Below are 134,797 nucleotides of genomic sequence, written 5' to 3'. Positions count from 1 at the left end.
TTGTGTGTCTTGAGCCAGGGTAACCCGAGAACGATCGGGGCGTTGCGAGACCGCATTAAGTAAAAACGACGATGTTCGACATGGTTGCCGGACAGTAGAAGTTTCAACGGCTCCGTCCTATGCGTAACTACCGCCAGGAGACGCCCATCAAGATCACAAACCCGCTTCCTATCTATCAGCTTCTCCACGGAACAACCCAGCTCGGAAGCGAGATCGGTGTCCATTATGCAGTCATCTGCCCCCGAGTCTACCAGAGCCCGAACCCGCCACGACCGGGACCCCCCTAATATCTCCCCCTCGAGTTCGAGTCTGTTGGGGTGACCAGGCCGCGAGTCGACTCGCCTAGACTCGAAGGGAGGCGCGCGCGGTCGTGACTCACAGTACTCCTGGTGGGCAGGGGGTGACGGCCCCGGATGGCTGGTTGCGGCGTGAGGAGATGGTGGAACGCCGTCAGTCGTCGCTCGATCGCTGAAACGACGCTTTCCTTCCTCCGCACCAGCGTCCCTGCCTCCCAGCTGCACCTGTTCCTCCGTGGGTGTTCGTCGGAACTGGGGCCGCTCACCCCCACGCTCCCGGCTTCGCTCCCTCAGGCGATTGTCCATGAGGAGGGAGAGGTCGATTAATTCCTCCAGGTTGGTGCTGTGGTCGCGGGTCGCCAGCTCGTCCTTGAGTTGAGGGTTTAGTCCACGGCGAAATAGGCCACACAGCGCCCGATCATCGTATCCACTCTGGGCGGCCAGGATCCGGAACTCGATGGAGTAGTCCGCTACCGATCGCTCCCCCTGGTGGATGGCGAGTAACCGGCCCTCTGCCTCTCTGCCCCGCACGGGATGATGGAACACCCGGCGGAACGCAGCCACGAAGTCGGGGAACGAAGTACGGAGATTCGGCTTGGCGTCACTTGTCGCAATCGCCCACGATGCTGCCGGACCTGTTAACAGACTCATGACATAAGCCACCTTGGCGGCGTCATTAGCATAGGCAGACGGCTGTTGATCAAAAATGAGAGAGCACTGGTGGAGGAAGTGTCCACACTGCCCGTGCTCGCCCCCGTAGCGAGGGGGGTGTGGAAGCGATGGCTCCCTCGTCATAATGGGATATGAGGGGGGCGCTTCGGGAATGATAGAACGAACCCCGGGGGGAGATGGTCTCCGCTCTTCCACCCGGACCAACCGAGGTTCTAAATCATCGGACCGATGAGCCAGCATGGAGACCGCGCCACGGAGTTCCCTAATGGCTTGGCCCTGCTGACTCATCTGTTGCTCTTGTCGGGAAAGAGCGGACAAAATCCTTTCGATGTCTGCGGGATCCATGGTGGCCGGAGAATTCTGTCACGTTCTGTCCGAAGCGATAACTATCGCTTCGTGCAGAACAATGAAAATAAAGAGTTGGATCCCCGGAAAACAGACACGAAAGAACCTTGTCAAAACAAAGAGTGTCTTTAATGACAAAAACAGAAAGAGCCCGACAGGGAAAAAACGGTAACACAAAACGCTGGTCAAATAAGGACCAGGGGAGAAATAAGGAAACAACCGAAAACGCTCGCCGAAAAAACAAAGTGCGAGGAACTACTGAATAGGCAATATAAGAGAGTACAATTTAGTGACTAATCGCGAATGGCAAGAGTAAAGGCCGCAAGGCAAGAAGGCAACGAGTAATCTATAATCGAGGAATTAGCACGAGAGAGCAATGGCACGGCGTGGAATTCTCCGGCAGCGAGATGACTGTCGGAGTCTCTTAATAAAAGAGGGTAATCAGCCCGAAATTACGGACAGGTGCGCGGATGGCGGGGGAGAAAACCCGCCACCTGCTGGCGGACACGCGACGTGACAGTGCCCAACCAATCAGGTCCCTCCGGCAACCCGTGTCCTCTCCAGGTGTTCCTCATTGTCTCGTCAGGTTGAGAGTATTTACTTGCCTGGTTTCTTACAGTCTTTTTCTGTTCATTTTAACCAAGTGTTTATTCTGTCATGTTATGTTTCCGTTTATTGTGTGTTTCTTTGAACCTTGTTATTTTGGATTTTGTACATCTTGTTTTATGTCTCGACGACACAAACAATCACTTAATTTAGCTGTTGCAGAAAAACTTTGATTTGTGACACTATAGAAGACTTCAGATGAGTGAGCGTCCAATGTTATAACAAGTATCATGTTTTTTTTTTTGTCGGGGTTGCTTTTTCTTTGGATTTTTTGTTGTTGTGCCACTAAAGAAGGGTATTAATGTAGACCCAAAGGAAAATGTGAATGGTGATTGTCCCCGTAATTATTTTTTGCAACATGCTGATTAGTGCCCCATCAATTTTTTTTAACTAAATTCAAGTAAGTTTATTTGGTGATTTCCTGTTTTTGTCTGCGTGTTATGTTGAGTTTGCATCCATGGACCTTTCACCAAGTCATTTATATTTTGCTGGCATTTCACTGCAGTAGCAAGCTAAACATGACCCCATTCCCATGCTTTGCAACAGACTGCCTTTCAGACAGACGACGGTTCCTTTTGTCTAACTTGAGGGGCTTCCCAGCCAGTCTTGTGCAAATTAAAATAAGCCAAAGAATAAATACGTGCGTTGGGGGTGAGCTTGCTTTTAAATCTTCTCAGGGAAGTGGACTCTAAATTGCCTGTTTAAGTTTTAAGACCTCCAAAAATGGATTTTTGGGAAGAAAAACTCCACAAAGTAAAATAACAGCTGTTTTATTTTTCATTATTGTTTTAAAAATAGTTTTGTAAGAAAATGCAGGCAAAATTGTAAAAAAAAAATTTTAAAAAAGGAATAAAGTAAAACAATATAAAATTGTTACTGAAGGTGATTTGATTGGTACTCTCTTATTCGGAACAAATCACAGTCTAAGTTGTTTACATTCATTTTTCCCTGTGAAATAAAAAGTGTGCAAACCGCACAATCTGCTTGAAATGAAACAAAATGTTTGGCAATGACGATGCAATGTAACATGTAAACTGCACAGCAAGCGTTGCAGCCAAGTTTTAGTAAATGTGCAAGGTGACATTTGATGAATATATTGGAAAGTTTTATGTTTTGTTTAAAAAACAAACAAACAAAGAAACACAAACAGATTCAATGTTTGCGCTATAATCATAGCAGCGCTAAACCTTGAGCTTTCCATAATTACTCAGTGGAGAAAAACAATCAACTCCTTGTCGCCATCAAATCTGTGATTTGGATACATTGCATATTGTATTCTACTATAGATATGATAATGTCCTCTAAAACGGTTCTGAAAGGTAACCACGGTTGCTTGTGTGTTCCAATGTTAATTTTAGTCATGATCCAAGGATTAGGTCATTTAGTTTTGCAAATTTTGGGTTGTGGTTGCGGCTCTTTGGTGGTGGTGGCTGCAGCCGGGCTCCTCAGGGATCAGGTCTGAAGCAGTAGACACCGAAGAGCTTTTGTTGCTTGTCAGGAAATCCAACAAAGCGCACCGCAGCTTCTGTGGGGCTGCAGTTCCTGCGGGGTCTGGAGATCGGGTAACGGACGCTGCCGTCGGCCAACCAGCCGGCGTCGCAACGATCGTAGCCTTCCAGCTTCCAAGCGGAGAACATGTGACCCACCTTGGCAATTTCTGCGCCGTCATCGAAGCAAGCCTGGACGGCCTCATCGAAGTTGAGCTTTTCAGGCTGGGTCAGCCAGTAGAAATGTCCTGCGTGAAGTAGACGGATCAGAACATTTGATCCGAAACAAAATTTCAGTCAACTAAATTGAAGTGAATATTGAAACTGTCATGCTACAAATTACAGAGACAGCTAGATGTCAACTAACAAGAGCATCTGTTGACAGTAAAGTTGCTCTCTGGACTACCTTGCTTGTAGTCTGTATCCAATTAATGTTTACTTGCCAGGTCAAAAAGTTAAAAAAAAACGTAGCCTGAATACTCACCATTCAATGGACTGGCAAAGCAGAACACATCAAAGCGGCTCATGTACTTGTCACGCCTGCCGTAATTTCTGAGGCCGGGTCGGTTGTTGGCACCACCACAGGGTTCTCTTGGCTTTGTGATGGGGTACTGCACGGTGCCATCGTCCAGCCAGCCGGCGTTGCACCAGTCCATGCCCGCCTTCCAGGATTCAAGCAGTTGGTCATAGGAGGCGACCACCGCGTCCTGATCCAAACAAGCCTGCAAAGCCTCGTGGAAGGAAAAGCTGTAGCGGCCAAGAGGTGGTGAGTAGGGGAACACCACACCTGTGGGAGAGGAGATATCCTTCAAACTATTGCGCGCAAATGTCCTCCATTTCTGTCAGTACAACATAGACTTGAGAAATACAGTTGTAACAACAAAGGGACTGCTTTTTCTCAAAGATAGTTGAGATCGGCTCCAGCTTCTGGGTGGAATTAAAATTACTGCCGTTACTTTGATGACTGCGTTTGGAGCGACGGTTTATACAAAAATGATTATCTAAGAGTGGGTTGGAGCTTCTCATTCATGGAGAAGAACATTGCGATGGTCGAAATTGTGAAAAGCTAAAGCATGTGCTCAGTTAAACTTGTTCTGCGGAGTATTTCTTTCAGATAAGATCGTATAAGAAAACCTTTATTAGTCTCATAATGGAGAAATTCCCAATTCACAGCAGCAAAGGTATGAAAGGAAGAAGTCGTGCCTGGTCATGTCGCCATTTAGCAGACGCAATTGTAATAATAATCCGAAGTGGTGTTTCTGTGAGGTACAGATTATTTCCAGTACACTTTTTTCCCTACCAGATTAAAAAAAGATATATCTGAACATGTTCAATAGAAACACAAGCGTATGACCCAAAAAACCCAAACATGATGGAGATCTAAATCAGTTTACCATTACGGACGCCACTTTGAACCTCCAAGCCAATCTCTTGTATGGTGTCTACCATGCCGTTGATGATCTCGCAACGGTATGTTCCGGCGTCATCCATGGAAACGTCCGTGATCACCAAGGAGGCGTCGTCGTTGTCGCGCTCCTCCAGGTAGACGCGATCCTCGAAGCTTCCGTATGTTTTCTTGTGGAAGCCAATGGAAAGCAGCACGTCCTCATTCATAGCCTCATCCTCCGCTACCTTGGTCCATTTGACTCGGATGGCGATGCTAAACAAGCTGCTGCTTCCTTGCGGGAGAATGCAGGGCAAAGTAACGTTGGCTCCAAGGTCGGCTATCACCTTAACTAGAAAGGAAGGAGCATGGGAATGGTTGAACGTTGTTAGAAAGGTTGAGTTTGTCCTCTAATGCTTCTGCCAAAGCTTGAGTTGAAACAGATATAAACAAAGATTCTAACACACACAACGCATCGTCAAAATAAATATCGTATTCCTTTACAACAAACAGCACACCCTCCAAATGGTAGCTCATTTATTTTGCTACATGGGTTCCCACAACCTCCGTAATCACCATTTTTTTGACCTCGCAGGGCTTGGATAAGTGCGCCTGAAGCAGCCTAACAGCAGTGCCCCGCTCTCGGCAATAATAGGCCCCAGATGGACAGATGTACACAACCCCTTGACCCCTGTCTCCACAGGTACAGCCCTTGAACCAGTCCGGTAATTGGAGTCAGGAACTGCTGTGAGCTGGTCTGAAACAGTGTGTCCTCGATTTATGAAGAGTGTTGAAGGAAATGACTGAGTTGGAACTTTGCTTGGACTACTGGATGTTTAGCATTAGCATATTTCCTTGGACTGGGCGAACTGGGAGCATCTGGCGCCACGAGGACAGGTTCAATGTCAGGTTTCCGCAGAGCTTGCTGATGATCTGATCATTTGAATCAGGTGTGTTGCAACAAGGAGACTTGGAAAACATGCAGGACAGAGGCCCTCTAGGACCGGCGTTTGACACCTATGATCTGCCCGCGTTTGTAACTTATTCTTTCAGCTAATGACTCCGCCTCAGAACTTTTTCGCTCCTATGGTGCTGGCCTGTTTGCGTCAATATGGCAGGATAATTAACAAGCCTAGCTGGCGCAAACAAAGCCCGTCGAAACCTCCTCACTAATTACAATACTGTTCATGCGCCCTGTAATGAATAATGAGCACAAATATAGAAAGCGGATACAGCACAGTGGCGCGGGGTGGGTGCGTACTTGACAGGATAAGCAAATCCCCGCACACTGACCTGTCACATCGGATTTACCTCACAATTCATGAGCAGATAAGTAAACGCAACCGTGCAGTACTGTCTGATATGGTACCCTAAACACGATTTGAGGCCTGGATTTGGATTGAGGCCATTTCCGAGGGAGCTCTTTCCCCAACGAGCAGCCACCCGCAGCTGGAATCACGCTTAACAGACTTCCAGGGAAAAGTGTTATTTGGCTGCCGTTCAGTATGTGATTCTGTACATTTGGCCGTTGCTCGTTGATCGTAACTCGGCTCCCGTCAGGATGCCCGTTTCTGTGTCAGAGTGCCAAAAATGCTTTGAGTGCGGGTGTGAGTCACTAAGTGGAAGGACAGGCGGCACCCTGTGAGCAGGTGGACAATGCACTGTTCATAAGTTTCATAAAACGCTACCTGTATTGTGCCGCACTGCAAAATTTAAAAGTCTGTTCTCTGTGAATGCTAGCAAACAGGCTCACGGGGGATAATAATTTGCACAGGTTGTGTGGTTTTAAACTTTGCTGTAAAATGAGCAAATGTACATTTGAATATTTCCTTTGAAAATCAGTAAGAAGTAAAAGACTATTGTCGTTTTCCTGGTGTGAAGCTTCGTCTCATCAAACAAGTGCTTTCTCATAGTGCAGCCCATCCCCCCCTCCTGCGTGCACACACTTCACTGGTTGTTGTGGGAACAATTCCAACATTTGAAAAAAAAAAAAGCTTCACCACTTCCCAGTGTTGTCCCTCCCACAGACAACTCTGAATAGCACAAAGTTGGCTGGCTATCCAGCCTGCGACATCTGAGTCAGCAATGAACATGCAGGCGATGCTGAAAACGCATTCAATCAACTCGCAACATCAATATAATACATATATTTTGCATGTGCGTGTGTGGGTGTGTGGTATTTGTCTCCCTCCTGCAGTACATAATATTTAACTCATTCAGTACCAGCCAATTCTGGACCAAGTCTGAAAAGACGTTTAAAAACGTCTTTGGGAGTGAATGAGTTAAGGATGTTTTTAAACATACAGGTACAAAATACACCTATATAATATTATTGCCTCTAACAAACAACCAATGGGATTCTAAATATTTGAGTCGACCAATAGATGGTCCAAATGCTTGCCTAAAGAACAAATGAATGATCCAACTAGCAAACCAAGTGACTGACCGACAAAAAACAAAGCTGTCTAATGAAGAACTTCCAGAAGACACACTGGCCCCTGTCAGACAGTCGCACAGAGCAACCTCACCATGTTCTGTCCGACTTTGTGAGCCTGGCCACAATGGCGATTTATTCCCGAGTCATTGCAAAACGTGGTGGTCTGCTGGCAGAAAGCCAACGAGCCAATGTCTCTGTGTGTTACTACCCCGGAAACCTCCGGTGACCCTCCTGCTGCGTGGAAGTATTTTGCTCATTACATGGCTCATTCCCTAATGATTTAAAATAACAAAGTCATCATTTTGAACAGGATAAAAATCAGAATCTTACCTGAATATGGTGTGGCAGAGCCTGTCGGCTGACTGTAAGCACTGCCAGCCAGGGTCAAGGAGAATATTGTGATGCACAGCAAACTTATCATTTTGTCTTTTTTTTTTACACAACAGGCCCTCTTAAGTTGTAATTTGAATTAAAATGATTAAAAAAATTTTTTTTCACAATTTTGTCTCTATTCTTTTTTTTCTTTCTTTTAAAAATTGCCGTAGCCTCTGTCTCTCGGTGCAGCAGATGCCTTTGATGCTACTGAAAAGTGCAGGCTCCTCAGAGGTCCATACAAGTGGCTTTTATTGGAGCCTTGTAGGCTCGAGACCACTCCCCTTACCATCAGCCCATCATCATGCGTGGCTGTATTGGGGCTCCTCTTTGGCACATTCTCTGGAACCCCCCCACTTCTCCATCTTGGCTGAATGGGAGACTCGGCTTGGCTTGTTCTCGACGGCCGGCACGTAGACAATGTATGCGGTCGTGTGGGCTTAATCGGATTCACGCAATAACAGCAGTGATTCAGGTTTATGGAGAAAAAGAAACAAATTAAACAATAAAATGGAGAGTGATTTAAGAGTAATTTAACCTTATAAGATCCTCGTGAGGGGAAGATAGCATTGGTCTCCAGATCAGTTATATGAAGCTTTTCAATCGCGTTTTTGATGGGCCTACTCTTCTTTTGTGTTCTCAAGTATTATTTTAAGTTGTATTTTGTGTAAAAATGTGAATTATTTGTCACATATATATATATATATATATATATATATATACATATATATATATATATATATATATATATATGCCTTATGATACTGGAATCATTTTTTTTTCCCTGATTGCACTCGTAACTCAAAACACTTGTATCTCAAGGCGCATTTCCTCATTTTCACAAATCTGCAGGGTGCAAAGATGGGGAATGACGGGGGAAAAATTTCACTGGGCAGCAAAACAGATTTCGCACTGCAGTACACCAGTCGCATGTGAAACAGAAAAATCTACAATTTGCAATCCCCACCCATCTTTTGGAAATGTCATCGGAGCACGAGAAACGACATCCATCTCAGACAGAAGGCCATCAACACCCCTGGACGCTGGATGTATATCGACAAGGAAAGGCAACATTTGAAAACTTGCTTTTGGAGGCTACAATTTTGAATAGAGTTGATGTTTAATGAGACGTGGCATCGTTTTGCGAGTGGCGCGGAGCAAAGGTTGCGTGGCTCCACTTCATGTTTTACCAGCCACTCAGTTTGTCTGTGAAAAATGGCAAATGCGGGAGTGGAGGAACACGGCGCAGATGCTGCTCTCAGCAAGAGCCCTGCGCCCCAAATGACCAAATAAGTCATTGCTTACAGCCCACTTGAGCTATCACAGCTGTGATACGCTAAACTGTTTTCGGTCGCCATCCCTGACTTCCCCGTCTGTCCGCTGAGATGACAGCGTGGCGGACTTCCATTGTATATTCTTACAGTTCCAACATGCTCCAGTCTTGGATTCCCTCATTGAACTCGGAAAGGACTTACAGTAAATCACTGATGTCATCCCCTTCCTCTTGTTACAGCTTTTTTCTTTTTCTTTTTGGATTCACAGCTCAGCAAAGTCCTCAGTTGCATCAGTTCTTGCGTGTTAGGTTATTGAAACGTTCCCCATTCATAAAGCCCGGCAGCAATCAATCACTGGAAGATGCGTGCCAGGCTACTAATTTCTAATCGGATGGCACTGTCAGGAAACACAGGCAGACCACCAGCTTGTCTGTCCCGATGAATTTGCCTTTTCAATCTCTTTTGCTGGCATATATGCCGAAAGCCAACAGAGCTGGGCACGTCAGGAAATTCTGCCCGTCCGTCATGTGTGGTCGATTTTTTCTGGCTTTGACTCTTTTTTTTTCCCAATAAATATGGCAAAGGCCATAAAAGCTTCACAAGGCTTCATCAGTCCATATTTATCAGTAAGTGATGGACAAATGAAAAACAAAAAACTGAACGCTCACTTCGGTGCTTAGTCAGTCAGTATTTTTTTAAGGTTTGCCGTTATTTGTCACTCGCCAGCAAAAGGGCTGACGGACTGATGGAATTCCAACTTTTGCAAGCAAATCAAGACTTTGGTCAGTAAAACAGCCCACTTAGCTTCAGTCATGAATTTTCTTACTGCCCTTAGTCTCCTCACGAATTTGAATTCGCGACGAAATAAAGGAGACACTCATTCTCCTCCATGATTTCGCATTTCTCGTGCCAGTGGATGTGGTCATTTTTTTCCTTGGTACGATTTTGAAGTGGAAAGGACTCACAAACAGCAGGGGCAGAGTTGAGTGTGGTGGAACAGCAATAGCAAAAGACACATCTGGAAATGTTTGTATTTTTAAACACCCAAAAACTAAAAAAAATATATATATACTGTATATTTTTTCCTGCAGTCGGGCCGTTTACAAGAAGAGCAGGGCGGAGAAAATGAAGATAACATACAGTGCAAACACGCAGTAGTATAAACACTAGCCAACTAAATAAATAAACAAATAAATACAATGCCATTGACATCAATTCAAAATGTAGGATATGATCTAGAACATTGAAAAAACCCCCAATGATGAACTTTTTCAGCATCGTCTCAGTTATTACTGAGAAATTGATCATGTGTGAAGAGGACGTGAAAGATATGACCACTCTCCCTCCTATTTATTTATTTATTTATTTATTTATTTATTTATTTGACTCGATGCACTTTTTTGCGAGAAAACTTTTTTTTAAGACATCGACGCTACAGGGGTTGCAAAAATTGCAAAGTTGGCAACGCGGTTCACCGATGATCATTGGAGAAGAAATCTATGACAATTATATGTTTCCGTTGGCTGCAACGGAGCACACAAGTCATCCAAGATGTATAGCTGAAAGTGATGAGGCATAAAGGAAACCACGACAATACAGAAAAAAATATGTACAAGGCTGACAAATCATTCAGCATTTTTTAAGAATAGACACATTTCTAGCTGCATAGACATTCACAGGCCAACAACGGTACGTGCAGTCCTGGCGAGTTTCTCTCATTGCGGTTCCCGTTCCCCAAAAGGGATATCAGATATTACATAACCGTTATCTTATTTAATCCCTGACGTGAAGACAGCTCTAACAATGAAGTGGAGATATTTCTGTGCATACATCAGGGCTGAGTGAAATTTGCCATTGTTTTTATTGGAAGCGCATCTACCTCCATCCATGTTGCCATTTCATCCAATAAATAATCAAATCATAAATCACTTCTCATATCATTTGAACCGATGCAGTGACATCTGACGCACACTGTTAGTTCGGGTGATTTTGGCATCCTCGGGGAATCTTTATTTTCCTGTGGCTAACTGCGATTCAAAAAAGAGCACCGCCCTCTGCCAGGGGTGTAAGGAAAAATAAAGATCATTAAATCTCATCGAAACGATAATAAGCCCAAAGCAACCCTTCAAATTAACGTTTGAGCTAAACACTAACAAATATTATGACACATGTAAAAATAAACACAGTTCAATAATCTTACAGATAACAAGGGAAGGTGATACTAAATTCATCCGAGCAGCGGCGTGTGTGACGCTCGGTAGTAGAAAACATGAAGACAAAAAAAACTATGTTCTAACTTGAAAAACTCATGCTAACTCATGAAAGAACCTTTATGACAAACAACTGGGAGCAAAAACAATGCATATTATTTGGAGAGTTGCTGATTGAAATACTGGTACATTCAGGACGTGTCGAATACATCCAAATAAGGAAAATATAGACTTGCCAATCTGGACGAAATAAAAGTGCAACTAATAAAACAGAGGCCGCAGTCCTACTTCCAGTATGGCCCCAACAAAACGAATACTTTGCATTTTGTGCCAGAGAAGCGCCTGCGCTTGAGGAGGGCGGCTCCGAGTACTGATGGCAATGCTTTAATGTGCGAGGATTTTATTCAAGCAATAATTAATACTTCAATAGAACTGTCATAAACAGTAAACACATGTTTGCGTGAGTCAAAGAGAAGCTAATAAAAACAACAACGCCTCTTTGTTTAAGCGACAGTGCTCCAAGCTGTGGGAGAAAACCTTTATCGATCGACCTTTACCAGCGTGTGTGTACGTTTAACAGGACAGAATGTACGCGACGGATTTGATGTATTGCGGATGTCTCGGGTTTGGAGCTCCACCCAAAGTGTCTTCCGTGGCTCCGCTGCACCGGAGCCAATTCTCATGGTCGTGAGTGCATTCACAGCTGGCTATCGGCTTCCCAGCTCTTTGCTGGCTTGTAAAGTTCCCGCTAACAACAAACAGATCTCTTGTTCCGGTTCCTCGGAGCACCGGGGAACAGGGACAACCATGTCCCGTAGGAGTCTGCTGACGCAAGTCTCACGGTGTGTTTCAAAGGGGAAGGTGGAAACAGCGCAAGGCTGACTTATGAAGCACTTGCCAAATTGATAACAGCCAGCGCGAGCGTGTGTTGTTCATTATTTTCATCTGCTTTGGGGATGAATCGAGGATAGCGCGTTGTTTGCCGCTAACAAGGCAGAGCACCTACGCCAGAGAGCATCAACTCAAGGGTGTGGTGTGGAATAAGACGGAAAATGTGCTGAGTGGATACGAACTGGAGCAGACCGGCGATGTCCTTCACACAGCTGGTCTGCATTTTGCTACGTGTTATGAGAACTGGGCGGACCAGAGTAAAGATTTTATTGTGGTCTTTCAAGATGACTCATTACGTGTTGGTGGCCCGATTGGGGTTTCACGGCACATTCTTGGTGGTTATGCTGCTTGAGCTGAATAACGGGCACGGTGGATGGAGTGGACGGTGGCACAAAAGAAGGGCCAAATATCCGTCACTTTTTTGATCCCACTTAACCCTGTTAGGATTGCAAGTGGAGCCGACCGCAGCTGACTTTGGGAGAGTGGCGGTGTACACTGAACCTATATGACTTGTTTGTCAGAAAAGTTTCGGTAGTCGCGTGACTAAAGATAATATTCCAACGCTAAACTATCAGCTTTACGTTCATTGCGAGTCACACGACAAAGCAGCATATATGTAAAGCTTGTCCCGGTTGCTTCTTTCAGTGCGTGAAAAGAGTTGAGAGTTTTGGTAGGACAGCTCCGGAGGGTTTTTATTGAAATGAATGACATCGAGATGACCAGAAGAATCCGGAGGTTGCGCCTTCTCGGCAGCACGCGCGTACCAGCACTGATTATGATTGGGAGGAATGTCGGCGCCATTTGACTGTCGGTGCTGGACAGCCTTGTGGGCTTTTTGGCGCCTGTGGCGGGCAACATTTTTCACAGCCCCTTTTTGTTCAGCGGAGATGGTGGCGCTGTTGGGCAGTCTTAGTTGGCGCGGCTGGATGGATGGCTTGCGGAGCGCGGATGCGTATTTGGAGCCGAGAGCTGCCGCTTGGAATCGATGCGGATTTGCATGGGCCAGGAGAAGTGAACCAATCTCTTTTTTCGTCAATGGATGCAACAGCTTCTCATTTACTTTCAAACTTAAAAGTGGACTGTCATGTTGTGCTATTTCACTTTATGTTAACTGTTTTGTAAAGTGCTTTTTTATAGCTGCAGCTGTTGTGAAGTCACTATATGAATCGGGATAGTTAAATTTTCTGAAACATTTATTTTGTGCATGAAATACTTCGTTTTCTTTTTCTACCTTCCATCCCCCCCAACCCCCACCCCTTCAATTTTGCTGCTATAGATTGCAAATTTTTCCATTGTGGGACAAAGAAAGGTTTTCTTATTTCTTATTTTTTAGAATGTATTATATTGTATTGTATAAATGTTACTTAAGGAAAAACCATTGCCATTTAATTGTAATCGATTGTTAAAAAACACACACACAGTGGACAGATTTATGAAAGGAATGGCACACGAACACAGACATTAAAAAAAATGGTGACTATTAAATTATGACTCAGAAAACCACGAGTAAATCTGAGTCGTGTCAAGACGGCAAGAAAAGGTCAAGAGTCAAAAATCATATTGATGTATTACGGGAGGGTTGATTCATTCGACCTGCACTGGAGGTGAGCTCATGAAGTGTGGGAAGTCGTAACAGTGAGTCATACGTGGATTTTACCATGGAATGTTCGCAGATCGTTATTCTCGCCACATACAGCTGCTTTTCTCGACACATCATAGATGTGTCAAGAAAATGTGTATGAGAAGTGTCCATGTCGACCTTCTTTCATCATATCGCAGTCAAAATGAAGAGTAGAATAGAGTCCCCATTGAGGCCTAATGACTGAAATCTGTGAAAAAGCTTTTGCCTCTTTTGCAAAAAAATTATGGAAAAGTCTGAAGGACATGTCGTTATCCCGTTTGAGCAACGCAAAAGGGAGCCACAATGGTAATATTCATGTTACTGGCTATCCAACAAATTCCCCCCCCCCCCCCCCCTCCAAAAATGAAAAAAACTTTCCTGTTGTAAGCTATGAATTATAAGACTGATTTCCAAATAAAATTGCGTTGATTTTATTCATTTTTTTATTGCTATAGAATCACCTGGTTTATGGTATACAGAAAGACAGAAAAATGAAATATCGAAGAACGTTTTGCAGAACGTTTTGGGTATGTTTCACGCGGATTTCATGAACAACTCAAATCCTTCACAATGTCAGTATTTGAGCACATGTGCTTTTTATTCAGGACTGCGTATTAAAAGTCAAGTTCAGCATTTGGACCAGAGAAGCATCCAAGAACACGGGTGGGGGTCATTCATTTTGACATTGTGAACAAAAGACACGTCGACCTGCTTGGTGAAATGTTTACAGTTTATTAGAAACAAACCCAAGAGAATTATCACAACCGATGAATGAAGCCTTGTTTCATGGGGTTACTGAGGACTGCCTCCACTTGAAAACAAACAAAGTGGGCTCCTAACTTGCGTTTGCTGATTGCAAACAGACGCTGTCCGAACATGAACTGCAGCACCATCGAAACTCTCAGATGTTTTAACTTTTCAATTATGACATTTTAGCAAATTATGAAACACAAAATCGTTCAACTTGTTTGAAACGACAGCATGCTTATGAAGTAAACAAACAAACAAAAAACAATCTATGCGTGCCTTGCGATTGGCTGGCAGGGTATCTCCTGCACACTGACCGAAGACAGCTGGGATAGGCTGCGGCACGCCCCGCGACCCTTGTGAGGCTTAAGCGGATTAGAAAAAGGATGGACAGCTGAACGGCAGCTGAAAATGGAAAATGAATCGTGTGTCCAACTCCCAAGGCAGTAGATTGGAAGAAATCTCGATAGCACCTATAAGAGGCTGAACGTGAGGAACGGGCAAGAAAATATTTCCACTCCTCAGATTGGATGGACAATTACTCACCGCATAGAATGAACAAAACAGGACATGTCATTTTTACACACTGCATATTATAAGGTTATTACATTGCATCCACTCACACAGCAGGATTTTGACTGACATATGAATGGAAATGAATCAATCGTTGAGCAAGATTAGAAAGTAGTTCTGTGAGCAGGCTTATTTATTTATTGATTTATTTTATTCCAGAGTGCGTTAATATACCAAAATACATATTGTGCATAAGAATACATAATGCCTCATGCTGATTATTTTATTGAATATTGTTAAACGAATCAGAATCAGAATCAGAATCAGAATCATCTTTATTGGCCAAGTATGTAGAACACACAAGGAATTTGTCTCCGGTATAACACACTGCACTAGTATCATCGTAAACAACAAAATCATTGAACCATTTTAGAGTATACCAGTAGTTTTGTAGTACCATTTTGTGGTGCAAGAAGAGTGACTATGTCTTGACTATGAAATACCGGTAATCAAAATATTACAAGCAGCTCTCGATATGACGTCATGTTTTTCTCGACTCCTCTGCAAATTACAACCAAAATAACCAAGATTGGAAAATCAATCCCTTTCAGGCGAGGTTATTTCAAAGTGATTAATATCTGACGACAGAATGATGGACCAAACGTGTCTCGAGTTGGGGCCACTATTTGACGAAACGTAGTTCTTTATGTCCTTATATATTTTATGTCCTTGAAAATGGGATTTATGTGCATGAAAACTGCATGCAAACTCAGTTCTTCCAGTGGAGCCAAAAAACTTCAAAGAGTCATCACACACACCCCCGAAAGCATCATGGGAATTCCAACTCGACAACTCTTTGAAAACAACAAAACAAAAAAACAAAAACAAAAGAAAAACCCCATAATAATGGGCGACCCTCCGTTTGGTGATCAGCGATTGGTTACGTCTGCGTCGCAGACAATGCTGACTTGAAGGCTTTTATGGATAAAGCAGGCTGCGATGCAAAGAACCGTGTTGCCCCCCCCATTCCACTGACTGGCACGCAGTCTCCGCTCACAGAGGATCCTTTGTGCGATGGGCGGCAGAGTGAAAGCGAGAGAAAATGAGGGTGGAATGGATTAGTCTGAACCTTTTCTTCTCTTCAATCGTACTGCGGGACCCATGTTTGGCAGGAAATAACTGAATGAAGTAATGGTTGTAAACCGGGGCTTATTCATCGGAGGGGGCTAGGGGGGTGATGAAGCTCATGTAATGACTCAGGAGGGAAATAAGGAAAATAAAAATACAAATTTTCTCATTATATATTTGTGGATGGAAAAAAATTCCATTCGTCGAGTCACCGCGTAACAAATTTCAAGTGACAAAAGTCATCAGTTGGATGAGGCAAATCGAACCATACGATTGTGCTCGGTCAAAACATAATTCATTCATTCATTCATCTTCCTAACCGCTTGATCCTCACTAGGGTCGCGGGGGGGTGCTGGAGCCTATCCCAGCTGTCTTCGGGCAGTAGGCGGGGGACACCCTGAATCGGTTGCCAGCCAATCGCAGGGCACACAGAAACGAACAACCATTCGCACTCACACTCACACCTAGGGACAATTTAGAGTGTTCAATCAGCCTGCCACGCATGTTTTTGGAATGTGGGAGGAAATCGGAGCACCCGGAGAAAACCCACGCAGGCCCAGGGAGAACATGCAAACTCCACACAGGGAGGCCGGAGCTGGAATCGAACCCGGTACCTCTGCACTGTGAAGCCCACGTGCTAACCACTGGACTACCGGGCCGCCCCAAAACATAATTTGGAGTGATAATTTTTGTTTTTACACTAAAAAAGTATTTTTAAAAATGTAACATCAACACGAACAGCTGAGGGTACCGAAGGTATTTTGAGGCCATCTCCCAGCCTTAATTCAATAATATGCTTATTTTTGGTGACTGTAGGGGTGTACAAGAGGCCTTTCTCATCTTTAGACTCTTAAGTGTAACAGCATCTAGTGAGCACGTTCTTAGATCCAGCTGCGGTGCAGGTCCACACGACTGCACTTTACAACCACAATAATAAACAATCTTGTTGAACGAGTAGCACTCGGACGGCGTCAAAAGTGACTCTTATTAGCTTTGGAAAGTGATCTTTCATACAGCTCTTGTACTTAGAAATAACAACATGATGGTGAAATGTCAATCACCGATCTTGCGTGTTCATGAATATCACATCTGTAGTTTATGAAAGAGTTTTCAAATATTGTATTCAAAGAGCGCTCCAATCACCGCCATGTCCACTTCCCAGACGAAATTATTCACACTGTGGATTGTTTTCTCTCTCATAAACACAAATGGAAATCGAGATGTCTGAAGGGGGGGGGGGGGGGGGTGACATTTGAAGACCACCCTACGATTCTAACACACCAGCAGGAAGTTCAAACCCAGATCCCAAACAAAGTGACGGTGTTGTGGTATGATACCCAGCTGTTGCCGTTTTTTTTTTGTTCCACTGGGGTTTACTCGTCAAGAAACACATTTGAATGCAGGTCTGGAGCACCAACCCTCCATCCATCCATTTTCCGATCTGCTTATCCTCACAAGGTTCGCGGGGACGTGCTGGAGCCCATCCCAGCTGTATTTGGCCAGTTGGCGGGGGATACCATGAACCGACTGCCGGCCAATCGGAAGGCACACACAGACGAACAACCGTCCGCGCTCACACGCACACCGAGGGACAATTTAGAGTATTCAATCAGCCTTCCATGCATGTTGTTGGAATGCGGGAACAAACTGGAGTACCCGGAGAAAACCCACGCAGGCGAACATGCAAATTCCACACAGGGAAGCTGGAATTGAATGGAGCACCAACCACCACAGAGAACAGTTGACTGTATTTTCATAACATCTCGTTTACAAATTTTTACATTGTATTTTCTTATTGTTTGTACAGTGTCCTTGGGTGGTATGAAAGGCGCTTTTAAAATGCATTATTACTCACAAGCCACATGTGGATACTTAACTTTGGATCGTTCTGATTATTGCTTCGGTTACATTTGGTTTTGTTTCCTCATGTTCCTAATTTTAATTTAATTTTATTTTTGTCTCCACCTGTTCAGGTCACGCGGGTCCCTTGTGTTAACCAATCAGCTTCCTCAAGCCTTTGTGTCTTGTCCAGGTGTTTCTCGTTGTCTCGTCACTTTGTTTGTATTTAGTTCTCCCGGTTCTGTCAGTCTGTAAGTCATCGTGCTCTTGTCATGTTATTTGTTTCTGTCATAGGCTGTTTGTTCGTTTGTTATTTTGACTTCATGGTGTTTTTCAAGACTTTGTTTATTTGAGGGTTATTTTTTTCCAGTGTATTCCTGCAAGCATTTAAGAATACCTTTATTAGCCTCGCCATGGAGAAATTCCAGATTGACAGCAGCAAAGTTATGAAAGGAAGAAGTAGAACAACAAAAAAATAGGAGCTGCTGGAAAGGCAGCCACTCTCGCGGCGCCATTTTGAAGTCAAAATAACAAAAAATAACACAAGACAACACATAGGACAGAGACAGTCGTGCAATCTTCACCACTTTTCTGCATACACTTTGTTGTCTGAAGCAGTTATAGATGAAAGAGGAGAGGATCAAAGTGTCCTTTCACCAGTGGATCAGAGACATCATGCTGAAAAATGTGCACACGTCTGCTACAAGCTAAGTTTTGAAAGCAAACACGAAGCTGTAGCGTCCATTGACGAAAAGAGATTAGTTCACTTCTCCTGTCCCACATAATCCGCTTCAAACTCCAAGCCGCGACTCCCAGCTCCAAATCCGCATCGGCACTCCGCGCCAACGCTCCTTTCTTCTCATCGTCGGCTCCTCAGGACCTCCATCCATCCAGCCGCAGACCGTTCAACAGCACCGATCTCTCCGCTGAACAAAGCGGGCTGTGAAAAATGCTGCCCATTACATGCGCAAGACACAAGCGCCCCGGGACTGTCCAGCAACGACAGTCAAATGGCGCCGACATTCCTCCAGTCAAAAACAGTGCTGGTACACCCATGCTGCCGAGAAGGCGCAACCACCAAGCACAGAGTCTCCTCCTTGATGAATGTCGTGGCCAAAAAATGCTGAAAAAGGTCCACATCAAGTCCACACGACGTAACAACAAACACAAAGTGACAAAAGAAACACAAGAACAACAAAAAAAGCAAGGCTCATGAGAGCACTTGCTGACGGCTGCCTACTCGGGCGCCATCTTGACTTCAAAGATGTTTTGGTGTTAATATATTTTGGTCCTCTATCGTTACGCAACAACATGACAAGGATACAGTTGAGCAGACAAATCTAAGACGGTTAATTTGAACAGCAGCAGCAGCCAAACATGCACTTTGGTGAGTGATGCGGGGGGGGAGGTTTATACGAGTCCACAGTGTAGTGTTATCCCCGCTCGAATATGATTCTTTCCGATCCAACCTTCTCAAGCCTTTCTCTCTCCCGGTCATCATAAAAGTCACGTCCTTTGCAAGTCACATAAATATCCTGAAACAAACCGTAAATGATAAAAAAATACACCAACCCCTTTGAAACATTGAATTATGCTTAAAAAGAAGGGGGTCTGGGCGGTGCATTCAGGGGTTATCATATACTTCAGCCTCCCTGATTAGGTCTATTCAGGGGTCCTGGAGGGGAGGGTGTGGCGGGAGGTTTCATCTCAGATTCAAGAGGAACGATGTGGTTTTCATCCTGGGTGTGTAACAAGGGAACGGCTTTACATCCTTAGGATCAATTTGTGGAGCTCAGAGTTCAAAGCAAATTTGGGGCATCAGCATTTCGCTGTTATGCTTCATGCAAATGCTGCCCCAATGTTTTTAATTGCAGGTTCGAAAAATGTCTTTGTTTCACCTGTGATTAAAATCTTTTCGAGCATTTTATCGATTTTCCAAAATCCTGTGCTATTCTTTCTTTTGTCGCAATTTTAGTCAACTACTTTTAATGTCTCTCCTTTGCCTTTCTATCGCCTCAATTTTTTGTATTTCTTAATTCAAATAAGAATATTTGTTATTTGACTGGAAGCTGAATGAGTCCAATTTTTTTTTTTTCTGCATGTGATGGTCAAATTGTCGTGGACAAAACAGGGATGGAAATGAACCGTTGATGAGTGGGTTCAATTTGTTGGCGTCAATCCCTTTCTTGCTCTGAGAAAAGTTGAGGCAACCGCTCTCCTGCAGCCAGCCTTCTGCCTTCACTGTAGGTCATTTGCAGCACACTGACCCATTGTTGCATAAACATTTGGTACCACTTATTTCTGAGGGGTCCCATATGCTTCCTCGACTACTTAAGACGGCGGTACAGGACACTTGGGATTAGCATTCATCTGATCCTGTGTTGCGGGGGACATTTATCTGATTTATGTGTCTATAAAGAGTCGTTTCGAACAGATTGGCAGGGACATTAAAAAAAAAAAAGAAACAAAACAATCAGCTCATTCTCGAACTTAAAACGTTAACGGTCAGCTGGAGTGGTTTTTCTTGCAGATCAAATCTCACAGAATCTAACAGCAGTTTCTGCTCTCAAAGATTTAGCCGTGAAAATATTTCCATTGTTGGATCACGTGAAGAAATGTAATAACATTTCAGAGTGACAAAAAAATGATTGCTGTTATAAATGCATCTTACTTTTGTTTGTCACTTTGCGATACGATGAGCTGAATGCAGCAAAATGTGCCGGTAATCAGACTTGCGATTTGCGAGCTGCGATCGCGTATCCCGATTTATTCCATGCATCCGATGATCACTTGCGACATGTGATAAAACTGCGTAGTACGTAGTGCAGCGCGGAGAGAGTCAAAAGTGTCTGCGCAGCGAAAACTGAGATGGAAGGCAATCCCGCTTGTATTGGCGTGCGGAGCGCCGCTGCTGTGAGACGCAATCGTTTTTTTTTATCTCATGACAGCTTTTCAGCTGTCGTGGGCGATGGCGAAGCATAGAGAGTTAAATATAATGTTCATGTCAACGCATACTCGGTCGTTTCGAGAGTCGAAGGACATTTTCTCTTATTTTTTTTTTACCCACATCACGACTATAAACAATTATGAAAATAAATGGTCGGTTTGAAGAACAAAATATATATATTGGTGCCCAAGATGTCCTCAGGCACCCAAACTGTATTGTCAGGGCTGTTCTGTACATTTTCAGGACATAAGGAGCTAGAGGGACTGTTGTTTACGGTTATCACAACTGTCCTTTAAGACACTGATCACCCCAAATTGGCCCGGCTTTGCCACTGATAGGTCATTTCGACGCACGACAGTGACGCTGCCGTCAAAGTGTTTTCCATTTGAGGTGATCAGTCGCAGAGAGCGCTGCAAGCAATTCAGCTGAAAAGACACAATCTCTTGAAATTGTTACTTGTTGCACACACACACACACACACACACACACACAAAATCCGAGCAAACGGATTTCGGACTTGGGAGACGGCCCAGATAAGTTCTTTTGGAGAACCGGGAATATAACTATGATAGGAATCATTCGTTTGCTTGCCTGACGATTCGGATTAGCGATTCTGCTTCGACCGAGGACGTGAAAGGAGGGTTTAGTGGAGTAGCAATAACAGAATTGGATTCACAAAATTCATATCAATTCCTGTCCTTCCTGATACGTAAGCATCTCCGTTATAGAGGATCCCCAATAGTGTTTGCGTGAATGTGAGGTCACTGTTCTGTGCAAGGTCTTCCAAAACCAACATTCGCCCAAGCCCCAAGACTTGCTTACCAGTCGATGGCCGTGGCGTCCTCTGTCTATACAGTACAGTTTATACTGTATAATGCCATATTTTATTGAATGATATATGTTTGAGTAAAGCACCACCATTCATGTCAAATGTGTCATCTTTGTGACGTTGAATGAATCAAGTTTGAAAGTAGCAAATCCAACTTCAATACACTTTTCTTAGTAGTCCTAAAATTGCGAGGTCTGACATCTGATTGTGAGTATGAATGTTTGAATGATTATTTTTGGGTATGCGGCTTAAGTTGTATGAAATGGATGGACATCATGCAATAAGAGAAATAGCTTTCGACGTGGCTCGTAATTCCGTTTGTGTGACAGTCAAACAATCAGTTTGTTACAACTCTTGAGTAAGTATGGAAACTTCAGCCGGGATTCTAAGAGCTTGCTAACCCAGTGAGTGACATTAAAATAACAAGGCAGAAGTTCGTTGCCTTGCACCATTAACGAGGTGCTCCGCGATTTAAAGCCAAGCACCATTTACCCCCTCTGGTCAAAAGCTGCTTTTTATTTTTGTAGATTCTTGGAAATATAAACAGTTTCTTTACATACATGAATTTACACACAACGTGATTTGGTTTGGGAGATGGCTTATAAAACAACAGGGATGCATATAACTGACAAATGAGCCACTGATGTAAAAGGTTTTGGCACATTAGTCATTTCTGTTTTGTAATGATGCAACATGGAACTTTTTTTAATGGAGCCAACAGTCCAAAACAATGTTCTCCTCTAAATTCTACACCTGGATGAGATTTCATTACGACTGGCATTACTGATTTTTTTTTCATAATTAAAATTTTAAACTAATTTCAAAGTAAAGTACTGTATACAGGCAAAAGGGTTTTAATTCAAACTCATGTCATAGAGAAACGTTTTTCTTTCCAACAAAATGACAATTTTAAGTTCTCACAACAACAATCCATTCATCCATTCATTTTCCTAACCGCTTGATCCTCACAAGGGTCGCGGGGGTGCTGGAGCCTATCCCAGCTGTCTTTGGGCAGTAGGCGGGGGACACCCTGAATTGGTTGCCAGCCAATTGCAGGGCACACAGAGACAAACAACCATCCGCACTCGCACTCACACCTAGGGACAATTTAGAGTGTTCAATCAGCCTGCCATGCATGTGTTTGAATGGGGGAGGAAACTGGCGTTTAAAGAAAGATAGATATGTGGCTTCTGTGCTAGCTAAATAGTTAGCTAGACACATAGATGGAAGCTTCAAAACAAATTCAAAGAGACTCTTTATTGCTTCCCCTGGGCTTCAAATGACATTTGGATTCTACTCCCACAAAAGCATTCTTCGATTTTCATTTTAGCTCTTGCTTGTCAATATGGAATTCATGTCATGAAATATGCCCCCCTCCCTGTCATAAAGAAAAAGAGCATCTTTTTTCCTTTAAATCATGCACCGTCAAATTGAGTACTGTGTAAAACTCCCCAAAAGTTGTTTCCCAAATTGACAATGAAAAACTGCTGGAATCGTAGCAGTTCATAGTGCACCAACGGAGTCTAAAAATGAATCCATAAATTAATTAAACAAACCAAAAAAAAAAAGAAAAAAAATGTGCAGTCGACTTTTGACAAATGAGGGACATTGAGCGGAATCCAGGTGAGATTCTGTGGCTTCCTGCCTCTTTTCTTTTCTCCCCGAGGAGTAATTTCACACTCTTGAGAGGCTCCTGCACACGTTTCTTTTTTCAAAAGGGAAGCAGGACTGTGTCGGAAAGGATGGGAGCATTTGATTTCCCATGTGTGTGCTTGATGATAGGTCTGCCTTTCGAAAAGTTTTGTGCACTGTAGACTGTAAACGTCTTTCACCAAGGTGATGGGGAGAACATCTGGCAACTTTGATGAAAAAAAAAAAAACATCACCTATTGTCTGTTTGTGTTTCTTGCGCGTCTCCCTCAAGATGGGACGAATATGGAGTACTCACCAGATGCAGCCGCAGGCTCCAATATGAAGGGTGACAATTTTGGGGGGAATATTTTCCACCAATGATTTCAAATCTGCCTTTGTTTTGGTTTTGTTTTTTCTCAACCACATCAGGTGGCGAATAAAATCCGCTGTTGACTAGTCATCATAAACATAAGACATGACTGATGAGGTGCCAATTATTTGCTGTTCGCTAAACAAGCTGTTAGTTAAAGTTAAAGACAACTGAACTGTATTCAGATGGTGATGCTTTCACATTCCACGACAGGGAGCTCTCACACATTGCGAATCTTTATCACTGGACTCTTTTCTTAAACTTTCAATTCCCTTTTGTGACAGGTAGATTGAAACACACGCTATAGTTGCTTTCCTTCTGCTCAAGTTGGACTCGAAGCAATCACAATATTGTGCCTTTCTTTCATCCGAGGCTGCAATAGTCCTAGCTGTGGAGATCTATAGACATTATGTCAAAGAAAACCACATGGACAACAGATGAAAGCAAAAAAAGGAACCAAAAAAAAAAACACACATTTTATGTGCTTTGACTTCTTTGTGGCTGACAAATCTACATGGAGTACTGCGGGGCTTCTAACTTCAAAGCTATTTCAATTTACTGTATAATCCAACAAAGCTATTTCTGCTAACCAAAGCAGAACTATATTGTCAAAAGCCTCCACCGAGGCTATGAGGTCTGAGAAAAGACACCATAAAGAATGAGCTGGACTTGTATTTATTTACTTATTTTTTTAAGATCCTCTCCACAGCCACAAAGGTTTTCACTCCAACACCCGCGATAATTTACTTCTGTCAACGCCAGCTGTCGGGCGTGAGGAGACTTCGGTGAATGAGCCCATTATGCTCATTCAGGGTCAGAAGTCAAGCAGAAATATGAAAGTAAATATGTGTGTGAATGACAAGAAATAGTACTAATGACTCAATGCTAAAATATCAGCAATATTTCACAAGCAAGACGTAAGTAAGTATCTTATATTGTATATCTTCTGTCCACCAGCACGGACACATACGGTGCCCATACCTGTCAACTGATACAGTTTAGCCATAGTTCATACGGATTTTGGTGAATCTTACGTATATGGCCGTATCGCACAAATCATAGGGATTCTGAAAATTTCCGTTTTTTTTTTTACCAACTCCAAATGATTTGGAGTTGGTGAAAAAAGTAACGTAGGGACACAACTCTGAACACAGTAATTCCACTAAGTAGAATGATGACAAGGCATTAACCAGACATTGTATTATGGAGATCTACAATAAATATCATTGAAAATTTTGTGGGTTTTTTTTTTTCTGCCGTTACTTTGACATATAAAATGCTTTGGTATGTTATAAGGATTTTTTGCTCTTGCCCTCCTCAAAACTCACTTGTATTCTTTGGCGTTTGACTCAGCATGACTTAGATTTGTTCTTGATTTTACCGTTTGGTGCTTTCTACCGCCTTTATTACCGATTCGTCTTACTGTTTATTGTGCATGTTAAATCGCTCCATGTACAGAACTTTGTATGCAGCGATGGCTGTTTGAAAGTGCTCTATAAATACTGTTGACTTGACTTTATAAGGATTTTTTTGGGTAGTTTATACAGGTTGGCGCTCAGAAAAGTTGACGGGTATGGGCGCCTGACGCGGCCGCATTACCCGGCGGATGTGGCTATTTCTGAAAGGGCAAAGGTGCCCGGAATTCTTCTGGGAAGGCAACAAGGCAGGTTCAATATTGACCGTCTCTGTGTACTTATGTACATTCTTCCTGCTGGGAAAGCTGACAACGCAAAGGCAACAAATGAAAACAACCTTGCTAACACTGCGATACTTCGACATCAGCAGTGATTTACGTCATGTGGATGGTATCCGCTCACTAACAGGGGTACAAACCTGAGTACAAACCATGCCATGGTAGAACGGCAATGTTGGTATACTATACACGTTAAAAAAAGCCCATGTGTTTTAAACAACATATGCAAAGAGATAAAGACTCCTCGTAGGCAACAAAGGCAAAACACATGGATAGTGTTAACAATATCTAATCAGCAAGGACTCACAAAATTCCCGTCTCGCATCTGCATGCGGATGATATGCAGAAACGTATTCCACCCGAGCCAGCATCGGTGTACAGTAAAAGGAAATCACAGACATCCTGTAGCTTCCAGGCCACATAACGGCAGGACTCAAACAGCTGTGTCAATGCCCCCTCCCAGCATCAAAAGCCAAATCGTGCTGAAAGATTCCTACCGAATCTTTACTTGTGCTGGTGTCAAGTGGAAGGCAATTTCAGCACCCCCATTTTTGACAACTGGACTATTTTGTTTACACGTATATATTTTTTGATAACTGGTATGTTTTCAAGATAATTCATCTTTTATTATTTGATTCATCCAGCTCAACCACCAACATCAATGGTAAACGTTTTCATATCTTACGCTATTTTGCGCCAGCTTGGCAACAGATACTCAAGCACCTGGAAAACAGATTTTAAAATGTAATGTATAAAGTGTAAGTTCACATTTCACAACATAAAAATAGGACTTTACAGAATGGTTGCTCCTTTTCTGGAAGCCAAATATATATAGATATACTGTATATATATAACACACATACACAGGGAGGCTTTCTTCTTTCTCAATGTTGACAGCTTGACACTTCCGTGCTCAGTACGGGCTTTATTGAGCTGCGATTGGCTGCTCATGTTGACCTGTACACATCATCAATCACTGCCGCCCCCCCACCCCAGGTGGCTCGCTTCTTGCCCCCCTTCCCTCTTTATTAGTCTCTGAAAAGCCAATACCGTGATGGATATCGCTGAGAGATGCGGTTCATCTCCGGTAATTTGAGGGCGTACGGAAAAGGCACAGAGATGAAGGGAACACGAAGGTTAAACAAGACACCATTTAGAGCTTTACGCGCTATTATACGTCGGACGTTTCTCGATTACCGCTCCTCGCATTGTTATCATCCACTGATGGATGCGTTTAAGGGGAATGGGAAAATAGGCAGGCAACGATAGCTTTACCCGGGAAAACATGTACATTCAGACCCATTAGCCACCTGACATGCAACGAACCGAGATGCTGTGACAATGTCATATACCACAGCTAAAGAGAAGGCACGTGCGCTTGTATGGTTAATAGAGCCACAACACGAACCTTCCCGTCTTTGCTCTGAAGGAGATAAGAGCATCCTGCAATGGGGTGGCCCTAGCTCAGCTCAGCTGTGTCTAATAAGGGAGGAAAAACACATATATTCCCAGTTGCTGATATTGTCAGTGGTAGGAAATAACAAAGGTATAAATCCTCTGTGACTGAACTATAGAAGATTTTTCAGATATCCGTACTTACAGCATTTATTTTTTCGCAGGAGTTTTTCATTTTGTTTCAACAGTCAAACAAGATACTGCATTTTCCCCTTTTTTTCTCTCTTTGTCATAATAGGCTTGTTGCTTTTTTTTCCACCTCAGAGGATGACAACACTTGTGTACTTTTTAACTTTCAGTTAAGTGAATCAGAACTTCTTTTACCGTATCCTTTTCATACAAATTCCTGTTCTCTCCTTCACTTAATTTTCAAGTGTGAGCACTTTTGCCACCTCGATATTGCATTATGGAGATGTGACATTCTATGTAAACAAACAATATTATGACTGGATTCAAGAACACAATTGCGATCTCTTGCAGCATTGAAAGTTATTTTTCACACAGATGATAAGCATTGAAAGTTATTATGCAGCTTCTAAAGAAAGGTGAAGTGCAGTGTTAGGTATTGACCACTAGATGGCACCATTGGACACCTTTCACTTTACTCCCCAGAAACGTACTCAGCTTCTGATGAGGGTGGAGCCAAGTTGGATGCTCCAAATGCACTCTGTAGGATGTAAAATGACCCAATTTCACTCCTAAGTGTTTTTGCAACCATGCCAATTTTACTCGAGTTTACTCAGACGTACGGAACATGAATGCCACTTGCCACTATTTTAATTTTATTTTGTACTTCCGTTGTCTATAGTCTGCTTCACTGCATCGAGAGGAGCCAGCTGAGCTGGCATGGGCCTCTAGTTAGGAAGGCTCCCTACTGAGTGTTCCGGGCGACCTCCTGTTGGGAGGAGGCTGGCCTGGAAATGCCTCAGGATCCCCCTCCAAGTGCTGGACAAAGTGGCTACGGCTGCTCCTCCTGCCAGTGCATAAGTAGAAGATGAATGGATGGATGGATTCAGACTTTGTAGTTATCCATCAATTTGTTGGTTCAAAAAAAGATAATAATAGAAGGCAATTATGCATTAGATGCGGAGGGATGTGTTTGAGGGCAACTTTACAGGGGAACATGCTCATAAACGCAACCGAAATGCTCTCATACACACGACTGAAACACTCTCAAAACTACATCAACTTGATTGTATACACACACACACACACTCACACACACACACTACTAAATGGCTCACACACACTACTGAAACACTCACACATGACTGAAACACTCACGCTACAACTGCAATGCGCTGACGCACCGTAAACACTCTCACACATGACTGAAACACACTTGCGCACACAATCTTGAAACACTCATACAAATAACTGAAACACACAATAAACATTTTTACTCGCTAATGAAACACTCTCATTTACTGCTGTCATGTTCCCACATTCACCTCTGATATCTTCTCACACCCATACCACCGAAACACTCTCATTTACAACTGAAACCCTTTTATGCACATGAGTGAAACCCTCTCACACAAACAAACCACAAAATCTCATTTTGTGGTTTGTGGTCACAATCACAACTGCCCCTTCATTCATTCTTGGATGTTCTTTCACGCACTAATAACATGCTCTCACACATGATTTATTTTCCCACACATACTCCACTGAAAATCTCTCACACACACACACAAATGAGACACTCACCCGCATTAGAAATGCTCTCTCTCTCTGGCTCCCTCTCTCTTCCAGACACACACGTACAAGCACACACATGCAAACACATACACACATGCAGCTGAAACGGTTTCACCCACTACCCAAATACTTGCGCAAACTACTTCAATAAGCTCGCATAATATACCAAAATGCCACTCTACAATGTACTAACATGTGTTTCGGCAATTTTTTACGAGAGCTTTTACGGTAGTGGGCAAGAGAGTGTTTTCATTGTGCAAGCGAGAGAGGTAATTTGGAATTATGACCCTGACGGTCCCTCATCGTCACACGCTCACAGTGTGTCATCAAAGTTAATGACGAGTACGCCCAACACTTTGTTCAGTTTGACTGTACATAGGTTAAGCTTCTTTTTTTTTTTTTTAATTCTGAGACTGCGTTTAGTGGTTGAGGTAAAGGCTTTTTCCCATTGTTGTTTCGTACTGTATTTGGACACCTTTCCAAACACTTGTATGGTCTCTTCTCTGTTGGAGTGTGTAAAAATGTTCATTTTCCTTCCTTAGCTTTCCCCCCATTTTCTCTTTGTTTGAGCAAAAAATGAAGTGGTATTGAAGAACGCTCTCAAACCACCTACACCAGCACCTTCTAGCACCCCAGCTTGCATTATTGAACATTCTGCAGCACGACCAGGAGCAAAGACCCCGGGGTCAATGTGAGAGAATCAGATCAGGTGTAGTGGACATGTTCTATTTAAAGAAAGGTCAAACCTGTCTTCACACAAGCATGCCACCCATTTCGGAATGGTAAAGCCAGGTTAAAATTATTGACGTTCGCTTTCAGCAACAGTGATTTTGAGAATAAGACTGCAAAACGCTCAGGTTAACGCTCACTGTAAACAGTTTTTTCTTCTACAGTCAACTGAAAAGTCAAGTGAGATATATGTCAGTGTGGGACGAATAAAGGATATCTTATCTTATCTTATCTTATCTTATGAAATAGACTTTTCTCAAATATATATATATATATACTGTATATATATATATATATATATATATATATTAGTATATATATTTGTTTTTACACACCTTGATCTAGATAATTTTCAATTTATTGAGTTTTTTAAATGATGAATTAATCAAAACATTTAGATTTTTTTGCCCAGCCCTATTCTGTGTATATTGACAACGGGACTAAGCAAGTTGACAGTCTCAGCCGTACTCACTGAACACAGACTTGTTGATCTGACGGCACGAACATTTTAAGTGCCGCAGTACTTTAGAGAGCTGCAGTCAGGATTTTGAGAAAGAAAATGTTTTTTTGCACAGGAACCATGATGTTTTGCTCTTCGTACAAATTGAGAAATACTCATACAGTTTCGCAAATGTCAGTTCCGATCTGCCCAATCTATCAAAGCAAGTGAGAAAAAATGTGTAAACACACGCTATCGTGGAAATCGTAAACTAATCTACAACTGGTTTGTAATGAGCGTCGCAAAGAAGCTACGTAAAGACAAAGAAAAAGAGTCATCCAGAAGTTCCACTGTTTCTGTCGAAATTTAAAATCACCGAAATAAAACAGGAGACACTATTAGTTTGAATTACTCTCAAATAGATTTAGAAAATTACTCATCTGTGTCTCCAGCATATTTTCCACCGTGTCTCTTGTTATGATCGTACCTAATGCACCTTGCCGTTATGTTCTTGAGAGAAAGAAAATATATGTTGGTGCAAGCTGAGCCCTCAGTCATGTGTGAAAAACGAGCATTAAGTCTGTTAATGAGGAAAACAAACAAATGGGTAAAATAAATATATAGCATCCCCGCAAAGCATAAACTACCGTACGCATGTGAAATAAGTGTACTGAAGATTTGTATTTGGATTCTTTCTTCAGAGTCTCATTTGTTGACAAATGCGTTTCATGGCTGGAGGCGGTGAGATTTGACCAATTATCCATGTGTGCCATTGAGCACCCCTGCTCTCGCTGCATATAATAATGCATGTGTTTGGCTCCACAGCACCCACCGGAAAGCCCATTCAAACCGTTCAGCCAGCACTGAAGCTCGCGGGGAACCTCAAATTTAAATCAGTGTGTGCCTAATAAAGCAGCAATTGAAAAGACATTAAAACACATGATGTTATTTCTTGGTGCAATTTAAAACAGCTTGCTAGTGGATATTTTATCAAGAGTGTCTGTATAAACAGAAAAGAGCATCACAAATCGATGTTTACTTTCTTTGAGTTGAGCGATTCCCAACTCGGTGATACGGATCTACAGGCGTACGTAAAAAAAAAACTCAAGTGACACAAAAACTGTGCATTCTGCTACAACATCTTAACTTCCAAGCCAGAACAGGACATTTGTTGAGTGTAGTTCGGTTGTAAGTACAAGACATAAACATTTACTTCCTTAGAATGATTTTCAATTTGATTATATTATTTGCAATTCATTTGAATGGAATCTTTATTGAAGTAGAGTTGTTCTATTTTCTTCTAGTAATGTACAAACTGTACCTAATGTTAGGGTGGCTTAGTTTATGACTATGTATTTGGAGTGCTTAGATTTGTATTTTTTTGTTTTGTTTTAGGTGGCACCGTATTTGCTTGTAAAAGTTTGAGAATTTAGTTTTGTTTGTTTATTGAACGTAAAACATATACGGTAATAATTTGACAAAAAGTAAGGCAAGTAAAATCGTAAAAGAGAGAAATCAGTCATCATTCAACACAGTTATTCTGTTCAAGGGAGTAGGAAGAAGTAAAGAATCACTGTTATAGTTGCTTAGTTTTATTTTCACAGCACCAAGCGTCCAAAAGTCACGCTTGCAATCTGTGAGTGTCCTGTTCTTTTGACGCTTTATCAGATTTAAGCTAATATGAATGTGCTATAAATTATACAATAAAACAGTCTTGCATCCGTGAACAGATATGGTTCAATGGTTCAATGATTTTGTTGTTTACGATGATACTAATGCAGCGTGTTATTCAAAGACCAGCTAAAGGGTCATCTTCAGCGGTGCCGGATTACCCCGGCACAGTGGGCTGACCTGGCCGCGGATCGGGTGGCCTGGCGTGGGGCTGTGCGGGGCGGGGTCCGGGTCTTCGAGACTCGACGCGTCGCTGCGGAGGAGGGCCGGCGAGCGCGAAGGAAGGAGAGGGCCCTGCAACCACCCGGCCCCCCAACCCACTTCTGTCAATCCTGCGGGCGGGGTTTTCGGGGAAGACTTGGGCCTCCACAGTCATCGGAGACACAAGCACCAGGAGCCGTCGCCCTGTCCTGGGGGCCGCATTCCTCGATAACGAGGGCCTTCACCGACCGACCGATAATGCAGCGTGTTATACCGGAGACAAATTCCTTGTGTGTTCTACATACTTGGCCAATAAAGATGATTCTGATTCTGATATGTGGAAACACTGAAGAGGCTTCCTGACATACGATGTTTTTTTTTTTTTGTTTTTTGGGTGTGATCATTGGGATCAGGTCAGCATATTCTTCTTTAAAAAAAAAAAAAGGAACATAAGGTGCATATACTGTCAAAGTGAGAGCATCAGACAAACACATGGTTGGGTGTAGAGCTAGCCAAACAACAAACACAAAGCGACATGAATAATTTCAACCGGTCCTCGTACTCTGTGCGATATCTTTTTTTTTTGTGCGACGATATGTGTCCGGTTTGGACGAGAAGTCCTCTGAAGGTCAGTCGACTCTTTGACGCAAATTTGGCTGCTCGCACAGAGCACAGGTGACAGCCATGCATTATGTAGAAGACAGGAAGGGACGGCCGGATGTAACAGTAAGACATTCACACGCGAGATGAGAGAAGCACGGTTGACTTTGAAATGATTCCGCTGACATGAACATGAAGAGCCCATATGCAGAAGAAAACTTGCAGCTCTCAGACACCGGGGACGTTGGAGTCTGGTGGTTAGAATCTGATCAGCAAGGGGGGAGGGGGGATATTGATGATTAGTTATGTCCGGTGACTCGCAAACTTCTGCGTTGCATAACTGACCTGGAAGCCCTTTGAGGTCACCAATATTCTGAGTTTCCTCCCTGGAGGAGTTTGGCTCGGACTTCACAGCAGTCAACTCCACTTGCTGCTTGATTGCAGTTTCTTCTGCCTTCACTTTGATTCCTCGGTAAGGAAAAAGCTGATCATGATATTTTAGGTTGAGATCAGGGCCACTTACTTAAAGAATATTTTCTTCTTTCTGCAAGTCTTGAGGGTGCCGTTGCAGTATCTCACTGAAAGATAAATGAATAATTTCTTTCACAAAGAAAAAAAATAACTCATCACGGAGTCAAAAGAAGCAAGGAATATGCTGTTGAAGATCGTTATTTTTCTTTCTCTGAGAACAACTCATGATGCCTCCAATATGGTTGAAGCTGGGTCATGGCAGGGGCGTGCAGAACTGTACTAATGGAAAAGGCTCTCTTGTGTATATTGATGATGAGACGGGATGGATTTGAGGTCTATAGAAACATTAAAAAAAATGAAAATCTATACGACAGTGCTTTTTGTGAGGCCGTAGAACAAGCTTTTTTTTTAACATTTTTTTTATTATGGAAGCAACTGAAGAGCTTTTGAGGGCAAATAAAAGGAATACATTTTAATGAGTAAGTCAAGTCAATGGTCTGATCTATCCTCACTGGAAGCGCCAAAGCGTCAAAAATATACTTAGCACTACAGTGACCAAAAAATTGGAATCCAGTAATGTAAGAGGCTCAAGTGCTCATCAAAAATGCGAGAGCGGTTTTATTTCTCTTTTCCTTATTTATGCCACTCGAGCGACCCCGCATACTGCACGTGAAAAATCATTCTGTAATTTGCCAATCACTGCATTTCACTTCATAAGCAGACCTTAACAAGCAGCAAGTGAACGTGAGAGCAAAGGAAACCCGGCAGAGCAGCCCCAGTGAGGAAAACGACACATTTAAGTGACGTTTGCGGACTCTCGACTACAAGCAGTCATTGACTGCGAGGTTTTATAATAATTAAAATCATAATTGTAAAAAAAAAAATTATCTATATATATATATATTCATTCATCTTCCGTGCCGCTTGATCCTCACTAGGGTCACGGGGGGGGGGGGGGGGGTGCTGGAGCCTATCCCAGCTGTCTACGGGCAGTAGGCGCGGGACACCCTGTATCAGTTGCCAGCCAATCGCAGGGCACACAGAAACGAACAACCATTCGCACTCACACTCACACCTAGGGACAATTTAGAGTGTTCAGTCAGCCTGCCACGCATGTTTTTTGGAATGTGGGAGGAAACCGGAGCACCCGGAGAAAACCCACGCCGGCCCGGGGAGAACATGCAAACTCCACACAGGGAGGCCGAAGCTGGAATCGAACCCGGTACCTCTGCACTGTGAAGCCGACGTGCTAACCACTGGACTACCGGGCCGCCCTATATATCTTCCGTCTTCCGTACCGCTTGATCCTCACTAGGGTCGCGGGGGGTGCTGGAGCCCATCCCAGCCGTCTCCGGGCAGTAGGCGGGGGACACCCTGAATCGGTTGCCAGCCAATCGCAGGGCACACGGAAACGAACAACCATTCGCACTCACACTCACACCTAGGGACAATTTAGAGTGTTCAAATCAGCCTGCCACGCATGTTTTTGGAATGTGGGAGGAAACCGGAGCACCCGGAGAAAACCCACGCAGGCCCGGGGAGAACATGCAAACTCCACACAGGGAGGCCGGAGCTGGAATCGAACCCGGTACCTCTGCACTGTGAAGCCGACGTGCTAACCACTGGCCTAATATATATATATATATATATATATATATATATATATATATATATATATATATAATTAAAATAATAATTGTATGCAAAAATGCAAGTAACGAGCACTAAGTCCACAGTGGAACCTTACCACCCACCATAAGCTGCAACTCCTTCAGCCTTTGCAGTACTATGATGGCTCCTTTGCAATTAAAAAAAAATAAAAAAAACTCTTCCACACAAGGTAACATTGTTCGAAATGGTTATATAATATATTCACCAGCCAGCTGACTAACATCCCCCTCCGAGGACTCCTCGCAGGGTCACATCTGTCCTCCACTGTGGTCGGGAGGGACGCCTCAAGTCAAGCACATTCATCATCTTCAAAGTTGTTGATGATATTTTTTATTAACTGTGAAAGATTAATGCTTCAGATTAGGCGCACTGCAGGAACTGGCGTCTTGTTCACTGTCCACGGATGGTTTTACAGGAATAATAGTGATATATTTTAATTTGCAGTGAAAGGGAGACATCGCATCAGGCAAATGTCATTTGGGCTTATTACTCCCAGCGGTGGAGGGGGTGGCGTCACACCAGATCTAACAGTCTGAACTGTTTTCAGCCTGTATTTTATTATGATTATTATTACCGTATTATATATTTTTTTACATGCAGACTTTGGAGTGACTTGCAGAATTTATTAATATGATGTTTTTGGTGCAATTTCCTGTATAATTTCCTCTGACCATATTACTCTAGTCCTAAAGGCCTTACACTGGCTCCCGATGAGAATAGATTTTTAAATTCTGCTACTGGGCTATAAATCACTGAATGCTTTAGGTCAGGGGTGCCCATTAGGTAGATACTGATCTACCGGTAGATCTAAGACAGGTCCCAAGTAGATCCGAGGAGTGTCGAGAAGGAAAAAAACAAACAACCATTTGTGTGTCTTTGTACATGTTAGTAATATATTTTTGTGTGTTAATATACACTGCACACTAATAATCTTATCAGTCTCATTTTCACAAAAAAAATATTTAAAAAATAAAATAAAGGAGATAAATCTCAAATTTGTGTGTGTGTGTGCGTGCGCACGCCAGTAAGGGTAGATCCCGGAAGGTTAGTTGATCGAAAAGTAGATCTTCGATCCAAAAAGTTTGGGCACCCCTGCTTTAGGTCATAGGTGTCAAACTCCGGTCCTGGAGGGCCGCTGCCCTGCATGTTTTCCAAGTCTCCCTGTTGCAACACACCTGATTCAAATGATTCAAATGATTCAACCTATGCTTTAGGTTGTGAATACATGAAACAAATGCAGATTGGATATCAACCCAGTAAGGCTCTGAGATCTGGGATTAATGTGACGAGCCCCGAGTTCATCCTAAACATGGTGAAGCTGCATTTAGCTGTTATGCCGCACAAAAATGGAATTAAGTAAAGACAACCCAGAGAGTGTAAATGCTTTTTCAATTCAGATTAAAATCTTTGCCCCTCCATACCTTTGAAAAAGGTCCCCTAAAAACATTTAAATCATTTTATTATTTATTCTTCTTATTCTTTATTTTAGAAATCCACTTTTATTTATTTTAAAGGTTTTCTGCCCCCGTGATAAAATGGTGTCATGCTGCTTTTTTTTTCACTGCTTGTTTTTTTTTTTTTTTTTGTAAATGCTGTTGTGTTTTTGTTTGCATCTCCACACTCTCGAGAGTTAAATCAACACTTTCAAAATAGTTAAATATTTAACACTGGGAGAGAGTAATTTTGTTTTATTCGCCAAGCAGAGTAAAATAAACACTAAAAGAGTGGAGAAGTAACTTGTCAGACACAGTTGTTGTCCCTCCGTGTTAGTTTAACTCCTTAACTGGGAGTAGATCACCAGTCTCCTGAGTCCAAAGTCACCAGTGCTGCAAACAATATCATTCATTTTTGGACCAATTAAGGACAACTGGAACGGATGAATGCAAAACATGTAAAGAGAGAATCTTTGGAAGTGAGTGTCTGAGGCTAAGACTCAAAAAGAGTAATAATGAAAGGCAGCTCATGCAGGCACGCAAATATATGACACACAAGGGGATGTACTCCACGGGCTTCAAAATGGTTCTCGCAGGTACTAGCGCCATTAAAGAAGTGTGCACGGTGGCTCTTGATTAGTCTTTCAACAGGCTGCAAATTCTTAATCTTAATCTGTCTCTTATCGCCGGTGCCAGTTGAGGTGGCCCTCAGACCACCACTTGGCTTCTCACCATAACTCGGCCATTTCTCCTCATTAGTGCTTTAAAGGACGATGTGGCTTGGTGTGATCATGCGGCACTGCACTGTTCGCTTGAGAGTGCTCTTCTCGTTTTGTGCCCTATGAATGATGTGCGTCTCCTGTGCGGTGGCTTTTTTTTTTTTTTTTTTTTGCAACTCATGTTAAAATTGAGCAAACGTAGAGGTAATCAGATGGATGTGAGACTGAAATCCATCATCACGTTTGCTTGATGAAAACGAATGCGGGCACATGTTTGTGCAAAAGAAAACTTCATACATACCGCATATTTTGTTCCGCACTTAAAATTCCTATAATGCAACATTTTAAAGTTTCTACAACCGATTTTATTCATCGTTGTGTTGATTTCCAGTTGCAGTTGGCACCCTCGACAACAATGCAGATGAAACGAATCGTAGGAGTGCATCATGTACTTCTGACAACTTGCTTTCAAGGATACAAGCTACTTTTTCTTCCAGTGAGAACCAGCCAACTGGGACAGCTCATGTTGAAACTTGCCTCCAGCTTTTTTGGTAAATTCTGATCGTTCGACACAAACTCACAGTCGGTTGAGTGGCAATGCTCGAATCCCAGAGCAGCATGGGCCAAAAACAAGATGTAAATAAATGATGAAAAAAAGTGAATGGAGAAAAACACAAGCAAAATGGAAAGACAGCGCACAAAAATGGCATCTTTGTTTTTTCAATGAACCCTTTCAGGAGTAGCGGTTATTACAGTAGACAGCGTTTGTTATCGGGTTAAGGGTGCATGAAAGGATTAAAATGATAGCCTCCCTGAGTTGTGTGAAAGCGATCACATTTTGTGGATTGCTTTGCTCGATCTGCCACTCGAAACTGTAACATATCACACAACATCAAGTGTTGCCTCACAAGCAACACACATGGACGACGTTTCCGTGCAGTCAATATTCGCCATTTCTGAAACATTTGGAATAACCCGTTGACGTGAATGGGCGCACGGGATGTTTCCTGTAGTTGTTTTTTTTTTTTTTTTTGAGTGAATGGTTTGTTTTGGAATGCTGATGCTATTAAAAGATCATTTGGAATTAATATGTAGTTTTCGCTAGAACATGTCCACGAGCAAATTGTTTCAAAAGTGACATTTTGACATAAATCGAGCAAATCTTCCACATCATCGGAAGAGCACCATCCGTTTTCCACTGACAAGACGGACAATCCAAATGGCTCATTAATTAATCCGTAGAGCCTTATCAGACCTCATAGAGGGTTCTTATTGCACGCCCGCTTAAAGAAACCGGAGCCCCCAATTTTCAGGACGGCGCTTACACGCAGCTACTTCAACAACAGCCATCCGAGTAATGAGATAGATGTGAGGACATGGCGTGTTGACAATTAGCTAACGGCAATTAGCTAATGGCAATTCATCTTGCTAGCACCGGGATCGGTGTGTGGAGCTGCTTGCTTCATACAAAAATCTCATTAAGTACTGAATTAGGGTTCACGATGACCAGTTTTCATAATATTTCCTCTCGCGTCATCAATATATATTTGTAGGTGAACGAGGGGATGACTTTATGTATGGAGATATGTTTTACATACCTCGCGGGTCAAGGAGGTTAGCATCGCAAGCTAGTCTGAATGTGACTTGTGGACAGTTGATTTTCTGACATTCACTACAGTCATTTAAAATGATGTTCCACAGCAAATATTAATCAGGTTCTGTCTTCGGAGTATGCATTAATGCATGAAAACTGGATGGGGGGAAAAAAAAATGTTGAGGACAGAATAAATGATGCTGTTGAACAAGATGTATCACATGGAGCAGTGGGGCAGCAAAAAGGTTCTCCGTCTGAGCCCTGCAGCATTCAACATAAAACAGTGAGCGATGTGGTTTCACACTGTTTGTATCCACTCAAAGCCCAGAGCTTCTTGTATTGAGTGAAATACAAATATGTCTGTGCCTTTGTAAACACGTCGCGGAAAGCGAAAGACGGCAATGCAGTTTAGTCGACACTATAAGTCAAAGAAGCAACATTTTGAAAAGCGTACAACAACAAATCAAGACACTCGTATAGGAATACATAATGAGCCCGAGACACAGATTTGTTGAATCTCTGATCGGTTGCCTTTTCTTCAACTTATCGGTGCACATCATACCATACCCAGATGTCTTATTTTAACCCTTTCAGGGACAGCATTTACTACATCCAAATCCATCCTTTATTCAGCTTTATCCTCATATGGGTCGCGGGGCATGCTGTAGCCTGTCCCAGCTGTCAGCAGTTAGGCGGGGGGGGGACACCCTGAACCGGTTTTCAGCCACTTGCAGGGCACACACAGACGAACAACCATCCGCGCTCAAACTCACACCTCGGGACAATTTAAAGCGCTCCATTAACCTGCCATGCATATTTTTTGGAATGTGGGAGGAAACCTGAGTACCCGAAGAAAACCCACGCAGGCATGGGGGCATCTGTCAGCAGTTAGGCGGGGGGACACCCTTAACCGGTTTTCAGCCACTTGCAGGGCACACACAGACGAACAACGATCCGCGCTCAAACTCACACCTCGGGACAATTTAAAGCGCTCCATTAACCTGCCATGCATGTTTTTGGAATGTGGGAGGAAACCGGAGTACCCGAAGAAAACCCACGCAGGCATGGGGGCATCTGTCAGCAGTTAGGCGGGGGGACACCCTTAACCGGTTTTCAGCCACTTGCAGGGCACACACAGACGAACAACGATCCGTGCTCAAACTCACACCTGGGGACAATTTAAAGCGCTCCATTAACCTGCCATGCATATTTTTTGGAATGTGGGAGGAAACCGGAGTACCCGAAGAAAACCCACGCAGGCATGGGGGAGAACTCAGAGGGACAAGGAGGCCGGAGATGGAATCAAACCCGGTATCTCTGCACTGTAAGGTCGACGCGCTGCCCACTGGGCCACCGTGGTTACTACAGTGGACAGCTTATCATGTTATCAGGCTACAGGGTGCATGAAAGGGTTAAGCGGGTGAACACTTACGCACACATACCAATACTTTAATCTCGCCAACCCATTGGCTGTCAAATTATGATAAAATGAAATGAAGGTAGGCAGGGGTGAAAGACAAATGATACCTGCCTGTTCATGTGTGTGTATATGACCTTGCTTACAGAGAACATTTCGAAGCTGTAACCATCCTGGTTGGAATTGAAGGTCTCCTAGCATGCAGGTTTTCAATAAATTCCTCATCACTCATCAATTGCGTGTCCTCCTGTCTCTACGACATGTCCAACGGTTCTCCCACTAAACACACCCGCCTGGACATTTGTGAGGCGAGGAGGTTTCTGGTGATGTTTGACCTTTATGTTCATTAAGGTGTTTGAATTCGAGCCCAGCGCGAAGCGTAGAATGTGCAGCGTGACCAACGGGAAGACGGGAATCCATCAGTTTGAGTAACGACCTCGCGGGTGCAGCCAAGACACCTCACCTGTCCAATACGAACTACTGGCGTCATCATTCCTGTGGATGTTTGAGCCGCAAGCCAAAAAAAAAAAAAAAAGTGGTTATGCTCGGTGGCCTGACCTCAGCAGATGAGAGCCAGCGAGGACAGCTGCAGGGGACAGATGCCACCATTTCAGGATTTAGAGTGGAATTTCAGCTCTCCGAATACTATTAGGCTGCGCTGTCGTGGTGGTGACAGCTTCCAAGGATCGGATTCACTCTGCGGGAGTGATTTCCGCAATCCAAGTGAACATTCATTTCAAGACTTATCAGTCATACCGCATATCCTGTACATCGGGAGTAGTGCCGAATACTGCGCGGAAACTCATCATTAGCGTTGGATGCGAGCGGAACCAGTTGAGGTTGGCGGTTGGCGGCTGACGGGAATAAAATGCTTTCTTTTTCCAAGTCACAACCCGCCCAGCTTGTCCTTCCTGATCATCCGCGTACTTTAACTTAAGATCCGTAAAGACAAAAATGTCGTGGTTGTTTGTTTACCCCTAAAGCCAGCAACCTCTTTATCAATTGCTTTTGCATTTTGGTCGACGAAATGATCAAGAAAGAGTTTCCCTTTTGATAACGCGACTGAGTCACCTCCTTTGGCTATAATGCAGCACATTTGTGTGCAGAGATGGAGATGGCAGTTAGTAGGAAAGGCTCACCGGGCTTCCCACACCTTCTTGTATGGATTTAAAAAAAAAACACAACATGCAAATGATTTCCTGAAAGGATATACTTTTATTAATGTGTGTCTCACTTTGTGAGGTAATTTGCAAATAAACATAAATAGAATGATGGTCTTTTTTCGTGGGTTAAAGAGAAATAACTCACCCAAAAGGTCTACTCAATTTTATTTCATCAGGTGCACAAAATAAAATCATTTGTATCCGGATACATTTGTTTAAGAAGATATTTAGTGTCGCAGTTTGACCTTTAAATCGCTGATTCCTAAGGAGGCGGTATTATCCGATTTCCTTTCAGCACTAAGAAACGTATTTAATCGCAACAAATCGTATTTCTCTCTTCCACTTTCTCTCCCAGCGACGTTTAGTGCCGTCGTTGACGTGTTGAATCATCCCGCCGTGTCGATGCGTAACGACGACAAGCGGCTTCAGATGATGTCGATCAGTGGTTTCTAACACCTCTAAAAAGAACCAAATCTCGTCTGTTGTCTTGTTGTTGATCCCGGAGGCGTGCTGAATCCCAGTCACGTATGTTAAATCTTTGACTCGTCACATAAAAATGCACATGTCTACCAAAGCTCTTTGGACCCAATTAAACTCACATACTACAAGCAAACACCCCCAGGTGGTAAGAATGTGGTGTGGAGATTTGTGCTTTGACCTCGAGCAATTTCTTTCTTTATTTAATTTTTTTATTTTTTGCTCCAACACTTCGACCTTGCATCATTTCGCTTTGGCACCCACATCAGCTCAATGTCAACGTTTTTTAAGAGCCTCTCACATGACAGAATATAAAATTCATATATCTCACACTCCTGTGGACATTTCTTATAGCTTTGCCAATGAAATGCATGTCGATCCTTACATGCATGCATAATTAGATGCAGAAATTTGCGTATGATTTAAAGCGTTTTCAGATCAACTTCCATTCAGAAGGTTAATGGAACACTCTAAATTGTCCCTAGGTGTGAGTGTGAGCATGAGTGGTTGTTTGTCTCTATGTGCCCTGCGATTGGCTGGCAACCGGTTAAGGGTGTCACCCGCCTACTGCCCGAAGATGGCTGGGATAAGCTCCAGCACCCCCTGCGAGCTAGCCTTAAAAATATCCCACGTTCATGTAATTCATGTAACAATGGAAATATTTTGGAGATATTCCAATCCATAATGAAACGGGCACGTCTTTCCACATTGACCGGTGGTATTTAAGTCAAGTCAAGTCAAGTCAACAGTATTTATAGAGCACTTTCAAACAGCCATCGCTGCATACAAAGTGCTGTACATGGAGCGATTTAACATGCACAATAAACAGTAAGACAAATCGGTAATAAAGGCGGTAGAAAGCACCAAACAGTAAAATCAAGAACAAATCTAAGTCATGCTGAGTCGAATGAGTGGTGATAACCAAGGCCACAGAGCTTCCTTGTGGGTATTTATTACAAGCTGATTGGCAGAGATTCTCCCAAAATTTGCGACTTCTCTCTGAGACATCAGGGAAAAGATGTGGTCAAAATTACCTTGCAGAGTACGGACGTGGTGTGCAGAGAAGGTTACTTGAAATAATGCATAAAACCGCCCAAGATGCCCTTGATAGTTCCTTTCCCGAACAAGGGTTTTCTTAATCTGTGCACTTCAATTGTGTTCTATTTTATCACCGCATTGGCATTCTGCTGAAGAACCCATTTGTAATGCGAAAGTCAAGATCACCCCGGTAATGGATAAAGCGGGACTTTAACCGTCTCTTGCGACTTCCATGGTAATTTTTGTCCCATTTGACTGCGCTATATGTCTTGACAAGTAAACCCAAAATAACATTTGCTGTGTTTTCATTAGGTAAGCAGAAGGCACTATATTGGCCTAGTTCTGCCAAAAAAAAAAAAAAAAAACTCCCCGTAGACGACACAAACAAGATAAGCAGCAATATCACACAAAAACTTGCTTGCCCTCAATACCGATTGTGACAAAGCGCCGTGAAGACAAATTTAGTCCATATGAAAAATGACGTTAAATTTAGCCCTAATGCTGGGTGGCATTGTGATGTTCCAGATTTCGACTGTTTGGGGAAGATGAATGTTGTCAGCGCAGATTTTTAAAACGTGCTCAAGTTTTTTGAGCATTACTGGATGTGCTCTGCTTAAATCCCAGACATGATTTGAGAAGCATTAAGGAGCATTTTTAGATGGGTCCCGTTCCAAATGACTGTTTTCATTATTGCCGTCGTTCCCATAGCAGTTGACGAAATATGTGGAGACACTGTACAGTGAATTTAGAACTTTGGTTCTACATACATTCTACATGTTTGAAAATTAGTGCAATTTCAGTTTTCCTGATTTTGTTTTGGGGGGGTGTGACACACTTTGAATCTGGTATGAGTTGCTCCTCACCCACGACAGAAGTAGTTCGGCACCTTTGGGTGCAGGAGCGGTTAGTGCGACTCTATTTGATTGACTTTTGACAGTTGAGCGGGATGTGATTTCAGCACAGTCAGCAGACATGCCCACAGCATTTGAGAACGGTGAGAACTACTTGATTTCTCATGATTATTGAAGCTTTATTTGAAATACTACACTTGAAATAGTATACTTCATATATACAACTTTTTCATAGGGTCAGTCAGAGCAAAACATCTCATTGCTACTGATTCTGAAGGGTCCGGGCAGAGGAGATTGACACGGCAGTAAATATGGACTACAATGTGATTGGATGATACATACTTTATAGTATACTTTGCACTATATTGTTTCCACTTGTTTGTGTGGTTACCAATGATAAATTCTGAGCCACCTCTGCCCAGTCATGCCGCACGCAGCACAGGATTTACACGGTGGACGAAAACAGAGCATTCAGTGTTGAGGCTGATTTGAACAAAAAAAAAAAAAACACAACCACAATACTTTCACAGATATGGTTTTATTTGTCAAACTGAACTGAGTTTTGGAGTTGTAGCATCTTTTTTTTAAACTGTACACTACATCTGGTGTCACACTAGCTGGCTTGAACCTAACCAGCGTTATTTTTAATTACATTTTCTCGTTGGACACTCGGGTTGAGCAGGTAATATGATGTCAACATACAAAGACAAGATGAGCTTCTCTTCATTTTCTACTCCCTCTTGAGATGCACTTGTACAAGACACAAGACAATCAATGGCGAGTACAACGTAAAACCTGCGTGGAATACAACAATTTAATGTACCGGTGAACATTTTATACTATACAGTTCAAACTCATCATGCAAATCTGCCCACTCTTGTGCTCACGGGCAACAAGGACCAGATGCCGGATGAAGGTGGTTCGGCAGCAAACAAGCTTTTTTTCGCCGCAAAAAAATAAAGACCTTTGTCTATGCTTGCCTTGCATCCAACGAACGTGAAGAATGCCAGTCGTTACGCGATTTCATAAATGAGTCATTTACAACATCGTTTTTACAACAGCTTGCACAGCTAAGGTTGTCTGTGTAGATTTTTATTCATTGTATTTTTTTTTTGCTGTGCTTTTCCTCGCTTGGACAAAGACTTCCTTGAAAGTTGAGCTTCCCTAAATTTGAATACCAAATGAATGAAACATCTGCTGCCATTCGGTGAGCTTGGAGCGTTAAATGAAATGGTTGACTTGCTCTTAATACATTTTCCATTTCAGGCTCTACTGCAATCTAAGACTGGATGCGTTGCATTTGTACAGTATGAAATAACTGGATAAATTCCTTAAAGTTCATCAGTAATTTGACACAAGAAAGCCATTTGCCTTCGACTTTCCTCTAAAGCTAAGAAGTTTGGATCAACGAGAGAACCGCAATGGTAATTGGAGACCGTTATCAAGAACATCCAATTAGTCGGGCACACTTGACACCTCTTTGTAACCATACAAGCCAGCTAGAATATTCAGAATGTGATTCCACCGCAGACTACCTACTCGCCATCAGCGCTCGACCAGCTTTTCCATTGGTATAAACTGGTAGTACTGGGTACTATTTTGTACCTCATTGGTGGGGGCTCCAAGCAGGACAAGCGTCTATCATACTGCATATCTGTCTAAAGTAAACCACTTTTAGTTATTTTTTGATGGCTCATCATTGACATATTGAGAATTTGTGGCTAGAAATAGCAAAAATAATAACATATGAGGCGGCCCGGTAGTCCAGTGGTTAGCACGTCGGCTTCACACTGCAGAGGTACCGGGTTCGATTCCAGCTCTGGCCTCCCTGTGTGGAGTTTGCATGTTCTCCCCGGGCCTGCGTGGGTTTTCTCCGGGTGCTCCGGTTTCCTCCCACATTCCAAAAACATGCGTGGCAGGCTGACTGAACACTCTAAATTGTCCCTAGGTGTGAGTGTGAGTGCGAATGGTTGTTCGTTTCTGTGTGCCCAGCGATTGGCTGGCAACCGATTCAGGGTGTCCCCCGCCTACTGCCCGAAGACAGCTGGGATAGGCTCCAGCACCCCCCGCGACCCTAGTGAGGATCAAGCGGGTCGGAAGATGAATGAATGAATAACATATGACCAACATCTACACGCCACAAAGAAACCAGAACTCCATTCTCCTCCATTGATGTTGTTTGTGAGCGTAGCTTGCTCCCACTAATGCGTTCAATGCAGCATGTTGGTTTTTTTTTAGCTGGTACTTGTGTGCGTTCTATCCTTCCATCCATTTTCTAATCCGCTTACCCTCACGGGCATGCCGCGGCCTAACCCAACTGTCTTTGGGCGGTAGGCGGGGGACCCCCTCAAACGTTGCAGGGCACACAGAGACGAACAACCATCCGGGCTCCCACTCACACTAAGGGACAATTCGGAGTGTTCAATTAACCTACCATGCATGTCTTTGGAATATGGGAGGAAATCGGAGTACCCGCAGAAAACCCACGCAAAATCGGGGAGAACATGCAAACTCCACACAGGAAGTCCTGGGGGCCTGGAATCGAACCCTGCACCTCCACATTGTGAGTCAGATGTGTTAACCAGTCCACATTGTTCCACGCGTTCTAATATCATGACAAATGTGTCAAGAAGAACCACAAAACGTCTGACTTTACGATTGTAAATGCATTTGCACTTAATAGGAATCATCCCATTGAATTGGAGAAACAATCCTGATGCAGTTCGGAGCGTGTTTGGTCAAGTGTTACCGTGGTTATTGCAAGTGCGTGACAAACATTGCTTACGTCACTGCGTGATTCATCAAGGGGCTCCAATTCCAAAAACAAGAGACGATTTGTCGATTTAAACATAATCAAAGTAAACGGTTCACTTATTGACTTACGCTAACATACTAACCATTGTGGTTAAATAAGAAATCACAGATAGTGTATGCAGTTGTGGGCTTGATGGGGCATACGGTATATCCTGAGCTTTTTAATAAATTCAGTTTACCATAGACAACACTGAACACAGATTTATAAAATGTGGAGGAAAAACAAATTTGGAATAAATACAAAAACGCACAAACACTCGACACAAATCTATGACATAATAGTAATGAGCAAAAATGAATACAAACGAGCACGTCAACTTCCGCGTCAGCGCGGCAACACAACTGAATGAATCGCCAAGAGCATTTGCCGACTTCACAAAGCTCCCCCGTTTCAGAACAATTTGAAAGCTTATGGGAAAACAGTTCCCTAAATTGAAGCCATTACCTTCACGGCTGGAGGTTTTGACTGATTTGTCGTATTAAGCGTTCTTTTCCTTCACGCACCATGCAATTTCATCGTCTTTTACATAGAATACAAGAGCATTAAATACGTTTTGTTTGATGCAGTAACGCAAGTGCCCATTAAGGTGAAAGCATGGCCTGGCAAAGTTAAAGTAAAAAAAAAAATTGACAATTCGATGCGTTTTTGTGTGTGTGTACGTGTGTTTGTGTGTGCACATGTGGTTGTCTGCGTGTGCGAGGGTGCGAACGCAACATGGCCGACGCGTACTTTGTTTTAAAAAGTGACTCTGTACAATAGTTTGTATGGCAAATCCACAGTGAGACCCCCCCAGCCCCACACAGCCCAGCCCACCCCCAACCCTGAACCCACAAATGTATATTACAGTTCTCAAGAACAATAAAAAGGCAAGGATCACGCTGTAAAGAAAGCTCAAGTGACATAATAAGAAACTAACAGAGCATTAAATTATTGTACAAATGATAGATCAAAAAATGGTGACTTTTCACAAAATTCCTGAAATAAAAACAAACTACTGGAAATCATTATTTTTCTTTTTTTTTCTTTTTTTTTTTTACAGGTTGCACAGTTTGTTTTTCCACCGCTGGGTGACATACGCCAGTATACCGCTAAGACGGGAAAGATGTTGAAACCAAGCAGGGAAGGACGTCACTCTTCCACAGTGCAGCCGAGTACCTCTGCGCGCAAAGTGATCCTTCCGTACCACGACCACGGAAGGATCCGGATGAGCCGAGCGTAGACGGGTGGATCGATCACGTTCTTTCTGTGGGTCTCATTGTCAAAGTTCCCCTGAAAGACCTGCAAGCACAGAAACACACGGAACCTTTGTTCTTTTTCACAGATTTTGATTGGGAGGAATGTCGGCGCCATTGACTGTCGATGCTGGACAGACCTGGGGCGCTTGTGTTTTTTGCGCCCGTAATGGGCAGCATTTTTCACAACCCCGATTTGTTCAGTGGCTATGTCAGCGCTGTTGGACAGTTGGCGTTGGTGCGGCTGGATGGATGGCCGCTGAAGTTGAGGATGAGGAGAGAGGAGCGTTGGCAAAGAGCGCCGATGCGTATTTGCAACCGTGAGTCGCCGCTTGGAATTGAAATGGATTTCCATGGGACAGGAGAAGTGAACCAATCTCTTTTTTCGTCAATGGATGCTACAGCTTCTTGTTGACTTTGAAACTTAGCTTGTAGCCGACGTGTGCACATTTTGAGCATGACGTCTCTGATCCACTGGTTAAAGGACACTTTGATTCTCTCCTCTCTCATCTCAAACTGCTTCAAACAACAAAGCGTGTGACGGAAAAGTGGTTAGGACTGCGCGACTGTCTGTGTTTTATGTTATGTGTTGTGTTTATTATTTTACTTTATGTTAACTGTTTTGTAAAGCGCTTTGTTACAGCTGCCGCTGTTGTGAAAGCGCTATATAAATCAGCATGTATTGTATTGTATTGTATTGTATTTTGGCATCCTCAGCAGATCCTTCCTTTATCCATATGTAGGCCTTTCCATCGTTTTGGTATCGGTAAAATTTGGTCTCATCGGTCCATTAAACTTTCCAGAGTTCCAAAGTCATCTCTGTACTTCATTTTGTGCAAAATTCAGTGTTGTCCAAAACAATGGAGGTAATATCGTGACTGTTTCTGCAACAGGCTCACTCGTATTTATTGATGACGTAACTAATGATGTAAGCAGCAGAAAGAATTCGGAGTCTACAAAACTTTTTTTGGTCTGGCAATTTACAGAAAAATGTATTCAAACAAATCGGGATATGACGTAAAACACACTGCCAACACAACAAAGGACTTCACCGGACAGTTCTACACGGCAGTCATCGAATCAATCCTGTGTTCTTCCATCACGGTTTGGTTTGGGGCCGCCACAAAAAAGGACAAAATCCGACTTCAACGGACAGTTAGGACGGCAGAAAAAAATCGTTGGCACCGCCCTACCCACTCTTGAGGACTTGCACAATGCAAGAATCAAGACAAGGGCACGGAAAATCCTCCTGGACCCCCCGCACCCTGCCCACCACCTTTTTCAGCCACTCCCCTCAGGCAGACGCTACAGATCCCTGCGCACCAAATCCAGTAGACACTTAAACAGCTTCTTCCCTCTAGCCATTAACTCCTTAAACAGTCACTGACATAGTCACTCTTCTTGCACCACAAAATGGTACTACAAAACTACTGGTATACTCTAAAATGGTTCAATGATTTTCTTGTTTACGATGATACCAGTGCAGCGTGTTATACCGGAGACAAATTCCTTGTGTGTTCTACATACTTGGCCAATAAAGATGATTCTGATTCTGATTCTGAAGGATGTTTTTCGGCTGGCGAAATCAACCACTTGCATTTAACTCCTCAAGAGGAGACTGAAGAGGGAAACCGCCCCAGAAACAAACAAGAACTGAACGAGGCTGCGGTAAAGGCCTGGAAAAGCATTTTAAATGAAGATAATCGTGAAGTCCGCTGGTTGCAGGCTTCATGCAGTAAGGCTTACACTACCAAATATAAAATGGTATTCACTTCATTTCATAATGTCTGCTCCAATACTTTTGCTCACTTGAAAAGCGGGTGGCTTCAAACAGAAAGTGCTCTGTCCCGAGTTGTTTAACATGTCTAAATGTGAGGCAGTCTTTTCATTCGTGTATTTAGTTGGGTGATTTTTTTTTTTGGGGGGGGGATATCCGCAGAAATGAAATAAACACTTTAGTGCCCGCCAAAAATATTTCAGAAGCTCTGTCCCGCTCTTGTCGGCTTGGGACTGTAAAATATAATCAAAGTAAGACTTTGTGGCGCATGCTGATAGGAATTGCCGTCACATGTTCACAGCAGTGCAGCCGCTGAACTAACCAGGCAACAAATGGAGGCTAAATGAATTCTGATAATTAATTTATGAATCGCTTTGCTTGCAATAAACCTTTAAACAACAGCGCGGGGCCCTAGTCAAGGCTACAAACATGCAGAATGCAGCACTGCATTCGTAAGTGCTTAATTGACAGTAGAGTGAAGTTTATTAAGAGGAAATGAATCTACGGGGGGCGGGGCGGGTTGGGGGGGGCAGCTTCATTGAAGGATATGATCAGTCCAATTAAAAACACATGATTAGGCCTGTGGAATTAGAATGTAATGAGACTCACTGTTGTGCAAAATGGAAAAATCAGTGGGCCAAATCCAAGCAAATGATGAACAACTCATTTTCATATTTTGGAGGGGGGGGTGGCGTTTTAGAAGACACATATCGTGGTGGTTTCATTTAAGCAGATGGGTTTGACCAAATGACTTTGGTTGAGAATAAGATGCTTCTGTGGTGTTGTTTTTTTTTTACACACAGTTCCTCATTCTCCTAAAATAAGCCTTAAAAGCTGTGCCTCGATTTTAGGAGACAGTATGTCGCTTTTCAAGCATCTTTTATGTCACATGTGTGTACATTTCTAAAGTAATAACAATGAGTCATTGTGTTGGGATTCAATTTATTATTGATTTTTTTTTACCTTTATACACAGGAGTCTTTTTGCCAATGGCTCGACAAAACTTTTCTTGACATGTTAAAGGGAGGGTTGGGCAATCCTATCATGCCTTGGAGCGTTTGGTATACAGACCTCAGAAGGGTTTACTGTTGGTCGTGACTAATACTTTATTATTATTAGGCAGAATTTGCAGCTTAACGTGTACGATGAAATGTTCCCAATGAAGTTGCATATTTGCCCGGTCGGTAATTTTAATCAGCCGGAGGGATAGGCCGAATTTAATCCTTAATTGCAAACCAATTTGCAATCTCTTCTCCGGGGAGACGCAATCTCGAGTAATCAGGAGTGGATGGATGATTTAAAAATAGACACAATAATGCAACTCCAAATTCTTACTCAAAAGTGCTTCTGGAACTGCAAAACTATTGATTGTGTTGTCTGGTAAATTGGTAGCTTCACAATGCCAGCGGAGGCCTTGTGAGTCCGAGTCACCCACATTTATTTGCGCTTATTGTCCTTGAGAGAGAGAGAGAGACATTGCAAACCCGGCAGTTTTCTTACCGAAACATCACTAAGGAGGCACATTGCATGGGCACAGTGTACACGTTCGCTCCCAAAACTGATTTTAATTATTGATGACTGATCCAGAGTTCCCCCCGGTATTCCAAGCGGTGGAATGAGCAAGTTCATGTGCAGTTGTTTTCACAGCAACCGCATTTTGACACCTCTTTGCGAATCAAGGAGCTAATGGCTAATTAACCTCATGAGACCCGAGTGGAAACAGTGTGACGCATAAATCAATAACTCGGTCTTGATTGATCCTAACAAGCGATGGTGTTAAAAAACAAAACAAAAAGGCAAGGGGTTTCCCCATAGTAGCAGGCCAAACAAAACGGTCCACTGGAGATATGTTGCAAAAAGAATGAAGTTAGCCTGTTTTGCTATAATTTGAAGATATTTTTTGATGTTGCACAAAAAAAGCCTTTTTTAAACTTTTTTAAATACACATAACGGGGTAGGACTAGATAAGTTTTTTTACTTCATCCTATTCCCTTGAACATAATAACTGTGTTGAATGAAGACTGATTTCTTTCTTTTACTTTTTTATCTACCTTATTTTCTGTCAAATTATTACTGTATATGTTTTATGTTCAATAAACAAACCAAACCAAAACCAAACCAAACCAATTTATTCGGAGCCCGTCATATGATTTTTAAAATGTTCAGTGTGTTGTACTCAGGTTGAACTGGCCATCAAGTGGACTTATCTTTTTGACAAACTGCCATTTTCAGAAAATCTTGTCGCCTTGAACTACAACCCAAGAAAGATAAAGATATTTTGATTTAGTTTATATTTTGACAATAACTCAAGGATCCAAAATGAATCCTCCTGGACCCCCTGCACCCTGCCCACCACCTTTTCCAGCTACTCCCCTCAGGCAGACGCTACAGATCCATGCGCACCAAATCCAGTAGACACTTAAACAGCTTCTTCCCTCTAGCCATTAACTCCCTAAACAGTCACTGACGTAGTCACTCTTCTTGTACTACAAAATGGTACTACAAAACTACTGGTTACTCTAAAATGGTTCAATGATTTTGTTGTTTACGATGATACTAATGCAGCGTGTTATACCGGAGTCAAATTCCTTGTGTGTTCTACATACTTGGCCAATAAAGATGATTCTGATTCTGATTCTAAGGACACATATCCAGTGTCCTGCATATCCATCCTTTAGAATGGCGCTCAAGATTGTCTGCTCGTAATGGGGTAATGTTTTATTTTTAACTATAAAAATAGGTAATTGTAAATATTTGCAATTTTAGCCTCAACATAACTTTTGAAAGTGCATTGTCCTGATCATATGCCAAGTCATATGATAGTCAATACCAATTCCCTTCGACTGAAATTGACCCCTTGTTGGATCACTTTTGGACTTGACTGCGAATGAGAACCTGGCAGGAAGTAAAACATTGATGCTGTCATTAACGTCTCTCTTTTACGGTGCGCTGGAACAAAACAGGACCATCCCCCTAACCGTTCCCACAAAGTTGGAAGCACAACATCAGAAATGTCTTGGTCAGAATTAGGATTCGGGACGAAGCCCCACTGATGAACACATTGAGGAATAAACGTGCCCATGCAGCGTATCGTGAAGGACGACGTCACGATGCGACGCGTCTCTTGCGAAGAAAAGGCAACAACGACGGTGTCCTATGGACTCTGCGAGGGGATCCTGATATGAGTGCCGGTGAGCCGCTGACTGCCGATATCAGTATTCTAAATCTCCATCTAACCGCCTTTAGCTGCTGCCACACAAGAGCTGAAGGCAGCAGCTGAGAAGAATACTTAGAAGCATCGTACACTCTGCCCAAACCGACCAGGCAAGGCACACACAAACACACACACATGCACTATACATCCCTGTCAAGTCCACTATTGTGGTGCGGAAGGAGGAGCCACAGGAGCCCGACAGTCAAATGTGTCCTCTGGCATTAATGGCAACTTGAGCTGTCTGAGGTTTGAGGGTGGGGGTGAAGCACCTTGAAGAATCATGCTTGTGAAAGGTCCCCTGGCTCACTCTCAGGATAAACTGATTGACATTCTCCGCAGCCCTGCTAAACAAGCCTCTCCTCTAATAGCGCACACACTCCGGCTGACTGGTTGTCCTTGTTTTGCCCTGAAGTATATTGCCACAACAACTCAGGGGGAGGTGCATTATACACTCAAAGTAAAGAGCTTTGAACAGTCGAACGTCATTTCAACGGACTCCGTTGACAACGTTTCCACCCCTGTTACATTTCAAAGTCCCAAATTCACATAATTCATTCTCCATTTGCGGATTTGGCTTCCTTAATGATGACAACTTGATTATAACGACCGGATTTTTCCCACAAAGGAGTGAGAAGGCCCTCGTTAGAACGAACCGTTGGAAGCTAATTGCCGCCATGTCCTGGCTAATAAGCAAAATGTACAGCGTTAAATGCCCCTCCGTTGCTTAGCAACGCGACTGATCGACTCGTACGCTGTTGTACTTCCGGAGGCACGGCGCGCATGATCTGAATGCAATCTCGTTGTCTGTGAAGCCTAAAATTGTTTTCCTCCTACTTTCGAATGAGCTGAGCCGAGACTACGAATTGGCAAAGTTTTTTGACAATCATCCGTAATGGCAACAAAATCACGGCTTGTTTTTTTTAAAAATACCAATGCTTGTACTTATAAATATATTACTTATTCTACTTTGGTTTGTGTTAACTGCCAGCCATAATTTGAGTTATAAGCAAGCTTCGGATATTACCGCTCGGCTGAAGTGAAAAAAGAAAAAAAATAAGAAAAAGAGCAATTAGGTAGTGGCCTTGCGTGTGTATGTAGATGGATGTCTGCTCAACTTCATTTTATTTGAAGTTTTTCCAGAATTGCCCCTCTTAAAATACACCAGAGAAGCTCCGCACCTTTGCAACCGTCATGAAGTGTAAACTGGCTCAATGTGGTAAGGTCTTCAAAAGGGCTGCGGATTTTCCATTGCGGTAGGTCTTACCCAGTCACAAATAGAATCACAAGAGGCAGTGCTTATCTGTCAGTAACACGGAGACTGAGAAAAGTAAACAATGGCCCACTTGCCGACAGCATGTGAAAAGACAAAAGGTTTTTAGTTCCGGCTGCAACTCTCTTCCTATCAACAGAGAAGCCGAGTGCAGCCCCCGCTGCCTCTGATGTCGAAGCCGATTGGAGGGGACATGTGTACCCCGCTGAAGGGCCGTAAACAAGATTTTCTGATCAGAACCGGTCAAGCTCGGTTGACACAACAGTCTTATCTGATCCTAAAGCGGAGAAGCAATCTGGGCTTGGTCAGTCCGAGGGCTGGAAGAGGAGCTGTCGACGTGGAAAAGGGACACGGGAGGGGGCCAACATGGAGATTTGGCATTTTAATCAGCTTCACGCTTGTTTGTTCAGTTTTATTTGACTGCTTTTTCATGGTTTTTTTTTTTTTTTCTGGAATTTAGCCATTTTGAGCATTCATCCTTCATCCATGAGCATGCACATGGTGGCTGGGTGTAACGGGTTCAACGCGATCCATACCTTGTCCTTCCCTTGCTTCTCATCTTGGTATACTTTCCACCGCTCTCCGTCATTACTGTATGCCAATTTGTACGAGCCGACAAACTGCACATGGCCAAAGTCTTTCGCTCCCTGGGTGATGATACCCGTGATCTTGGTCGGCACCAGCAAGTCCACCTGGAAAAAGCAGAGCGAGGAAGAGACATGAAATAAGTTTGCAAGAGAACCAGAGTTGAAAAATGCTGACAAGATTAGAAGATTATAATTTTTGCATGTCTCTTCTCATTTTTTTTTTCCACACAAGGAGAGAACTTATTGAGTAGAAACGCCCGAGCGCAATGAGTGGCTTTCATGATTCACAGATATTGAACAGCAAGGGGCACGAACAGCAAGGGGCACGTTCACAAGCTCGACTAAGCATAATAGAAATCTCATGCAGCTTCAAAGAGCCAGACGTGTTGATTGGGGCTTCATTTCAAAGAGGTTCTTATTTGTTACACGCAGCGGAAATTTTAACAGTGCTTACGGCTTTGAGGTGAAACATTTTTTTCTTGACATTTGAAGGTTCGCTCGCCAACAATGATCGCCGATGTGACTTTCGGTCGTTTGGAAAATGAAAGATTGCACGTGCTTTTCAACAACAGCTTTTAAAATGCCTCGCTCACACAATAAAGAATTAAGCAGTGTGTGCTGTGCTCACGCTCACGCACCGCAGAAGTACCTTTCTTCGCGGCGCACAATTCAAATCACAAAATGATTCGAATTTGCAGTGTGATTTAGTAGAGCCCTATCCCCCAAAATGTGTTTTTTTTTTCTTTTTTGGGGGGGAGGGCACACAGAAGTTGGTCACATGGAAATAAGCTGACCAATTTAGAAACTCTCATAGTACAAGAGCGACAAAAGGTGAGCGTTCCTTATATTGAATGTACGCATTGAGGACACAAACATCAAACCAATTCAATTGCCTGCGCCTACATAGTATGGATCACGGCACGCTGACAGGACTAAATGCACATTAAATCCGACCAGTGTAGATTCAAAAGAAAACCTTTTAATAATACAAGACGTTAGACCCCACCTTCGGGTTTAACACTGAACACCGCCGTGACTCTTCGAACCCCCCACTGCACTTTCATTCCTCCAAACAGCCTACGTAATCTGAAATATCTATTTTAAAGCGATGCGAAGCAGCGACTGAGCCAACTTCCGCTGTTTTCCCTCTCAAGACTCTTGAACACCGCTCGAGAGATTTCCTCTCTCCCCCTTGACTGTGAGGTGAATTTTAGAGGAGCTTCCTTCAGCACTGCCGGTGAAAACAAAAAAGGAAAAGACCTTGGGCCCTGACAGACATGTTAACAGCAGGCCCCTGTTTATGCCTGGCATCAACCTATCAATCTGAGCCATACCGGTATCCTAAGTCGTAGCTTGATAATATCAGTAGAGACGCACCACCTATATATACACCACTTTTTCAGACTGAGAAAACAAAAGAGTAAAATAGGCTGCTAGATGTGATGGTCATGATATCAGTACAATAATGAGCTTATGTGGTGCTCGACGGACATGCCGTATTTTCCGCACTATAAGGAGCTTCGGAGTATAAGGCGCACCGAATGGCCTATTTCAAATCTGCTTTCATACATAGGGCACGTCACATTATAAGGCGCATAGAATAGAAGCTACAATACTGGCTGCAGTTGCGTTATGCATCCATTAGGTGGAACTACGCTAAAGGCGATACGATACAATATAGCTTTATTTATATAGAGCTTTCACAACCACCACAGCTGGAACAAAGAGCTTTAGAGAACCTTTAAAACACTACATCCAAGAAATCTGAATACTGATCCATATACACTATATCTATATATATATTGCGCGTCGTCCCGCACGTTCCTTTCCGTCTGTTCCTTTTCAAAACGTACCTACTTCACCGCGCCGCCACTGCGCCGCTCAGGCAGTGGCTCACTACGATCGCGCGGGCATCTTAGCGAAAAAATGTTGTCTACCCACAAGCATTGCAATGAAATTGTTAGTTATTTAGTAGAGCTAAACATCTCTTTATTTTCGCGATAAGCAATGAAGATGAACAAAAAGTTGAAACAAGCAACAACACTTTTGTTGGCCGAAGGCCCACCTTACCAGCCTTCCGCAGGAACTAGCTGATGAGCCGCCCGGAGGGCGGCGAACCAGCTAGTACAGTATATATACACACATGGCGTGCCGGATTGTAAGGTGCACTGTTGGCTTTTGAGAACATTTAGTGATTTTAGGTGTGCCTTATAGTGCGGAAAATACGGTAATGCGGGGTGCGCTCGGGAAGGAGTTTACATATCAGCATTTTAGCCGATGGTGTCATTCTCAGAGCGCAACGGACTCTGGTAGATCTAGTACTTTCAAAATCCTGCTCGTTTTAGCGTTAAGGATATTTCAATGGAATTTAAGTTAGGCTCCGCCTTCAACAGTTATTCATTCGTTCTAGACAGTGACACAACACCTCCAGTCTAAGTACTTCCATTTGTGTACTAGCCGATACTGAGAACCGATATGTCATAATTCCCTTAGGTCTCGCAATCGTGATGAAAATGTCCATAAAAGCCACAAAACAAATAATGGCACAATCCACTCAAACATGACACTTTTTAGAGTCACAACTTGTCACGACTAACATTGTTGTTGATGTTAAATCCAATTAAATATTCTTCCGATATTCCGTAACCCCGTGATGCGTGTCGGAAGACTATAAAGGATGCTGTAAAACGAGCACATAAGTAGATGAGAAATGAAGAAGAAGCTCGCGCGGCGGCAGCCTCCTTTGCCACGAGAGCGCAGTTCATCCATTTTGCAGAACGTAATTTCTAATCGGCTAACAAAGTGTCATTACCTTAAAGAATCAATGTTGTCATATCGGTGCATCTCGAATTGTTGCAATATGAGACATGGGTGTTCCGTCTTCTTGAGCGACATTCGAGATTCATTAATTTGCATTTTCTTCACTCAATTTCCATCCGATTAAAAAAAAAAAAAGATATCTGAATTGGAATTCAGCAAGCAGCTCAGAGTGCTGAGACACGTTTGACAGGCTGGACATTATTCAGCATCTCCTCAATTAAAAAATGACAGCGCATTTGGTCTTTGCAAACAATGTTTGTATTTGTATGCAGAGCAAAAGAGCCCAAAAACTTCAGACAAGGTGAACACGGGGCCGCATTCCAAACACAGTCATTCTTAATCAGGCAAAGAATGTATTAAACATATATTCTTGATCAAAACCTCTCCATAGCAATCACAACAATCACTCATTGTGTGTACCGTCATTCTCAATCCAAGTTCAGGAAGATTACATTGCCTGTGGAATGTTCAGGCTGATTCTTTTTCAGACCAGTTGAGCTGTTTTTATTGTAAGCAAAGGGAAAGAAAAAAAAATAAGTCTGGCATCGAACGCAGAATTGTTGCCGTGGGTAGTGGTCGGATAATCCAAAGCACCTTTTGCAACCGTAAACTAAATGTCTGGATGAGATAAGCTTCTTCGAGCTTGACTTCCTCTTCAGTCTTTGTACACCAATGAGCAAAGAGATAGATTGTTATATACTTGTTGCCAATCTTTGTTACACAAACAGAAGTGACTCGAAATTGTACTGGCAGGAGGCAAAGAAGCAACATTTGTACACTTGGGCCGAGCAAACGCTCGACTGCTCATTAGCGTGACAGATTTGGTGGGCAAACTTTGTGTCCCTATTAGAAGTAGCTTTGCCCGTGCAAACTAAACAGATTAATGCAGCGAGGGCAGTCAGAGGAGGCCGGCTTTTCCCTATCTTATAAATACGGCACGTGCATGCATCGCCTATTGCTGACAGCATCGCTGCTTTAACTGGATGTGGTGAAGCCTCATTTAGTCTTCTTAGCCTGTGGCAAATGTGTGTGCGTGAGTGCTAGGCATGCATGTTCTCCGCTAAGTCACAGTGCAAAGTTCAGAGTTGTCTGTTAACTCAACTCGGGGTACCATGAAAGAGATGATGCCAAAGACGGGGTATAAACGTGGCTTGAAAGTGACAAGTACTTGTTGGGGTGAAAAAAATAAAAAATAAAAAGTCATGATTGATCGAAACAGGCAGCCTGGAAAATGCCATCCATACATACACTAACAACATAGCCTTGCCCAGCTGACTTTGAGTGAGATGGAGTAAGTAAAGGTTATTTATAGAGCACATTTAAACACAGCTCCGCACTAAAACAAAGCACCGTACATAATGCATTAGTAGGGGGGGGGGGGGGGACAAAAAACAGTGACCGACAAAACGGGTACAGTTGCAATTCAGAGGTGGAAAACTTAAAATGGCACCAAGAGACAAACACCTAATTTCAGACGAATCAGGGTCAGACACTCACAACACTGCTGAATATTCTGAGGGGGAGGGATTTGGTCCCTGCATGTTGGAGGAACTGTTTTGCATCATTTGAAAGATAAGAAAGACCTTGTGCAGAATATTTAACAAGAAAAATAATACGAAAACAAGCAAACCTGATACTGCACGGTATCAAGAAATCATTCATTTCCCAATTGTCAATTTTGTTCAACACGTGTAATTTGATCAATCAAATCAGATGAGACATATTAGCCAGAAACGTGAGAAATGGATTTTGTGCGCATGAGTCCGGAGGCAAACAAACAACCTACATGTGCTCTTTCATTAGTTCAACCCACGGTGGCTAAAAACATAATAACGTCTCAAACCGGAGCGCAGAGGAGATCATGATGAATAGTTGTGCGCCCAAATAGGAATGGCCCAGAAACAGCTAACGATCTCATCATGACCACATTGAAATCAACATTTTTTACACAGGATACGCAAACAGTGGCTTCTTATGGGAGATTTTTTATTTTTATTTGACATGTACATGGAGGAAATCACAACAATGGTAAACATGATTTTAAGAAAGCTCTTTCATTGATCTGAAGAGCACAGAGCAGTTTTAGCCGGAGCATTTTGTTCAACGAAGGAGACCAGAGCTAGACGTGACACTTGTTTACACTCTTACATATTTCTTAGACATACTGTACATGAAAGGAAAACAAAAATGTGTACCAGATGGAAGACCAAAGTCTCAGGTGTATAGTTTGTATTCATGGCATTTTTCGATTTTGTTTTCGTGCCGAGTTTTAAAGAATCAAACAGAGTTTTAAACGTTTTGCCCCACAACTGTGTAAGTTGTCTCATTATATCGGGAATGATGTCACTCTGGATTTTCCCACTCATAAAACAAGGACGGCGGCCCGGTAGTCCAGTGGTTAGCACGTCGGCTTCACAGTGCAGAGGTACCGGGTTCGATTCCAGCTCCGGCCTCCCTGTGTGGAGTTTGCATGTACTCCCGGGCCTGCGTGGGTTTTCTCCGGGTGCTCCGGTTTCCTCCCACATTCCAAAAAACATGCATGGCAGGCTGATTGAACGCTCGAAATTGTCCCTAGGTGTGAGTGTGAGTGCGAATGGTTGTTCGTTTCTGTGTGCCCTGCGATTGGCTGGCAACCGATTCAGGGTGTCCCCCGCCTACTGCCCGAAGACAGCTGGGATAGGCTCCAGCACCCCCCGCGACCCTAGTGAGGATCAAGCAGCTTGGAAGATGAATGAATAATACAAGGACAAAAGTATTGTTGTTCCTCTGACTACCCCCTGGCCCCTCTCCCCCTTTTTTTAAACATTAAAGTCAGGCACAGAAAATGTCCAAAGTGATTTTTGCATCATTTGATTTGGATATCCTCAATGGAAAGACACTGTACAGTTTTTCAAAATGTACTTTGTTGTTTTGACAGTACATTACAAATAAGTCAGCCGGTTAGTTAGGTCAAGGCACATCTCACAGCCAAAAGTGTATAATGGGATAAAACATGAGGAGAACGAACGCACGGTGGGGAATGGTGGCAAGCAAACAAACAGTGTGTGACACGGCACGGGCATCACTTTGCATTAGACAGCAGCTTCCTCCTCTCCAACCCGATTACTTCCAAACTCCCTCTTGATATGCCAGCGCAACGGATGGAAGCAATTCCGCAGTTGGCATAATTTCACAGTAACTGTTATTCAGACCAGAGTTATTTTGGTCTTCACTATGTGCCTAGAATTTTTTTAATTATTATTTTTTTAATATCCATTCAATATTGCCAAGCTACTACGTTATTTAAAAATGGCTTCCTTCTGCACCACATGAACAAGTGACAAATGATAATGTTGACACTCATTACTGCTGGTGGCTCTGTGTGCAGTTTTTCTTGATCGTGTATTTTTTTCTTATTCTGAAAACCCCCCAAGCCCGTTCTAAATATTTTACCTCAAACAAAACATATGTGTGTTAAGCTTTGGGGGGGGAAAAATGACACGACTCTATTCGCGGTGAAGATTGAACGACTGTCTGTGTCCTATGTGTTGTCTTGTGTTATTTTGACTTCAAAATGGCGCCGCGAGAGTGGCTGCCTTTCCAGCAGCTCCTATATTTTATTGTTCTACTTCTTACTTTCATAACTTTGCTGCTGTGAATTGGGAATTTCTCCATTGTGAGACTAATAAAGGGTTTCTTATCTTATCTTATCTTATTCCTTTACTGTGAAGCGTGTGATATGCATTTTGTCTCAAGTTTAATTTAGCCTACCCTCGATAATGAGCCTCAATTAAATTTGTGACTCACTCCACATTTCGTCAAGCTTCATCATCACTCCGATCTGTTCGGGGTTTCACGTTAACGTACACCATAATGTTCCATCCACAGCTGTTAGTCTTGCCAAGAGACTAACAGCTGGGTAGAATCTACAAAGGAGCACTGATAAGTTGATTGTATTGTTTCAAAGTGTAAAGCCTTGTGGAGCGGTTACGCCATTTCATCGTGGACCTCATTTCGCCATTTCCACATTCATTAAAAGACTCACATTAGTAGGGAAAATGAACGGCACAATACGCACTCGCTCATGGTCACAAGTCTATGGCTGAGCAGGGGTTTTTTCTTTTTTTTTTTACCAGCCGTTAATGTTTCGTGTATGATTATTATTATGCATGATGATTTGGATACGACTTGCGACAACATTCAGATCCCACTGAATGTATCATAACCAGACCATCAAATCACTGTCGCATCTTATTCTTTCTTTCGTGACGAGATCAAAAAGAATACAATTGGAAATACAATGCTAGAATTGAATTGATTGTTTTTTTTTTCCGACCACGCTTTTCAGCACTCGACCTGATATTGTTAGAGCCACTTTAAGCAGACTGCAGTAACACAGATGGAGCCTCAGTTCAGCTTGTCAAGTCGACTCGAAATGGCTGCAGGAACAGATGAAGGGAATTGGCCATGGCAACACCAACAGGAAGGAAATCAACTATGATGCCGTGGGTCATTTAAAGCTCTCCCAGCAAGGAGAACAAACATCTGTGACTTTTCATCGTGTGTCAGTGTGAGTCAAGATGAAGAATGGCTATGATATTGCCTTCGGGCGAGACCTGGTAGATTTCATTCCTTTTTTAATGTTCACTGTGACCGAGCACGTGATGGACACAGTGACGATATTAGCAATAAGAAGTCTGTCCCAATGTGTGTCCTTGTCTAGAATCCAATCTGTAACACACATGGCCACATATAGCCTACTACACATAAAAGGAATTGTGTGCTGCACAAAAAATACCTCTGCAGTCGGTATTGTTTCGGATCATTCTGAATGTTGCATAAGTAGCTGTATCCGTCACAGGTGCAGTGCAAACCCACATACAGCAGTCTCCTTTGCCGTGACATTTTGCCTGCACTCACCAAACAATTATTGTTGTTGCTAAACCGAAAAAGTGAGTTTGATGATTTAAACCGTTTGTGTAAAATGTTATCATTTGTTAGCATTTTAATTAGGCTAGCATGCTAACTAATTACACTGATAGCGTTGATGAGCCTCGTGTGAAGCTGGTTTATTTGTTTTGAATAATTCCACTCTTGAATGCAGCCATTTGTGTAACATGGTTTGATAGTTGTATCCATGCTACATGCATGGCGATGTTACTCTGCCAATTGTTCTTCATCTGTGTCTGATACAAAATTAATTTGGGTTCAGACCGCTGCACTCCAGACAATTCTGGCAGAGCTGCTGAAGACTCGTGAATTCATCATTGGCAGATAACACAGATACATGAATGCTAAATTCGTTGAAAGCCGAGAAGGGGAAGGAAGAGAGCAAGTGTGGCACGGAGGTGTGCAATAGATGTGTTGCGGAAAGATAAGATGGTGTCCTTGGATAATGAAAAGTTACCCAGGCACCAGCAGGCACATACAGAATGTTTAAGGGTGCGTATCGTTGGAGGCAACCAAATGCTAAAAACCTCCTACCGTAAGTAAATCAAGGAAGCAGATGGAGTCACCGTATATTCGGTAATGGAATTTGGTAGCTGATTTAATCATCATACTAGGTGAAGGGAAATTGAATACAAAAAGGGGAGGAAAGATGTATTATTGAGCCGATTACACAATACAAACAGAAAACCATAATATTATAAGAACAGAATGTAATTTACAACGGACAGGTTTAGATTCTTCAAAAACAGCCCCCTGCGATGAGAGCAATTAAAACACCAATTTATTTTCTGTTGTACATATTTTCCTAAAAGAAATCCTTTGGAACACGCCTTTTTCAAATTTCAAAACATTTGTCACAGTATCAAAATTAATCAGCGCATCACTTTAAATGTTGACGTAATTCCTACATAGGCAACCAGCGTTCAAAGGGTTTCTTGTTAGCTCGTCTCTACTTTAACGATAATGTCCGGTGGTTTACATTGGTACTCAGTTTTTTGCACAATTTCCCGAAGAAATTTTGAATGCATTCATGGTCAATAAACGACTCTTTCATATATAGTTATGACAAAGTTACGCATATTTATTGCTTTGAGTTGAGAGCAGAAATTCAAGATATGAACGCTGGATGCTAGCAGTGAGGTCAACAAGCTTCTCGGCAAGCAGCAGTTTGGCAGAAGGTGAAAAAAGTTTCAAAAACAAAAATTCAAGGTGTTTACTGCCACCGCAAATTGGAGTTTACTCTTAAACTAAAACAAAGAGATCATCCAGTCATGAATGACAAGATAGACTAATAGAAGTCCAAAAGTCATTTAATTTTCATCAGAAAATACGATACCTTGTATGGTAACATTATTTTGAGCATCTTGATATTGTGGTAAAAAGCCATAAAACAAGTCGCACTGTGTCATGATTCGGTTTGGGACCAACAGGTGGCACTGTAGGGCTCCCCACTGCAGCTGCACACCTGTTGGTCATTAGGTAATTAGTGAAAACAATACAATACAATACATGCTGATTTACATAGCACTTTCACAACAGCGGCAGCTGTAACAAAGCGCTGAACAAAACAGTTAACATAAAGTAAAATAATAAACACAACACATAACATAAAACATGGACAGTCGTGCAGTCCTAACCACTTTTCCGTCACACGCTTTGTTGTTTGAAGCGGTTTGAGATGAAAGAGGAGAGAATCAAAGTGTCCTTTAGCCAGTGGATCAGAGACGTCATGCTCAAAATGTGCACATGTCGGCTATAAGATAAGTTTCAAAGTCAACAAGAAGCTGTAGCATCCATTGACGAAAAAAGAGATTATAAAAGGTCTCCTGCCCGAACACTCAGTGTCGGGTCATTGTTTGCTCTTTGCTACTGTCATGTTTGTTTCTGTCATGGTTCTGTTCCTGTTAGTTTTTTGCCACAGTCATGGTTTTGTTTTGCTACTTTGGATTAGTTTTGGTTGTTAGCACTTTGTTTGTTTTGGATTCAGTTTTCATTCATTCATTCATTCATTTCCCGAGCCGCTTGATCCTCACTAGGGTCGCGGGGGGTGCTGGAGCTTATCCCAGCTGTCTTCGGGCAGTAGGCGGGGGACACCCTGAATCGGTTGCCAGCCAATGGCAGGGCACACAGAAACGAACAACCATTCGCACTAACACTCACACCTAGGGACAATTTAGAGTGTTCAATCAGCCTGCCACGTATGTTTTTGGAATGTGGGAGGAAACCGGAGCACCCGGAGAAAACACACGCAAGCCCGGGGAGAACGTGCAAACTCCACACAGGGAGGCCGGAGCTGGAATCGAACCCGGTACCTCTGCACTGTGAAGCCGACGTGCTAACCACTGGTCTACCGGGCCGCGGATTCAGTTTTCTCTGTTTTATTAAATATAATTTATCAAGTTCACCCTGCTCCTCCCTTCTGCCTGCTTTTTGGGGTCCACCACCACCACGCAACGTGACACACGGCAGCAGCTTCCGCTGATGAAGCCATCTAAAAACGGAGTTTATTTCAGTGTAAAACTGCGAGTTATTTCTAACACCACACAAAAGACTGCTTTTGTAGAATTAGTCATTAGTGTTTAATGTTGTATGAATACGCCGGGTCGCTTTGGGCCAGCTTCCCCAGTTGTTTGTCATTTGCTAATGACCAATTTAGCTCCCCGGTGTTGTTTTGAGTTCTGGCCTCCTCAAGTATAAGATAAAAAATGTAAGATAAGTGAACAAATAAATAGATGCAACTTAAGTGTATTTTGTCATCTGCAAATCGGGCATGTGATTAAATAGAAATGAATTGATGAATTGGAGGAAAAATCATCATTTCATTGTACATGGTTTGCAATAGAATTGATGTCATGAGACAAATCCAAACAGTGGTAAAATAATGAGCAGCCAGCGGAATAAAGCCTAGTGTAGGGAAAAGCACCTTTATCTCTGTCCAGCTAGATCAATATGGCATGACAAGAAGATAAATGCAGGAATCGACAAAAACTATGAATTTGTTTATTTTTTGGTGGCGGTGACGGGGCTGAATTAAGTTTGAAGAAGTCACTGTTGAAAGTTCCTTATAAGGCTACAAAGAAGAAGGCTCTTTCTTGTTCTTGAAAAAAACTTAATCCCTCAGTGGATGAATGAAGAAAACATCCACTGATCAGTCTCACTAATTGAAAGAAATGCAGTTTGTTGTCGGTGACGCTCCAATCGAGGTGACGTTTCGATCAGGATGTGCAGAAGTATCAGTAAAATTCCGTTTGATTACAACGGCATGCTCACAAACACGTCCGGAGCGGGAATCAGTCACACAGTAAAATCGTCCCTCAGGTCTCTGTCGGGACACAGCTACATGTGTCAAACTGATGCTTTTGAGAATACTTGCACACAGATGGCCTGTTTAAGTTTTATCGTATAGCAAGTCATGCATTTCCGCAAAGGGCATTCTGGATTTCATTATTACGGGAAGATGCTGAGCCTCAGGTTTATATTTTCCCATTGATCGTATTTAAATTGACCCTTTTTCGGCATCTTTATTAACCGTATTTCACATTTTCTTTTTGCAAAAGACCTTCAAAGCCCCTATTGTGAAAATATTTTAATTGACTAAGCTTGCGGTATGTGCTGCTAACCAGAGCAGAGAATTTAAAGGGAGACGTCTGTGTACTCGACAGGTCACTTTAGGTTTCTGCTGAACATTCTCAAATATTTGATGCATGGTGTTGATCTTGCTTTTTTTTCTATAAGAACAAAAAAATGCCGCATAGATCGCCTTTTATTTGATATCACCTCATTCCATTATTGACAGTATTGTACCACGGCCATTACTGTTGACATTTTACTCTGACAGGTGTCAATACAGTCTGTCTGTGGGCGTTCACAGAAATCCATCCAGGCCACTAGCGTGTCACTAATTCCTCGATGATCACACGATTGATGATATGCTTTCTGGTTGACAAGATGCCAAAGTATTTAAAGTGTCAGGAGCCTTTTGAGTGATCCTGCTAGTGTCTAACCTTGTATCTGTAAGTCTCCGTCATACACAGTCATCTCTCATGTTAGATTATATTCAACGGCAGGTTTTCCGCTCGTGTCTCTTGACATTCATGCAACCCTGTTACTAAAACCCTTTTAGCCATGTTAAAAAAAGTGAACGCCGTGATTCAGAAGAAATGAGTATCAAGCTGATGTAATTGTGCTGACGATAGGTAGACCTAAAGTAAGTCATTGCTTCTTTTTAAATTGTTTTTGGCTTTAATGGAGTGTGCCACTCAAACAACACAAGCCCTCACATTATTTGAAAAAGACGTTCATATTATAGTTTTTCTTTTTTTTTTTTTTAATCTAACGGCTACCATATTATCACGACCACACAGCGCACCGTATTAAAAGACGAAGTGTAAATTACAGGTGCGATTGAACGCAGCCATGGTAAAACGTATGCTAGCCTAAATAATGCGTTAGCATGCAAACATGCACGTTAGCGTTTGTTTTTAAAAAGACAGCAGGAGCAAAACTGAAATTGGTTATACTTTATTGAAGTATTTAAGAATATACTGTACTCACTAGTTAACTGTTTTGTTAAGCGCTTTGTTATAGCTGCCGCTGTTGTGAAAGCGCTATATAAATCATGTATTGTATTGTATTGTATTATTTTTCTGATCAATCCTCATGATTAAATCTCTCAAATTCCTCATCTTCTGTATCCAAAATGAAGAGCTGGGCAAATTCAAAATCAAACTCGCCAAGTTCCCTCGCGGCATTGTCAGAGTCAGTCTCACTCGACACGGTCGCAATGGCCAAGGATCGAACCACCAACCTTTCTCAACTGGTTAGCAACACAGCTAACATAGTGACCGTGTACATGAGCAAAACTCTTAACATTAGCATTGATATGCAACATAGTTCATATCGACTTACTCCACTGTAATTAATGTTGAAATTAAATTAGCATTTTATATATCTGCGCTCAAACTGTCAACTGCTAAGTGCTACCTTCGAGTGTAAAAATACTGCTTACACAAGAGGTTACCATAACCACACAGCAGTAAATGTGTTTAGGCAGAGCTGTTGATTTCTTTTGTTTGTTTTTAATTGGACATATGTTCACTATTCATTAAATCAGCACAAGACGGTGCATACAAATGTGTCTAAGAAAGGAGATAAACAGATTGCTGATAGCCCAGTCGTGAGTTTGGTCAAATGGGAACGTTGCCGGCAATGAAACTTGATTTTAGAGTTTCCCCACATGCTTTAAAAGCACATTTTGGGATGGAGATCAGAATCATAACAGAGAATACAGACCTTTGGGAATTTTTGCAACATGAGAGCTGCTGTTGCAGATGTTGTGATTTGCAAATGTGCGCTGCACTGAATAGGAGCACCCTCACAAGTGTGACCTGACAGATTTGATCTCAGACTAGAGTAATTATCAGTGTGCCACAGCCACACTCGCACAAACACACACACACCCATCCTGCAATTATCACATCAAGGTGATAACTGGATGAAAGAAAAAAAATGACTTAAAGATTAGTGATAACTAACACACTTTAATAACTTACAACTCATCTACAAAGTACTTTTCCTTACCCCATAGTTGTGGCTGGTCCTCCTTTTTGGGAGCCAGTCTCCCAAAGTTCTCGTGGTAAAAAACAAACAAACAACAACAAAACAAAAACAAACAACAAAGCTACTTTGTAATTAATTAAAGGGTAAACCCCTTTCTCTACCACTTTTGCCACAAGCTCGTGCAATCTGTCACAGTGAGCAAACATGCAGTTTAGCTCTTTTCAATCTTCCCTAAATCTGGCCGATTATTACTTGCTCAATATCCAGGCCTGTTCAGTTGCAGACAAAAACGACTATCCTGTGGAGATTCATGTGGAGATTCATTCATTCATTCATTCATTCATTCATCTTCCGAGCCGCTTGATCCTCACTAGGGTCGCGGGGGGTGCTGGAGCCTATCCCAGCCGTCTTCGGGCAGTAGGCGGGAGACACCCTGAATCGGTTGCCAGCCAATCGCAGGGCACACAGAAACGAACAACCATTCGCACTCACACTCACACCTAGGGACAATTTAGAGTGTTCAATCAGCCTGCCACGCATGTTTTTGGAATGTGGGAGGAAACCGGAGCACCCGGAGAAAACCCACGCAGGCCCGGGGAGAACATGCAAACTCCACACAGGGAGGCCGGAGCTGGAATCGAACCCGGTACCTCTGCACTGTGAAGCCGACGTGCTAACCACTGGACTAGCGGGCCGCCCCAACGTGGAGATATGCAGGTTAATTGTACCGTCAACCGTTTAGTGGAAGAGCTTGAAATGGTTCTTCGTCACACAACATTGCTGACTAAGATACATAGATAAAGATGCCTTATTAACGAATTCAGTGAAATTAGTTAACCACCCACAGCATGGCTGGTGGTCTCTTGGCAATTACGGTCGTATGCCTGCCTATAAGTACCACTTGCTGCAGTAGAGACTTTCAAGGCGTTCAAGATTTTCACCAAAGAACCAAAAATTTGGCGTCAACGGCAGATGCTAATGACACTAAAAACTGCAGAGGCACAGCGGATCGTCTTTAAATAGCTGCCTTTAATGTTGTTTACGCAGTTTCAACACGGCTATTAGCCACTCCAAGACTTTATCTTTATTTTGATGTTTCCACAAGGGATTCGTAAGAATGTGAGAAAACGTGCTTCAAGTTTACGCCGCTGAATAAAACCTAAGTGCCTGGATCTGTGACAGTAGTGACATTCCTTAACAGGTGCCTACAGACAAAACTAACTTGAAATAAAGATGATAGATCTTAGGTGGAAGTGATTATAAACTGGGTGTGGAAAAAAAAGTTGTTTCATAGCACCGGACTGTAGAACAGGTGCGCGTTGTATTAACAGGGACAACTAGGAAAGTTGAAGGAGGTGTACGAGTGGATAATAAACTAATCTTCTCAGAGCAGCTGGAGCATTTGGCAGCTCACTCTGACAAGCTTTAGCTTCCCTCTTTAAAACATCTTGAACGATGATTTCCTTTCCTTGCAGCCTGAAATAATTCTGCCTTGGACAAATCCCAAACAGGCGTGCGTTTCTTCACGTCTGTTGAACGTTTGAGATATTTTTTTTTTTTTGGGCACCGTTGATTTTAAATCTGTTTCCATTCACTGAAAGACAAGAGATCGGCGTTTCGACAAGTGATTTTGTTCAAATACGCGTTCACATGTAGGAGCTTTCCGTTATCCGTGATGGACAGAAATGGTGCAGAATGTTGACGCTGTTTAGGCGATGAGATATTTTTGCTGATGGCAGAAAGTGGGGAAAAAGCTGCATAGCCACCTGGTGCAATTCATACACGAGAATAATAGCTTTGTGCTCAAGTAAACAAGTTCAGGATCACGCTGGGTGAGTAAATGTGTGAGTAAAATGAGGCAAGATTGTCATTATTTCAGTTATTGACTTTTTGTTGGTGGTGTGCTGTGAGATTTGTGAAGAGATGCGACAGGGCACAGGGAAGTGGGAAGCTACTTATATATGGAAAAAAAATAAAATAAAATTCTCAGTAAAATCCTGCGATTTTTTTTTCTTCTTTACGTTCTCCCATTTAAAGTGAAACCGAATGCATCAAGGACTACGGTTTGCTATTAGTGCCTGAAAAGCAACCCCGCAGTGCACAGCAGGGAAAGCACTGGGTACCTTGATTAATCGGAATGCTTAACTTGTCATTAAGGATGATTTATTTCATTAATTTGTAAGGTTGAAACCAATTTCGTAATGTGGCTCAGAATCAATTATTTGCCGCGGTGGCACAACAAAGATAACCGATGGGTTGAGGTTGAAGAATGAATACATACAGCAGTGATCACTACTTGATTAGTCAGGTTCAATTGGAGTAGAAGTGTGAAATGGGTAAAGCGCGCCTCACAGCGCACGAGTCTTATTGTGCTCTCTTTTAAAAGCAGATGCTGTGTATTAGTGCGCAAAAACGGGCCCTTGTCAGCGAGCATCGATTTTCACAATGCAACTAGATAGCGTCTAAAGATTCCTGCGGGCACAGCATGTAATAGGAGACAAGTTTTCTTTGACCAACAACAATCAATTTTGCTCTGCCGAGCTCTCCGGTCGGGATGGGGCCACCCTAAGTACACGTCTATTTCCGGCACACACCCTCCCCTAACCTCAAATCTGAACAAAACCTTTCGGTGGAATCAAAAACATATCGGAATAGAGCCCAAACAATCTAATACCATCGAGATAAGCCAGTATGACACCCGAACGGTATCATCCATGGACAGGCTGTATGCATGGAGCGGCAGGCACAGCAGTAGGGCCAATAAATCAAAGAAATCACTCTGATCTTCAATTCCCTAGGAGGATAATCCACAATGCCATTCCCTCGGTTTTACAGATTGAACTTGGAGCAGGGGGGCTCACTTGAAAGGAAGTCAGCGTTTTCTGCCTTTTAAAGGGGATAACAGCAACACAACAGATCATCCTAATGAAGGCAAGCTGCTAAATTGACAATTACTTTGAAATGTATCGGACTCGGCTTGTTAAATAGAAAGCGAGATATCCTTTTTTTTTTTTTTAAACCATTTTATGAGATATTTCCAGTCATCACTTACTGTAATGAAAACAAATGAATGAGTGCTTTGATGGAGAGACTAAACCTCAGCTGAATCCCAAGATAACTGCACTCATTCAACGATGGGAAGCAAGATGAGTGAATGCAAAAAAACCGTTTCAGCGCATCACAGTGACAGCGAGCAGGTATGAACCGCAATTCCAATGGAGTTGTACTGGGCACATAATTAGGACCCGGAATGTGGATACAAGTCTAGCAGAGAGACTGCGCGCATGGATGGAGTTTTCTTTACTTTGGTGTTTTGCAAGATGAGCGCAACTAGAAGTACATTTTGAAAGAACTGCAAGAACTCCACTTGCGGATGATATATTTTTGTCAAGTGCGTCGGTTTGGACACCCCTGCATAAGATGATGTCGTGTACCTAACATTGCCTTTGAGCAAATATTTTCAAAAGCGGATGTCTGTGTTACATCCCCCTTCTTTTAATCTTATCATATTTAAGTGTCAGTGCAGCTTCAAGTGAGCTCGGGTCATTCCTTACCTGCAGCCACTGTGACTGGTCACTACGTCCTGCAGTCCAAGCATTCACTTTGCCCTGCTTGTCCAAACGGGCTTTTCCAGGCTCCCAAGTGAACATATCCATGTTGAGCGTCCTGAAGATGGAGGAGGCTGTGATCTGGTAGTCCTGGACGTGACCGGACTTCATCCCCAATGGTTCTGAGCAACCTGAAAAAAGCAAACAACATATTACTTTTGTTTTCTGATTGTCTAATTGCATATTAGCCATTGCAAATACCAACTAAAGCAGGTAAGTGTGTGATGTGTTCACTCACCTGTTACCTCGCATCCAAGCAGTTCCATGCGCAAGGTACAGTGCCTTCTGCAGACTTGGGGATAAATGCGCACAAACTGGGCTTCAATGGGTGGGGTGAAGGAGTTGGCCGATGGAGCGTTGTTGTCAACATTTCCTCGAAAAATCTGTCACAGGGGATGAAAACATGTATCGTACGGGGGCGACGAGGGTGCTGGAGGAGATCAGTTTCACCATTATGGAGCAGTCTGGCACCAATGTCTCTGGTGTCTACTCAACACGGAGCAAATTGCTGTCCTTCAAGGTCAATGAGCTCCACGCGCAGCAAAAAGAGACAATTTCTTGCACTATTTGAGCCGGTAATTCATAAGAACAGTAGTGTATTTTGAATTACTGCTCCTTTTATATAACTATTTCTGCTGATAGTTTGACAACATTCCCTTATCGAAGGACTCATGCAGCGTGAAATGGTACAAGTTTCACATTCCCTGTCAAGCATTTTTAGTTGATGAGAAAACATGACTTGTTTTGGGTGCTCAGGAACTACGACGCCACATTATTTACAGAAAGAGTGGAAACTTGCATATTTGCGGTTCGGCATTTACCAATTTGACAATTTTCTGAGTGCCATTTTGTAAAATCTTGAAATTATGATGACGCACTTGAGATGTCCTTTGTTTGGTGGTCCTGGAATGCACCTTGTGCGAGGAAACAGTGACATTGACAGCACCTAATTTTGTATAGATTTGGTTGTCCACTTTGTCATTACAATTTTCATATATTCTTTGATGTTAATTATCGGGTTAAAATGCCAAAAGGTGAACTGAATGACTTTGACCATCCGTGTAAATATATTTGTTTACTCATCTATGATGCTACATTCGTTTATGCTAGCATCTTATTTTGACTAGTACGCTAGCTAATACTGTTGACGTGAAGGTGATTGAATGCGTGGTGTTCATGCTTTACTCGTTATCCTTTGTGTTGTTCCAATCCACAGCGACTATCTCCAGTCTGTGCCCAGACCTTTCCCCAAAAGTCTTCATTTTAAAAGTTTTGGAGGTCAGGATTATCCGGAGCATGGCCCAACTGAGGACAGGGTTAGTGTGCTGTCAGCAAAGACAGAGCGTTTTGTGACCCATTTGGTTTCTCCTCATCCACAAATAGAATGGGAAAAAAAATCATAAAAGTGAAGGGGGTAACAGGTAGCAAGATAAGCGCAGCGTGTGCGAGATAATTAAACAGCAATCTCAACTTATCCTCTGCCCTGCCCTTGAGTGAGTTGAACAGCCTCTTACTGCTGTGCGTTCCTTCAATAACGGAGATACTGTCCTGTACATACTTAGTTGTTGACAGTTGTTTTTGTGGATGTGTGTTTCTCACCATGTCTTCATCTTTGCCCTTGACTTTGTATGTTCTCCATGTCTTCCCGTCCTCGCTGTACGCCACTTTGTATGACTTGACATACTCTGAGCTTCCAATTCGCTTTGCACCCTGGGTAATTAGGCCCGTGACCCTCATTCGCCTCTGCAGGTTTATCTGTGGGAATCAGGGGGAAATAAATAAAAAAAGTTGCAGATACCAGAATTGTCGGGCTTCGCAGGGACTGTGCATAGGCGCTCAGAGCACCAATTGAAGTCATAGAAATCAATTCAGCCTCTTGACACTGGCTTGTCACGGCCATCCATCTTTTTCAGAAAGTCTGTGATCAGATAGAACATTTAATCAATCCTCCTATTCCAAAGCCAATCTGCCATTTCTGTGTCGACTGCCAATACGGTCCCATGTAAATTACCAATGAAGAGGTGAAGAGAAGAAACTCAGTGTACCGCAAGATCATTATCAGTGCATCACATGTTTTCTCTTTGGCATCCATGTTAAATAGCTTCTTTGTTTTCCCCTAAATTTTCTGAAAATGTCAAAATGATTTTCCTTTGATGTTCATGTACCATGTATTGGATTTTATATTACATTTTTTTAAAAGCATACATTCCATGATATTACTAAATACCCTTGCAGCTCTACTATAGAAAGATACTTTATTGATACAGCGCTGTGAAAAAGTATTTGCCACCCTTCCTAATTTCTGTTCTTTGCATATTTATCACATACAAAGGTTTCAGTTCATCAAACCTATTTTAATATCACGCAGACGCTATGTAAGGAAAAAGAAAATGCAGTTTCTAAATGCCAATTTAATTTACCCACTAGCCCTCTATTGCCACTCACTTCAAATATTAATCAGCTAATACTTTTGAATTGCACTTAAAATTGGTAAATTTTGAAGATCCCATTCACAAAGTATGAATCACATCCAGAGCAATTGCCACTGAATTCAACTCGTTCCCACATATAATTTGCTGCAAAAAAGGTCCAACGTGTTCACGCTAGATTGCCCGTTCAGTGAATGAAAAAAGTCGAAATGAGATTAACCGCTCATTTTATTCCTTTATCACCAGCCTTGCCTACACTCGATATGATATTCTGAGCTACGACGGTTCTACATCTTGCAGTTTTAACAGAGGACTCAAAAATATGGTTTTCCCGACAAACTTAAAGCAACTTATTAAGTTAATTATATATAATGACATTACTTAGAGCCGCATAGCTGCAGTGACCCACTCTTTCCCATTCAGGGCATTTCTTCTTTGACTTCCCCTCCATAGAGACGTACACTTCTTTCGCTAATTAGAGGCTCTGTTACTAAAAGGCCACCGCCGAGGTAATTGGGGTGATCCTTCACATTTTTAATGAGCGCTCGGTAACACACCTCTGACACTTCAGTGCTAATAGTGATGCATACATTTGTTTGAGTGAGGCATCTTTGGAAGCATCCTGCGGAGACCTTGGTCTGCTCGCTTGCATGCATGACCTAGTTTGAAAGAAACATTGGTCACTTTGAGGGTACGATTAGCCTAAATTTGTATTTTTTGGGGCATATTCTTCTACATAACATCTGCTTGATTGATTAAAAAAACTATAAATAAACAAGTAAATAAATAAAGAATTGCGATGGACATAAGCCAGTGTAAACTGTAGATCTCAAAGGTTGCGTCAGGAAAGGGCATCAGGATTAAAATGATTTTGATCATGAGCGTTCAGCCGAAGAATTCCAAACCAAATATGTCACCTTCTGCGCCGGTAACCTACAGGGCACCCGTGGAAATCCAAGATTACTGTAGGTCGAAGAGGAGAGCCTAAAACATAGACCATGAAAGTTGGGACTTTGAACGTTGGGGCGGCGTTCAAATTGTTTTACCATTGTGCATGGTTACAGTACGTTAGGAAGAGAAAGTGTTTGTTAGGAATGTCCTGGAAATTAGAGTGTCAGAGAGATGAGGCTGAAATTTGAAATTGAGAGTGTTATGCTTAAAATAATTAGTGGTTAAGCCCCAGGGGGTGCACATAAGTGGTGTGCAATTGCGCCTGTGGAGTGAAAAAAAGTCACATGCCCGACTGACTTGATTGCCTCAGTGCGAATTTGTGTTCCAAGCGTGACTATCAGCAGGCCGGCCTGCAGTCAAAAAGTCAAAGTCAAGTCAGCAGCAGCAACGATTGCTTCCTAAGGCTAGCTTTAGCATGAATGAAACTTAAGGCATCAATATCCTGATACGGTATTGCTGTTTGGCTTTTATTTTGAAGTTAGCATTGCGCTGAGGTGCATGGCGACAAGTCTCAGGTGCTGACGGGGGTGGCGAACTCGGGGACACTGCAGACGGGACCGTCATCTCGTTGCGCCGCGGCTTCGACGGTTAATGGTGATGCGTGCCTCGAATTATCTTGACCGTTGAACACCTTTTCAATGATGCATAGACATTCTCATGTGCTTTGGAGTTTTTGGATTCTGCTGGTTGACACCATATTTTGCTGCTATTGGTCAGAGCTGCAGTATATTTCCCCGGAGTGTTCACATGCATTTTTACGTGTGAGCTAACTGTAGAAAAGACTGTGGAGAGAAAAAAACTGACACTCGCATTGCATAGATGTGTGAAGAGAAACAAGTGCACGAACCAACACAAACAAACACAGTGCACGCGAGCTTGTAGGCAAGGCTGTGATGTATTATTCAAAGGCTGTTGCTTTTGTGATTCATTTGTCGAGGTTCAGAGGAGAGAGCTCCACTCACTAGCTCCCAAAGACGCACACTGCATCAGAACAACACTTTCCAATAGCCGGAAGAATCAAATCCCTTCACAGTCAAGTTTGTCATCTGTCAGAATTACCCGTGTCACATTCCAGACATCCAAATAAAGTCTGCCAAATGGTTTTATAATACAAAAGCAGGCCCAGAATATTCCCAAACCCGCGATCCAACGATACATGTCTGCTCATGTCCCAATTAGCCAAACCCACATGTAGAAACACACAATGCCTACAGCACGCCGCTCAACATCCCACATGACATCATTAAAGCCAAACAAACTGCCTGAATGTTTGATGTCCTGTTGTCCTCAACCCCTGCATGTGCCAAGCACCTCGTCTCTCGTTAATGTTGCCTTTGTCTCATGAGTTTCTTCGACAAATTCCTGTTTTTGTTGTTGTGTCATTTGTCTTTAGATACCATTTCTGTTTCTCCACTGCACAGGCGGGTTGATAGAGGCATGACAAATTCTTTAGACAGTATCGCAGTTGTCTAGACAAGAGGCTGTTACATGTCCTGCAAAAGAAAATGGCCCAGACACAGACAACCAAACTGCGTGTTGCCTCATCTTTTAGTGGCCTTGACTCAGCTTGGTGTTCGGCCTTTGGAGTGTAATGTGTATTTACGTACCTGAATCCACGGCCATCTGTCATTTTCAGCTGCAGTCCATGCGTTGACCAGACCTTTCTTGTTGAGGCGCGCAAAGTACGGGTACCACTTCTGCAAGCCAAATAAAGCCCGGTGGGTGGAGGATGCTGTTATCTGCTGGTTGGAGATTATGCCGCCTTCCATGCCCAGTGGTCCAGAGCATTCTGAACGAAGAACACACAGTGGAATATCGGTCATGCTGCAGCTCTCAAAGTGCAGCTCGTACAACTGCATCAAACGATGTCATGTTGGTCTTAAAAGTACATCAGACAAAATTATACATTTGTAAAAACACAATTTTGTGGACCTTACAACAGTGCAAATAATGCAAAATCTCCACTCATGCACACAATTACACCGCACTTTCCGCCAGTGTTGTGCTCAGCATGAAAATAGAGCTCTCGGTCCTAATATGTTATCCTGACAAAATGCAACATTTTTCCCACTTTGAGTTCAAAGTTTCACTGACAACTTTGTCATCAACAAGAGACAGTCAGACTTTGTCCCGAAGGAATTATTATTATTATGATTATTACTATGTCATGACTGAGAAAAAATGTGGAGAAATCCTCCCACTTCCTGAATCACACACTGGGGGATCGAACACATTTTTATCCTCGCGATAGAAAAATCCACATTTCTACAGTACAAATAAAAGTACAGCAAATTACCCTTAAAAAAAAGTGGGCTTCAAAAGCAACAATGTCTCTGAGCTGTCCTATGTGGACAGAATGGAGACACACAGCAAGGAATATCTGTGTGCTTTATCCAGTGAAAAGTTGTTTTGATAAATTTGATAATTCAAAAACGGGTAGTCACCTCAGATGACTATTCTTGTGTGTGTGAGTGTGTGTGTGTGTGTGTGTGTGTGTGTGCGTGCGTGCGTGTGTGTGAGAGACTCAATAGTTCCAGACGGATGAGAGAATGTCGGCGGGTTATGCGGGATTCCACTATTCATCTAATTTTCCAAGTCAATTCATTTGACCCTCTAAACAATCTGAGGGACTCGCGTTTCACTACACTGTAGTGACTTCAGGGTGTTTTTATAAAGCCTCTCAAAAAAGAAAAAAAACAAACAAAGGGACGCAAAAACAGAAGTACGTACTGTACCTCAAGGCAGTGATGAATTCAATTAAATACATTTGTAAATCAATAGCTAATTAAAGCAAAATTTGCTTTCAGCAATAAAGTCCCCTTCAGAAATTACCGATCTGTCTCGAGATGGAACAAGCGCTCTCTCTCTCTCTCTCTCTCTCTCTCTCTCTCTCTCTCTCTCTCTCTCTCTCTCTCTCTCTCTCTCTCTCTCTCTCTCTCTCTCTCTCTCTCTCTCTCTCTCTCTCTCTCTCTCTCTCTCTTATATATATATACACACACAAACACAGTAATTCAGATTTATGATTATGGGCTTCAGTGTTCCATTTGATGAATGTATCCTCAGGCGCACTAATCAGTTAATGGTTAGACCAGACTTGATTAATATGTTATGTTGCCTCATGTAATTACGGCATCAGCCCACAGAAGGAAACTAACTGGTTCATTCGCACTTATGATGCAGCATCAAAAGAACCTCAACTCACCCAGCGATCTGCTCAAATTACAGAGGTACAAACAGGAAATAAACATGCACTTTTCCGGCTGAAAGCCACTCGTTAAGTGTTGAACCAATTTAGTTATCTCGTCAACTTTAGTGCTCTGCCTCAACGTTTACAACTGGACGCCAACTAATCACTCTTCATGAGTTTTTGGCATCTTGGCCTCCGATTTACAGCGGACTGTTGATTTACCCGTCTGCTGCTGTCACTGGAGTATAACACACTGTGGAGCAGCGAAATGTCTGGCCAACAAGACCACACAGTCATCATACGGCCGCACGGGTTCGAAGAGGACGGAAATAAGCCGTTTGTAGACGAGAATAGCGGTTAGCTCCACTAGCATTCCGATCCTTGATCGTCTTAAAATATTCATACCAGCGGGATTAAGGGACTGGCAGCGAGGAACGAGAGCAGCGCCGCCAAGTGAAGCATCATGTCTGTCGTAAAAGTGTTCTAGCCAACTTGGCCGGGGCACCTAATGTGTGATAAGAAGAACTCTATTCATTTATAACATTCACCGGCATCACAAAACGTTGGTTGCTTTGCCACATGGTCTTTGGATCAGGGTAACCAATCACTGGTTGACCTGAAAAAAAAAAAATCAATGAAATCATTGATGAAACGACTTCAAATCGTCCTTCGTCCAATTTTTAGGAGACCACAAACAATCTTTCGTCAATCAACGAATTAATGTATAAAGCACATAACAACCTCCTTTGCCAAAAGATCCAGCAGATTTTTGAAATTAGAGAGAGCTGGTATCACCTAAGGGGCACTAATCAATACAAAAAAAATCCAGAACAAGAACAAACATTAAGCAAAGGTGTGTATCAGTAATTGGTGTCAATCTATGGAATAAGCTTGAAACGGATCTGAAAATGAGCAAATCGTTGGAGGAGTTCAAAAACAAATTCAAAAGATTAGTGCAAAATAACTACATGAATCTGAATTAAAATAGATACAGTTGATATACTTCTAAAATATAGTAATATAACTGTTTGTTCTTGTTTTGGATTTTGATCAACTTAACAATTGTATTCAAGGAATGCTAATTATAATGAATATCAGAAAATCGAAATACAAAAGAAGAAAGAATAACTATATATATACAAACCAAAAGGTGTAGAAATAGAATAGCATAGTATACACAAGGGTAAACATATTTAATGATATGTAGTTTTTCATTTCTTTGTTTTGAAAAATGAACAATTCAGTTACATAATAAGGGGTAGGACTAGATAAGTTATTTACTTCTTCCTACTCCTTTGAGCATATAACTGTGATGTGTTTTTTTCTCTTAACTATTTCTAATTTTCCTTTTATAATTTTGTTTGACCTTTGTCAACCTGTTATTGCGTGTACTACTGTATATATGCTCAATAAAACAAACAAACAGAAACAGAAAAAAACAAACAAACCGTTAAAACCCATTCAACACGTCCGCCTTTTATTTATTTTTTTTGCCACCGTGTCATTTTCACAATTTTTCCCGCAGTGTCTCCTATCCGTTTAAATGTTGAGCGGCCGACAAGCCGTCACCTAACAACATGCTGCTGCAAAGCCGTGGTCCTTCTCACCTTGCAGACATGAGTGGGCACTCTTAATGATGTGCCTGCCAGTCGTCTATCAGAAGCAGCAGAGGCAGCCAGCCCCCGAGCCTTGGCCTGCTGGCCCCCCGCGCATACATCAGCTCCGCGACAGCCCGCATCACTAACGGCAGCACCGCCACGCTGTGACAGCTGAATCCATCTCGCGCAAACCCTACCTACAGCCTAAATAAATTAGCGTAGCATTACTAATGAGCACGCAGCAGATGGGGAGATGAATAAAATAATTACCGCATCTACCAGGCAGCAGGTGTCAACGTAAGGCTGGACGTAAAACACCTGTATGTCTTCGGGCGGGAGTGCCCAACCGAAGATCTACTTTACAAGCCAACCAACCTTCCGCAATCAACCGCATCTACATGCCACATCGGCCCCTAACATGAAGGAAACATTCAAATAAAGTAGATCCGAGAGTTTGGGGGTTTGTGAAAAGAAAATGCATGAACAACACAATCGTAATTCACGCGTACCGTTTTAAAATGCTTCTCCCGGACGTTCAATATTCCAATTCTTTGCCAGTGCCATCAGTGAATTGCAGATGAAAGAAAGTGAATGAGAATAATAACTAAAAATAAATATATCGCAACGGTTCTGATTGCAAGCCGCAATTACAGAAAGCTTTTTTTTTTTTAAATACTTTATGGCGTAAGTGAAACTGATTGGGCGGTCCGGTAGTCCAGTGGTTAGCACGTCGGCTTCACAGTGCAGAGATACCGGGTTCGATTCCAGCTCCGGCCTCCCTGTGTGGAGTTTGCATGTTCTCCCCGGGCCTGCGTGGGTTTTCTCCGGGTGCTCCGGTTTCCTCCCACATTCCAAAAACATGCGTGGCAGGCTGATTGAACACTCTAAATTGTCCCTAGGTGTGAGTGTGAGTGCGAATGGTTGTTCGTTTCTGTGTGCCCTGCGATTGGCTGGCAACCGATTCAGGGTGTCCCCCGCCTACTGCCCGAAGACAGCTGGGATAGGCTCCAGCACCCCCCGCGACCCTAGTGAGGATCAAGCGGCTCGGAAGATGAATGAATGAATGAATGAAACTGATAGGAATGGATTGATTGGGGTGCGGCCACACATCCCGCACACACCAGAAACCGCCACTGCTTGCGTGTCATATTTACTGTACCTCAAACATGAAATATATGATTTGGAAAACCACAGGGATAGAAAAGTGAAATGTAACCCCTGGAACACAGCTCGATATATTTGAATACAGGAGAAGCATATCTTCTCCTCCTGACAAGCAGCACCTGCAAAAGTAGACTGGGAATGCTTTCTGTGAACTGTCGACGCACTGTGAGATAGAAAAGCAGATGAATACATCTGCGAGTCACAGTGGAGCGGAGGCTCACGTTTCGGAGTTGCCCGGAACATTAATCCTAATCTGCTCCTACAGTGAGTCGGCAAAATCCTCAGAAGAAGCATAATAAACACACTCAATTCTTTTTGAGCGACTCAGTATTTTGTAAAAAAAGAGAAAGCCAGTTGTGATAAGAAAGAAGCACTCTCTCGCTTTCTCTTTCATTCTCTGTACAGCCAAGTGGAGCACTTTAGCAAAAAAAAATAAAAATAAAAAAAAGTAATTGGTTGTGAGTCACCAGCATTGTAATGTTTGAACATATTGTCATGACTTTATGCTTGGGGGTTGTTTTTTTTTTTTTTTTTAATAAACATCTTGCATTTCCATGTAATGGGCTTTTGGGGGGGGGATTAAAACGATTCATTACGACATAAACAAAACGAAAATGAAAGAACCCGAGCTTGTTATGTGGTCAGCACCGCAATTAGCGGCAACTCCAGATGTGCGGTGTGAAGTGGTTGGATTAAAAAAAAAAAAAAAAAAAAAAAAAAAGCATTTCAAGATGAAGAACAAAAGCATGTACATACTATGTTGACAGTTCCGCCCCATGTACTCCCCGGGGCATTCGCAGGAGTAGTTTGCAACGAGGTCGGTGCAAAGGCCCCCGTTCTTGCATGGTTCTCTTTCACATTCATTAATATCTGAAAAAACAAACAAACACAACCACAGATTAGCAGGAATGACATTTACATTTAAATTAGAACTCATGAAAACTCCTGCTGTAGATATGCAAATTGAGTATTGTGCAGTAGGTTTGAATTTCAAATATACTGTCGTGAAAAAGAAGAGTGGGATCGTAAAAAATAAGAAATTGTGATTCCGAATGCTTATTTAGGGGACAGTTTCCAATATTTTCTTGAATGCTTGTTTTGCCTTTAATTATGCCTAAATAAGTGTCAAACAAATGTGATTCTTGTTCAGTAATTAAAAAAAAAAAGGAAGGAAGGAAGACAAAGAACAGCCTTAGTATGTACCATTATGTTCAATCTGATTTAGTAGACCCTTGAATTTGTTCATTTCACTTAAATTCATTTTGAGTTGATCAGTAGTCACTGTTTTCTGTTTCATTTGATTCATGGATGCCGTTTGTGTGACTTTACAGAAAGAAAAAAAACAGTTGCTAACTTTAGAAATAAACATGCAGTCCAGGCACTAACAAAATTTGAGTCGTTTGAAATTTAACCACTTTTAAATTAATGGATTTACACATTTGAACTCACACTTGAAATAAACACCAGTGTTAGTGTTTTGCCTTTGTGTTAAAAAAAAAGCAAATTTGTCGTGACTTTTGCTCAAGGTACAGCTCACAAGCTACAAGGCAATACCGAGACCCGTGTATTGGAACAGAGGGGTGCTGTATTGATTTCACTTAGGCCTTAGTCCTTGATAACTACTTCAGAAGAAAAATGAAAACTGCGCCCCCCCCACACACACACGACAACAGAATTATTTCACCACAGCACTGCGCGGCACTGTACTTACTCCTTGAAGTTCATAACACGCGTTATTTTTTTATCACTCGGTTCAAATGCGGAGGTTATAGGCAAGCCAATAAAATAGCCTGGAGCCCAACACGCGACAGAAGAAAGCAGAGTGAGAGCACTTGTACCATTTACCTCCATTTTATGAGTAGCCATAAGCCCCCAAGGAGATCAGGAGCAGGACTTCACTACCTCAAAATCATAAGGGGGTGAGGGTTGGAGGGAGGGGGGGGTGATTGCCTCAAGGAATGTAGTAAAAGTCATGAATGAAAAGGAGACGGTGAAAGAGTGACAGCATGACAGACCGAGCAGGAATCTAGACAGATGTAATGGAAGGGAAAGACGCTCACCCAGTGATCGGCTAAATGAACCAGTTCAGGAGACGTGTGTGTGTGTGTGTGTGTGTGTGTGTGTGTGTGTGTGTGTGTGTGTGTGTGTGTGTGTGTGTGTGTGTGTGTGTGTGTGTGTGTGTGTGCGCGTGTGTGTGTGTGTGTGTGTGTGTGTGTGTGTGTGTGTGTGTGTGTGTGTGTGTGTGTGTGTGTGTGTGTGTGTGTGTGTGTGTGTGTGTGTGTGTGTGTGTGTGCGTTTGTATTCATGACATCTCAGGACAATTTCATGATAACACACCTTCACAATGAGGACCTGTGGAAAAATGAGGACATTTTTCGCGTCCTCATATTTCCACGCAGTCTACACTACTCTAGAGCTCACGAGGATACTCCCACACCAAAAATAAGTGATGTCCTGAAAGAGCACAATTTTCAGAAATTGTGTGTTTAAGTGTGTTTAACTTTCGACTCACTTTTCATTTGGAAAACTAGTGGCCAACTTCGGTACTTAACACACTTTTAACACACTTTCAGTGACGTCATTGTGCAGGACCTCAAATGTCATCTTTTTCGGACTGACTCACACATTTTCCCCGCCCTCGTCCTGATAAGTCACATCAATTAGCAGTCACACAAAATCCAACATGTGAAGCAGCCAGACAATCCTACTCTCAAACACGACCACGCGTGGATGACCATCGGGTAAGCAATTCCTTTTCATTTATCTTACCGTAACATATAAGTTGTTCAATATAACCGTGTTTAACAGTGCCCACCAAAGGTAATATCATTCAATAAGACAGCTAGCTAGCTAGCTAGCTCGATCGTTAGCATGCTAATAAGCTTCCAGTAAAAGTAATGTGGACATGTCCTGCAGGCAAGGTTCTGGAAAACTTTTCTAAATCTTTAACAACACAGTCTGTGGAACTTGGTTTTGGTACCATATGTTTATTTCAGTGCAGTATTTGTTTTATTCGATTGCAGTTAATTTAAATTAGTTAGTACAGGTAGCCTAATGAAAGTGGGCCATGCACTTCTAGCATTTACGCTAAGCCCGGTGTATTTACACTGTTTATTCTTGTGCTGATTCAATTGTACACCGTTTCAATGAAAAAAACAAACAAACGTTTGCAATGAAATTATAGCAGAATTCAGCTTTGTTGGTACATTTGGTCAAGACAATATTGTGTTACTCTATTTTAATTTTACATTGTTATCTGCCTGACAAATGGTTTGCCCGAATCTATTAGTCTGACCAGCAAATGTTTGATGAAATGAATTTTTGTATTTTTGAGGAAGAAAATAATATTCCTTTGGCTCAGTACTTTTTGAGCCAAAATAAGTGCTGCCATAATATTGTGCTTGCTTGTCTGGCTGACTTCTTCTCACTTTCCATTGTAGATGTTTACTGGTGGTGATAATGTCACAAAGAAGAACCAGACTGAGCCCTGAATCTGAGGCTGCTCCTTTTATCTGGAGTCAACAAGCCTTGTTTGAAAGCCCAGTGGATCAATGATTATAAAGGTATGCTATCAATCTACCTGCTATCTAATTCTTATGGCTACCGCAAGCACATGACAAGAGCTGCAACCAAAGCCTGTCACAGTGACAGATTTTATTCGTACATTGTATTTACCCCAAAAATGTCACAATAAACAGCATATTTTTTATGCCATTGATCATATTGGAGCAAAAATAATTGAAGTACTTTTGAAGAAAATGTTTAGCAGCCATTATCATTCAATTATTGAGAATATTGTATTGCCATGTAGAACTAGGAATATCTTGGAATGAAAAAATAGAAATAGAAATTATTCGGCTTCTGTTAAAATATTGTGCTTCACCAAATATCACAATTCATAAAAACGCATACCATCCGTAATAGTCGAGGAAAATTAGATGCCTTTAAACTTCCTTCATAATGCTTATTTCACCTGATTGAAGAAGGCTGTGGTAGCTGTTTGACAAATCCACATTTTTATCAGCAATTTGTACTGCCCATCAAAAGTCTTTACTTAGTTGAAAACAACGAATGGTCACCGGAATTATTTTTCAGTCATTACATTGTTTTAGTCTGAAAGAGTATGTTTCGGGTGTTGTCTTTATTATTTGAACTCAGTCATGTCTGTTGTCCTGAAATTGTTAGCTATAAGAGCTGTACAGTGGTAACTACCATAAAGAGCCGGCTTGTGCTGTGTATGAAGTTTAATTTATTCAAAAGTCATGTAACTACGACATATTTCTGACACTCTATGGTTGCTATAATGTTGATTTTCATGATTTCAGTCATGCCCTCATACTTCCCAGTTACTGTAGAATACTTTTTAGAATATTTCTGATACTGTAATGTTGCTGAAAAACCTGAGTGTGATCAGGTGAAATGACTTTTGTCTGGACCTAACACTGGAGAGCCTGTGTTCGAATGTCCCGTAATGGCACCGTAATGGTGTTATGTTGCAGACACCAAGTGACGGGATCTTGACTGAACCTTCTGGAGACCAAGAAGGGAGTGAGAGGTCCACTTCATCCTTACAACAGGTTACTACTTCTTATCATGATATACTAGGTTTGAGTTTTCAGCTTTCTTTGACAAACACAGGAGAAGTTATAAATCAGAAACATGGACTCTCCATGATTTCAGTCGTCATGTCCTCATATTTCTTGAGACCTGAAAAACCTGAGTGTGTTTCAGGTGACATGACTTTTGTCTTAACCTAACTCTGGAGAGCCTGTGTTCGAATGTCCCCATATTGCGGTTCCACAGAACTGAACAGTGTTAACTTTCTATAGTGTGGTATATTCATCCCAAACTCTCCCGTGAGCAATGTTCAATGATATCCATCCATCCATCCATTTTCTGAACCGCTTAATCCTCACTAGGGTCGCGGGGGGTGCTGGAGCCTATCCCAGCCGTCTTCGGGCAGTAGGCGGGGGACACCCTGGATCAGTTGCCAGCCAATCGCAGGGCACACAGAGACGAACAACCATCCACACCCACACTCACACCTAGGGACAATTTAGAGCGTCCAATAAGCCTGCCATGCATGTTTTTGGAATGTGGGAGGAAACCGGAGCACCCGGAGAAAACCCACGCAGGGCCGGGGAGAACATGCAAACTCCACACAGGGAGGCCGGAGCTGGAATCGAACCCGGTACCTCTGCACTGTGAAGCCGACGTGCTAACCACTGGACTACCGGGCCGCCCTGTTCAATGATAATTAATATTTATTCATTTCTTAACTGGTCAGAATGAAGAATGCTGAATATTTTGACACCGTAATGTTATGTTGCAGACACCAAGTGACCTGACTGAACCCTCTGGAGACCATGAATGGAGTGAGAGATCCACTTCATCCTTACAACAGGTTACTACTTCTTATCATGATATACTAGGTTTGAGTTTTCAGCTTTCTTTGACAAATACAGGAGAAGTTATAAGTCAGAAACATAGACTCTCCATGATTTCAGTCGTCATGTCCTCATATTTCTTGAGACCTGAAAAACCTGAGTGTGTTTCAGGTGACATGACTTTTGTCTTAACCGAACTCTGGAGAGGCTGTGTCTAAATGTCCCCATATTGCTGTTCCACAGAGCAGAACAGTGTTAACTTTCTATAGTGTGGTACATTATTCCCAAACTCTCCTGTGAGCAATGTTCAATGATAATTAATATTTATTCATTTCTTAACTGGTCAGAATGAAGAATGCTGAATATTTTGACACCGTAATGTTATGTTGCAGACACCAAGTGACCTGACTGAACCCTCTGGAGACCATGAATGGAGTGAGAGATCCACTTCATCCTTACAACAGGTTACTACTTCTTATCATGATATACTAGGTTTGAGTTTTCAGCTTTCTTTGACAAACACAGGAGAAGTTCTAAATCAGAAACATAGACTCTCCATGATTTCAGTCGTCATGTCCTCATATTTCTTCAGACCTGAAAAACCTGAGTGTGTTTCAGGTGACATGACTTTTGTCTTAACCTAACTCTGGAAAGCCTGTGTTCGAATGTCCCCATATTGCTGTTCCACAGAACTGAACAGTGTTAACTTTCTATAGTGTGGTATATTCATCCCAAACTCTCCCGTGAGCAATGTTCAATGATAATATGTATTCATTTCTTAACTGGTCAGAATGAAGAATGCTGAAACTTTTGACACCGTAATGTTGTTATGTTGCAGACATCAAGTGACAGGTACCTGACTGAACCCTCTGGAAACCAAGAATGGAGTGAGAGATCCACTTCATCATTACAACAGGTTACTACTTCTTATGATATACTAGGTTTGAGTTTTCAGCTTTCTTTGACAAATACAGGAGAAGTTATAAGTCAGAAACAAAGACTCTCCATGATTTCAGTCGTCATGTCCTCATATTTCTTGAGACCTGAAAAACCTGAGTGTGTTTCAGGTGACATGACTTTTGTCTTAACCTAACTCTGGAGAGCCTGTGTTCGAATGTCCCCATATTGCTGTTCCACAGAACTGAACAGTGTTAACTTTCTATAGTGTGGTATATTCATCCCAAACTCTCCCGTGAGCAATGTTCAATGATAATTAATATTTATTCATTTCTTAACTGGTCAGAATGAAGAATGCTGAATATTTTGACACCGTGATGTTATGTTGCAGACACCAAGTGACCTGACTGAACCCTCTGGAGACCATGAATGGAGTGAGAGATCCACTTCATTCTTACAACAGGTTACTACTTCTTATCATGATATACTAGGTTTGAGTTTTCAGCTTTCTTTGACAAACACAGGAGAAGTTATAAGTCAGAAACATAGACTCTCCATGATTTCAGTCGTCATGTCCTCATATTTCTTCAGACCTGAAAAACCTGAGTGTGTTTCAGGTGACATGACTTTTGTCTTAACCTAACTCTGGAGAGCCTGTGTTCGAATGTCCCCATATTGCTGTTCCACAGAACTGAACAGTGTTAACTTTCTATAGTGTGGTATATTCATCCCAAACTCTCCCGTGAGCAATGTTCAATGATAATTAATATTTATTCATTTCTTAACTGGTCAGAATGAAGAATGCTGAATATGTTGACACCGTAATGTTATGTTGCAGACACCAAGTGACCTGACTGAACCCTCTGGAGACCATGAATGGAATGATAGATACACTTCATCCTTACAACAGGTTACTACTTGTCATGATATACTAGGTTTGAGTTTTCAGCTTTCTTTGACAAACACAGAAGAAGTTATAAATCAGAAACATGGACTCTCCATGATTTCAGTCGTCATGTCCTCATATTTCTTTAGACCTGAAAAACCGGAGTGTGTTTCAGGTGATATGATTTTTGTCTGGACTTAACTCTGGAGAGCCTGTGTTCGAATGTCCCCATATTGCTGTTACACAGAGCTGAACAGTGTTAACTTTCTATAGTGTCTTATATTAATCCCAAACCCTCCTGTGAGCGATGTTCAATGAATAACAATGTTTATTCATTTATTAACTAATCAGGATGAATAAATTTGAATATTTCTGACACTGCACTGTGGCTATGTTGCAGACACCAAGTGTTCCGATCCTGATGAAACCTTTTGAAGATCAAGAAAGGAGTGGAAGATCCACTTCTTCCTTACAACAGGTTACTACGTCTTATCATTATATACTAGGTTTGAGTTTTCAGCTTTCTTTGACAAACACAGGAGAAGTTATAAATCAGAAACATGGACTCTCCATGGTTTCAGTCGTCATGTCCTCATATTTCTTCAGACCTGAAAAACCTGAGTGTGTTTCAGGTGACATGACTTTTGTCTTAACCTAACTCTGGAGAGCCTGTGTTCGAATGTCCCCATATTGCTGTTCCACAGAACTGAACAGTGTTAACTTTCTATAGTGTGGTATATTCATCCCAAACTCTCCCGTGAGCAATGTTCAATGATAATTAATGTTTATTCATTTCTTAACTGGTCAGAATGAAGAATGCTGAATATTTTGACACCGTAATGTTATGTTCCAGACACCAAGTGACCTGACTGAACCCTCTGGAGACCATGAATGGAATGAGAGATAAATTCTCAAAATTCTCAAATTTTCAAAATTCTCATTATTTCCTGGAATATCTTATTTTGATTATTTTATTTTTCCATTTTTAATAAATAATGCCTTCTTTTACAGGTGGGAATAAGAGACGCACGTGGACAGATTATGAAGTGAAGGCTGTTGAGCGACATATGTTTGATTTCATAACAAGCCATAAAGTTTCAGGTAAAACGAGCTGTGAGTCCTGTCTCCACGCAGAGCCAGCAGCTCTGAACGACAGAGGCTGGGTGTCCATCAAAAACTACATCCACAACAGGATATAACTGCATTAAAAAGGGAAATGAATGGCTAGTCCATTGAAATGCGAGCACGTCTGGGTACATTTCAGTTCAAGTTAACTAAAGCAATAGCAATGGTGCATTTAGGGTGGGATGGTCAATTATGGATTTCATATTTGTTGTTGGATACTGTGTTTCACGTTTGTTGTTTCATGATCTTCAAGAGCAATTTGGAAAATCCTTGAAGATGTATGAACATGTAAATTATACTGTATATCAGGCATGTCCCGATCTGGGCCTGGAGGGCCACTGTCGTGCCTGTTTTCCAGCCCTCCCGGCTGCATCACACCTGTTTCAGATGATCAGTTCATCAGTCAGCTCTGATGCAGCATTAGAACATCCTGGGAGAGCTGGAAAACAAAAAGACAGCGGCCCTTGAGGACCGACCTTGGACACTCCTGCTGTATATAAACGTACGTACGATATACAAACTTCTCACAAAAGATAGGCTTATTAGGTTTGAGGTGATATTTCGGAAAAACCCTAAAACATTTGAATTCATCCTATTTCAAGAATTTCAATACTTTTTGAAAAGTTGCTTTTGTCTAACGGTAGCTAAAGAAGTTGCTACACACATGGCACAATATATGGCCAGATTCATTAAAAATTCTTCATCGCAGTATTCACATTTTGACATAATCTTCTTCAGTTCAAACAACCCTCATCTATTGCAGTGCTTTGTGTCATGGAGAGGAGGTGGCATGTTTTCTGTGTTCATAATTTCATATTGTCAGCAATTAAAAAATAAGAAAGTGGACTGACCACATATTTAACCGTCTCTTCTTCTTCACAGCTTATTTTACTATCTTGTATTATTAATGTGAATATTTGAGGGATGACGGGTATAACGACTGTTTGGCACATTCGCCTCACAGTTCAGCAATTGATATTTGAATGTTTGAATCTGGGCATCCTTCCTTTGTAGAGTTCTCACCATGCCCGAGCATGACAATTGGACACATGTGCCTAACATATACTGTTGTTATGTAACATGAGTCAATTTAAAAATACACACTTTACTCTTAGCTGGTCTTCATAAGTCATATATACTTGAAAATGATGTGTATCCAGGGGGCTCAAAATTCACAAAAACATGAAATGGTAGTGTGTTTGAGGTGACTGTCTCCATAATACACAAAAACCTGTCAATGTCCTCATATGTAGTAGTTTTGTCATAAATCAAAAAAAAATTACGTCCTAGCCAAAATCTGAGTAGATGGCTGTCTTCCTGATTTTTTTTCATGGTTACCATATTTTTTTGGAGCCTGTAGGACCACGGGAAAGGCATGTACCCATATGTCGGGTGAACAAACGGACGTCCTGAAAATGCACCAAAACACGTATGTGTGCGCGTGTGTGTGTGTGTGTGTGTGTGTGTGTGTGTGTGTGGTTGAATATGCTCTCTTCTATTGTCCTGTACGATCAAATAAAATGTAAAAAAAAAAAATCCAAATAATGATAAATAATAATAATAATAATAATTAAAAAAAATAATAATTATGCTGAAAGCTTTCAGCAATGAACTGAGTTAAAAATATCCAGCCATTTATTTATACATTCATTCTTTGTGACAAATTTGTGTTCCAGAACCGCTAGAGATAGATGAAAATCGAATAAATAAAAATCATATATTTATTTTTTTTCCTCTATATGTTTTTAATTAGTGTTATGCATTATAACCAATACAACATATGCATGTGAGGTGCAGGTATTTAGTCCATTTGGGTTAACTATCCTCATGTTCTATACTGTTGTCGCCGATGGTCTCGTGGTACACACGCCGGACTTGTGTGTGGGCAGCGTGGGATCGGTTCCCACTCAGTGACAAATATGAGTGTGAATGGTCCTTTGTCTTTATATGTGCCCTGCGACGGACTGGCGACCAGTTCAGAGTGTAGTCTGTCTTCAGCTGGGATAGGCTCCGGCAACTCCTCGTAACACTGTTCATGATAAGCGTTGTTAAAAATGAATGAATGGATTTTCTACACTGTAGTATCTGTGAATTTGAATGTGTGATGATTCAATAGTTGGGGCCTGGTCCGTTGAGTGATGTGGAAATCAAAAAATTATAGGATGGTTAGCTGCTGTTAGCTCAGGTTCGCCAGTCAGTGTATTGATCACTTGTGGTCATAACAGCAAGTGTATGAATGTGCTTTATGTTTATTTTGTTCCCATTTATTAAAAAAAAAAGCAAGGGTATGACAACACATTCCTACTAGCGGTGGTAAACTCGATGAAATGAGCTAGAGTAACTGTGCTGGCTTGTAGTCATGCTGCTCTGGAAGCTAGTCCTCCAATGTAGGTGACACATTGCACTTTATCTTCCTTTACAAGTGTGAAATGATCCCAAACCGACTCGCCATTCTCTGTCTTTCACCCCCTTTTTCCTCCTCGCTCACGCTTTATTATTCGTGAGTCAACAGTAAGACCAGTTAGCTAGAAAAAGTGAAACGCACTACAATGCGGGACAACCGTACGCTTTGGTCAAGGGTATGAGTGAGGGGAAAACAAATAGAACAGCTGCTCTCCTGGTCTGTGGTCCGACTCTAAAGGAGCTCTCATCAGTTCACTGGAATGTCTCATTCTTTGCCTCAGCTCCTATTATTCTCTGGAAAGTGTCTCCGCTGGACAATAATGAGAGCAATGAATAGCGCTATATGTCAGGAACCGAGGCCGGCCGTGAGCGTAAATTGGCTGTGGTGTGTCCAGGGAGCAGGAACATGCCCGAAGCTCTGCAACACTCTGGGTCAGTGGTGACCTTTCTACTGGGCTGCAATGACCTCACCGGTGCCTGCCTGCAGCTGCTGCGGACACATGGCCAGAGTAAAACTGTGTTCCGGTTCATCCAGGTCACGGTAGAAGAGTACTTTAGATTAGCATATAGATGGAATTGGGAGACTAAACAAAGTAAAACAATGCATGGCATTTATTGAAGAGAAAACAAGTCAAACATTTTAAGTTTCCCTTTGAGATACATTAAATTCATAACATGTGGTTGCGGGTTTGTTTATGTATAAACCATATCTCCAAAAATACATTTGATCCCAACATAAGCTTTTTTGGGGGTCGGGGGGAATCCTCAAAAATTCGTATATTTTTAGTTCACCAAATCTACCACTAGATTAACGACAGAAAATCCTTTTTTTTTTTTTAACATTTCTGCCATTCATTGTTTCCCAGAAAGGTAAAAACTTACCCTATGTAGGAAGAGCGTCCAGGACGCTGGCTACGTGTCTCCATTGTGAGACAAATGAATCTTATCTTAAGTTGAGGCCATCCATAGCAAGCCACTTCTCAGTTTCAAAAAATAAAAGAAGCAAGCAGATCCTTCTTGACCTTCAGGCTCGGAAGGTTGTGATTGTCATGAATGAGACAGACAGTATAATTAGCCTCTGACCCTGAATACTCAAAACCTTATTTGAAGTTATCATCTCGCTTCCTTACAGTGTGAGAGTTTAGCCTGGAAAAAGGATCCCTGCTGATGAGCATCGCCGTGGTCCAGCAGTCAGACGCTGGGTTCGATACAGAAAAAAAGCTTGTGATTCTCTTGATAACAGTATGAATTCATTAAGGGGGTGATATGAAAAACAGACGCCCAATGACTTTACTCGGTGAACTCCGTACTCTATATCATCGTTTTAATTAGCAAAATGACAGAAGACTTTATTAAAGACGTTTTAAGAGGATAATTTAAACGTTGATGTCTCGGACTGGAGGTCATTTAATTTTTATATGGAGTCCGCGTAAAAGGCATAACTTGATTTTTGAATTGGGTGAGTGAGACTTCATAAAAGCTTTCACTCCGGTAAGTACCTGAATAACAGACGGTGATGGAAGCTAAACAACATAAATATTTCCCGGATTGCTCATAACGCAGCTTCTTTTCTGACCGCACTTGATGAATATGCACATATCATTTAATACTTTCCGGAGAGAAGATTTCTTTCCTCCATTTATATATATATTTTTTTGCAATATCGTACTGGCGTGAAAGATCTACTCATACTTCACCACAAATGAAAGAGCACCTCATGCTCACAACGAAGCTCCAGGGTGGAAACTTTTTTTTCACCTCCATCTAACATTAAAGTGATTTCATTCTTTTTGTCTGCAGCTTAGTTTTCACATGCAAAACAAAACTGCACCGAAACTAGTATGTTTTATACTGCGCCAAACACACTGATGACACTTCGACAGTGACGCTCGACCGTAACATACGGAGCCAAAGTCTAATGTGCCATATTTTTACAAGACGATGTGTAGGAAGAAGCGTCTGTCACCGTTCACGTGAGTGTCATTCAACGGCAGTGACAATCACCAAATGAGGAGAAAAAGAGCAACATTTTGAAGTGAGCAATATCATGTTGATGGAATGAACGAGGGAATTACAAGCGCTTGAAAAAAAAAAATTCTGAAAGGAAAATATTTGTCAAAAGGAGACATTTCATTCTGGAGTCATATGCGTTCCCAGGGTTAAAGGGGGCACATAAAAAGCATTTGGGGGTGGGGAATTATTATTATTGGCCTTGAGACAGCATTTACTTCGCTCGATATATTTTATGCTTACCATACTCTGCGCGACACTTGTCACTGTCTTGAATGGTGCCCTTTGCAAATATTACCACGGACAATGTTTACAGTTAATACGCATCACTCAATTTTATTAATTGCTGATGTTATGGCTAATAGGGTGGCTACATCCAATTTGGTGAAGGCGCTGACATATTGCCGCTTCAAACGGGTGTCTGCGGTGGAAAGGAACAGAAAAAAGGAGGAGAAAATCAATCTTATATTTTAGATGTCCAAAGGGTTTGTGGCTCCCATGGTTTCTTTGATGAAACGGGTTCAAATGGCTCTTTGGTTAGAGACTCCATGTGTTTTCCCCCCCTGCCTTCCGCCATACTTGTAATTGTGTAAGGGACAGTCTGCATGTGTAGGTCATGAAAACTAAATGTGGCCTCGTGTCCAAAAATTGCAATCATTCATTCATTCATTCATCTTCCTAACCGCTTGATCATCACTAGGGTCGCGGGGGGTGCTGGAGCCTATCCCAGCTGTCTCCGGGCAGTAGACGGGGGACACCCTGAATCGGTTGCCAGCCAATCGCAGGGCACACAAAGACAAACAACCATTCGCACTCACACTCACACCTAGGGACAATTTAGAGTGTTCAATCAGCCTGCCATGCATATTTTTGGAATGTGGGAGGAAACCAGAGCACCCGGAGAAAACCCACGCAGGCCCGGGGAGAACATGCAAACTCCACACAGGGAGGTCGGAGGTGGAATCGAACCCGGTACCTCTGCACTGTGAAGCCCACGTGCTAACCACTGGACTACCGGGCCGCCCAAAATTGCAATCAATTAATTGTCATTTTTTATCAGACCCATACGGCACATTTCTAAAAATGTCTTGATGTTGAAAAAAAAGTCCGTCTTTAGGTCAACTGATTGTTAGTGTACTAATTGGCAGGCAAAGTCAGTGCCTTTATGTTGCAATTGCAGTATTCAGTCATTACTTTCAACGGGAAGCAAAAACACATAAAAGCTACTTTTGAAAAAAATAAAAATAAACTAATTGAGACTCGGAACCTTGACTCAGCAATTGTCTATCGATTTTAAACCATTCTTGATTGAGGTTGGCATCCGGAAGATTTATGAAGAGTTTAATATTGATGCTGCCAATTTAAGATGCTTCAGCACTTTCACCAGACGAACTTCGCTCTGACTGATTTTTTTTCAAAAAATATCCTCGCTGACCTTCTCTTTGAATTCTGCTCAAGTATATGACTTGAGAAGAGAAAGTATCGCAAACTTATTCTGGCGGAAGTACGAATTATTTACATGAAGTTCTATGCTTTTTGAATGCTTAGGATTACGGAGTAGATGTATGTTTACAAAGTGCATCTCTGACCTTTTTCCTGTGAGCACCTTAATTATTTGATTGTCGAGATTCAATGCAGGATTGTTTGGTCGAGCTTTTATTAGAGTGTCGTTATGGCTGCTAGAGAAGGACATAAGCCGACGGCAGAATTGAGTGTAAGGGTTTAGAAATTCCTCTGGGATGATGCTGTCACCATCTTCCAGGTTGTGCAGGTCCTTCGCTCCTGGAGAGGCCACAAGGTCACATTGTAGAGGAATTAAAGCCAAGGGGGGATTAAACACGTCGGCTGGACCTCTTCACAGAAAAGGTTAAAAAGTAGAGGAAAAGTTGAAGAAATGCATCTTTTTTAACGGCTTCTTTGAAAAGGAGGAGTTGGCTGGCTGACTGATTTTACACCTCCATTACCTTCTTCTTTTTTTTTCTTTTTGACAGCCATGTAGAATGAAATTCCAGCATTCTTGCAGACAACACTTTCCAGAGAATTCATTCATTCATTCATCTTCCGAGCCGCTTGATCCTCACTAGGGTCGCGGGGGGTGCTGGAGCCTATCCCAGCTGTCTTCGGGCAGTAGGCGGGGGACACCCTGAATCGGTTGCCAGCCAATCGCAGGGCACACAGAAACAAACGACCATTCACACTCACACTCACACCTAGGGACAATTTAGAGCGTCCAATCAGCCTGCCACGCATGTTTTTGGAATGTGGGAGGAAACCGGAGCACCCGGAGAAAACCCACGCAGGCCCGGGGAGAACATGCAAACTCCACACAGGGAGGCCGGAGCTGGAATCGAACCCGGTACCGCTGCACTGTGAAGCCGACGTGCTAACCACTGGACTACCGGGCCGCCCACTTTCCAGAGAATGTTATTGAAAATAGTATATTTTACACATCCGTTTTTCAAAAACCAACGGCTATGTGTGGAATACAAAACATCTTTTTTAAAAGACTGTATTTTCCGCGGTATAAGGTGCAACTAAAAGCATTAAATTCTCTCAAAAGGCAACAGTGCGCCTTATAATCTGATGCGTCTTATAAATGGATCAATATTCTGATTTCTTGGATGTAGTATTTTAAATGTTCTGTAAAGATCGAGCTACAGCAGTTGTTAAAGCGCTACATAAATAAAGCTGTATTGTATTGTATTGTACTCTCTTCAGTGTAGTTCCATCTAGTGGATACATGATGTAACTGCAGCCCATATTGTGGCTTCTATTCAATGTGCCTTATAATGTGGTGCGCCCTATATGAAAACAGTTTTAAAATAGGCCATTCATAGAAGGTGCGCCTTATACTCCGAAGCGCCTTATACTGAATATACGGTATTAGCGATGGGTCTGACAAAGAAGGCCAACAACCACTAGATTAGTCGAAACGACTTAAAACAATAAAAATTATTCGGTGCTGTTCTATGTTGGAGAAAAAAAAAACAACAACTTATGAACTCAAAGACATCCGATCTGATAATAGCTCTCCAATGGTGGCTAAAAGCAGCACTATCCAGACGAAGGAGAGTGGTGCTAAGAACAGGAAAGACTAACGGACCAGCTTGCTAACCGGGCTAAAGGTCACCAACACAGCATTTTCCATCTGCATTGCAGGTTAGTGTTCAGCCACAACAAGATCATTTGGATAGTAAAGTGAATTAGCAGCTCAGAAGGCATGAGAAAAAAAAGAACATTTCTGTCAGAGTAATTTAACCATGGCTGATTACAGAGTGAGAGTGCAAATGCGAATGACCGCATCTGCAACTCCCAGAAGCCTGAACCCTGTCCAGGTTGATGCCACTACATCCAGTTATTCCACGTCTGTTGGCAATTCTCCATTTTAGCATTCTCCAACCCTCCAGGCAATGCATTTCAATGCGTTGTTATTAACCGATTATTATTTTTACCAACCAGATAAATGAGCTAACCTGAGCTCTGTTCCCATGTTTGACTTGAGAGACCATTCACAGCTAATCTCTGAGCTAATGTTCAAAGATGACTTGAGGTCTGGCTGCGTAACTGCGGTCATTTCTTGAGCTATTTGGTCAACTGTGGAACTTTTCACATTAAAATCTCATGTCTTGCCGTAAATGTATCTGACCGCAGATTGAAAAGACTCAGAACAGTGGGTGGGCTAATGCAGTAGGAGAAAACAGCCGTGTCCTCCTGAAAGATCTATCTCGCAATAATTGAGCACAGCGGCAAACCTGTGTGTTCACTTGGACTACAAGAAGAAATCTTCCCTCAAGTGGTTACACACCCAAACACTTTGACAGTATTTTGTTTCATGGGTATTGGTTAAAATTAAAACATATATTACATGTAATTAGGCGGCCCGGTAGTCCAGTGGTTAGCCCGTCGGCTTCACAGTGCAGAGGTACCGGGTTCGATTCCAGCTCCGGCCTCCCTGTGTGGAGTTTGTATGTTCTCCCCGGGCCTGCGTGGTTTTTCTCCGGGTGCTCCGGTTTCCTCCCACATTCCAAAAACATCCATGGCAGGCTGATTGAACACTCTGAATTGTCCCTAGGTGTGAGTGTGAGTGCGAATGGTTGTTCGTCTCTGTGTGCCCTGCGATTGGCTGGCAACCGATTCAGGGTGTCCCCCGCCTACTGCCCGGAGACAGCTGGGATAGGCTGCCTTGAAAGAGATCAGGCGCTATACTTTGTAAAGTAGCTGCCATAAGGTTCTACAGTATAGGTCACATTAAGGGATTGAAAAAAAAAACATTTAAGAATTGGCGATATTTTTGCATACGAACTGTTTCAGTCATTCTGTGTTATGTTGGTGTTTAACTTTTTTAGGGAAAGCGGTCACTACAGTTAACAGCCAATCATGTTTTCAGGTTAACATTATTGGGGCATCAAGAGAAATGCCATGAAGACTCCAGACTTGTTGACTCGAAAGAAGCAGACGCATTATGGGTTTCTTGGGACGGCCTAATGAAACTTTTTTTTTTAAATTCCTTCCCAGAAAAAAAAAATGACATTTTTAATTCAGTTCAGTGTAATTGACTGTAAATTCCTTTCCACCAGCTCCTTTCTTGTCACATGGAAAACAATGTCCAAATGATTCTGCACCTCTTTTTCTTCGTGAGAATTAAAGTCACCGGTTGCCTTTTATGAAGCATAATCACGAGATGAGATGGGAAACATGTTAACTTGGCAACAGAAAATCTGCTTGAGTAAACTAGCTCCTCTGTATGTAGCCATGTTGCCAGTTGCTGCCATGTTACGTGATAAAAAAAAAAAAACAACAACAACAAACCAAACGGTAACATTAATTTTAAAATAAAAAAGACAATGAGGTAATCGGAGGTTTGGTAGTCACTGTTGCACTCAGGGCTTCTATAAACTAAGAGCACAGAATCAGTAGTATAAAAAAATAATATTCACCACAAACTTGGAGATAAATTTACATTATTGGATTTGCTTTGAGAAAGACAGAGACCCTGATGCCTCCAGCCAGAGCTGTCACCAAAGCACAGGCAGAACAAAACTGGTGAGCAGATTACCATAATATCCATTATCCTTCACAACTTTTGTGACCCAAAGTAGAAAAAAAAAAATCAAGAACATACCCAAGGCACCCTGACTGAAACTTTTTCAGGACAAGTATTTCTTCAGCCTGTTTACATCGCAACTTTTTTTCCTTGAGCAAACATTTCCGCAAACTTTTTTAGCCGTACATCTTAATCAATTGAGCTAAGCCTGCGCCCGCAGCATCATTTTTGAAGGGTGAGGTTAAAATCTTCCCTCAAAATGAGTTCAGCTTTACTGCTTAAATAAATGATGGCTTTGGGCAGCTTGGATGAATAGCAAACAGATTTGGTGGACACACTGGCACATTATAGAATATTTCGTTGAATTGCTACTACGAGTCAACATTCGATTTCCTGAAGGAAAAGCAGCTAAAGGAATATGTGTGAGAATTTATGTTATCCTTGTTTGTGGTTCTGGTTTGAAAAGTTCACATTTCCAAAATGCTGCTGATGATGTAGAAATTTGACATTTAACATTGTTAGCTTGTATCTTATAATTAACTGTAATCTTGTATCACACATCCTGATATCTGGAAGTGTTGCTGTGCGAGTTTGTTGCTGTGCAAGGTTGTGCGTCAGACTGTAAACCCTCCCAAGAACGAAAAAAAATGGTAAAAGAGGGGCCGTGCCCCACTGCTTGGGGGGCGCGGGAAACATTTTAAGTATGGAAAGTATTGTACACCAACTTCTTGATGCAAAAAGGATCCGGAAAAGGGGATCAAGATCAGGTGACCACTCTGCAAATGCATGTAGATGACGACGTTTATGATCGTGGTTTATGAAGTAGCCTTGGTACATGTCATGAAATCAACTCTGTAGCTTGTCATTGATGAACATGGACAAAAGCTGTCCGAATTGGCAATAACGTTAGATTCTCGTGTACCTGCACTCCGATTGAGAGTGAAAAGACCTACGAGACAGTAGACATGAGGTAGATGCGGTGTTCGCTATTGACCACAACCTTCTATGCATAGAAATCGGTGTGAACTATTTCCACCGTGCCAAAAGTCTGAAATGCAGCGTTAACACGGTTGTCATTGCGACTATCTTACAATGTGCGATTTGAACGGAAAAGTTCATTTGACTGTTTTTTTTTTAGCCAACTTAAAATTCAAGTAGATGTCAGCAGCGCGGCGAACGTTATCGCGGATATAAATGAACATGAAGAGAAAAACTACAGGTGCATCAGCACAGACTGATGAAAGGTAGCCTGTGATCTGTGGCAAGGGAATTGATTAAAAGTCACGGCGCGCAGCAGATTTAAGTCGGACCGATTGTCCTGTGGCAGGAGCCGAGATAACGACTGTCGATGAACAAAATACTCTGTCTGTCTTATTCACGTTTCCTACATTTAGTCCTTATCAGTTCCGCCCGACTCCCGTGTTCCAAGACGAATGGCAAAAAGTCTGTCGTCAGCAACAGCCATCAAAAAGACAACCATCAGCAATTCAAGTTGCGCTGTTCATTTCTTTTGTTCAACAGGCCACTGCCATGTTCGGCGCGACTTACAGTTTGTGGTGAGAAAAGGAAAAAAAAAAATAACACACATTTGTCGGTGGACACATCACTATCATTCTACGCTTCATTTGTCCTTGATAAAGTTAGCGCATGCGCCCCTAAAATATTTTGGCACCTCATGACAAGCGAGGCAATCACTTTCCATCTATACTCTGTGACAGTTAATTACAATGTTTGACTCCTTTCCCGATAACAGTGCGCGAGCTCCGTTGTCACGGTGGAACATGACACGCACTATTACAAAAGATGATCGATGGTGAGAATAAAGACTCAAACAATGACATCAGTCACACTAGAGCCAACCTTCAATTGGAAAAGCCAATAGCTGTAAGCTTGGAAACACTCATTTAATGCTAATACACAACATTAGCTAATGGGCTGTCTGGTGGTGTAAGTCATATTTCTTCTTACTGGAAACGTATTGGAAGTATTGAGTAGATTGAATGGCATAAACCTCTCTGATGTGAAACAAGTCTGCAGAGACTTTGAACTGTCATTACCTTCAGATTATAATGTTAGCCGATAGCTGTCAAAGACATATAAAGACATGACAAGTAAGCGAAAATACGTAGCTGGAAGGGTCAAAATAAGAGGTTTTGCGTTGTAGTTTGCCAGTAAAATTGAGCATTTTGCACTTCCCATTGACTCGGGGAAAATCAAAATTGCTAGCGGGCACAACACATGTCCAGGTGGAAGCTAAGCGAGTCGGATGACGGCGCGGGAAGATGGCATAAGTGTGGGAGCAGGCCAGATTAAAACGCAAAGTGACAACCGTGGCGTGTAATTGTTGTAACACAGACCTTGCTCTCCGCCAGTGTAAAGCCGCGTATGACCTGAAGCACTGTAAATATGAATGTTACGCAAATCAGTGAGATTCATAATGCACCTGACAAATATAACATTAGCTGACGATATGATAGCGCTATAACATTAGCCCCGCGGAGAGCTAGGCCATTGTTGGTTGCGACTGCCGGCAAACTTGTCGTGTTTATTACCATGGTGACAAGTTACAGTACCGTATATGTAAAATGACAGTATTTAAGTACATTTTTTTCTCATTCGTATTAATAATTGCTCTTTAATCAAGCAATCATGCATTTTATATTTAAATATTTGATGATTCGATGCAATTGTTTATTGTTATTCTTCATCATCTTCCGAGCCGCTTGATCCTCACTAGGGTCGCGGGGGGTGCTGGAGCCTATCCCAGCTGTCTTCGGGCAGTAGGCGGGGGACACCCCGAATCGGTTGCCAGCCAATCGCAGGGCACAGAGAGACGAACAACCATCCGCACTCACACTCACACCTAGGGACAATTCAGAGTGTTCAATCAGCCTGCCATGCATGTTTTTGGAATGTGGGAGGAAACCGGAGCACCCGGAGAAAACCCACGCAGGCCCGGGGAGAACATGCAAACTCCACACAGGGAGGCCGGAGCTGGAATCGAACCCGGTACCTCTGCACTGTGAAGCCGACGTGCTAACCACTGGACTACCGGGCCGCCCTTGTTATTCTCAAACTACAAAAAAAAAGCAATTCGAATTATTAATAGATCAAAATATACGGAACTAATGGTTTAACTTAAGGGTAAAGTATGAGCCTTAATGGAGACTTCTTCTTACTTTTTCTTTTCTGATTGATATAAAAATGATTTAGTAGATATAAACACATAACGGGGTAGGACTAGATAAGTTTTTTTACTTCATCCTACTCCCTTGAACATAACTGTGTTGAATGAAGACTGATTTCTTTCTTTTTACTTTTTTTATCTACCTTATTTTCTGTCAAATTATTACTGTATATGTTTTATGTTCAATAAACAATAAACAATAAACAACAATTGTCAGTAGGATACTCAAATACTTGGTAAAATATTCAGTTGCTGCATCCTTACAACTCCCTCCTTATATTGTTAAAATTTTATTGTTGAATTAAACCCTTGCTTCAGGTCACCTGAATACTCTTCAGAATGGCTGGATTGCACCTCAAATTAAGTCAGTGATTAGAAAAAAAATGCTCTTCCATTAAGTTATTTTAAGCCTAGACAGTACAGTCCATTTAAGAAAACGCAAGACGACTTGTAGTTATTTTTCTCGTCCACGTATGACACATTTGTAGCCGAGCTTCACAAAGTAGCTCTAACAAGCGGGATGTGTAATGCACGTATTAAGGATAATGTTCAAAGGTGTGAAATTGGATTTGGCTCTGAGAGAGCAGTAAAGCAAATGTGGTAAAAGCCAGACAAGTATCTGTTAGAACTCGGGTAGCCTACAAAACCGCTTTTAAAACTCCGGATTTGTCTTTGGTTTAATGTTGAACTACGACCGTGCTCCTCAGTAGTCTTGATTGCCTGAACATGTAACCTTATAAAAGGAAGCCTTTCTGCAATTATAGCTAAGCAGCAATTACATTTTAGCAACAATGAATGCCTCGCTGAAATCAACCCATGGTGGGTTTAGCCTGAAGTGTGTGGCTATATTTCATAAAATAGTGAGACCGGTACGGCGTGAAAAATACGTAAAACTGTCTTCAAGACAATATACGGCCGCGTAAAAGCTGAAACTGAGACACGCGGTGGTTGATCCCTCTGTTGTGAAAATGAACGCTTCTTGTCGCCAGAGAAGAAATCCAAGTAGCGTTTCTTGTACAGTATTTCTTTCTCATTCCACTGGCTCCTCATCCAATTACACGCATTAGTATTTAAAAGTTAGAGATTTGTTTTTTTAAATATATATTTTACAGTTGTTTTACACTTGCGGCATTTGTAAAGGTAAGTTATGACACTCCTTGACACAAGCTTGGAAACACTCATTTAATGCTAATACACAACATTAGCTAATGGGCTGTCTGGTGGTGTAAGTCATATTTCTTCTTACTGGAAACGTATTGGAAGTATTGAGTAGATTGAATGGCATAAACCTCTCTGATGTGAAACAAGTCTGCAGAGACTTTGAACTGTCATTACCTTCAGATTATAATGTTAGCCGATAGCTGTCAAAGACATATAAAGACATGACAAGTAAGCGAAAATACGTAGCTGGAAGGGTCAAAATAAGAGGTTTTGCGTTGTAGTTTGCCAGTAAAATTGAGCATTTTGCACTTCCCATTGACTCGGGGAAAATCAAAATTGCTAGCGGGCACAACACATGTCCAGGTGGAAGCTAAGCGAGTCGGATGACGGCGCGGGAAGATGGCATAAGTGTGGGAGCAGGCCAGATTAAAACGCAAAGTGACAACCGTGGCGTGTAATTGTTGTAACACAGACCTTGCTCTCCGCCAGTGTAAAGCCGCGTATGACCTGAAGCACTGTAAATATGAATGTTACGCAAATCAGTGAGATTCATAATGCACCTGACAAATATAACATTAGCTGACGATATGATAGCGCTATAACATTAGCCCCGCGGAGAGCTAGGCCATTGTTGGTTGCGACTGCCGGCAAACTTGTCGTGTTTATTACCATGGTGACAAGTTACAGTACCGTATATGTAAAATGACAGTATTTAAGTACATTTTTTTCTCATTCGTATTAATAATTGCTCTTTAATCAAGCAATCATGCATTTTATATTTAAATATTTGATGATTCGATGCAATTGTTTATTGTTATTCTTCATCATCTTCCGAGCCGCTTGATCCTCACTAGGGTCGCGGGGGGTGCTGGAGCCTATCCCAGCTGTCTTCGGGCAGTAGGCGGGGGACACCCCGAATCGGTTGCCAGCCAATCGCAGGGCACAGAGAGACGAACAACCATCCGCACTCACACTCACACCTAGGGACAATTCAGAGTGTTCAATCAGCCTGCCATGCATGTTTTTGGAATGTGGGAGGAAACCGGAGCACCCGGAGAAAACCCACGCAGGCCCGGGGAGAACATGCAAACTCCACACAGGGAGGCCGGAGCTGGAATCGAACCCGGTACCTCTGCACTGTGAAGCCGACGTGCTAACCACTGGACTACCGGGCCGCCCTTGTTATTCTCAAACTACAAAAAAAAAGCAATTCGAATTATTAATAGATCAAAATATACGGAACTAATGGTTTAACTTAAGGGTAAAGTATGAGCCTTAATGGAGACTTCTTCTTACTTTTTCTTTTCTGATTGATATAAAAATGATTTAGTAGATATAAACACATAACGGGGTAGGACTAGATAAGTTTTTTTACTTCATCCTACTCCCTTGAACATAACTGTGTTGAATGAAGACTGATTTCTTTCTTTTTACTTTTTTTATCTACCTTATTTTCTGTCAAATTATTACTGTATATGTTTTATGTTCAATAAACAATAAACAATAAACAACAATTGTCAGTAGGATACTCAAATACTTGGTAAAATATTCAGTTGCTGCATCCTTACAACTCCCTCCTTATATTGTTAAAATTTTATTGTTGAATTAAACCCTTGCTTCAGGTCACCTGAATACTCTTCAGAATGGCTGGATTGCACCTCAAATTAAGTCAGTGATTAGAAAAAAAATGCTCTTCCATTAAGTTATTTTAAGCCTAGACAGTACAGTCCATTTAAGAAAACGCAAGACGACTTGTAGTTATTTTTCTCGTCCACGTATGACACATTTGTAGCCGAGCTTCACAAAGTAGCTCTAACAAGCGGGATGTGTAATGCACGTATTAAGGATAATGTTCAAAGGTGTGAAATTGGATTTGGCTCTGAGAGAGCAGTAAAGCAAATGTGGTAAAAGCCAGACAAGTATCTGTTAGAACTCGGGTAGCCTACAAAACCGCTTTTAAAACTCCGGATTTGTCTTTGGTTTAATGTTGAACTACGACCGTGCTCCTCAGTAGTCTTGATTGCCTGAACATGTAACCTTATAAAAGGAAGCCTTTCTGCAATTATAGCTAAGCAGCAATTACATTTTAGCAACAATGAATGCCTCGCTGAAATCAACCCATGGTGGGTTTAGCCTGAAGTGTGTGGCTATATTTCATAAAATAGTGAGACCGGTACGGCGTGAAAAATACGTAAAACTGTCTTCAAGACAATATACGGCCGCGTAAAAGCTGAAACTGAGACACGCGGTGGTTGATCCCTCTGTTGTGAAAATGAACGCTTCTTGTCGCCAGAGAAGAAATCCAAGTAGCGTTTCTTGTACAGTATTTCTTTCTCATTCCACTGGCTCCTCATCCAATTACACGCATTAGTATTTAAAAGTTAGAGATTTGTTTTTTTAAATATATATTTTACAGTTGTTTTACACTTGCGGCATTTGTAAAGGTAAGTTATGACACTCCTGTCATTCAGTTTTTAGGTGTGATTAAACTTGGTCTGTTGTATGAAGATTGCGGACACTTATGTTATCAAGAATACCAAAATATTCTTTAAAAAAAAACCTTGATTCAAGTTTATAATGGACACTGAAATAGATGAATTCACTTTTGAATTGATTTAAAATTTTGAGCAATCTTTATTTCTAAAAAAAAAGAAAACAGATGTATTATAATTCTAATTCAAAAACCTGAATCCAATAATCATATCTGTGTTGCTTGTTGTCAGCCTGCAGTTCAAGGTGTGGGAGATGATAATTTTCCCCGGCGTGTCTGCCATTCTATAGCAGCAATTATTTATGTCTGTTTATCGTTTAATACGATTGTTTGTCTCTCCAGATGACGAATTGTCAATCTCCCATTCTCTCGCTCACTCATTTTCTCGCACTGAACCGTAATGACTGTGAGGAAAATTGGCAGACATTAGTGCATTCAGCCCATTTCAAATCAGCTTCCCACAACCCTGAGGGCTTAAAAGGAAACAATAACTGAATTATGATGAGAAGGCTTGCCAGCGCCGCACTGCTTTCGGCTGGAGACAAATATTATAATGTGATACCGATACGCTGACTTTTTCCATTTCCCTTTGTGTTATGTCTTTTCATAAATAAACGAGATTACATGTAAGCAAACAACTCATCTGATATCAGTGTTGTTCGTGGAACAGCATCATTAGTGTAACGGGTCGGGGTCGGAGTCAGCGGGCGCTTGCTAATTGACATGTTCAGAGAACGCCTGCGGTGAGTATGTTCAGAAACACTAAACATCATATCACAGATGAGGCAAAGTGTATTTTAATATGTAAAGTATTGATGAAAGCTTTTTTTTTGGCTAAGGTTAAAGGTGACACGGTATGTTTCATTCACCACAAAAAGTTGGGGTGCAACTTACTGTGTTGGCAGTGAACCCCACTGAAGCCAGGAGGACAACTGCAGACATATCCAATGAAGGTGTCCCCCCTGTAGGTCTCACTGATCTCGCATGCCCCTCTGTTGTGGCAAGGGTTTGGGTGGCAAGGCCCTAAGTGCAAAAAGGAAAAAAAATCAAATAAACATGGTCAGAATTTGGTGCAGTTGTTAAACACAAACCAAAAAAAAAACCCCTCCTGGAACAAACATTACTACTAACACACTTCAGAATGAATGTGAAATACATTATAACCCTTGCAAGTCAACTTCATTTGGTCATCGGTACACATTTGAATGCCTAATTGTTGAGCATATCTGGAGCCTACTATTTGCACAACTTGCTTTTCTCGAAAAAGGAAGAAACCGGTGACTGACCCAGAATTTCCAAAGATCTCCACTTTTAAACCTTTCTGGGACCCTTCCAGTAGCTGCGTATCTCTGTGGCATCATGCTGATGACTCTGTGACACACTACAGAAAGCGCCAGTGGCCACTTCTTGTTTTTAAAGCCTTATATTGTATGCACATTTTTTTTTCTATCAATTGTGAGGTGCCAACTTGATGTCAATATGGGAACAGCATACCAATTCTAACTGAAACAGTAAATGTTTTGGTACATTCGTGGATGAAACGGCGGTTATGAATTTTAAGGTCCAGCTTCTTGTCGGAGCACAACAACAAGTACAGAAAAATTGAACAGCTTGACACAATGTGCATTCAAAAGTTTAGAGTCAAATTAAGTTCAACTGTGAAGGCCAATCACGTCCGAAAATTTAAGTTCATTGTGAAGCGTGTTTCCATGTAGAGAGAAACAAGTCTAATTGGACAAAAATCTGTTCAATATATTTCAGCTGGCTTACATGTGTATCACAAACACTTTTGTAAAGAATTGATCATTCTAAAAGCAAAGAATAAAATCACAGTTCCACATTTAGCACGACCATTGTTCCAATTCAGCATTTTCGGTGGAGTGAACACAAGGAGGCATTTAATCATCTGCGCTCTGGAACAAAGGAAAGTTTTTTTTTAATTTTTTTTTTCAAAAGAAAAGCTGAAGAGGATGAATAACTCTGGTTTAGAGTGATAATTAATCATTAAAACCCCCTCCTCCCTGTCGGCGCTAATGACGATGATCAAGACTTTTACAACTTATTAAAACCAGAGCAGATGACACATGAATTCAGTGGCCTAGCTCAGAGCTACCATAGATTGCAACCCGTGTAAACGTGCAGCATGTACTTTCTGACAAGGTCTTAGACGCGGACTTATTAGTTTCATAAATCAATGGCATGCAAATGGCAGCTCCCTCATCTTTTAAATGCTGAGTGAAACAACTGCTCTGCGGCTGACCAAAGTCGAAAAAGAAAAAGTGCAGGCTGGAGACGACCACGAGGAAAGCCTTGCACCCCGATGGCTCAACATCGTTGAGGGCGACCTCCAACGACACGGAGTTGCCGTGGAGGACGCGGAGCAGCTGGCACAAGATGGCCAGCTCTGGAAAAATCTGGTGCACGTGGTCAGCTCAATGCACAGGGATGGGACGACCCCCACCCTCGCTCGAGCACAAGTACTAGTAGAAATACTAAATATACATATACCAGCAAATCCAAGTATTCATTCATTCATTCATTTTCTGTACCGCTTGATCCTCACGAGGGTCGCGGGGGGTGCTGGAGCCTATCCCAGCTGTCTTCGGGCAGTAGGCGGGGGACACCCTGAATCGGTTGCCAGCCAATCACAGGGCACACAGAGACGAACAACCATCCACGCTCACACTCACACCTAGGGACAATTTAGAGTGTTCAATCAGCCTACCATGCATATTTTTGGAATGTGGGAGGAAACCGGAGCACCCGGAGAAAACCCACGCAGGCCCGGGGAGAACATGCAAACTCCACACAGGGAGGCCGGAGCTGGAATCGAACCCGGTACCTCTGCACTGTGAAGCCGACGTGCTAACCACTGGACTACCGGGCCGCCCAAATCCAAGTACTTTGGTTCAAAAGATTCTACCATTTAAAGGAAGGCCGAAGTCGAGAAACAAACACTAAACCTAAGAACTACAAGATAGACATGGAAACCAACAGGGCAATCTGTTCCACCCAAAAAATAATATATCAAGTCAAGTCAAGTCAACAATATTTATAGAGCACTTTCAAACAGCCATCGCTGCATACAAAGTGCTGTACATGGAGCGATTTAACATACACAATAAACAGTAAGACGAAATGGTAATAAAGGCGGTAGAAAGCACCAAGCAGTAAAATCATGCTGAGTCGAACGCCAAAGAATACAAGTGGGTTTTGAGGAGGGCATTAAAGATGGGCAGCGAGGAGGCTTGCCGAATGTTCAGTGGGAGGTCATTCCAGAGAGAGGGACCAGCAACAGAAAAGGCTCGATCCCCTCTGAGCCTCAGTTTAGTTCTTGGTACTTCTAATAATGTCTGGTCCACAGACCTGAGGCGCCGGGCAGGTGTGGAGGGGCGGATGAGCTCAGAGAGGTAAAGTGGCGCGAGATTATTTAGAGATTTGAAAACAAAGAGGAGGATCTTGAAAATAACTCGAAATATATATATACATATGTATATAAATAATATATACAAATAGAAGGAAAAAAAGGTATTATCTATTCTGTTATAATTTTTGTTTCAATGACGATGCTTTTGTTTGCTTTTTTGTCTTCACCTGTTCTCATCACGCGGGTCCCTTGTGTTTAACCAATCAGCTGCCTCAAGCCTTTGTGTCTTGTCCAGGTGTTTCTCGTTGTCTCGTCCACTTTGTTTGTATTTAGTTCGCCCGGTTCTGTCAGTCTTTGTCGGCTCCTTGTGTTCCTGTCATGTTGTGTTTCTGTCATGGGGGTTTATGGTTGATTGGTTGGTTTGCTTCTTGCGGTTTTCATGACTTTGTTTGTGTTAAGTATTTGAGTTAACTTTTCCAGTGTACTCCCGCAAGTATTTTTTTGTTCATCCATTTTCTTCAGTCCAACCCGCTCCTCCTGCTTTTTGGGTTCTCGACTATAAGATAAGATAAGATATCCTTTATTCGTCCCACACTGGGGAAATTTACAGCCTCCAGCAGCAAGAATGTATGTAGAAAGAAGAAAGAGAAAAAAACAACAAACATCTTTCAATTAAATGCAATATGAACACAAAATGGATAAATCGCAGTACTATTCACAATTTTCCTTCACATCATTTAATTATTATTATTATGATTGTTATTTTTTATTCATCAGCCTGACAGCAGTCGGTAGGAACGAGTGTCGGTATCTCTCCTTCTTGCAGCGCGGGTGTAACAGTCTCTGGCTGAAGGAGCTACCAAGTGCTGTCAGGGCGGGCTGGAGGGGGTGGGAGGGACTGACCATAATAGCTATCATACAAAACGTGACTTTTTCATGTTAAACAGTCCAAATCGTGAGTAAATGTGTTATTTTCTGCTGCCTGGCCATTGAAGGTTTCTCTTTAATCGCAAAACAAGAACTTGCATATGGGCCCGTCACCGGTAAAATCTCTCACATCTGGTGTGTCATGAGTCGACATCCATTCACATTTTGATTGGCATGTAAACAACTCTGTTTTAATACCTCTGTCCAAGACTAACAAAAAAGCAGAGCGTGTTTCTTTTCTAAATGTAAATGAATAAAAAAAAATGCAACCAGCCAGTTGGCGACAAAAAAAGAGAATATCACCAGTAATAAGATTATTGTTCCCTTGCAAGAATTAGCCCCTGAAAGGGAATTACAAACAAGGTAATCCCATCGAAGTGGTGCCATTTTCCAAATGAGAACCTGTATTACTAATAATGAGAGTGGCGGCAAATCAGCTGAGCAGAACAATGTGTGAGAGCCTTCACGCAGGCGAGGCCCGTGGAGGTAGTCCGGGTGACAGCTTGCTGCGATGTTTTGACGTGACGATCTATAGTGGCGCCAAAGCGTGCTGACACCTCGCTAATGGAGAATGCATGAAGCAGAAAAAAATTGGAAAGGGAGTGGGAGGGGGGCACTGGTGTTGGACCCATACTGAGACAATGTGTGCTGAATGGCAGATTCACGTGGGTTAAAAAAAAATAAAAAACTATTCCAAAGACGGTACCGGTAAATAGCAACATTTTTAAAAGACTTTGATTTATGGAACTGGACGGCAACATGAGCCACAACATAAAGACGGCATGTAAAGAATATTAAAAAGATGACCGATTTAAAAAAAAATCAAAACCACTTTACTTACTTTACTTTAATTAATTCAACTCCTCTCCTGTCTGTATTCATAGAAATATAACAGAAGAAATCTACACATCAAGGATATTCTTGGCTTATATGAAACATAAATCTTTTAATCTTTTAACAAACGGAGAGCGGATGAGAAGAAATATCACCTTAATGTCAGGCCGATGCGAAGCTTTCAAGCTGTCCAACATGAACAGTATGAAAAGTGCCTCGCTCCAAGATGTCTCCGAACAAACGTCAGCCACCATTCCTCAGCCTCCACCAATTTCCATGATTGGAAAAAAAAACCCCACTATGTTCACTTGCATCACTGTTTAATTGCCTTGTCCAGTAAATAACCAACAGACAAAACATTCATTCATTCATTCATCTTCCGAATCCCTTCATTCTCACGAGGGGCGTGGGGGTGTTGGAGCCTATCCCAGCTGTCTTCGGGCAGTAGGCGGGGGACACCCTGAATCGGTTGCCAGCTAATCGCAGGGCACACAGAGACGAACAACCATGCACACCCTCACTCACACATAGGGATAATTTAGAGTGATCAATCAGCCTGCCATGCATGTTTTTGGAATGTGGGAGGAAACCGGAGTACCCGGAGAAAACCCACGCAGGCCTGGGGCGAACTTGCAAACCCCAGACAGGGAGGCCGGAGCCGGAATTGAACCCGGTACCTCTGCACTGTGAAGTCGACGTGCTAACCATCGGGCCGCACCAGAAAAAAAAAAACATATTATATCTTTATGGCATTTTGTGGTGTTTTTTTTTTAATTTATATATATATATATAATATACTGTATGTTTTGTCAGACACTGGCTCTCATACCCAGCAGACGGCTCATACTACCGGATACCCGGATACAAAAATCCTTGTATGTTTACAGGCTTGGGGAATAAAGATGATTCTAAAAAAAAAGCTACTGCAACCTGATGCAGTTTGACCTGCAACACTGTTCTTGATGATCAGACATATACTGTACTTGAATCATGTATTGCGCGCTAAAATGAATAAATAAAAATGGTTTTGAAGGGTGATTTTGGGTGGTCGTATTATACACGGGTGCGTGTGAGTGACAGAATTTACGGTCCACGTAGAATACGGGTAGAAACGATAAACACTCTGAAAGCAGGAATAAAGAGGGGCAACAGAGAACCCTGCTTCGAAACTCTTTAAAAAAAGCAACTTTTGGATCAAATATGTCGTCTCAGAATGTCAGGTATCGCTCCCTTCGCTGCTGTGTGTTCGTTATGGGATGCATGTCCGCAGGCAAAGTGGCAACCTTCCTGTCTGAAAGTCAGCCGCTCGAGCCATCGCTCGGCCCGTGATTGATGCGAGCTGGCGCGCAGTCCAGCAGGAGCGGCGTGATTTCTTTTCATGGCTGCAAAGAAAGTTCAATCAAATCAATCAGGCGCCGAAACATGTCTTGTGATTTCACGCGGGAAAAGTAATATTTGTTTCCTTTTGGAGATCGACCACAAGACGCCTGGAGGTTTTAAAGCTTAGGGTTTTGTGCCCCGACATCTTGGCTCACAATTGACATGATCTTATTTCTGAAACCGCTCTTGCTAATTCAACGACACGGCATTTCATCGCTCACTTATATTGTCATTACATCAAAAATTGAGTCATATTTACAGTGAACTGTTCAGCTTAGTTCATTTTTTTCTCTTCTTTCTACATATATTCTTGCTGCTGGAGGCTGTAAATTTCCCCATTGTGGGACAAATAAAGGATATCTTATCTTATCTTACTTTTGAGCTACGATAAGTCCATTTGAAAAAGTAAATCCTCAATCATCTTCTGTTTGTGGAATGTATCAATTGATTACATTTATAATTATTATTTATGATTATTCGTTTTTTTATTACCTGTATTATTTAGTGTCATATTGAGCAAAATAATGCAGCCTGGAGAAGTAGCCAAAGAGGAGAGGAGCATTTATGAAATTAAACTTCACTGATGTCATGTCGGCCTGAAAAGAGACTGCACTCCATTGACTGCTAAAAAAAAAAGACATCAGCACAACTTGAGATAATTATTCATAGTCATTCCAACTATGATGTAGGATCTATAGCAGCACGGTGTCCCACTGGTTAGCACGCCTGCATCACAATGCAGAGGTGCAGGGTACAATTCCAGCTCCGACCTTCCTGTATGGAGTTTGCATGTTCTCCCCGTGCCTGCCTGGGTTTTATCAGGGTACTCGATTTTCTTCCCCCATTCCAAAAACATGCATGGTAAGTTCATGGAAGACTAAATTGTCCCGAGGTGTCAAGTCTGAGGACAAATGATTGTTCGTCTGTGTCCCCCGCCTACTGCCCAAAGGGCTCCAGCACCCATGACCCTTGTGAGGATAAGCGGGTTAGAAAATGAATGTAGGATGGAATGTTTCGCTTTTTAAAAAATTGTTCATTATGTTGTTCTGTCATAATTAAATAATGTCTGTAATTGTGGGATAGTCATATAAACATCAGGAAGGAAAGGGTGCTGACCCTTGTTGAAATGCTCAATCCGTGCTAATTATATGATGTCAGAAGACTAATCTACTACATCACCGTCATCTCACCCCCTTGTATTGATACTCGGTGATAAAGTCCCCCAAAAAATGTAAAAACGGTTTCACTGATCATGAATGAAGTGCAAGACGACGCTCCGCTCCTAAAATCCCTGTTCTAATTCCTGTAAATTTCATTATGGCGGGTCACAGAGCGGTCAGACATCGAATTACTGACTGGATGGCCGATTTTCTCCTGATCCCAGTGAAATGGGTCAAGTTGCGGAGCCGGGGGATCAAATACACAAGCGGTGCCTGGAATCAAATGCATGACAAACGAGTGAGTCTCACATGAGTTCAATTTCACCGATCGTAACCACTGACATGAAACACACACTTCCACTGTCGGATCAGCGCTTCTTTCATACAGCTGAGTTAAAGTGACATGACAGTCCATTGTTACCGTAGAAACTTCTTTGAAGGGAATCTGCATTGGAATGGTTCAAATGTGACATGGCCTAAATGTGTCAAATCTGGTTTAACCTTGCCTTGCTTTTACAGGCGGGCCTCTACGCTTCACAAGCTTTTGGTGACTGAACGCATCCTTCACCTTCACTGATCAACGTTGGCACGGACGCTCCAAAATGACATGAGTGCTCCCGGCAGGGGTTGCAAAGTGCTCAAGATTGAAGCGTCTCTTGTAGCACTTTGTGCTCTCGCCATTTTACCATTTCGGACCATCAACATTTGACAAAGTCAAATAAATGCACTTTGAGTTGAATGGATTAAGAAAGCATGTAGAGGGCGGAAAATGGCTTGGGATATGTCAAATAGTAATGAAAGCCAAGAGTCACATTGAAGATCGACATCTTTCTGGAAGTCTTGTCAGAGACAAAATGTCACCAAAATGTCACAGCACCTCGAAAGGTCTCCTCTAAACAAGGTGTTTTTTTTTAGGGGGCCGGGGGGGTTATTATTATTTTTTTGAGTGTGATCATGAGCAAAAGAAAATTGTCGATAATTACCCCCCCCCCCCATTCCAAAAACATGCATGGCAGGCTAATGGAACACTCAAAATTGTCCCCAGATGTGATTGTGAGCGCGAATGGTTGTTCGTCTATGTGTGACCTGCGATTGGCTGGCAACCGGTTCAGGGTGTCCCCCGCCTACTGCCCGAAGACAGCTGGGATAGGCTCCAGCCCGTCCCGCGACCCTTGTGAGGGTAAGCCGATCAGAAGATGGATGAATGGATGGATAGTTTCAGATGTCACCAAAGAACCCCCCCCCCCCCCAAAAAACCACACAAATACAATTAGCATCAAAGTAACAGTTTCTTTTCACCAAAAGTGTGTTTTCTCCACATATGTGTTCGAAACCGGTGTTTTTGGTATGTTTTCCCTTTGTCAAATTTTTTATGTCTCCCTTTTCTAGCAATCGGCTTCCTCCAGCCACTCTTCTTAACCAGGCGTGCCCTGTTGTCTCGTCAATTCATTTGTTTTTAGTTCCCCCGGTTCATTCACGTTAGCTCTCAAACGATAATTATGTGTTACTGCTGCGCTTGATTGTGGCACGTATATGTTTCTACTGCAATATGTGCTTGCTGTTTTGCTTGAGGCAGAGTGTGATCGTGATTTTTTAAAAATAATCTCAGCTTCACTTGAAACTTTGAATCGTTTTCGAACCAAAACAAGCTGACTTTTTGGATGGGAGGCGGAGGTGTTAACACGCAGATTTATAATAATGGGCAATAATGGGCAAGATGCTACTTTTAGATGCCATGATGCGAGACAACATCTGAGATTTTTACCTGTATTTTACAGGGTAAAATTGGAGTTAGGTGATTTATCAGTGACTCACCCTGTGTTCTTCTCTATAATGGGTTCTCCTTTTTTCTAAGATGCTCTAATGCTTCAGATTGGCACCCATGAGAGCATGTAATTAAGTACGCTGCATTGATATTGAAGAGGGCCATTTGGAGATCCGAACAGTAGAAGCTCCAGATACATAATGGAAGACTTTTATAACCCAGTATGGGTTTTATTTTACCCCCCAAAAAATTATTCCAGACTGCCTTCAGCAATCGCATTGAATTCATGTGTCAAACCAACTCAGTGAATTCCACAGAAAAAGTTGAGGGACGTTTGTTCTCATTGCATTCATGTGGCCAATTCAGCACAGCCATTTTATCTCCAAGTTTTGCAGCGAAATTCAAAGTGGGTCACGGCAGTAGTCAGGAATTTTGTAGGATGGTGTGTCGGCATTCTAACATCAAGGAAAATTCCATCAGTGGCTCAGCAAGATGAAATGGAGTCAATTTAACAGTTGTATTGGTCTAGATTGAAAATGAAATGAAAGGCGATACTAGACCACGTTTAGCAGACAAAGCACATTTTCGTCCCGCCAACCTCGAGTTTCAATGCCAAAGCCGTTTGGATGGCGGAGGCTGAGGCAAACGCGCTATGTAAAAGCTCAGGTACAAAATGCTTCAGAAAATTAAGAAAAACTCTCTTGTGACAAATTATTCCTTTCACTGAGATAAGAAGACAAGAATATGCAGATTAGATACATCATGACATCAAGATAATATGCAAAATTGTGTCGTGTGTGGTCTCATGCGTGACTTTCCTCATCATACTGTCCTATTTTCCTTTCAAGTCCAGTTCCAGGTCAGCGATCGCCAGTCACACCTAATTTAGGGCAATATGAAGTCCGATAATTGTTTTGCCGGCTGTTCTCCTCATTCTGTCTGTCATGTGAAATGTGGAAGGAAACCTTGAGCCCTTGCCTTGTGGTATTGAATGCTACCCAACGAATACAAAACAAATGTGGTTATCCTTCAAAAATATTTTGATTTATTTCTCTGAATTGGTTCAGATTTGAAGATAAAGTCCCAACTGAGATTGGTACATCAAACAGCGACGTGACGCTGTGAACCTCATTTGTGTGCATGATACAGCCGCCCATTTTAATTACCGGTATGTTGTTCCCGAATGTTTTTTTTTTTTTATATCAAGTAGTATTTTCCTTTTCAAAGCCACATTACAAAATCTTCTAGGTCTCGGGATGGAGGCTGGAACCAATTAATGACATTTCCATTTATTTCAGTGGGGAAAAACGATTTGAAATACGGGTCACTTGATTTACAGGCACGATCCCGCATCAAATTGAACATGTGCATGCCCACAAGACACAAATCAATGGAAATCATGTTATCGCGCGTAAAAATCTCCCACCTGCTGATGTCGGTTCCTCGCCATCTGCTGCTGCCAAGAGGGGAAGGTGGAAGGAGGGGAAGAAGCAAAATTCAGCTTCTTAGCTATGTTACAGTATGCGGTGATCTGCCCACGACTGAGCCAACATTAATTGCAATATGCACTCACATATGGGGAGTAACACTTTGCATGCAATCTGAGAACGCACAGTTGCAAAAGAAGGCCACACCTGCTTCCTGCCAGGTTAAGAATCTGCCCATCCCCCACTTACACTGAGTAATTATCCTCTGTCCTGGTTGGAGGCCTCGGATTAATATGGATCCATCATTCTGGACCAATGTCAGATGAACCACTGTGGCACACGAGCCCGCTCCCTGGCTAGAAACCAGTTCAGCACAGTGGCTGAAATTTGGCTCGCCGACAATCATTACCACAGTCCTCCATCTCCATCAGCACTTGTAAAATTGCCCCAAAATAGGCCCGAAAACTGGACACTCATGTGTAAGAACAAGGGAGTCTGACAAATGGGACGCCAGGTAGGACCGCCGTCACCTATGGGGTGGTGAGCCAAAGCCCGCATGAGATCTCCATTCAAAGAAAAAAAAAATCCACATACTGTGTATATCTGGATGAAACAAGCAGTACTCTCGTGTGGTAATATGCACGTTAAGCATTTATCACCGACTAATGCAAGCGCTAATGATACATTCTCAAAATCCATCCATCCATCCATTTTCTGAACCACTTAATCCTCACTAGGGTCACGGGGGGTGCTGGAGCCTATCCCAGCCGTCTTCGGGCAGTAGGCGGGGGACACCTCTGTGTGCCCTGCCAGCCAATCGCAGGGCACACAGAGATGAACAACCATCCACGCTCACATTCCCACCTAGGGACAATTTAGAGCGTCCAATCAGCCTCCCATGCATGATTTTGGAACGTGGGAGGAAACCGTAGCACCCGGAGAAAACCCACGCAGGCCCGGGGAGAACATGCAAACTCCACACAGGGAGGCCGGAGCTGGAATCGAACCCGGTACCTCTGCACTGTGAAGCCGACGTGCTAACCACTGGACTACCGGGCCGCCTTCTCCAAATCACCATGCTAATTAAAATATGATTCAATGGCAGGCCCGTGTTTCCATCCAGAGCATTGAATACAAATCGGGAAACATACAGACATGTATATAATCCCGATACAAACCAAAAGTTGTGAAAATATCACGGTTAAGGGTAATTTATGAGCCTTAATGGAGACTTCTTCTTACTTTTTCTTTTCTGATTGATATAAAAATCATTTAGTAGATACATAACATAAACACATAATGGGCTAGGACTAGATACGTTTTTTTACTTCATCCTACTCCCTTGAACATAATAACTGTGTTGAATGAAGACTGATTTCTTTCTTTTTACGTTTTTATCTACCTTATTTTCTGTCAAATTATTACTGTATATGTTTTATGTTCAATAAACAAACAAAACCAAACAAACATTATAACATAATGCCAATACAATGCAGGCTTTTACGGGTCGTATTTAAACACAAACAAATGAAACTCTCTTCAAAATTCCAAATTTCTAGAAAACAAGTAAAGATACATATTTTTAGTAGCACTATTAAAGAAATATGTTTCGGGACACATACAGCGATCACTGATTGAAATTTGCTGTGGAGCAATGTGATTTACATCCATCTTTTATTCCTCTTTACACCGCTGCAGAGAAATACATTCCCAATCAGACCGCAATAGAGTACCATTCCTCCTCTTGACGGACCAAACAGCAGTCAGCTTGTTTCACATAATGTTCTACATGAACTTTAAATAACATGTAGATTGTAAATATTGGTGATCCGGTTGCACCGGTGAACAACAAATATCACACGTGTCTGAGCAGTTAAAAAATCTCCTCGAAAATACGAGTCTAGTAGATGTCAAAAACAGGCATTCATCAGCAGCTCTTTAAATTTGAGAGAACGCTTGAATTGACGACGCAAGGAGCCAAAAGCCGCCGCGAAGGCTGTTATTTGTATTTTCCTCCGTGCGGTTTTCCTCTCTGACATTTCCTCGCTTCTCTTTCCATTGAGGTCAAGAGGACTCACACACGCAACGGTGTGCCGCTAACGTGCATGTTTGTGAAGATGAAACAAATATAAATGCGCCTCGGAGTGCAAATGAAATATTCACACCCACACGTACATCGAAAGACCGAGGAGAGGAAAAATGCATGGTTGCTAAATCCATTCATCCAACTGTTCGAGTCGGGAATCATATTTTTTACACGGCAGACTCATTATATGGCTTGAAATCTAGATTTGTCCATGAGTGCTTTGCAGAATTTACTTCACTTTACTTTGAACGTGTTCCTCTCAGCATTTCAAGTGGAAATGCAAAGAAAGGTCGCAATTATGACCATTTGGCAGCCGCAATCCACGGCTGCGCTCGGTTCACATATCATCTTATTTCCACGCGCAAGGCTACAGTTGATCAAGTGATGTGAGCATTACCAATCGCTCAATTGCACAAACCCTACAACCGTACATTGTGCTTAATGAATATTTGAAACAAACCGGGAGATTGATTATTCGTAGCCGCTCCTCTCTGAAGGAGATGCATTTTGAAGCATGACAAGAGTCCATCCTGGGTCATATTGGTTTAACCTGACTGATAGCCAGAAGGCAGCGACAACATCCATAATCTAAATGGGACCGGCCGCTCCGACTTCCAAGGTGTTCGGTGGAGATAGGAAGGTCTGTGCGCAGGGTAACGAACCCGACAAAAAATGGGACATTTGCATGTCATCAATGCACTCGATGACGGGGACGGGAAACACGTTCCTGTGATAAAACATGTGCAGGGGTTGAAAGAAAAGTGTTGCATCAAAGTTTTGAGCTGTTTAACAGGTCTGGGATAAGGCTCAATCACACAAAATTTCACAACTCCAGTGGATCGTCTAAGGTCAATCATACTCTAACTCAGGCTTGTCCAAAGTCCGGCCCGCGGGCCAAATCCGGCCCGCGGTCGAATTTCATCCGGCCCTCGGCCCCTGTCATAAAATCAGTGCCGTCTGGCCCGCAGGTTGGGCGCAATGAAACACGTGTTGCATTGACTGAGGTCTCGTAGACTGGTGAGTGATGTTTCATAGAGTACTGCTTCCCTCTAGTGGCTAAATGAGTAATAGCATTCACTAAATGAGTAATAGCATTTAGACACTAGAGGGCATCACTCACGAGTTAACAAGACATCACTCCGTGTTTATATCGACTGATATGTCATATTTCAAATGATCCTTGCAGTTGTGGATATGTGTATTGCTTGTTCATTTCCCTGTTGTTCGAGTCAAAGGTTTTGTGACTATTGAAAAGTCATGGTGATACATTTTATGTTTCAAATCAATCAATTTGCACTCAGGAGACTTCCGTTTAAGAAAAAGTCACGTGAATAAGCAGTTGCATGTGATATACCTGTTTCAAATGAACCAAAAGAAATTCTTAAGATTGTTGAAATTAAAATAAAAATGGAAATGTGAAACAGACTGGCTTACTAAAATTTGTTGAACAATATTGATGTTCAATGTAAAGAATGTCAGCCAAGGTCGGCCCCCCGACATTTTACCACATAAAATCTGGCCCTCTTGGCAAAAAGTTTGGACACCTCTGCTCTAACTCGATGCCTCAATTCTATCAAACAAAAATCATTAGCAAAGGAAATAATTGATCCAGAGTCTGATTGTCACCTTGATCAATTTTATGACCTGTAAGACAATATTCCACTAACATGGGAACATACTTCCCTGTCAAGTAAGTGTAAACATAATTAGAAATATGTCATATTACTCATATAATGATCACTCCCTTGCACACAGTGAAAGTAGAGAGAAAAATGAAGGATGCAAGCCACATCACAGATAAATCGAACGCGATCACATTTTATAATCGATTAATCGTTTAAAGAGTTTGCTCGTAATGTTAGCTTCTCAATAGTAATTAATTCTCAGAGATCCCCGGTTCTCTGTCAAAGCAGATTCAACATCTTTGTGTTGAATCAAAAATAAACATTTGCAAACGTGTTTTTTTTAAACAATTATTAAAATTTTGCCTGATTTTTGACATGCCACGGCTCAAACCAGTGACCGAATTATAATTACTTTAAGATTTTTCTGACTTCACCTTTTGTACAAAAAGGGCAGTGCATACACCCATGGGGATATTCAACTTTCATTGTTTTACTGTAGTTGGGATAGAAGTGATGAACCCATCACTGATGACTGGATTGTAGTCACTTTGACGTCCACTTGACGCAAAGACTCCACCACTCTCATCACTTGCACCTTCATGGCCAGTCAGCACATGGCGATGTCGAAAATAATCCGGGTAATGGATTGAACCCCTATTGAGCAGTGTGGCATGAAGACTGACAGTCGGCTGTCACCGCTAATACCGGCAGCCCAGACGGCACTGACTGGGGCTGACAAATCTTGTTTGTGTCTGTCAAGTCTCTCTTGTTCCAAATCTAAAGCAGTATAACTTTTGTCAGAGTTTCACAAATTTCTTGATGGCGTGCGAGCCAAATAAGGGAGCGTGTCAAAGTATGTCTTTTACCGATTCCATATGGTAAATCTAGTTGGAACACAAAGGTCTCTCTGCTGCCGCTTGCTGTGGGCTTTAGCTTTTAAATGGCTACTTTACCAACACAATACAATACAATACATGCTGATTTATATAGCGCTTTCACAACAGCGGCAGCTGTAACAAAGCGCTTTACAAAACAGCGGGCTTTTACCGCTTCCGTGCTGACAAATAAGGTACCCTTGATGTTTTAGAATTATGATCCTCCGTACGGTGTTAAAATCCTTGACACTTGCAAATGTGTACGATTGAAAGCACTTGAAAGCACTGGATTGCTCCTTTGGACCATTGGCTTTAGGGCTAGCTAGTAGCGGCTAAACCGCTAACGTATACGTGGGCAGGCTTTGCAAACTCTGGATCATCACTTAGGTGGTACTTGCTCAAATGATTGAAAAGGACTGTAGTTTTCCCGTCTTTGAGGACATACTTTGCATCACGGACGGTTTCATTTATCCCACATAGCTTTGGGCAAACGCTCACACATGCGATGTTAAGGAACTGTGCTTGTCAAAAAAAGTGCCACGTCATGGTTTGTCCATCGCACATTTGATCATTGTTCACTCCTGTAGCTTCACATTATTTCTGTTTACTTAAACCCTTTCATGCCATTTAGAAATGTATTCAAAATAGAGTAATTACCTGCAATTATCGAAATTGCCTGAATCAGACCGTGTGTAATAACAGGATCAAGGTTTGCTTTGACATGTCTTGTGACTCTTATCAGCTGCAATATTCATGACCTTGGCAAAAATGAAATGTCACAATGAAAACAAATGGTACACTATCACAGAGTCAATATAATCTATCGATTTGTGGTGACGTAGTTAAGCATCTGCTTGTACTCTTTCAAGTCCGTGATATCCCTCGGGCGCAGGCGGATTTAATGGCCTGCACGAAAGAATAAACATCCATCCATTTTTATACCGTGTGTCCTCATGAGGCAGTAGGAGCTCATCTGTATCGTTGTATTAAACAAAAAAAACAGAGAAAAAACAATACACTTTTTTGTTCCATTGAATTTACAAGTTTTTTTTCATCATTTAGCGGTCCGAAACTTATTTTGTCCCAAGTGAATCCTCATCTATTGAGGATTTGGTTGACTACAATGGCGCACATATGGCTATGTGCGCACGTGCCAGATTGCGGCAACAATTGTCACTTTTTATGTTTCTGAATCAACACACACACACACACTTCAAGGCCCAGCAGATGCTCAGTGCACATCCATCTTCCACATAATGTAACCCTTAGAGGTGTTTGTTCCATCATGGCAGTGCTTATTAACATTAAATCTTCTTGGTTTGGAGTGGGTGGCTGACTGTGAAATGACTCTCAGTCTCGCACACACACAAAAGCATTACTGACAATAATTAGAAAGACTGTTGATGCTTCTCCATCTAAATGAATGAAGCACAGCACCCATTTTTATCAACCCCTCTTGAATGTGAATGGCTCATCCCTCCATGTCAAAAGAGAAGACTTCAAGGGTAACGTGATCTCTGAAACGTTTTCAGTTTTTAACATCAACGGCCCGGGACTTCAAAAATGTCATCCAGTTTTCCGGCATTTGACGGAAATGCAAAGGCGCTGTGAATGATTCGATTGCCAACAACGCAGAGAATTGGAGAATTCCACTGCCCCCACAAGTGAAGTCTAAGTACATCATTAGCATCAGCGTTGGCCTTAAAATCTTAAAATTAAAAAAAACAAATGGGACTTATAATGCAGTGACGTGCAATGAGGTTCACGACTGGTGGGGCACTACTTCTTCGGAGTCACATTATAAAAAAAAACATTAACCCAAGGAAAAAGAAAAACAACCGAGCAAAGCTTTTGTAACGTACCGATCTGGCGAGAGACCGACAATCAAATTCTCAAATGCTTTTCGAGTCCTTAAACTTCGAGGTCGTGTGAAAATTCACTGCATTGATTAGCATCACAGTTGATTACACATACTACAGTCGATCCTGTAGAAAGGCTCCATCAAGAATACACAAATGGAAAAATTGACAACGGTCTGACAAATGCCAATAAAAGGCACTGACTGACGTTGGTAATTGGAGTTGTGCGACACGTCTGATTGATTCTCAGACAACTCAAGCGTGTTACATCCAATACATCAAGATGCAAAATGTTTGTTTAAGAGGCAGCTAAATGTAACCTGTAAACAGCACTTCAAATTACCTCGGGGCAGTTGGACGGCAAAGCCGGATGTTTTAAATGGTTGGTGTGTGGGTGGAATCAGAAGAAACTTACAGTCTTAGTAAATTGTGTACAACTATTGTACAAAATACGATAAAAGTCCTCTCTTTTGATTTTATTCATGGAGATTTAAGACTGACTCTATGCACTTGACTGTATGTGTGTGTGTGTGTATAAAATTAGCAAAGTTATTAAAAGAAAAAAAACCCAGTTGCACCGAACAAGCGAGAATTCCGAACGTGAGTGATGATCAGCAGAGGGTAAAGAGTGCAAACTTGGAAAAACAGAGCCTCGTTGTTTCCTTGCCAATTGTGTATTGTGATTTTCCACACAAAAGAAGCAAAGAAAAATCCCCGATGTGCTTCCATGTATTGCACATTGTTCGCGCGAAAAGAAGTGGGAGGGGCAAAACTCTCAGTCTTCATAATTGGATGTAATAGCTCAGGGGCCATGTGCTTGCTTTGGTTTCGTGGAGGAGTGAGAATGTTTGGTGAAGACTAAAATACGTAACATTTGGGTGGCACGGTGAGCGACCGGTTAGCACGTCCGCCTCACAATGCAGAGGTGGAGGGATCGATTCCAGCTCCGGCCTTCCTGTGTGGAGTTTGCATGTTTTCCCTGTGCCTGCGTGGGTTCTATCCGGGTACTCCAGTTTCCTCCCACTTTCCAAAGACATGTACGGCAGGTTAATGGAATACTCTAAATTGTCCCTAGGTGTGAGTGTGAGCGTGGATGGTTGTTCGTCTATGTGTGCCCTGCGATTGGCTGGCAACCGATTCAGGGTGTCCCCCGCCTACTGCCCGGAGACCGCTGGGAAATGCCTCCGTGTCAAGGAACTATGTGAAGCCAGTCAGGTAAAATCATGTTCTGATACCGTCTGAATCATGGAATTAAAAAAAGGGGGAGTAGTGGCATGACATCATAATATGTAGGGTCAGATGAAAAAGGGCATCTTATTTAAAAGGCAAATGAATCATGGATGACAGAGAACATCGCGACCATTAAGGAGCTTTTGAAGGAGACAGCTCGGTCTCCATTAAAAGTCAGGCTGAAGATGAAAGACAGCTCAGCTCTGCCATGTGAAGCCATTTGTCCCTCATTTCATCAGAAGGTGGACGCTAACCAACCATTACTGTCAACTAATGATGTATTTGAAATGTAATATAAGCAGTTATATGATGATATGATCTCGCTGCATCAGTTACACCATTGCCATCCAAAATGGGGTTAGCTTGTGCTCGCCATGTAACATAATTTAATTATCCTTCCGAGAGCGTACAACGTGTTCCTCCAGAACTGAGGCTGCGTGGCATGCTGCGATAATGAACTGGTATAATTTATTGATCGATCAGTGGTCCACAGACCGCATTGCTATTATGCCCAAGTGATTGCAGAAATTCCTTGTGGGGACACTAACCCGGATTTCTCAGTGCAATCTTCTGGTTAGACGGAGACATGCTAATATTGCGCGGCATATATTCGATTCTCATAATCACCATGCCCATGGTTCATCTTTGACCGTTTTGTATTCGGAGGTTGCCTCTTGCGTCATCGTCACCTCAAAAGCTTTTTCACACGAGTACTCAGTTTTGAGTGTCGGTGTGTGTGTGTGTGTGTGTGTGTGTGTATGTATATATATTATACATATGACGCTGTTTAATGAAAAAAACTAAAAGCCGTTGTAGCCCCCCAAAAAAGTTCAGTTTTGAGCTGGCGACCTTCAGATGGCATTTACTTAATAAGCGGGTAAAGGGATTTTTTTTGTTCTTGAGCACGACGACTTCAACAGGTAGCCAGGGACAGCAGTGGCTTTTGGTTAACTATCCCTTTAAGGTCTGCAGTGGTTTGGAACTGTCTGGCCAAAGGCAGAATGTGTTGCAGGCTTATTCAGTTTAAGATTAAGATTAAGATATCCATATATTTGTCCCGCAATGGGGAAATTACAATCAGAATTCAGAAAGGAAAATGCTGGGTAGGGAGAGGGAAAAAAGTCGGAGGATAATTTAAGTCCAGGATAAAAAAAAACCTGACTGGCAGCATGATTTTAATGCAAGAATATGCAACATTCCAAACCTAATAATGGCATCAAATGACAATGACATATAGCCTGTTTTTTTTTTTTAAACAGTAGTGATATAAATCCCCCTGGTGCTATTCTCCGACATCAGTTTAGGTACGCCTAAAACGGGAGACCAATATCAATGACTTCCTATCTCTCACAAGAATAATATTGCAACTAAAAATACATCACAAAGTGAGTCTGATTCCTGGCGCGACGCAAATCACGTGCGGAGAGAAATTAGCATTACAACTGTTTGACGTGAACATCAGCTTTTGTAGTTTCCATTTGCACTGACACGGCACGCTACTGCCTTACGAGTAAAGCATCTGGATAATATTGCAGCGTTTTAGCCTGTGATTTCCATTCCTTGTAGACTGACAGTTGACTGACACTGATCAATGGAAAACGTTCGGAGAAGAAACACTACGACTGCTTTTCCGACTGAATCTAGTGAAGTCCAAATATGATCGGGGACCGACCGGGATTGGGAGTGTGATGCCGTCAATTTGGTATGGTGTCAAGGGGAGAGGCTAGGGATGGAACTTCTGATGATGTCGCACCCTATACGGTGTCACACGTCCGGTTACCTGCAATACTTATTAGAACAGCCAGTTCAAAAACAAAATGAAAAAATGGCTGGATATAAAAAAAATGGAATGACATGTTCCAATTTGCACAGCTCCTTCTCTCTCTCGAAGCGTTGTAGAGTCGTAGCTAGTGGCAATGTTCAGGTTCACAACACGTCTCTCCACCGCTACCCCCCCCCCCCCCCCACAACAAGCACCCCCACGCCCCTAAGCTCATTACAGATGCCCTAGTTTGCTCGTGAGCCAGGAGAGTCTTTTTAGCCTCATTACAAACTTGGACACCTCCCATCGTTTGTACCTTTCTACCAGACAAGATCTCCCACATGCACTTTCGTTTCCCCAAAAAGAAGCTTAAAGGGGCTGGGATGGAAGTGCTGCTACAAATGATCACATAGAGCAAAGAACCAACTGAAAACCAGAGTGTTGGCAACTTTGTATATGTTGTGACAACTCGAGCAATAACCGGTCAACAAAGAGCCGCAACAGATCGTGTATAGAGCAAAGGTGCCAACAAAATTGGAATACTGTCGCCACTGTGTTACACAGCGGTCCAGCGCTTTGCTATCAGACCGTCATATTCCTTTCCTAACTGGACTTTCACGGTGCTCGCCTGAACTCCATTCAGATGTTCCATTGTCGGCAACGGCAGATTTCAAAAGTTGACCTGGAGCTAAGATTCTGCTCAGGAGACTGTGGTTTTCCTCAGTAGGCAGGGGAAACCCGGAACCGGTTGCCAGACAATCGCAGGGCACACACAGACCAACAACCAACCGCGCTCACATTCACACCTAGGGACAAATTTGAGTGTTCAATCAACCTGCCACGCATGTTTTTGGAATGTGGGAGGAAACCGCAGTACCCGGAGAAAACCCACGCAGACCCGCGGAGAACATTCAAACTGGGAGGCCGGAGCTGGAATTGAACCCGGTACCTCTGCACTGTGAAGTCGACGTGCTAACCACTGGACTACCGAGCCGCCCCAGAATACGTTCAATTTATATTCATTATTCCGTATTAATCTTCAATGACCTTCAAATTTCCAATGAGAACACATTATGCAAGTTTGAGGAGGAGATGTTGGAAGGAGAATGAACTGCATGGAACGTTTTTTAAACTTCTGCTGCTCAATTGGCATGTGACACACGTCCAAGCTTCAAAGTTAGACACAATATGACGCAAGGCATTCACATCGTCCTTCGCAACGTTTTTCTCTGGAAAATATTTGATATCTCTCATTGAGGTAGTTTATAGAGTTGGAACTGTCAAATGAGCTGGTTGGGAAAATAACTAGTTGAGTAAATGAGGGCGGCTCCTTCTTAACTCATTCACTCCCAAAGACGTTTTTAAACGTCTTTTCAGACTTGGTCCAGAATTGGCTGGTACTGAATGAGTTAATCTTGAAATGCTTTCATGACAACATCCCCCGGGTGACTGAAATTTTTCATTTTGGTCATGTACATATTTGTCATTCAGACGGCAAGCGACGTGAGTCGATAAAAAGCAATGAAGAAGGTGCAATTTCGTGCTTCGAATTCAGTCGACAATGTGAGCTTTTGCGTCAAAAGATGCCGTAATTTTCACTGATGAGCTATGAAATGTGAAAAATAATTTACTTTTATTGGGTGTCTTTCAGACAGCCAATCCAACGACGCAATTTTCTCCCATCGCTTTTCGCTAATGCTCTCACATGGAGAACTTTACAAAGCTTGTCTTTATGGAAATGTAAAAAAAAAATGCTTATCCATTCAGTGCGAGGTTAGAAGCTTTTGGCGGGATGAAAATTGCAGCACTAAATGTGAAATCGCTTGTGCTCTCAGAAACATTACGAGCAGCCATATACTCGTGTAATTAAAAAAAAAAAGACGGAGTAAAAAAACAAAAAAAAAACAATCATAAACACAATTTTATTCAGTCGCCTCCTTGAAGTCGGAGCATCTTTTCACAGCAAACGATTTTTGCCCCCAACAGAAAAAAAAAAAAAAAAACAAATCGAGCATTCATTTCAAAAGAAGATACAATAGATCTTTTGCTATCTTGATTAGTGATTGGAGAGAGCAGCCCGCCTAAGGAAGTCCTGCCCTCACCTCACTTCACTGCGGCGTGTGTTTAATTTAATAGAGCAGAAGTGACCATGTGATAGTCCCTTTTGCCCTTTTATTCCCCTTTTTATACCTGCGTTTAACAATTCCCACAGCTAGTTGGAACTCTTGGCCTTTTACGTGATAATAGAGGTTGATAACTCCGGTGGACATTCTGATTCTTACCCTTGTTTTTTGTATTTTTTTATTTGAGGATTTCTAAGTACAGTTGTCGCTCGTTGACATAAGATATCCTTTATTCGTCCCACACTGGAGAAATTTACATGACATGACTTTAAGCTCAACTTCCTTTCTTTGTCCTTTGTGCGGTCGTTTATGCAATCTGATGATGCCGTACATCTAGGAACATTGTTTCATGCCTGTAGTTTGGGTTTGAAGACTATCTTTTTGTGACACGGGTCCTGCGACTTTTCTGACACACCTCATATACGTATACAAGCTGACTGCAGGCAAGTATTCTCTCGATACGCAAACGCGGAGCGGATGCAAAATGCAGGGGTAAATGTGACTGGACATGAAATCAAAATGCAGAGCAATACACAGGACGTGATTAAATAGTTTTGCTCGCCGGGAGAAAGAGAAAGAAATGATTTGGTCAAACAATTGAGATGCAGCAACAAGTGCGGACTCCTTTTGTGCAAGACATGAACAGAAATGTCATGAGAGAAGATTAGAGGAATCACAACAATGTAAGAAAAAAAAATGCCTGTCTTCCTTTTGTTCGTTTTGTACGGTATATCGCTTATCCTTTTCAGGGTCTCGGTTTCATTTGTCTTGGGGAAAATTTACACCATCACTGAGTAGGAACTTGAACCAACGCCGCCTGGGCCAAAATCAGGTAAACCCACCCGGTGACCTGTGTAAAGATTATTCAACCAAAAATAAAAAAACAACAAATGAAGTCAACGTGTTACTCAGCGAACCACGCAAGTCTGGCAATGAATCGCAACACCAGTCCTTGTCCCTCGATGAACATCCTGCCACAGTTTTACACGTTATCTGAAGTCATCTTGCCTTCATTGAATTTCTGAAGAGGCACGCGGAGCCGACAGTTTGATCGGTGATGTTTCATGCTACTGTGACACTTGGTCGAAATTATGGGCGGGGGGGCAGAGCTGACCGAACCGCACCCATTCAAGCAGAAAATTGTGCTCGCCTCACGAAAATTATCCGTCTGTGATAATCGTCTCTGGACTTTGAAGTTGAAATCCCCTTCCGCTTTATTCTGTTTAATTCGGTTGAAATTCTACCTTATGAGGTAAATGTGCACCGGGTTAACTCATTTGAAGGTACAACGTACAAAAAGACAGAAATGGATCTTTTCTTTTTCGACTTGGTGGAACGTAAACCGACGACAAAAAGTTTCAACTGAAGGGTCAGTGAGCAACTGTTAAAAAATGTCAACAAGGAAAACAACAGCAGCTTCGCACTGATTGTTATCGGATTGGAATCGCAACTCACTTTTATTTCGACGGGGTGCCTCACTTTACAGGACTAACCTTGACTGTGATTGTTCCTGCGCTTGACTGAATAGAATCGATCCATCCGTCCATTATCGTAAAAGCAAAGCCATAAGGCCGCTGTGGTTGTTTCAAAGCGGAAATGCGCCACATCTTATTAAACACCTTCGGCATGGAAAGGAAGCTGATCATCTTGAAGTCGCCTCGGAATGCAAAGTTGCGCCACAATATAGATTTTTGTCCGTGACGATGGGAAACTGGAAAAGGTGAAGAATCGACTACAAGAGACTCAATTAGGAAGAAAAATGTGACAGACTGTTATTTAGTTTCTTTTGGACTGGAAGCTCGCATGTGTGCTTTCCAAGATGGACAATTTCCAGAACATTGCTGGTTAGTTTTCATAGAAATTAGGAATTTGGGAAAAATTCCAAATTGGAATTTGTGAGAATTTACAAGGGTAATTGAATGGAAGGTATGATAATTACGCATACAATAAATACGTTTTTTCTCATAAATCGGCAGCCATGCATTGCAGTATATTAATTGCTCCATTTTTTTTTTTTTTGCCACTGGCAGCGGCATATCTTAAGCAAATTTTGGCTTGCAATACAAAGCAAAAAGTCCCAACTTTTTTGACGTACCCTACCAAGAGCCAACTTCCAATTTTTTTTTTAAGTCCTACTTTATTCATATAACTCCTCGTTCCATCCCATTGACAGATTCCCACTTTGAAAATTCCCACCATTTAGCAACCCCATTGTTCCCTCCAAAAAACTTATTAAACCCATGCGCCACTCAGGGCCTATTAAAGTTCTTTTGATGAGTTCTTCCTCAGCATGTGTCCTTGCCGTCTCCATAACTGTCCCTCAACCGTCCTTCTAATCAGTCAAGCTTGAAATGTGGGCAGCGGAACACAGACCCGAGCGACACCAAGACAAGTAGCAGTGTATCCATTAACTTGTCAGCATCACAGACAAATAAAATCTCTCTCAAATCCTAATTGGAATCAAGTTTTCTGATCAAAAGTGAAGCAGCTGACCAGTGGTGAGGGAGGGCCTGATGAAGAATGACTCATAAATCCCGATCAACCATTTAGCGCGGCTTGTCCTCCAATGAGTGACTTTGACTCCTTTTGATCATCACGGCGGGGAATCTTGACAGCGGCGTGACCTCTCTCGACTGATTGAAGACCATGATTTTTAAAACGCAGAGTGAAGGACGCTATAGAGGTTACCCACGAGTCATTGTTATTCAAAGTCACCTGGACTTAAAACTATAACCTTCACCGGCTTAAATATAATGAGCGTTTCAAAAGAATGCGATCCATTTAAGCCATAAATGGGACTTATTTTCAAAGCATGGGACAGTTGCCGTTTTTACGGGTTTTTAAAATGTCCATTCATCCGTCCATTTTTAACAGCGCTTATCCTGAACAGGGTCGCGGGGAGTTATCCCAGCAGACTAAACCCTGAACTGGTCGCCAGTCTGTCGGAGGGCACATAAAGGCAAACAACCGCTCACACCCACATCAACACCATCACTGAATGGTCAGGCGACTGTACCACTTTACCATCAACGTTTTAAAAATGGAATTGTTTTGAAACCAGCGGCGGGGTGTTCGACTGGTTAACACGTCTGCCTCACAGTGCAGAGGTGCAGGGTTCGATTGCGGCTCTGGCGTTCCTGTGTGGAGTTTGCACGTTCTCCCTGTGCCGTGGGTTTTCTCCGGGTACTCCGGTTTCCTCCAACATTCCAAAAACATGCATTGTAGGTTAATTAATGGAACACTCTCCATTTGAGTGAGACTGTGAGTGTGAATGGTTATTCGTTTTTGTGTTCCCTGCTATTGGCTGCCAACCAGTTCAGGGTGTACCCCGCGTTCTGCCCGAGGACAACTGGGACAGGCTCCACCCCTGTGAGGATAAACGATTCGGAAAATGGATGGGTGGATGGTTTTGAAACTGCTAAAACTACACTTTTTTTTGTTTGTTTGCCAGGCAAAGTGACACAAGTCGTCAGGGAGCCCGGCGGATTTTTCCCTAGTTGAAAAAGTTGACTCTTTTGAGAATTTTTTTTGTTACCACATCTTGCTTCTCAAGAAGTGTTGCTCGAGGTGGCAATTATTTGAATATGCTATCGCATTTACGAGAAAGCCACGCATCACTCCTCAACAAATTCAAGGTAACGTTATTAAATAGCAACCATCTTGTCTTGAAATTAATGTTTGCAACCAGCTACGAGATTAAACGTGTCGACAATTGGTGAAATAGATACCATAGACTCATCACAGAGGAAGATAATATAATAATTAGCTATCTAGCTGGACTAACATTCATTGCCACTCAGATGTTATTTCACATGGCAGAGAAGATCATTTTCTGAGAAATAAATATTTTAAATACACATTTCAACTGTGTATTTTCTTCACTAATGTACTAATGTTCAATGGGGGTGAAATAAATAATTTCAGAACCATGATTGCAATACTGAGAAACTGTGATACTGAATTATAGAAATATGCACGCCTTATTATAGCCTTATTCACTGTGAAGTGCATTTGTGCCGTAGTACTTTGCCAGCTGGAGTTCTAAGTGTGAAGAGTAGCTACCGAATGATTGAATGTATTGTCTGTTTTTTCCCCCTTGACTTTTAAAATGCGAGGAAGAGCAACAAATTTTGCCCATGCATCTAAAACCACAGCCGTCACATAACAACATGTGATGTGGTTATGTAAACAAACTTCGAATGGGTCATTGTCACTTCAGCAACACTAACGCTGACCAACAGTCCAATCGCCATTTATAACTCATCAATAACAAACAACCACCACCTTGCCTTTCCAGATGGTCGTCTATTTGCCTCACAGACTGTAATTTCACAGCCATTATGAAAAGGACAGAACCCGGAAACAAGATGCATAGCGTTCATTTCAATCTGCCTTTTTCTAAACAAGCGCTAAAGCATCTTTCCGTTCACGAACCGGCCGGGCCTACGGGAGTAGTCATGCGATGCCTTCTGCAGCCGGACAGCCGCGCGCGCGCCTAAACATTGTGTACGACTCACCACCAGTAACCAAGCAGAGAAAGAGGCGTGTTGCAATGCTTCCCTTAAAAACAATGCGGTCTGTTGTACCGGGGGACAAAGACACTTTCTGATATAATCCGAAGGGTGCTTGCTGCTTGCTAGCATCTGTCTCTCAGAGGACACTTGGCACCTCCAGCAACGAATAAAAGCCTGTGCACGGTGTCAACAAAGAGAATCCCTCATGAGCCCAAGTTCCATGTGGCGGGATCCTGGTTGGAACTCAAAAAGAAAAGACGGCATCCTGTCAGACGTTTAGATGACTTCCGACTCCTCTCTGGATGTGTTTTATTTCGATTTGGCGAAAAGCAACGCAAATTAATTGGGCTGGTATTTTGAGTGGAATAAGTATACATCACTGCCTTCATGACACGAGTCGGCCACACGTTTGTGCATTGAGAGGCTTAGGGAGCCTTCGGAACTCAGTCTGCATGACATGTGTGACTCCTGAGGCGTGCATGTTACGAAATGTGCACAGACACCGAGACTGTCATGACCCACTTCCATGGAGAGCTGCGCCGCTTTCTACTGCAATCCCACAGGTAGGCTTGCCCTGACTGACTGTAAAATATACACTCTGGAAAGGTTTACATCGTCCTGTCACCACACAACTGGAGGGCAAAGATGGAGGAGGATGTTTAATCTCCAGCTCAAGCAACTGACGAGAGAAAGCTATTTCTGGAGACACTGATGCTGAACGGCAGAATGAAGTGAGATGTTGAAATGGTGTGCCGTGAGACTCTGGAATGGATTGAATCGCTCTAGAAATCTGGATGGAGAGGATAAATCTGGATGATCTTGCTCTTGGATTTGGTTCACTTTATTCTTTTCGGGGAACGGAAATAACTGCCAAGATTTCCTGCATAATCATTTGAAGTTGCAATTGTGCGAATCAGTCCAGAAATGTAGGGAGAAGAAGGAATTGGGGTATTTATGCAGATATGTATGCGTTTATGTTATGTGAATTGTGTTCTTAAAAGTGTGGCAGTTGGAGAAGTAAAAATGTGTTTGGAATGAGTGGAAAATTTTGAAGTTTCAACAGGAAATATTGACTTTGTCATTGGGCTGAATGTTTCGTATTTGTGTGCGTGTCTGTGTGTGTGGTGTGTATATAATCTGTACACTGTATTTAAATATAGATATTTTTTGAGGGGGGTGGGGGTGTAAAATAACATCAGTATGGAGCTGCAGCAGTCACTCAACGAATGAGCACAATTCTAAGTATTTCAGTTGGCCTCAAGTCGTTCGAAAAGATTTCACCCTAATACGGTGGCAAGCGATCCTTATCTTTCAGCCTTCGAGTAATTCAGTTTGGGGTGAAATTAAAAGTGACGTCTGGCTGTCTGGTCAGCTTGTTATCCAGTGGCACCAAACCCAGCTCAGGATAAGAGTGAATTCTACATGACATTGGCTTTCCAAAAGCCCCTTGGGCAGAGGAATAACAAACGCGGTGGTGTAAAATGCGATGCTACTTTGTCGAGACCCACTTCAAAATAAATATAGGAAATGGTCGAGCAAGATATTAGCGCGGTTTATTTCCAATTACGCACGGGATACAAACACAATGACAGTACTGTTTATGCACAAAACCCTACTGATTATTTCCAATAAATAGTAAGCACTTTATGCGATAACAAGTGGACGCCCCCCCCCCCCCCCTACTCACCCATCACATGCTGCGGGACAGCGGCGCTCACGCACAGGGCGATGGAGAGGAGGAGCGGTCCCATCCTCTCACAAACGAGAAGAGACGTGCTTCTTGGGCAAAGATGGGAGAGAATGAAATGAGCAAATCACGACGAGATTAACTCAAAGTTGTCCCTCCGCGAGAGAACCGGAGCGGATAAATATGTCCTGTTTGATAAAGTCCTCCTCTGTGGTGGAGCGGAGTGGAGAGACGCGCCGGAACAAGTGGCGTGAGGGTGCCAGGTGCCTGCTTGGCCCGTTACTACCGCAGTGAGTGGAGACGGAGGTGCGTGTGTGCGCGCAACTCGCCAGGACCATGATCAAGTAAAATACAGAGGCAAGCATTTCCGGTCCTGCCCTACAAAATTAAAGTCGTTTTAAAATCAGGAAATCCAGTCACACCATCTGTGGAGGCAGACTCAAGGTTTGACCAAGGACATATTCGTTTAATATTCTCATCAATTTTGGCCTTGAATTGACATTTAGCATTTATTTTATACTGCTGTTCTATGAGATACTTTGTTTTGGCATGTATATTTTTGCTATTTTTGTGCAAACCTCATCCAGATACTTAGGCACATGAAAATAAAGTAGTTTACAGTTTTCTATGTTTTACTTGAATACAAATAGAATAGTAGAGGTACTCTAATTTCACTAACGGGGTTGCAAATCAATGCTATGGATGCAATTGTACATGCTAGCTGTGTTAGCTGCTAGGCTAATTGGTCGAGAACAAACTTAGCTATGTAATAAACAAAGAAAAGCTTTAATATTAATATCTTTATAATACATTTTGGTATGAGTGTTTGCTGGTTAAAGACACTAAAATGTTTTTTTCTTTTTTTTCTATTAGCATTTAAAAATAAAGTTACTCCATTCGAACCATTCCAAACATCAAGGTTCACGTACCAATTCTGTGTTTTTGTCCGTCGTGCAATACGACCCCACTGTACCCATCTTGCAATACTACTCTCACTATGGCATCACCGGTGCACTGCTTTGTTTGTTTTCGCTGAATAGCGTCTGTGTAAATAAATGCCAGCGGGTGAATTCAGAAAGTGGTTCACTGTTTAGCGTAACAGTAGCATGACGACATTCTCATTGAGTGCAGTGAGAGGCCATGCGATAGATGTTGAGACGTTACTACCTGTGCTGCCTGCTCATTGGCGTGGTTGCATCCTTCCATCTCTGTGCCGTCTATATAACACGGTGAGACCAAAGAGCGGCTTTGTAACCCCCATGGGGGTTACATCAGTGTAGACGACGTAAATGTCTCAATGATGGAGACGACTTCTCCGCTCTCTCCTCCTCTGCAGCGCACACGCTCGACAATGGAAGGTGCTGAATCAGTCTCTGCTGATTTGCTTTTTGAATCAGTCTGTTCAGCCTTGCTCTAACCTCTTTTCATGCCCTGCAGTAACACGTTCAAGCCCCCGGAGCCGGGATCACTGGATTCAGATTTTTCCCTCGAAAGCTCCCTCAGTCACACGAATGTGTGGGCT

General features: G+C 42.3%; 2 protein-coding genes and 3 long non-coding RNA genes across 5 annotated transcripts; 3 read left to right on the top strand and 2 right to left on the bottom strand.

The window, feature by feature from the left end:
- Positions 1-2,673: 2,673 nt before the first annotated feature.
- Positions 2,674-7,752, bottom strand: LOC127601806 (hyaluronan and proteoglycan link protein 1-like). The gene is made up of 4 exons (XM_052067469.1): positions 7,558-7,752; positions 4,801-5,142; positions 3,891-4,193; positions 2,674-3,654 (listed from the first exon to the last, which is right to left on the bottom strand). The coding sequence occupies exons 1-4, from the start codon at positions 7,646-7,648 to the stop codon at positions 3,365-3,367; spliced, it is 1,026 nt and encodes a 341-aa protein (XP_051923429.1). The 5' UTR covers positions 7,649-7,752; the 3' UTR covers positions 2,674-3,364.
- Positions 7,753-44,293: 36,541 nt separating this feature from the next.
- LOC127601838 (uncharacterized) lies at positions 44,294-79,966 on the top strand. Its single transcript, XR_007962655.1, has 3 exons — positions 44,294-44,438; positions 44,484-44,871; positions 79,799-79,966. It is a non-coding gene; the product is annotated as an uncharacterized LOC127601838 (long non-coding RNA).
- On the bottom strand, positions 45,669-133,604 carry edil3a (EGF-like repeats and discoidin I-like domains 3a). Its single transcript, XM_052067453.1, has 9 exons — positions 133,276-133,604; positions 105,549-105,677; positions 80,820-80,933; positions 75,722-75,903; positions 72,334-72,489; positions 70,973-71,117; positions 70,681-70,865; positions 53,768-53,923; positions 45,669-47,016 (listed from the first exon to the last, which is right to left on the bottom strand). Exons 1-9 carry the CDS (start codon positions 133,337-133,339, stop codon positions 46,867-46,869), a joined length of 1,281 nt encoding a protein of 426 aa, XP_051923413.1. The 5' UTR covers positions 133,340-133,604; the 3' UTR covers positions 45,669-46,866.
- LOC127601840 (uncharacterized) lies at positions 82,018-87,234 on the top strand. Its single transcript, XR_007962657.1, has 4 exons — positions 82,018-83,626; positions 84,563-84,618; positions 85,893-85,914; positions 87,186-87,234. It is a non-coding gene; the product is annotated as an uncharacterized LOC127601840 (long non-coding RNA).
- Positions 87,293-88,343, top strand: LOC127601847 (uncharacterized). The gene is made up of 2 exons (XR_007962666.1): positions 87,293-87,711; positions 88,087-88,343. It is a non-coding gene; the product is annotated as an uncharacterized LOC127601847 (long non-coding RNA).
- Positions 133,605-134,797: the final 1,193 nt, after the last annotated feature.

This window comes from Hippocampus zosterae, chromosome 6 (assembly GCF_025434085.1).
Source record: "Hippocampus zosterae strain Florida chromosome 6, ASM2543408v3, whole genome shotgun sequence".
NCBI lineage: Eukaryota > Metazoa > Chordata > Actinopteri > Syngnathiformes > Syngnathidae > Hippocampus > Hippocampus zosterae.
Note: the sequence above shows the minus strand (reverse complement) of the source record. Positions and strands in the feature narration are given on the sequence as shown.

Bases quoted from the DNA above. Each gene is read 5' to 3' on its own strand.
- LOC127601806 (XM_052067469.1), bottom strand. From the start codon at position 7,648: ATGATAAGTTTGCTGTGCATCACAATATTCTCCTTGACCCTGGCTGGC. The intron at 5,143-7,557 runs GTAAGATTCTGA...CTTCCTTTCTAG, and splicing joins CTCTGCCACACCATATTCAG to TTAAGGTGATAGCCGACCTT. The intron at 3,655-3,890 runs GTGAGTATTCAG...TACTTCACGCAG, and splicing joins CTTTGCCAGTCCATTGAATG to GACATTTCTACTGGCTGACC.
- edil3a (XM_052067453.1), bottom strand. From the start codon at position 133,339: ATGGGACCGCTCCTCCTCTCCATCGCCCTGTGCGTGAGCGCCGCTGTC. The intron at 105,678-133,275 runs GTGAGTAGGGGG...TTTTGCACTTAG, and splicing joins TGTCCCGCAGCATGTGATGG to GGCCTTGCCACCCAAACCCT. The intron at 53,924-70,680 runs GTAAGGAATGAC...TGCTTTTTCCAG, and splicing joins ACCAGTCACAGTGGCTGCAG to GTGGACTTGCTGGTGCCGAC.